We start from the raw sequence: 144,179 nt of genomic DNA on the forward strand, positions 1-144,179 counted from the left end.
TAAGGAGGGCCCGGACTCTAAAAACATTATAAGTCAGACAGTGGGCCAACCTCCACAGAGAAAGTGGAGAGCAACGGACATGACGTCACAAAGAGCTCACCTCTGTTGCCTGGAGAGGAAGGGATGCCGCTTACAGGCCTTGTTAAGGAGGGCCCGGACTCTAAAAACATTATGTCAGACAGTGAGCCTACCTCCACAGAGAAAGTGGAGAGCAACGGACATGACGTCACAAAGAGCTCACCTCTGTTGCCTGGAGAGGAAGGGATGGCGCTTACAGGCCTTGTTAAGGAGGGCCCGGACTCTAAAAACATTATAAGTCAGACAGTGGGCCAACCTCCACAGAGAAAGTGGAGAGCAACGGACATGACGTCACAAAGAGCTCACCTCTGTTGCCTGGAGAGGAAGGGATGCCGCTTACAGGCCTTGTTAAGGAGGGCCCGGACTCTAAAAACATTATAAGTCAGAAAGTGGGCCTACCTCCACAGAGAAAGTGGAGAGCAACGGACATGACATCACACAGAGCTCACCTCTGTTGCCTGGAGAGGAAGGGATGCCGCTTACAGGCCTTGTTAAGGAGGGCCAGGACCCTAAATACATTATAAGTCAGACAGTGGGCCTACCTCCACAGAGAAAGTGGAGAGCAACGGACATGACATCACAAAGAGCTCACCTCTGTTGCCTGGAGAGGAAGGGATGCCGCTTACAGGCCTTGTTATGGGGTGGGAGGAGAATCTCTAAAACATTATAAGTCAGAGAGTGGACCTACCTCCATAGAGAAAGTGGAGAGCAACGGACAAGACATCACAAAGAGCTCACCTCTGTTGCCTGGAGAGGAAGGGATGCCGCTTACTGGCCTTGTTATGGGGGGGGGGGAATCTCTAAAACATTATAAGTCAGACAGTGGGCCAACCTCCACAGAGAAAGTGGAGAGCAACGGACATGACATCACAAAGAGCTCACCTCTGTTGCCTGGAGAGGAAGGGATGCCGCTTACAGGCCTTGTTAAGGAGGGCCCGGACTCTAAAAACATTATGTCAGACAGTGGGCCTACCTCCACAGAGAAAGTGGAGAGCAACGGACATGACGTCACAAAGAGCTCACCTCTGTTGCCTGGAGAGGAAGGGATGGTGCTTACAGGCCTTGTTAAGAGGGCCCGGACTCTAAAAACATTATAAGTCAGACAGTGGGCCAACCTCCACAGAGAAAGTGGAGAGCAACGGACATGACGTCACAAAGAGCTCACCTCTGTTGCCTGGAGAGGAAGGGATGCCGCTTACAGGCCTTGTTAAGGAGGGCCCGGACTCTAAAAACATTATAAGTCAGACAGTGGGCCTACCTCCACAGAGAAAGTGGAGAGCAACGGTCATGACATCACACAGAGCTCACCTCTGTTGCCTGGAGAGGAAGGGATGCCGCTTACTGGCCTTGTTATGGGGTGGGAGGAGAATCTCTAAAACATTATAAGTCAGACAGTGGGCCAACCTCCATAGAGAAAGTGGAGAGCAACGGACATGACATCACAAAGAGCTCACCTCTGTTGCCTGGAGAGGAAGGGATGCCGCTTACAGGCCTTGTTAAGGAGGGCCCGGACTCTAAAAACATTATAAGTCAGACAGTGGACCTACCTCCATAGAGAGAGTGGAGAGCAACGGACATGACATCACAAAGAGCTCACCTCTGTTGCCTGGAGAGGAAGGGATGCCGCTTACAGGCCTTGTTAAGGAGGGCCCGGACTCTAAAAACATTATAAGTCAGACAGTGGACCTACCTCCATAGAGAAAGTGGAGAGCAACGGACATGACATCACAAAGAGCTCACCTCTGTTGCCTGGAGAGGAAGGGATGCCGCTTACTGGCCTTGTTATGGGGGGGGGAATCTCTAAAACATTATAAGTCAGACAGTGGGCCAACCTCCACAGAGAAAGTGGAGAGCAACGGACATGACGTCACAAAGAGCTCACCTCTGTTGCCTGGAGAGGAAGGGATGCCGCTTACAGGCCTTGTTAACGAGGGCCCGGACTCTAAAAACATTATGAGTCAGACAGTGGGCCTACCTCCACAGAGAAAGTGGAGAGCAACGGACATGACATCACAAGGAGCTCACCTCTGTTGCCTGGAGAGGAAGGAATGCCCCTTACAGGCCTTGTTAAGGAGGGCCCGGACTCTAAAAACATTATAAGTCAGACAGTGGGCCAACCTCCACAGAGAAAGTGGAGAGCAACGGACATGACGTCACAAAGAGCTCACCTCTGTTGCCTGGAGAGGAAGGGATGCCGCTTACAGGCCTTGTTAAGGAGGGCCCGGACTCTAAAAACATTATAAGTCAGACAGTGGGCCTACCTCCACAGAGAAAGTGGAGAGCAACGGACATGACATCACACAGAGCTCACCTCTGTTGCCTGGAGAGGAAGGGATGCCGCTTACTGGCCTTGTTATGGGGTGGGAGGAGAATCTCTAAAACATTATAAGTCAGACAGTGGGCCAACCTCCATAGAGAAAGTGGAAAGCAACGGACATGACATCACAAAGAGCTCACCTCTGTTGCCTGGAGAGGAAGGGATGCCGCTTACAGGCCTTGTTAAGGAGGGCCCGGACTCTAAAAACATTATAAGTCAGACAGTGGACCTACCTCCATAGAGAGAGTGGAGAGCAACGGACATGACATCACAAAGAGCTCAACTCTGTTGCCTGGAGAGGAAGGGATGCCGCTTACAGGCCTTGTTAAGGAGGGCCCGGACTCTAAAAACATTATAAGTCAGACAGTGGACCAACCTCCACAGAGAAAGTGGAGAGCAACGGACATGACGTCACAAAGAGCTCACCTCTGTTGCCTGGAGAGGAAGGGATGCCGCTTACAGGCCTCGTTAAGGAGGGCCCGGACTCTAAAAACATTATAAGTCAGAAAGTGGGCCTACCTCCACAGAGAAAGTGGAGAGCAACGGACATGACATCACACAGAGCTCACCTCTGTTGCCTGGAGAGGAAGGGATGCCGCTTACAGGCCTTGTTAAGGAGGGCCAGGACCCTAAATACATTATAAGTCAGACAGTGGGCCTACCTCCACAGAGAAAGTGGAGAGCAACGGACATGACATCACAAAGAGCTCACCTCTGTTGCCTGGAGAGGAAGGGATGCCGCTTACAGGCCTTGTTATGGGGTGGGAGGAGAATCTCTAAAACATTATAAGTCAGAGAGTGGACCTACCTCCATAGAGAAAGTGGAGAGCAACGGACAAGACATCACAAAGAGCTCACCTCTGTTGCCTGGAGAGGAAGGGATGCCGCTTACTGGCCTTGTTATGGGGGGGGGGGGAATCTCTAAAACATTATAAGTCAGACAGTGGGCCAACCTCCACAGAGAAAGTGGAGAGCAACGGACATGACATCACAAAGAGCTTACCTCTGTTGCCTGGAGAGGAAGGGATGCCGCTTACAGGCCTTGTTAAGGAGGTCCCGGACTCTAAAAACATTATAAGTCAGACAGTGGGCCTACCTCCACAGAGAAAGTGGAGAGCAACGGACATGACATCACAAAGAACTCACCTCTGTTGCCTGGAGAGGAAGGGATGCCGCTTACTGGCCTTGTTATGGGGGGGGGGGGTGGAATCTCTAAAACATTATAAGTCAGACAGTGGGCCAACCTCCACAGAGAAAGTGGAGAGCAACGGACATGACATCACAAAGAGCTCACCTCTGTTGCCTGGAGAGGAAGGGATGCCGCTTACAGGCCTTGTTAAGGAGGGGGGGGGACTCCAAAAAACATTATAAGTCAGACAGTGGGCCAACCTCCACAGAGAAAGTGGAGAGCAACGGACATGACATCACAAAGAGCTCACCTCTGTTGCCTGGAGAGGAAGGGATGCCGCTTACTGGCCTTGTCATGGGGTGGGGGGAGAATCTCTAAAACATTAAAAGTCAGACAGTGTACCTACCTCCATAGAGAAAGTGGAGAGCAACGGACATGACATCACAAAGAACTCACCTCTGTTGCCTGGAGAGGAAGGGATGCCGCTTACAGGCCTTGTTAAGGAGGGCCTGGACTCTAAAAACATTATAAGTCAGACAGTGGACCTACCTCCATAGAGAAAGTGGAGAGCAACGGACATGACATCACAAAGAGCTCACCTCTGTTGCCTGGAGAGGAAGGGACGCCGCTTACTGGCCTTGGTATGGGGGGGGGGGACTCTAAAAACATTATAAGTCAGACAGTGGGCCAACCTCCACAGTGAAAGTGGAGAGCAACGGACATGACATCACACAGAGCTCACCTCTGTTGCCTGGAGAGGAAGGGATGCCGCTTACTGGCCTTGTTATGGGGTGGGAGGAGAATCTCTAAAACATTATAAGTCAGACAGTGGGCCAACCTCCATAGAGAAAGTGGAAAGCAACGGACATGACATCACAAAGAGCTCACCTCTGTTGCCTGGAGAGGAAGGGATGCCGCTTACAGGCCTTGTTAAGGAGGGCCCGGACTCTAAAAACATTATAAGTCAGACAGTGGACCTACCTCCATAGAGAAAGTGGAGAGCAACGGACATGACATCACAAAGAGCTCACCTCTGTTGCCTGGAGAGGAAGGGATGCCGCTTACTGGCCTTGTTATGGGGGGGGGGGAATCTCTAAAACATTATAAGTCAGACAGTGGGCCAACCTCCACAGAGAAAGTGGAGAGCAACGGACATGACGTCACAAAGAGCTCACCTCTGTTGCCTGGAGAGGAAGGGATGGCGCTTACAGGCCTTGTTAAGGAGGGCCCGGACTCTAAAAACATTATAAGTCAGACAGTGGGCCAACCTCCACAGAGAAAGTGGAGAGCAACGGACATGACGTCACAAAGAGCTCACCTCTGTTGCCTGGAGAGGAAGGGATGCCGCTTACAGGCCTTGTTAAGGAGGGCCCGGACTCTAAAAACATTATGTCAGACAGTGAGCCTACCTCCACAGAGAAAGTGGAGAGCAACGGACATGACGTCACAAAGAGCTCACCTCTGTTGCCTGGAGAGGAAGGGATGGCGCTTACAGGCCTTGTTAAGGAGGGCCCGGACTCTAAAAACATTATAAGTCAGACAGTGGGCCAACCTCCACAGAGAAAGTGGAGAGCAACGGACATGACGTCACAAAGAGCTCACCTCTGTTGCCTGGAGAGGAAGGGATGCCGCTTACAGGCCTTGTTAAGGAGGGCCCGGACTCTAAAAACATTATAAGTCAGAAAGTGGGCCTACCTCCACAGAGAAAGTGGAGAGCAACGGACATGACATCACACAGAGCTCACCTCTGTTGCCTGGAGAGGAAGGGATGCCGCTTACAGGCCTTGTTAAGGAGGGCCAGGACCCTAAATACATTATAAGTCAGACAGTGGGCCTACCTCCACAGAGAAAGTGGAGAGCAACGGACATGACATCACAAAGAGCTCACCTCTGTTGCCTGGAGAGGAAGGGATGCCGCTTACAGGCCTTGTTATGGGGTGGGAGGAGAATCTCTAAAACATTATAAGTCAGAGAGTGGACCTACCTCCATAGAGAAAGTGGAGAGCAACGGACAAGACATCACAAAGAGCTCACCTCTGTTGCCTGGAGAGGAAGGGATGCCGCTTACTGGCCTTGTTATGGGGGGGGGGGGAATCTCTAAAACATTATAAGTCAGACAGTGGGCCAACCTCCACAGAGAAAGTGGAGAGCAACGGACATGACATCACAAAGAGCTTACCTCTGTTGCCTGGAGAGGAAGGGATGCCGCTTACAGGCCTTGTTAAGGAGGTCCCGGACTCTAAAAACATTATAAGTCAGACAGTGGGCCTACCTCCACAGAGAAAGTGGAGAGCAACGGACATGACATCACAAAGAACTCACCTCTGTTGCCTGGAGAGGAAGGGATGCCGCTTACTGGCCTTGTTATGGGGGGGGGGGGTGGAATCTCTAAAACATTATAAGTCAGACAGTGGGCCAACCTCCACAGAGAAAGTGGAGAGCAACGGACATGACATCACAAAGAGCTCACCTCTGTTGCCTGGAGAGGAAGGGATGCCGCTTACAGGCCTTGTTAAGGAGGGGGGGGGGGACTCCAAAAAACATTATAAGTCAGACAGTGGGCCAACCTCCACAGAGAAAGTGGAGAGCAACGGACATGACATCACAAAGAGCTCACCTCTGTTGCCTGGAGAGGAAGGGATGCCGCTTACTGGCCTTGTCATGGGGTGGGGGGAGAATCTCTAAAACATTAAAAGTCAGACAGTGTACCTACCTCCATAGAGAAAGTGGAGAGCAACGGACATGACATCACAAAGAACTCACCTCTGTTGCCTGGAGAGGAAGGGATGCCGCTTACAGGCCTTGTTAAGGAGGGCCTGGACTCTAAAAACATTATAAGTCAGACAGTGGACCTACCTCCATAGAGAAAGTGGAGAGCAACGGACATGACATCACAAAGAGCTCACCTCTGTTGCCTGGAGAGGAAGGGACGCCGCTTACTGGCCTTGGTATGGGGGGGGGGACTCTAAAAACATTATAAGTCAGACAGTGGGCCAACCTCCACAGTGAAAGTGGAGAGCAACGGACATGACATCACAAAGAGCTCACCTCTGTTGCCTGGAGAGGAAGGGATGCCGCTTACTGGCCTTGTCATGGGGTGGGGGGAGAATCTCTAAAACATTATAAGTCAGACAGTGGGCCAACCTCCACAGAGAAAGTGGAGAGCAACGGACATGACATCACAAAGAGCTCACCTCTGTTGCCTGGAGAGGAAGGGATGCCGCTTACAGGCCTTGTTAAGGAGGGCCCGGACTCTAAAAACATTATAAGTCAGACAGTGGACCTACCTCCATAGAGAAAGTGGAGAGCAACGGATATGACATCACAAAGAGCTCACCTCTGTTGCCTGGAGAGGAAGGGATGCCGCTTACTGGCCTTGTTATGGGGGGGGGGGAATCTCTAAAACATTATAAGTCAGACAGTGGGCCAACCTCCACAGAGAAAGTGGAGAGCAACGGACATGACATCACAAAGAGCTCACCTCTGTTGCCTGGAGAGGAAGGGATGCCGCTTACAGGCCTTGTTAAGGAGGGCCCGGACTCTAAAAACATTATAAGTCAGACAGTGGGTCTACCTCTACAGAGAAAGTGGAGAGCAACGGACATGACATCACAAGGAGCTCACCTCTGTTGCCTGGAGAGGAAGGGATGCCCCTTACAGGCCTTGTTAAGGAGGGCCCGGACTCTAAAAACATTATGTCAGACAGTGGGCCTACCTCCACAGAGAAAGTGGAGAGCAACGGACATGACGTCACAAAGAGCTCACCTCTGTTGCCTGGAGAGGAAGGGATGGTGCTTACAGGCCTTGTTAAGGAGGGCCCGGACTCTAAAAACATTATAAGTCAGACAGTGGGCCAACCTCCACAGAGAAAGTGGAGAGCAACGGACATGACGTCACAAAGAGCTCACCTCTGTTGCCTGGAGAGGAAGGGATGCCGCTTACAGGCCTTGTTAAGGAGGGCCCGGACTCTAAAAACATTATAAGTCAGACAGTGGGCCTACCTCCACAGAGAAAGTGGAGAGCAACGGACATGACATCACACAGAGCTCACCTCTGTTGCCTGGAGAGGAAGGGATGCCGCTTACTGGCCTTGTTATGGGGGGGGGAGGAGAATCTCTAAAACATTATAAGTCCGACAGTGGGCCAACCTCCATAGAGAAAGTGGAGAGCAACGGACATGACATCACAAAGAGCTCACCTCTGTTGCCTGGAGAGGAAGGGATGCCGCTTACAGGCCTTGTTAAGGAGGGCCCGGACTCTAAAAACATTATAAGTCAGACAGTGGACCTACCTCCATAGAGAGAGTGGAGAGCAACGGACATGACATCACAAAGAGCTCACCTCTGTTGCCTGGAGAGGAAGGGATGCCGCTTACAGGCCTTGTTAAGGAGGGCCCGGACTCTAAAAACATTATAAGTCAGACAGTGGACCTACCTCCATAGAGAAAGTGGAGAGCAACGGACATGACATCACAAAGAGCTCACCTCTGTTGCCTGGAGAGGAAGGGATGCCGCTTACTGGCCTTGTTATGGGGGGGGGGGGAATCTCTAAAACATTATAAGTCAGACAGTGGGCCAACCTCCACAGAGAAAGTGGAGAGCAACGGACATGACGTCACAAAGAGCTCACCTCTGTTGCCTGGAGAGGAAGGGATGCCGCTTACAGGCCTTGTTAACGAGGGCCCGGACTCTAAAAACATTATGAGTCAGACAGTGGGCCTACCTGCACAGAGAAAGTGGAGAGCAACGGACATGACATCACAAGGAGCTCACCTCTGTTGCCTGGAGAGGAAGGAATGCCCCTTACAGGACTTGTTAAGGAGGGCCCGGACTCTAAAAACATTATAAGTCAGACAGTGGGCCAACCTCCACAGAGAAAGTGGAGAGCAACGGACATGATGTCACAAAGAGCTCACCTCTGTTGCCTGGAGAGGAAGGGATGCCGCTTACAGGCCTTGTTAAGGAGGGCCCGGACTCTAAAAACATTATAAGTCAGACAGTGGGTCTACCTCTACAGAGAAAGTGGAGAGCAACGGACATGACATCACAAGGAGCTCACCTCTGTTGCCTGGAGAGGAAGGGATGCCCCTTACAGGCCTTGTTAAGGAGGGCCCGGACTCTAAAAACATTATAAGTCAGACAGTGGGCCTACCTCCACAGAGAAAGTGGAGAGCAACGGACATGACATCACACAGAGCTCACCTCTGTTGCCTGGAGAGGAAGGGATGCCGCTTACTGGCCTTGTTATGGGGTGGGAGGAGAATCTCTAAAACATTATAAGTCCGACAGTGGGCCAACCTCCATAGAGAAAGTGGAGAGCAACGGACATGACATCACAAAGAGCTCACCTCTGTTGCCTGGAGAGGAAGGGATGCCGCTTACAGGCCTTGTTAAGGAGGGCCCGGACTCTAAAAACATTATAAGTCAGACAGTGGACCTACCTCCATAGAGAGAGTTGAGAGCAACGGACATGACATCACAAAGAGCTCACCTCTGTTGCCTGGAGAGGAAGGGATGCCGCTTACAGGCCTTGTTAAGGAGGGCCCGGACTCTAAAAACATTATAAGTCAGACAGTGGACCTACCTCCATAGAGAAAGTGGAGAGCAACGGACATGACATCACAAGGAGCTCACCTCTGTTGCCTGGAGAGGAAGGAGTGCCCCTTACAGGACTTGTTAAGGAGGGCCCGGACTCTAAAAACATTATAAGTCAGACAGTGGGCCAACCTCCACAGAGAAAGTGGAGAGCAACGGACATGACGTCACAAAGAGCTCACCTCTGTTGCCTGGAGAGGAAGGGATGCCGCTTACAGGCCTTGTTAAGGAGGGCCCGGACTCTAAAAACATTATAAGTCAGACAGTGGACCTACCTCCATAGAGAGAGTGGAGAGCAACGGACATGACATCACAAAGAGCTCACCTCTGTTGCCTGGAGAGGAAGGGATGCCGCTTACAGGCCTTGTTAAGGAGGGCCCGGACTCTAAAAACATTATAAGTCAGACAGTGGACCTACCTCCATAGAGAAAGTGGAGAGCAACGGACATGACATCACAAAGAGCTCACCTCTGTTGCCTGGAGAGGAAGGGATGCCGCTTACTGGCCTTGTTATGGGGGGGGGGAATCTCTAAAACATTATAAGTCAGACAGTGGGCCAACCTCCACAGAGAAAGTGGAGAGCAACGGACATGACGTCACAAAGAGCTCACCTCTGTTGCCTGGAGAGGAAGGGATGCCGCTTACAGGCCTTGTTAAGGAGGGCCCGGACTCTAAAAACATTATAAGTCAGAAAGTGGGCCTACCTCCACAGAGAAAGTGGAGAGCAACGGACATGACATCACACAGAGCTCACCTCTGTTGCCTGGAGAGGAAGGGATGCCGCTTACAGGCCTTGTTAAGGAGGGCCAGGACCCTAAATACATTATAAGTCAGACAGTGGGCCTACCTCTACAGAGAAAGTGGAGAGCAACGGACATGACATCACAAGGAGCTCACCTCTGTTGCCTGGAGAGGAAGGAATGCCCCTTACAGGCCTTGTTAAGGAGGGCCCGGACTCTAAAAACATTATGTCAGACAGTGAGCCTACCTCCACAGAGAAAGTGGAGAGCAACGGACATGACGTCACAAAGAGCTCACCTCTGTTGCCTGGAGAGGAAGGGATGCCGCTTACAGGCCTTGTTAAGGAGGGCCCGGACTCTAAAAACATTATAAGTCAGAAAGTGGGCCTACCTCCACAGAGAAAGTGGAGAGCAACGGACATGACATCACACAGAGCTCACCTCTGTTGCCTGGAGAGGAAGGGATGCCGCTTACAGGCCTTGTTAAGGAGGGCCAGGACCCTAAATACATTATAAGTCAGACAGTGGGCCTACCTCCACAGAGAAAGTGGAGAGCAACGGACATGACATCACAAAGAGCTCACCTCTGTTGCCTGGAGAGGAAGGGATGCCGCTTACAGGCCTTGTTATGGGGTGGGAGGAGAATCTCTAAAACATTATAAGTCAGACAGTGGACCTACCTCCATAGAGAAAGTGGAGAGCAACGGACATGACATCACAAGGAGCTCACCTCTGTTGCCTGGAGAGGAAGGGACGCCGCTTACTGGCCTTGGTATGGGGGGGGGGGACTCTAAAAACATTATAAGTCAGACAGTGGGCCAACCTCCACAGAGAAAGTGGAGAGCAACGGACATGACATCACAAAGAGCTCACCTCTGTTGCCTGGAGAGGAAGGGATGCCGCTTACTGGCCTTGTCATGGGGTGGGGGGAGAATCTCTAAAACATTATAAGTCAGACAGTGGGCCAACCTCCACAGAGAATGTGGAGAGCAACGGACATGACATCACAAAGAGCTCACCTCTGTTGCCTGGAGAGGAAGGGATGCCGTTTACAGGCCTTGTTAAGGAGGGCCCGGACTCTAAAAACATTATAAGTCAGACAGTGGACCTACCTCCATAGAGAAAGTGGAGCGCAACGGACATGACATCACAAAGAGCTCACCTCTGTTGCCTGGAGAGGAAGGGATGCCGCTTACTGGGCTTGTTATGGGGAGGGGGGGACTCTAAAAACATTAAAAGTCAGACAGTGTACCTACCTCCATAGAGAAAGTAGAGAGCAACGGACATGACATCACAAAGAACTCACCTCTGTTGCCTGGAGAGGAAGGGATGCCGCTTACAGGCCTTTTTAAGGAGCGCCTGGACTCTAAAAACATTATAAGTCAGACAGTGGACCTACCTCCATAGAGAAAGTGGAGAGCAACGGACATGACATCACAAAGAGCTCACCTCTGTTGCCTGGAGAGGAAGGGATGCCGCTTACAGGCCTTGATAAGGAGGGGGGGTGGACTCTAAAAACATTATAAGTCAGTAGTGGGCCAACCTCCACAGAGAAAGTGGAGAGCAACGGACATGACATCACAAAGAGCTCACCTCTGTTGCCTGGAGAGGAAGGGATGCCGGTTACTGGCCTTGTTATGGGGGGGGGGAATCTCTAAAACATTATAAGTCAGACAGTGGGCCAACCTCTACAGAGAAAGTGGAGAGCAACGGATATGACATCACAAAGAGCTCACCTCTGTTGCCTGGAGAGGAAGGGATGCCGCTTACAGGCCTTGTTAAGGAGGGGGGGGGACTCTAAAAACATTATAAGTCAGACAGTGGTCCAACCTCCACAGAGAAAGTGGAGAGCAACGGACATGACATCACAAAGAACTCACCTCTGTTGCCTGGAGAGGAAGGGATGCCGCTTACTGGCCTTGTTATGGGGGGGGGGGAATCTCTAAAACGTTATAAGTCAGACAGTGGGCCAACCTCCACAGAGAAAGTGGAGAGCAATGGACATGACATCACAAAGAGCTCACCTCTGTTGCCTGGAGAGGAAGGGATGCCGCTTACAGGCCTTATTAAGGAGGGCCAGGACTCTAAAAACATTATAAGTCAGAAAGTGGGCCTACCTCCACAGAGAAAGTGGAGAGCAACGGACATGACGTCACAAAGAGCTCACCTCTGTTGCCTGGAGAGGAAGGGATGCCGCTTACAGGCCTTGTTAAGGAGGGCCCGGACTCTAAAAACATTATAAGTCAGACAGTGGGCCAACCTCCACAGAGAAAGTGGAGAGCAACGGACATGACGTCACAAAGAGCTCACCTCTGTTGCCTGGAGAGGAAGGGATGCCGCTTACAGGCCTTGTTAAGGAGGGCCCGGACTCTAAAAACATTATAAGTCAGACAGTGGGCCTACCTCCACAGAGAAAGTGGAGAGCAACGGACATGACATCACAAAGAGCTCACCTCTGTTGCCTGGAGAGGAAGGGATGCCGCTTACAGGCCTTGTTAAGGAGGGGGGGGGGACTCTAAAAACATTTTAAGTCAGACAGTGGACCAACCTCCACAGACAAAGGGGAGAGCAACTGACATGACATCACAAAGAACTCACCTCTGTTGCCTGCAGAGGAAGGGATGCCGCTTACTGGCCTTCTTATGGGCTGGGGGGAGAATCTCTAAAACATTATAAGTCAGACAGTGGGCCAACCTCCACAGAGAAAGTGGAGAGCAACGGACATGACATCACAAAGAGCTCACCTCTGTTGCCTGGAGAGGAAGGGATGCCGCTTACAGGCCTTGTTAAGGAGGTCCGGGACTCTAAAAACATTATAAGTCAGACAGTGGACCTACCTCCATAGAGAAAGTGGAGAGCAACGGACATGACATCACAAAGTGCTCACCTCTGTTGCCTGGAGAGGAAGGGATGCCGCTTACTGGCCTTGTTATGGGGGGGGGGGAATCTCTAAAACATTATAAGTCAGACAGTGGGCCAACCTCCACAGAGAAAGTGGAGAGCTACGGACATGACATCACAAAGAGCTCACCTCTGTTGCCTGGAGAGGAAGGGATGCCGCTTACAGGCCTTGTTAAGGAGGGCCCGGACTCTAAAAACATTATAAGTCAGACAGTGGGCCTACCTCCATAGAGAAAGTGGAGAGCAACGGACATGACATCACAAAGAGCTCACCTTTGTTGCCTGGAGAGGAAGGGACGCCGCTTACTGGCCTTGGTATGGGGGTGGGGATCTCTAAAAACATTATAAGTCAGGCAGTGGGCCTACCTCCACAGAGAAAGTGGAGAGCAACGGACATGACATCACAAAGAACTCACCTCTGTTGCCTGGAGAGGAAGGGATGCCGCTTACAGGCCTTGTTAAGGAGGGCCTGGACTCTAAAAACATTATAAGTCAGACAGTGGACCTACCTCCATAGAGAAAGTGGAGAGCAACGGACATGACATCACAAAGAGCTCACCTCTGTTGCCTGGAGAGGAAGGGATGCCGCTTACTGGCCTTGTCATGGGGTGGGGGGAGAATCTCTAAAACATTATAAGACAGACAGTGGGCCAACCTCCACAGAGAAAGTGGAGAGCAACGGACATGACATCACAAAGAGCTCACCTCTGTTGCCTGGAGAGGAAGGGATGCCGCTTACTGGCCTTGTTATGGGGGGGGGACTCTAAAAACATTATAAGTCAAATATTGGGCCAACCTCCACAGAGAAAGTGGAGAGCAACGGACATGACATCACAAAGAGCTCACCTCTGTTGCCTGGAGAGGAAGGGATGCCGCTTACTGGCCTTGTTATGGGGGGGGGAATCTCTAAAACATTATAAGTCAGACAGTGGGCCAACCTCCACAGAGAAAGTGGAGAGCAACGGACATGACATCACAAAGAGCTCACCTCTGTTGCCTGGGGAGGAAGGGATGCCGCTTACAGGCCTTGTTAAGGAGGGGGGGGGGACTCTAAAAACATTATAAGTCAGACAGTGGGCCTACCTCCACAGAGAAAGTGGAGAGCAACGGACATGACATCACAAAGAGCTCACCTCTGTTGCCTGGAGAGGAAGGGATGCCGCTTACAGGCCTTGTTAAGGAGGGCCAGGACTCTAAAAACATTATAAGTCAGACAGTGGGCCTACCTCCACAGAGAAAGTGGAGAGCAACGGACATGACATCACACAGAGCTCACCTCTGTTGCCTGGAGAGGAAGAGATTCCGCTTACAGGCCTTGTTAAGGAGGGCCAGGACTCTAAAAACATTATAAGTCAGACAGTGGGCCTACCTCCACAGAGAAAGTGGAGAGCAACGGACATGACATCACAAAGAACTCACCTCTGTTGCCTGGAGAGGAAGGGATGCCGCTTACAGGCCTTGTTAAGGAGGGCCTGGACTCTAAAAACATTATAAGTCAGACAGTGGACCTACCTCCATAGAGAAAGTGGAGAGCAACGGACATGACATCACAAAGAACTCACCTCTGTTGCCTGGAGAGGAAGGGATGCCGCTTACAGGCCTTGTTAAGGAGGGCCTGGACTCTAAAAACATTATAAGTCAGACAGGGGACCTACCTCCATAGAGAAAGTGGAGAGCAACGGACATGACATCACAAAGAGCTCACCTCTGTTGCCTGGAGAGGAAGGGATGCCGCTTACTGGCCTTGTTATGGGGGGGGGGACTCTAAAAACATTATAAGTCAGATAGTGGGCCAACCTCCACAGAGAAAGAGGAGAGCAACGGACATGACATCACAAAGAGCTCACCTCTGTTGCCTGGAGAGGAAGGGATGCCGCTTACTGGCCTTGTTATGGGGGGGGGGGGAATCTCTAAAACATTATAAGTCAGACAGTGGGCCAACCTCCACAGAGAAAGTGGAGAGCAACGGACATGACATCACAAAGAGCTCACATCTGTTGCCTGGGGAGGAAGGGATGCCGCTTACAGGCCTTGTTAAGGAGGGGGGGGGACTCTAAAAACATTATAAGTCAGACAGTGGGCCTACCTCCACAGAGAAAGTGGAGAGCAACGGACATGACATCACAAAGAGCTCACCTGTGTTGCCTGGAGAGGAAGTGATGCCGCTTACAGGCCTTGTTAAGGAGGGCCAGGACTCTAAAAACATTATAAGTCAGACAGTGGGCCTACCTCCACAGAGAAAGTGGAGAGCAACGGACATGACATCACAAAGAGCTCACCTCTGTTGCCTGGGGAGGAAGGGATGCCGCTTACAGGCCTTGTTAAGGAGGGGGGGGGACTCTAAAAACATTATAAGTCAGACAGTGGGCCTACCTCCACAGAGAAAGTGGAGAGCAACGGACATGACATCACAAAGAGCTCACCTCTGTTGCCTGGAGAGGATGGGATGCCGCTTACAGGCCTTGTTAAGGAGGGCCAGGACTCTAAAAACATTATAAGTCAGACAGTGGGCCTACCTCCACAGAGAAAGTGGAGAGCAACGGACATGACATCACACAGAGCTCACCTCTGTTGCCTGGAGAGGAAGGGATGCCGCTTACAGGCCTTGTTAAGGAGGGCCAGGACTCTAAAAAAATTATAAGTAAGACAGTGGGCTTACCTCCACAGAGAAAGTGGAGAGCAATGGACATGACATCACACAGAGCTCACCTCTGTTGCCTGGAGAGGAAGGGATGCCGCTTACAGGCCTTGTTAAGGAGGGCCAGGACTCTAAAAACATTATAAGTCAGACAGTGGGCCTACCTCCACAGAGAAAGTGGAGAGCAACGGACATGACATCACAAAGAGCTCACCTCTGTTGCCTGGAGAGGAAGGGATGCCGCTTACAGGCCTTGTTAAGGAGGGGGGGGGGACTCTAAAAACATTATAAGTCAGACAGTGGGCCTACCTCCACAGAGAAAGTGGAGAGCAACGGACATGACATCACAAAGAGCTCACCTCTGTTGCCTGGAGAGGATGGGATGCCGCTTACAGGCCTTGTTAAGGAGGGCCAGGACTCTAAAAACATTATAAGTCAGACAGTGGGCCTACCTCCACAGAGAAAGTGGAGAGCAACGGACATGACATCACACAGAGCTCACCTCTGTTGCCTGGAGAGGAAGGGATGCCGCTTACAGGCCTTGTTAAGGAGGGCCAGGACTCTAAAAACATTATAAGTAAGACAGTGGGCTTACCTCCACAGAGAAAGTGGAGAGCAATGGACATGACATCACACAGAGCTCAACTCTGTTGCCTGGAGAGGAAGGGATGCCGCTTACAGGCCTTGTTAAGGAGGGCCAGGACTCTAAAAACATTATAAGTCAGACAGTGGGCCTACCTCCACAGAGAAAGTGGAGAACAACGGACATGACATCACAAAGAGCTCACCTCTGTTGCCTGGAGAGGAAGGGATGCCGCTTACAGGCCTTGTTAAGGAGGGGTGGGGGACTCTAAAAACATTATAAGTCAGACAGTGGGCCAACCTCCACAGAGAAAGTGGTGAGCAACGGACATGACATCACAAAGAGATCACCTCTGTTGCGTGGAGAGGAAGGGATGCCGCTTACAGGCCTTGTTAAGGAGGGCCAGGACTTTAAAAACATTATAAGTCAGACAGTGGGCCTACCTCCACAGAGAAAGTTGTGAGCAACGGACATGACATCACAAAGAGCTCACCTCTGTTGCCTGGAGAGGAAGGGATGCCGCTTACAGGCCTTGTTAAGGAGGGCTTGGACTCTAAAAACATTATGTCAGACAGTGGACCTACCTCCATAGAGAAAGTGGAGAGCAACGGACATGACATCACACAGAGCTCACCTCTGTTGCCTGGAGAGGAAGGGATGCCGCTTACAGGTCTTGTTAAGGAGGGCCAGGACTCTAAAAACATTATAAGTCAGACAGTGGGCCTACCTCCACAGAGAAAGTGGAGAGCAACGGACATGACATCACAAAGAGCTCACCTTTGTTGCCTGGAGAGGAAGGGATGCCGCTTACAGGCCTTGTTAAGGAGGGCCCGGACTCTAAAAACATTATAAGTCAGACAGTGGGCCAACCTCCACAGAGAAAGTGGAGAGCAACGGACATGACGTCGCAAAGAGCTCACCTCTGTTGCCTGGAGAGGAAGGGATGCCGCTTACAGGCCTTGTTAAGGAGGGCCCGGACTCTAAAAACATTATAAGTCAGACAGTGGGCCTACCTCCACAGAGAAAGTGGAGAGCAATGGACATGACATCACAAAGAGCTCACCTCTGTTGCCTGGAGAGGAAGGGATGCCGCTTACAGACCTTGTTATGGGGGGGGAGGGACTCTAAAAACATTATAAGGCAGACAGTGGACCTACCTCCATAGAGAAAGTGGAGAGCAACGGACATGACATCACAAAGAACTCACCTCTGTTGCCTGGAGAGGAAGGGATGCCGCTTACTGGCCTTGTTATGGGGTGGGAGGAGAATCTCTAAAACATTATAAGTCAGACAGTGGGCCAACCTCCACAGAGAAAGTGGAGAGCAACGGACATGACATCACAAAGAGCTCACCTCTGTTGCCTGGAGAGGAAGGGATGACGCTTACAGGCCTTGTTAAGGAGGGCCCGGACTCTAAAAACATTATAAGTCAGACAGTGGACCTACCTCCATAGAGAAAGTGGAGAGCAACGGACATGACATCACAAAGAGCTCACCTCTGTTGCCTGGAGAGGAAGGGATGCCGCTTACTGGCCTTGTTATGGGGGGGGGAGGGGGGCTCTAAAACATTATAAGTCAGACAGTGGGCCTACCTCTACAGAGAAAGTGGAGAGCAACGGACATGACATCACAAAGAGCTCACCTCTGTTGCCTGGAGAGGAAGGGATGCCGCTTACAGGCCTTGTTAAGGAGGGCCCGGACTCTAAAAACATTATAAGTCAGACAGTGGGCCTCCCTCCACAGAGAAAGTGGAGAGCAACGGACATGACGTCACAAAGAGCTCACCTCTGTTGCCTGGAGAGGAAGGGATGGCGCTTACAGGCCTTGTTAAGGAGGGCCCGGACTCTAAAAACATTATAAGTCAGACAGTGGGCCAACCTCCACAGAGAAAGTGGAGAGCAACGGACATGACAACCCACAGAGCTCACCTCTGTTGCCTGGAGAGGAATGGATGCCGCTTACAAGCCTTGTTATGGGGGGGGAGGGACTCTAAAAACATTATAAGGCAGACAGTGGACCTACCTCCATAGAGAAAGTGGAGAGCAACGGACATGACATCACAAAGAACTCACCTCTGTTGCCTGGAGAGGAAGGGATGCCGCTTACTGGCCTTGTTATGGGGTGGGAGGAGAATCTCTAAAACATTATAAGTCAGACAGTGGGCCAACCTCCACAGAGAAAGTGGAGAGCAACGGACATGACATCACAAAGAGCTCACCTCTGTTGCCTGGAGAGGAAGGGATGACGCTTACAGGCCTTGTTAAGGAGGGCCCGGACTCTAAAAACATTATAAGTCAGACAGTGGACCTACCTCCATAGAGAAAGTGGAGAGCAACGGACATGACATCACAAAGAGCTCACCTCTGTTGCCTGGAGAGGAAGGGATGCCGCTTACAGGCCTTGTTAAGGAGGGCCCGGACTCTAAAAACATTATAAGTCAGACAGTGGACCTACCTCCATAGAGAAAGTGGAGAGCAACGGACATGACGTCACAAAGAGCTCACCTCTGTTGCCTGGAGAGGAAGGGATGCCGCTTACTGGCCTTGTTATGGGGGGGGAGGGGGGCTCTAAAACATTATAAGTCAGACAGTGGACCTACCTCCATAGAGAAAGTGGAGAGCAACGGACATGACATCACAAAGAGCTCACCTCTTGCCTGGAGAGGAAGGGATGACGCTTACAGGCCTTGTTAAGGAGGGCCCGGACTCTAAAAACATTATAAGTCAGACAGTGGACCTACCTCCATAGAGAAAGTGGAGAGCAACGGACATGACGTCACAAAGAGCTCACCTCTGTTGCCTGGAGAGGAAGGGATGCCGCTTACTGGCCTTGTTATGGGGGGGGGAGGGGGGCTCTAAAACATTATAAGTCAGACAGTGGACCTACCTCCATAGAGAAAGTGGAGAGCAACGGACATGACATCACAAAGAGCTCACCTCTGTTGCCTGGAGAGGAAGGGATGACGCTTACAGGCCTTGTTAAGGATGGCCCGGACTCTAAAAACATTATAAGTCAGACAGTGGACCTACCTCCATAGAGAAAGTGGAGAGCAACGGACATGACATCACAAAGAGCGCACCTCTGTTGCCTGGAGAGGAAGGGATGCCGCTTACAGGCCTTGTTATGGAGGGCCCGGACTCTAAAAACATTATAAGTCAGACAGTGGGCCTACCTCCACAGAGAAAGTGGAGAGCAACGGACATGACGTCACAAAGAGCTCACCTCTGTTGCCTGGAGAGGAAGGGATGGCGCTAACAGGCCTTGTGAAGGAGGGCCCGGACTCTAAAAACATTATAAGTCAGACAGTGGGCCAACCACCACAGAGAAAGTGGAGAGCAACGGACATGACATCACACAGAGCTCACCTCTGTTGCCTGGAGAGGAAGGGATGCCGCTTACAGGTCTTGTTAAGGAGGGCCAGGACTCTAAAAACATTATAAGTCAGACAGTGGGCCAACCTCCACAGAGAAAGTGGAGAGCAACGGACATGACGTCGCAAAGAGCTCACCTCTGTTGCCTGGAGAGGAAGGGATGCCGCTCACAGGCCTTGTTAAGGAGGGCCCGGACTCTAAAAACATTATAAGTCAGACAGTGGGCCTACCTCCACAGAGAAAGTGGAGAGCAATGGACATGACATCACAAAGAGCTCACCTCTGTTGCCTGGAGAGGAAGGGATGCCGCTTACAGGCCTTGTTATGGGGGGGGAGGGACTCTAAAAACATTATAAGGCAGACAGTGGACCTACCTCCATAGAGAAAGTGGAGAGCAACGGACATGACATCACAAAGAACTCACCTCTGTTGCATGGAGAGGAAGGGATGCCGCTTACAGGCCTTGTTAAGGAGGGCCAGGACTTTAAAAACATTATAAGTCAGACAGTGGGCCTACCTCCACAGAGAAAGTTGTGAGCAACGGACATGACATCACAAAGAGCTCACCTCTGTTGCCTGGAGAGGAAGGGATGCCGCTTACAGGCCTTGTTAAGGAGGGCTTGGACTCTAAAAACATTATGTCAGACAGTGGACCTACCTCCATAGAGAAAGTGGAGAGCAACGGACATGACATCACACAGAGCTCACCTCTGTTGCCTGGAGAGGAAGGGATGCCGCTTACAGGTCTTGTTAAGGAGGGCCAGGACTCTAAAAACATTATAAGTCAGACAGTGGGCCTACCTCCACAGAGAAAGTGGAGAGCAACGGACATGACATCACAAAGAGCTCACCTTTGTTGCCTGGAGAGGAAGGGATGCCGCTTACAGGCCTTGTTAAGGAGGGCCCGGACTCTAAAAACATTATAAGTCAGACAGTGGGCCAACCTCCACAGAGAAAGTGGAGAGCAACGGACATGACGTCGCAAAGAGCTCACCTCTGTTGCCTGGAGAGGAAGGGATGCCGCTTACAGGCCTTGTTATGGGGGGGGAGGGACTCTAAAAACATTATAAGGCAGACAGTGGACCTACCTCCATAGAGAAAGTGGAGAGCAACGGACATGACATCACAAAGAACTCACCTCTGTTGCCTGGAGAGGAAGGGATGCCGCTTACTGGCCTTGTTATGGGGTGGGAGGAGAATCTCTAAAACATTATAAGTCAGACAGTGGGCCAACCTCCACAGAGAAAGTGGAGAGCAACGGACATGACATCACAAAGAGCTCACCTCTGTTGCCTGGAGAGGAAGGGATGACGCTTACAGGCCTTGTTAAGGAGGGCCCGGACTCTAAAAACATTATAAGTCAGACAGTGGACCTACCTCCATAGAGAAAGTGGAGAGCAACGGACATGACATCACAAAGAGCTCACCTCTGTTGCCTGGAGAGGAAGGGACGCCGCTTACTGGCCTTGTTATGGGGGGGGGAGGGGGGCTCTAAAACATTATAAGTCAGACAGTGGGCCTACCTCTACAGAGAAAGTGGAGAGCAACGGACATGACATCACAAAGAGCTCACCTCTGTTGCCTGGAGAGGAAGGGATGCCGCTTACAGGCCTTGTTAAGGAGGGCCCGGACTCTAAAAACATTATAAGTCAGACAGTGGGCCTCCCTCCACAGAGAAAGTGGAGAGCAACGGACATGACGTCACAAAGAGCTCACCTCTGTTGCCTGGAGAGGAAGGGATGGCGCTTACAGGCCTTGTTAAGGAGGGCCCGGACTCTAAAAACATTATAAGTCAGACAGTGGGCCAACCTCCACAGAGAAAGTGGAGAGCAACGGACATGACAACCCACAGAGCTCACCTCTGTTGCCTGGAGAGGAATGGATGCCGCTTACAAGCCTTGTTATGGGGGGGGAGGGACTCTAAAAACATTATAAGGCAGACAGTGGACCTACCTCCATAGAGAAAGTGGAGAGCAACGGACATGACATCACAAAGAACTCACCTCTGTTGCCTGGAGAGGAAGGGATGCCGCTTACTGGCCTTGTTATGGGGTGGGAGGAGAATCTCTAAAACATTATAAGTCAGACAGTGGGCCAACCTCCACAGAGAAAGTGGAGAGCAACGGACATGACATCACAAAGAGCTCACCTCTGTTGCCTGGAGAGGAAGGGATGACGCTTACAGGCCTTGTTAAGGAGGGCCCGGACTCTAAAAACATTATAAGTCAGACAGTGGACCTACCTCCATAGAGAAAGTGGAGAGCAACGGACATGACATCACAAAGAGCTCACCTCTGTTGCCTGGAGAGGAAGGGATGCCGCTTACAGGCCTTGTTAAGGAGGGCCCGGACTCTAAAAACATTATAAGTCAGACAGTGGACCTACCTCCATAGAGAAAGTGGAGAGCAACGGACATGACGTCACAAAGAGCTCACCTCTGTTGCCTGGAGAGGAAGGGATGCCGCTTACTGGCCTTGTTATGGGGGGGGAGGGGGGCTCTAAAACATTATAAGTCAGACAGTGGACCTACCTCCATAGAGAAAGTGGAGAGCAACGGACATGACATCACAAAGAGCTCACCTCTGTTGCCTGGAGAGGAAGGGATGACGCTTACAGGCCTTGTTAAGGAGGGCCCGGACTCTAAAAACATTATAAGTCAGACAGTGGACCTACCTCCATAGAGAAAGTGGAGAGCAACGGACATGACGTCACAAAGAGCTCACCTCTGTTGCCTGGAGAGGAAGGGATGCCGCTTACTGGCCTTGTTATGGGGGGGGGGAGGGGGGCTCTAAAACATTATAAGTCAGACAGTGGACCTACCTCCATAGAGAAAGTGGAGAGCAACGGACATGACATCACAAAGAGCTCACCTCTGTTGCCTGGAGAGGAAGGGATGACGCTTACAGGCCTTGTTAAGGAGGGCCCGGACTCTAAAAACATTATAAGTCAGACAGTGGACCTACCTCCATAGAGAAAGTGGAGAGCAACGGACATGACGTCACAAAGAGCTCACCTCTGTTGCCTGGAGAGGAAGGGATGCCGCTTACAGGCCTTGTTAAGGATGGCCCGGACTCTAAAAACATTATAAGTCAGACAGTGGACCTACCTCCATAGAGAAAGTGGAGAGCAACGGACATGACGTCACAAAGAGCTCACCTCTGTTGCCTGGAGAGGAAGGGATGCCGCTTACTGGCCTTGTTATGGGGGGGGGGGAAGGGGCTCTAAAACATTATAAGTCAGACAGTGGACCTACCTCCATAGAGAAAGTGGAGAGCAACGGACATGACATCACAAAGAGCTCACCTCTGTTGCCTGGAGAGGAAGGGATGACGCTTACAGGCCTTGTTAAGGAGGGCCCGGACTCTAAAAACATTATAAGTCAGACAGTGGGCCAACCTCCACAGAGAAAGTGGAGAGCAACGGACATGACATCACACAGAGCTCACCTCTGTTGCCTGGAGAGGAAGGGATGCCGCTTACAGGCCTTGTTAAGGAGGGCCCGGACTCTAAAAACATTATAAGTCATACAGTGGACCTACCTCCATAGAGAAAGTGGAGAGCAACGGACATGACGTCACAAAGAGCTCACCTCTGTTGCCTGGAGAGGAAGGGATGCCGCTTACTGGCCTTTTTATGGGGACGGGGGAGGGGGGCTCTAAATACATTATAAGTCAGACAGTGGACCTACCTCCATAGAGAAAGTGGAGAGCAACGGACATGACATCACAAAGAGCGCACCTCTGTTGCCTGGAGAGGAAGGGATGCCGCTTACAGGCCTTGTTATGGAGGGCCCGGACTCTAAAAACATTATAAGTCAGACAGTGGGCCTACCTCCACAGAGAAAGTGGAGAGCAACGGACATGACGTCACAAAGAGCTCACCTCTGTTGCCTGGAGAGGAAGGGATGGCGCTAACAGGCCTTGTTAAGGAGGGCCCGGACTCTAAAAACATTATAAGTCAGACAGTGGGCCAACCTCCACAGAGAAAGTGGAGAGCAACGGACATGACATCACACAGAGCTCACCTCTGTTGCCTGGAGAGGAAGGGATGCCGCTTACAGGTCTTGTTAAGGAGGGCCAGGACTCTAAAAACATTATAAGTCAGACAGTGGGCCAACCTCCACAGAGAAAGTGGAGAGCAACGGACATGACGTCGCAAAGAGCTCACCTCTGTTGCCTGGAGAGGAAGGGATGCCGCTCACAGGCCTTGTTAAGGAGGGCCCGGACTCTAAAAACATTATAAGTCAGACAGTGGGCCTACCTCCACAGAGAAAGTGGAGAGCAATGGACATGACATCACAAAGAGCTCACCTCTGTTGCCTGGAGAGGAAGGGATGCCGCTTACAGGCCTTGTTATGGGGGGGGAGGGACTCTAAAAACATTATAAGGCAGACAGTGGACCTACCTCCATAGAGAAAGTGGAGAGCAACGGACATGACATCACAAAGAACTCACCTCTGTTGCCTGGAGAGGAAGGGATGCCGCTTACTGGCCTTGTTATGGGGTGGGAGGAGAATCTCTAAAACATTATAAGTCAGACAGTGGGCCAACCTCCACAGAGAAAGTGGAGAGCAACGGACATGACATCACAAAGAGCTCACCTCTGTTGCCTGGAGAGGAAGGGATGACGCTTACAGGCCTTGTTAAGGAGGGCCCGGACTCTAAAAACATTATAAGTCGTACAGTGGACCTACCTCCATAGAGAAAGTGGAGAGCAACGGACATGACATCACAAAGAGCTCACCTCTGTTGCCTGGAGAGGAAGGGATGCCGCTTACAGGCCTTGTTAAGGAGGGCCCGGACTCTAAAAACATTATAAGTCAGACAGTGGACCTACCTCCATAGAGAAAGTGGAGAGCAACGGACATGACGTCACAAAGAGCTCACCTCTGTTGCCTGGAGAGGAAGGGATGCCGCTTACTGGCCTTGTTATGGGGGGGGGAGGGGGGCTCTAAAACATTATAAGTCAGACAGTGGACCTACCTCCATAGAGAAAGTGGAGAGCAACGGACATGACATCACAAAGAACTCACCTCTGTTGCCTGGAGAGGAAGGGATGCCGCTTACAGGCCTTGTTAAGGAGGGCCCGGACTCTAAAAACATTATAAGTCAGACAGTGGGCCTACCTCTACAGAGAAAGTGGAGAGCAACGGACATGACATCACAAAGAGCTCACCTCTGTTGCCTGGAGAGGAAGGGATGCCGCTTACAGGCCTTGTTAAGGAGGGCCCGGACTCTAAAAACATTATAAGTCAGACAGTGGGCCTCCCTCCACAGAGAAAGTGGAGAGCAACGGACATGACGTCACAAAGAGCTCACCTCTGTTGCCTGGAGAGGAAGGGATGGCGCTTACAGGCCTTGTTAAGGAGGGCCCGGACTCTAAAAACATTATAAGTCAGACAGTGGGCCAACCTCCACAGAGAAAGTGGAGAGCAACGGACATGACATCACACAGAGCTCACCTCTGTTGCCTGGAGAGGAAGGGATGCCGCTTACAGGCCTTGTTAAGGAGGGCCCAGACTCTAAAAACATTATAAGTCAGACAGTGGACCTACCTCCATAGAGAAAGTGGAGAGCAACGGACATGACGTCACAAAGAGCTCACCTCTGTTGCCTGGAGAGGAAGGGATGCCGCTTACTGGCCTTGTTATGGGGAGGGGGGAGGGGGGCTCTAAAAACATTATAAGTCAGACAGTGGACCTACCTCCATAGAGAAAGTGGAGAGCAACGGACATGACATCACAAAGAGCGCACCTCTGTTGCCTGGAGAGGAAGGGATGCCGCTTACAGGCCTTGTTATGGAGGGCCCGGACTCTAAAAACATTATAAGTCAGACAGTGGGCCTACCTCCACAGAGAAAGTGGAGAGCAACGGACATGACGTCACAAAGAGCTCACCTCTGTTGCCTGGAGAGGAAGGGATGGCGCTAACAGGCCTTGTTAAGGAGGGCCCGGACTCTAAAAACATTATAAGTCAGACAGTGGACCTACCTCCATAGAGAAAGTGGAGAGCAACGGACATGACGTCACAAAGAGCTCACCTCTGTTGCCTGGAGAGGAAGGGATGCCGCTTACTGGCCTTGTTATGGGGAGGGGGGAGGGGGGCTCTAAAAACATTATAAGTCAGACAGTGGACCTACCTCCATAGAGAAAGTGGAGAGCAACGGACATGACATCACAAAGAGCGCACCTCTGTTGCCTGGAGAGGAAGGGATGCCGCTTACAGGCCTTGTTATGGAGGGCCCGGACTCTAAAAACATTATAAGTCAGACAGTGGGCCTACCTCCACAGAGAAAGTGGAGAGCAACGGACATGACGTCACAAAGAGCTCACCTCTGTTGCCTGGAGAGGAAGGGATGGCGCTAACAGGCTTTGTTAAGGAGGGCCCGGACTCTAAAAACATTATAAGTCAGACAGTGGGCCAACCTCCACAGAGAAAGTGGAGAGCAACGGACATGACATCACACAGAGCTCACCTCTGTTGCCTGGAGAGGAAGGGATGCCGCTTACAGGTCTTGTTAAGGAGGGCCAGGACTCTAAAAACATTATAAGTCAGACAGTGGGCCAACCTCCACAGAGAAAGTGGAGAGCAACGGACATGACGTCGCAAAGAGCTCACCTCTGTTGCCTGGAGAGGAAGGGATGCCGCTTACAGGCCTTGTTAAGGAGGGCCCGGACTCTAAAAACATTATAAGTCAGACAGTGGGCCTACCTCCACAGAGAAAGTGGAGAGCAATGGACATGACATCACAAAGAGCTCACCTCTGTTGCCTGGAGAGGAAGGGATGCCGCTTACAGGCCTTGTTATGGGGGGGGAGGGACTCTAAAAACATTATAAGGCAGACAGTGGACCTACCTCCATAGAGAAAGTGGAGAGCAACGGACATGACATCACAAAGAACTCACCTCTGTTGCCTGGAGAGGAAGGGATGCCGCTTACTGGCCTTGTTATGGGGTGGGAGGAGAATCTCTAAAACATTATAAGTCAGACAGTGGGCCAACCTCCACAGAGAAAGTGGAGAGCAACGGACATGACATCACAAAGAGCTCACCTCTGTTGCCTGGAGAGGAAGGGATGACGCTTACAGGCCTTGTTAAGGAGGGCCCGGACTCTAAAAACGTTATAAGTCGTACAGTGGACCTACCTCCATAGAGAAAGTGGAGAGCAACGGACATGACATCACAAAGAGCTCACCTCTGTTGCCTGGAGAGGAAGGGATGCCGCTTACAGGCCTTGTTAAGGAGGGCCCGGACTCTAAAAACATTATAAGTCAGACAGTGGACCTACCTCCATAGAGAAAGTGGAGAGCAACGGACATGACGTCACAAAGAGCTCACCTCTGTTGCCTGGAGAGGAAGGGATGCCGCTTACTGGCCTTGTTATGGGGGGGGAGGGGGGCTCTAAAACATTATAAGTCAGACAGTGGACCTACCTCCATAGAGAAAGTGGAGAGCAACGGACATGACATCACAAAGAACTCACCTCTGTTGCCTGGAGAGGAAGGGATGCCGCTTACAGGCCTTGTTAAGGAGGGCCCGGACTCTAAAAACATTATAAGTCAGACAGTGGGCCTACCTCTACAGAGAAAGTGGAGAGCAACGGACATGACGTCACAAAGAGCTCACCTCTGTTGCCTGGAGAGGAAGGGATGGCGCTTACAGGCCTTGTTAAGGAGGGCCCGGACTCTAAAAACATTATAAGTCAGACAGTGGGCCAACCTCCACAGAGAAAGTGGAGAGCAACGGACATGACATCACACAGAGCTCACCTCTGTTGCCTGGAGAGGAAGGGATGCCGCTTACAGGCCTTGTTAAGGAGGGCCCAGACTCTAAAAACATTATAAGTCAGACAGTGGACCTACCTCCATAGAGAAAGTGGAGAGCAACGGACATGACGTCACAAAGAGCTCACCTCTGTTGCCTGGAGAGGAAGGGATGCCGCTTACTGGCCTTGTTATGGGGAGGGGGGAGGGGGGCTCTAAAAACATTATAAGTCAGACAGTGGACCTACCTCCATAGAGAAAGTGGAGAGCAACGGACATGACATCACAAAGAGCGCACCTCTGTTGCCTGGAGAGGAAGGGATGCCGCTTACAGGCCTTGTTATGGAGGGCCCGGACTCTAAAAACATTATAAGTCAGACAGTGGGCCTACCTCCACAGAGAAAGTGGAGAGCAACGGACATGACGTCACAAAGAGCTCACCTCTGTTGCCTGGAGAGGAAGGGATGGCGCTAACAGGCCTTGTTAAGGAGGGCCCGGACTCTAAAAACATTATAAGTCAGACAGTGGACCTACCTCCATAGAGAAAGTGGAGAGCAACGGACATGACGTCACAAAGAGCTCACCTCTGTTGCCTGGAGAGGAAGGGATGCCGCTTACTGGCCTTGTTATGGGGAGGGGGGAGGGGGGCTCTAAAAACATTATAAGTCAGACAGTGGACCTACCTCCATAGAGAAAGTGGAGAGCAACGGACATGACATCACAAAGAGCGCACCTCTGTTGCCTGGAGAGGAAGGGATGCCGCTTACAGGCCTTGTTATGGAGGGCCCGGACTCTAAAAACATTATAAGTCAGACAGTGGGCCTACCTCCACAGAGAAAGTGGAGAGCAACGGACATGACGTCACAAAGAGCTCACCTCTGTTGCCTGGAGAGGAAGGGATGGCGCTAACAGGCCTTGTTAAGGAGGGCCCGGACTCTAAAAACATTATAAGTCAGACAGTGGGCCAACCTCCACAGAGAAAGTGGAGAGCAACGGACATGACATCACACAGAGCTCACCTCTGTTGCCTGGAGAGGAAGGGATGCCGCTTACAGGTCTTGTTAAGGAGGGCCAGGACTCTAAAAACATTATAAGTCAGACAGTGGGCCAACCTCCACAGAGAAAGTGGAGAGCAACGGACATGACGTCGCAAAGAGCTCACCTCTGTTGCCTGGAGAGGAAGGGATGCCGCTTACAGGCCTTGTTAAGGAGGGCCCGGACTCTAAAAACATTATAAGTCAGACAGTGGGCCTACCTCCACAGAGAAAGTGGAGAGCAATGGACATGACATCACAAAGAGCTCACCTCTGTTGCCTGGAGAGGAAGGGATGCCGCTTACAGGCCTTGTTATGGGGGGGGGAGGGACTCTAAAAACATTATAAGGCAGACAGTGGACCTACCTCCATAGAGAAAGTGGAGAGCAACGGACATGACATCACAAAGAACTCACCTCTGTTGCCTGGAGAGGAAGGGATGCCGCTTACTGGCCTTGTTATGGGGTGGGAGGAGAATCTCTAAAACATTATAAGTCAGACAGTGGGCCAACCTCCACAGAGAAAGTGGAGAGCAACGGACATGACATCACAAAGAGCTCACCTCTGTTGCCTGGAGAGGAAGGGATGACGCTTACAGGCCTTGTTAAGGAGGGCCCGGACTCTAAAAACATTATAAGTCGTACAGTGGACCTACCTCCATAGAGAAAGTGGAGAGCAACGGACATGACATCACAAAGAGCTCACCTCTGTTGCCTGGAGAGGAAGGGATGCCGCTTACAGGCCTTGTTAAGGAGGGCCCGGACTCTAAAAACATTATAAGTCAGACAGTGGACCTACCTCCATAGAGAAAGTGGAGAGCAACGGACATGACGTCACAAAGAGCTCACCTCTGTTGCCTGGAGAGGAAGGGATGCCGCTTACTGGCCTTGTTATGGGGGGGGGAGGGGGGCTCTAAAACATTATAAGTCAGACAGTGGACCTACCTCCATAGAGAAAGTGGAGAGCAACGGACATGACATCACAAAGAACTCACCTCTGTTGCCTGTAGAGGAAGGGATGCCGCTTACAGGCCTTGTTAAGGAGGGCCCGGACTCTAAAAACATTATAAGTCAGACAGTGGGCCTACCTCTACAGAGAAAGTGGAGAGCAACGGACATGACATCACAAAGAGCTCACCTCTGTTGCCTGGAGAGGAAGGGATGCCGCTTACAGGCCTTGTTAAGGAGGGCCCGGACTCTAAAAACATTATAAGTCAGACAGTGGGCCTCCCTCCACAGAGAAAGTGGAGAGCAACGGACATGACGTCACAAAGAGCTCACCTCTGTTGCCTGGAGAGGAAGGGATGGCGCTTACAGGCCTTGTTAAGGAGGGCCCGGACTCTAAAAACATTATAAGTCAGACAGTGGGCCAACCTCCACAGAGAAAGTGGAGAGCAACGGACATGACATCACACAGAGCTCACCTCTGTTGCCTGGAGAGGAAGGGATGCCGCTTACAGGCCTTGTTAAGGAGGGCCCAGACTCTAAAAACATTATAAGTCAGACAGTGGACCTACCTCCATAGAGAAAGTGGAGAGCAACGGACATGACGTCACAAAGAGCTCACCTCTGTTGCCTGGAGAGGAAGGGATGCCGCTTACTGGCCTTGTTATGGGGAGGGGGGAGGGGGGCTCTAAAAACATTATAAGTCAGACAGTGGACCTACCTCCATAGAGAAAGTGGAGAGCAACGGACATGACATCACAAAGAGCGCACCTCTGTTGCCTGGAGAGGAAGGGATGCCGCTTACAGGCCTTGTTATGGAGGGCCCGGACTCTAAAAACATTATAAGTCAGACAGTGGGTCTACCTCCACAGAGAAAGTGGAGAGCAACGGACATGACGTCACAAAGAGCTCACCTCTGTTGCCTGGAGAGGAAGGGATGCCGCTTACAGGCCTTGTTAAGGAGGGCCCGGACTCTAAAAACATTATAAGTCAGACAGTGGGCCAACCTCCACAGAGAAAGTGGAGAGCAACGGACATGACGTCACAAAGAGCTCACCTCTGTTGCCTGGAGAGGAAGGGATGCCGCTTACAGGCCTTGTTAAGGAGGGCCCGGACTCTAAAAACATTATAAGTCAGACAGTGGGCCTACCTCCACAGAGAAAGTGGAGAGCAATGGACATGACATCACAAAGAGCTCACCTCTGTTGCCTGGAGAGGAAGGGATGCCGCTTACAGGCCTTGTTATGGGGGGGAGGGACTCTAAAAACATTATAAGGGAGACAGTGGACCTACCTCCACAGAGAAAGTGGAGAGCAACGGACATGACATCACAAAGAGCTCACCTCTGTTGCCTGGAGAGGAAGGGATGACGCTTACAGGCCTTGTTAAGGAGGGCCCGGACTCTAAAAACATTATAAGTCAGACAGTGGACCTACCTCCATAGAGAAAGTGGAGACCAACGGACATGACGTCACAAAGAGCTCACCTCTGTTGCCTGGAGAGGAAGGGATGCCGCTTACAGGCCTTGTTATGGGGGGGGAGGGACTCTAAAAACATTATAAGGGAGACAGTGGACCTACCTCCATAGAGAAAGTGGAGAGCAACGGACATGACATCACAAAGAACTCACCTCTGTTGCCTGGAGAGGAAGGGATGCCGCTTACTGGCCTTGTTATGGGGGGGGGGAAATCTCTAAAACATTATAAGTCAGACAGTGGGCCAACCTCCACAGAGAAAGTGGAGAGCAACGGACATGACGTCACAAAGAGCTCACCTCTGTTGCCTGGAGAGGAAGGGATGCCGCTTACAGGTCTTGTTAAGGAGGGCCAGGACTCTAAAAACATTATAAGTCAGACAGTGGGCCTACCTCCACAGAGAAAGTGGAGAGCAACGGACATGACGTCACAAAGAGCTCACCTCTGTTGCCTGGAGAGGAAGGGATGCCGCTTACAGGCCTTGTTAAGGAGGGCCCGGACTCTAAAAACATTATAAGTCAGACAGTGGGCCAACCTCCACAGAGAAAGTGGAGAGCAACGGACATGACGTCACAAAGAGCTCACCTCTGTTGCCTGGAGAGGAAGGGATGCCGCTTACAGGCCTTGTTAAGGAGGGCCCGGACTCTAAAAACATTATAAGTCAGACAGTGGGCCTACCTCCACAGAGAAAGTGGAGAGCAATGGACATGACATCACAAAGAGCTCACCTCTGTTGCCTGGAGAGGAAGGGATGCCGCTTACAGGCCTTGTTATGGGGGGGAGGGACTCTAAAAACATTATAAGGGAGACAGTGGACCTACCTCCACAGAGAAAGTGGAGAGCAACGGACATGACATCACAAAGAGCTCACCTCTGTTGCCTGGAGAGGAAGGGATGACGCTTACAGGCCTTGTTAAGGAGGGCCCGGACTCTAAAAACATTATAAGTCAGACAGTGGACCTACCTCCATAGAGAAAGTGGAGACCTACGGACATGACGTCACAAAGAGCTCACCTCTGTTGCCTGGAGAGGAAGGGATGCCGCTTACAGGCCTTGTTATGGGGGGGGAGGGACTCTAAAAACATTATAAGGGAGACAGTGGACCTACCTCCATAGAGAAAGTGGAGAGCAACGGACATGACATCACAAAGAACTCACCTCTGTTGCCTGGAGAGGAAGGGATGCCGCTTACTGGCCTTGTTATGGGGGGGGGGAATCTCTAAAACATTATAAGTCAGACAGTGGGCCAACCTCCACAGAGAAAGTGGAGAGCAACGGACATGACGTCACAAAGAGCTCACCTCTGTTGCCTGGAGAGGAAGGGATGCCGCTTACAGGCCTTGTTAACGAGGGCCCGGACTCTAAAAACATTATGAGTCAGACAGTGGGCCTACCTCCACAGAGAAAGTGGAGAGCAACGGACATGACATCACAAGGAGCTCACCTCTGTTGCCTGCAGAGGAAGGAATGCCCCTTACAGGCCTTGTTAAGGAGGGCCCGGACTCTAAAAACATTATAAGTCAGACAGTGGGCCAACCTCCACAGAGAAAGTGGAGAGCAACGGACATAACGTCACAAAGAGCTCACCTCTGTTGCCTGGAGAGGAAGGGATGCCGCTTACAGGCCTTGTTAAGGAGGGCCCGGACTCTAAAAACATTATAAGTCAGACAGTGGGCCTACCTCCACAGAGAAAGTGGAGAGCAACGGACATGACATCACACAGAGCTCACCTCTGTTGCCTGGAGAGGAAGGGATGCCGCTTACTGGCCTTGTTATGGGGTGGGAGGAGAATCTCTAAAACATTATAAGTCAGACAGTGGGCCAACCTCCATAGAGAAAGTGGAAAGCAACAGACATGACATCACAAAGAGCTCACCTCTGTTGCCTGGAGAGGAAGGGATGCCGCTTACAGGCCTTGTTAAGGAGGGCCCGGACTCTAAAAACATTATAAGTCAGACAGTGGACCTACCTCCATAGAGAGAGTGGAGAGCAACGGACATGACATCACAAAGAGCTCACCTCTGTTGCCTGGAGAGGAAGGGATGCCGCTTACAGGCCTTGTTAAGGAGGGCCCGGACTCTAAAAACATTATAAGTCAGACAGTGGACCTACCTCCATAGAGAAAGTGGAGAGCAACGGACATGACATCACAAAGAGCTCACCTCTGTTGCCTGGAGAGGAAGGGATGCCGCTTACTGGCCTTGTTATGGGGGGGGGGGAATCTCTAAAACATTATAAGTCAGACAGTGGGCCAACCTCCACAGAGAAAGTGGAGAGCAACGGACATGACGTCACAAAGAGCTCACCTCTGTTGCCTGGAGAGGAAGGGATGGCGCTTACAGGCCTTGTTAAGGAGGGCCCGGACTCTAAAAACATTATAAGTCAGACAGTGGGCCAACCTCCACAGAGAAAGTGGAGAGCAACGGACATGACGTCACAAAGAGCTCACCTCTGTTGCCTGGAGAGGAAGGGATGCCGCTTACAGGCCTTGTTAAGGAGGGCCCGGACTCTTAAAACATTATGTCAGACAGTGAGCCTACCTCCACAGAGAAAGTGGAGAGCAACGGACATGACGTCACAAAGAGCTCACCTCTGTTGCCTGGAGAGGAAGGGATGGCGCTTACAGGCCTTGTTAAGGAGGGCCCGGACTCTAAAAACATTATAAGTCAGACAGTGGGCCAACCTCCACAGAGAAAGTGGAGAGCAACGGACATGACGTCACACAGAGCTCACCTCTGTTGCCTGGAGAGGAAGGGATGCCGCTTACAGGCCTTGTTAAGGAGGGCCAGGACCCTAAATACATTATAAGTCAGACAGTGGGCCTACCTCCACAGAGAAAGTGGAGAGCAACGGACATGACATCACAAAGAGCTCACCTCTGTTGCCTGGAGAGGAAGGGATGCCGCTTACTGGCCTTGTTATGGGGGGGGGGGAATCTCTAAAACATTATAAGTCAGACAGTGGGCCAACCTCCACAGAGAAAGTGGAGAGCAACGGACATGACGTCACAAAGAGCTCACCTCTGTTGCCTGGAGAGGAAGGGATGGCGCTTACAGGCCTTGTTAAGGAGGGCCCGGACTCTAAAAACATTATAAGTCAGACAGTGGGCCAACCTCCACAGAGAAAGTGGAGAGCAACGGACATGACGTCACAAAGAGCTCACCTCTGTTGCCTGGAGAGGAAGGGATGCCGCTTACAGGCCTTGTTAAGGAGGGCCCGGACTCTAAAAACATTATGTCAGACAGTGAGCCTACCTCCACAGAGAAAGTGGAGAGCAACGGACATGACGTCACAAAGAGCTCACCTCTGTTGCCTGGAGAGGAAGGGATGGCGCTTACAGGCCTTGTTAAGGAGGGCCCGGACTCTAAAAACATTATAAGTCAGACAGTGGGCCAACCTCCACAGAGAAAGTGGAGAGCAACGGACATGACGTCACAAACAGCTCACCTCTGTTGCCTGGAGAGGAAGGGATGCCGCTTACAGGCCTTGTTAAGGAGGGCCCGGACTCTAAAAACATTATAAGTCAGAAAGTGGGCCTACCTCCACAGAGAAAGTGGAGAGCAACGGACATGACATCACACAGAGCTCACCTCTGTTGCCTGGAGAGGAAGGGATGCCGCTTACAGGCCTTGTTAAGGAGGGCCAGGACCCTAAATACATTATAAGTCAGACAGTGGGCCTACCTCCACAGAGAAAGTGGAGAGCAACGGACATGACATCACAAAGAGCTCACCTCTGTTGCCTGGAGAGGAAGGGATGCCGCTTACAGGCCTTGTTATGGGGTGGGAGGAGAATCTCTAAAACATTATAAGTCAGACAGTGGACCTACCTCCATAGAGAAAGTGGAGAGCAACGGACAAGACATCACAAAGAGCTCACCTCTGTTGCCTGGAGAGGAAGGGATGCCGCTTACTGGCCTTGTTATGGGGGGGGGGGAATCTCTAAAACATTATAAGTCAGACAGTGGGCCAACCTCCACAGAGAAAGTGGAGAGCAACGGACATGACATCACAAAGAGCTTACCTCTGTTGCCTGGAGAGGAAGGGATGCCGCTTACAGGCCTTGTTAAGGAGGTCCCGGACAATAAAAACATTATAAGTCAGACAGTGGGCCTACCTCCACAGAGAAAGTGGAGAGCAACGGACATGACATCACAAAGAACTCACCTCTGTTGCCTGGAGAGGAAGGGATGCCGCTTACTGGCCTTGTTATGGGGGGGGGGGGTGGAATCTCTAAAACATTATAAGTCAGACAGTGGGCCAACCTCCACAGAGATAGTGGAGAGCAACGGACATGACATCACAAAGAGCTCACCTCTGTTGCCTGGAGAGGAAGGGATGCCGCTTACAGGCCTTGTTAAGGAGGGGGGGGGGACTCCAAAAAACATTATAAGTCAGACAGTGGGCCAACCTCCACAGAGAAAGTGGAGAGCAACGGACATGACATCACAAAGAGCTCACCTCTGTTGCCTGGAGAGGAAGGGATGCCGCTTACTGGCCTTGTCATGGGGTGGGGGGAGAATCTCTAAAACATTAAAAGTCAGACAGTGTACCTACCTCCATAGAGAAAGTGGAGAGCAACGGACATGACATCACAAAGAACTCACCTCTGTTGCCTGGAGAGGAAGGGATGCCGCTTACAGGCCTTGTTAAGGAGGGCCTGGACTCTAAAAACATTATACGTCAGACAGTGGACCTACCTCCATAGAGAAAGTGGAGAGCAACGGACATGACATCACAAAGAGCTCACCTCTGTTGCCTGGAGAGGAAGGGACGCCGCTTACTGGCCTTGGTATGGGGGGGGGGACTCTAAAAACATTATAAGTCAGACAGTGGGCCAACCTCCACAGTGAAAGTGGAGAGCAACGGACATGACATCACAAAGAGCTCACCTCTGTTGCCTGGAGAGGAAGGGATGCCGCTTACTGGCCTTGTCATGGGGTGGGGGGAGAATCTCTAAAACATTATAAGTCAGACAGTGGGCCAACCTCCACAGAGAAAGTGGAGAGCAACGGACATGACATCACAAAGAGCTCACCTCTGTTGCCTGGAGAGGAAGGGATGCCGCTTACAGGCCTTGTTAAGGAGGGCCCGGACTCTAAAAACATTATAAGTCAGACAGTGGACCTACCTCCATAGAGAAAGTGGAGAGCAACGGATATGACATCACAAAGAGCTCACCTCTGTTGCCTGGAGAGGAAGGGATGCCGCTTACTGGCCTTGTTATGGGGGGGGGGGAATCTCTAAAACATTATAAGTCAGACAGTGGGCCAACCTCCACAGAGAAAGTGGAGAGCAACGGACATGACATCACAAAGAGCTCACCTCTGTTGCCTGGAGAGGAAGGGATGCCGCTTACAGGCCTTGTTAAGGAGGGCCCGGACTCTAAAAACATTATAAGTCAGACAGTGGGTCTACCTCTACAGAGAAAGTGGAGAGCAACGGACATGACATCACAAGGAGCTCACCTCTGTTGCCTGGAGAGGAAGGGATGCCCCTTACAGGCCTTGTTAAGGAGGGCCCGGACTCTAAAAACATTATGTCAGACAGTGGGCCTACCTCCACAGAGAAAGTGGAGAGCAACGGACATGACGTCACAAAGAGCTCACCTCTGTTGCCTGGAGAGGAAGGGATGGTGCTTACAGGCCTTGTTAAGGAGGGCCCGGACTCTAAAAACATTATAAGTCAGACAGTGGGCCAACCTCCACAGAGAAAGTGGAGAGCAACGGACATGACGTCACAAAGAGCTCACCTCTGTTGCCTGGAGAGGAAGGGATGCCGCTTACAGGCCTTGTTAAGGAGGGCCCGGACTCTAAAAACATTATAAGTCAGACAGTGGGCCTACCTCCACAGAGAAAGTGGAGAGCAACGGACATGACATCACACAGAGCTCACCTCTGTTGCCTGGAGAGGAAGGGATGCCGCTTACTGGCCTTGTTATGGGGTGGGAGGAGAATCTCTAAAACATTATAAGTCCGACAGTGGGCCAACCTCCATAGAGAAAGTGGAGAGCAACGGACATGACATCACAAAGAGCTCACCTCTGTTGCCTGGAGAGGAAGGGATGCCGCTTACAGGCCTTGTTAAGGAGGGCCCGGACTCTAAAAACATTATAAGTCAGACAGTGGACCTACCTCCATAGAGAGAGTGGAGAGCAACGGACATGACATCACAAAGAGCTCACCTCTGTTGCCTGGAGAGGAAGGGATGCCGCTTACAGGCCTTGTTAAGGAGGGCCCGGACTCTAAAAACATTATAAGTCAGACAGTGGACCTACCTCCATAGAGAAAGTGGAGAGCAACGGACATGACATCACAAAGAGCTCACCTCTGTTGCCTGGAGAGGAAGGGATGCCGCTTACTGGCCTTGTTATGGGGGGGGGGAATCTCTAAAACATTATAAGTCAGACAGTGGGCCAACCTCCACAGAGAAAGTGGAGAGCAACGGACATGACGTCACAAAGAGCTCACCTCTGATGCCTGGAGAGGAAGGGATGCCGCTTACAGGCCTTGTTAACGAGGGCCCGGACTCTAAAAACATTATGAGTCAGACAGTGGACCTACCTGCACAGAGAAAGTGGAGAGCAACGGACATGACATCACAAGGAGCTCACCTCTGTTGCCTGGAGAGGAAGGGATGCCGCTTACTGGCCTTGTTATGGGGGGGGGGGAATCTCTAAAACATTATAAGTCAGACAGTGGGCCAACCTCCACAGAGAAAGTGGAGAGCAACGGACATGACATCACAAAGAGCTTACCTCTGTTGCCTGGAGAGGAAGGGATGCCGCTTACAGGCCTTGTTAAGGAGTTCCCGGACAATAAAAACATTATAAGTCAGACAGTGGGCCTACCTCCACAGAGAAAGTGGAGAGCAACGGACATGACATCACAAAGAACTCACCTCTGTTGCCTGGAGAGGAAGGGATGCCGCTTACTGGCCTTGTTATGGGGGGGGGGTGGAATCTCTAAAACATTATAAGTCAGACAGTGGGCCAACCTCCACAGAGATAGTGGAGAGCAACGGACATGACATCACAAAGAGCTCACCTCTGTTGCCTGGAGAGGAAGGGATGCCGCTTACAGGCCTTGTTAAGGAGGGGGGGGGGACTCCAAAAAACATTATAAGTCAGACAGTGGGCCAACCTCCACAGAGAAAGTGGAGAGCAACGGACATGACATCACAAAGAGCTCACCTCTGTTGCCTGGAGAGGAAGGGATGCCGCTTACTGGCCTTGTCATGGGGTGGGGGGAGAATCTCTAAAACATTAAAAGTCAGACAGTGTACCTACCTCCATAGAGAAAGTGGAGAGCAACGGACATGACATCACAAAGAACTCACCTCTGTTGCCTGGAGAGGAAGGGATGCCGCTTACAGGCCTTGTTAAGGAGGGCCTGGACTCTAAAAACATTATAAGTCAGACAGTGGACCTACCTCCATAGAGAAAGTGGAGAGCAACGGACATGACATCACAAAGAGCTCACCTCTGTTGCCTGGAGAGGAAGGGACGCCGCTTACTGGCCTTGGTATGGGGGGGGGGGGACTCTAAAAACATTATAAGTCAGACAGTGGGCCAACCTCCACAGTGAAAGTGGAGAGCAACGGACATGACATCACAAAGAGCTCACCTCTGTTGCCTGGAGAGGAAGGGATGCCGCTTACTGGCCTTGTCATGGGGTGGGGGGAGAATCTCTAAAACATTATAAGTCAGACAGTGGGCCAACCTCCACAGAGAAAGTGGAGAGCAACGGACATGACATCACAAAGAGCTCACCTCTGTTGCCTGGAGAGGAAGGGATGCCGCTTACAGGCCTTGTTAAGGAGGGCCCGGACTCTAAAAACATTATAAGTCAGACAGTGGACCTACCTCCATAGAGAAAGTGGAGAGCAACGGATATGACATCACAAAGAGCTCACCTCTGTTGCCTGGAGAGGAAGGGATGCCGCTTACTGGCCTTGTTATGGGGGGGGGGGAATCTCTAAAACATTATAAGTCAGACAGTGGGCCAACCTCCACAGAGAAAGTGGAGAGCAACGGACATGACATCACAAAGAGCTCACCTCTGTTGCCTGGAGAGGAAGGGATGCCGCTTACAGGCCTTGTTAAGGAGGGCCCGGACTCTAAAAACATTATGTCAGACAGTGGGCCTACCTCCACAGAGAAAGTGGAGAGCAACGGACATGACGTCACAAAGAGCTCACCTCTGTTGCCTGGAGAGGAAGGGATGGTGCTTACAGGCCTTGTTAAGGAGGGCCCGGACTCTAAAAACATTATAAGTCAGACAGTGGGCCAACCTCCACAGAGAAAGTGGAGAGCAACGGACATGACGTCACAAAGAGCTCACCTCTGTTGCCTGGAGAGGAAGGGATGCCGCTTACAGGCCTTGTTAAGGAGGGTCCGGACTCTAAAAACATTATAAGTCAGACAGTGGGCCTACCTCCACAGAGAAAGTGGAGAGCAACGGACATGACATCACACAGAGCTCACCTCTGTTGCCTGGAGAGGAAGGGATGCCGCTTACTGGCCTTGTTATGGGGTGGGAGGAGAATCTCTAAAACATTATAAGTCCGACAGTGGGCCAACCTCCATAGAGAAAGTGGAGAGCAACGGACATGACATCACAAAGAGCTCACCTCTGTTGCCTGGAGAGGAAGGGATGCCGCTTACAGGCCTTGTTAAGGAGGGCCCGGACTCTAAAAACATTATAAGTCAGACAGTGGACCTACCTCCATAGAGAGAGTGGAGAGCAACGGACATGACATCACAAAGAGCTCACCTCTGTTGCCTGGAGAGGAAGGGATGCCGCTTACAGGCCTTGTTAAGGAGGGCCCGGACTCTAAAAACATTATAAGTCAGACAGTGGACCTACCTCCATAGAGAAAGTGGAGAGCAACGGACATGACATCACAAAGAGCTCACCTCTGTTGCCTGGAGAGGAAGGGATGCCGCTTACTGGCCTTGTTATGGGGGGGGGGGAATCTCTAAAACATTATAAGTCAGACAGTGGGCCAACCTCCACAGAGAAAGTGGAGAGCAACGGACATGACGTCACAAAGAGCTCACCTCTGATGCCTGGAGAGGAAGGGATGCCGCTTACAGGCCTTGTTAACGAGGGCCCGGACTCTAAAAACATTATGAGTCAGACAGTGGGCTTACCTGCACAGAGAAAGTGGAGAGCAACGGACATGACATCACAAGGAGCTCACCTCTGTTGCCTGGAGAGGAAGGAATGCCCCTTACAGGCCTTGTTAAGGAGGGCCCGGACTCTAAAAACATTATGTCAGACAGTGAGCCTACCTCCACAGAGAAAGTGGAGAGCAACGGACATGACATCACAAAGAGCTCACCTCTGTTGCCTGTAGAGGAAGGGATGCCGCTTACAGGCCTTGTTATGGGGTGGGAGGAGAATCTCTAAAACATTATAAGTCAGACAGTGGACCTACCTCCATAGAGAAAGTGGAGAGCAACGGACAAGACATCACAAAGAGCTCACCTCTGTTGCCTGGAGAGGAAGGGATGCCGCTTACTGGCCTTGTTATGGGGGGGGGGAATCTCTAAAACATTATAAGTCAGACAGTGTACCTACCTCCATAGAGAAAGTGGAGAGCAACGGACAAGACATCACAAAGAGCTCACCTCTGTTGCCTGGAGAGGAAGGGATGCCGCTTACTGGCCTTGTTATGGGGGGGGGGAATCTCTAAAAACATTATAAGTCAGTAGTGGGCCAACCTCCACAGAGAAAGTGGAGAGCAACGGACATGACATCACAAAGAGCTCACCTCTGTTGCCTGGAGAGGAAGGGATGCCGGTTACTGGCCTTGTTATGGGGGGGGGGGAATCTCTAAAACATTATAAGTCAGACAGTGGGCCAACCTCTACAGAGAAAGTGGAGAGCAACGGATATGACATCACAAAGAGCTCACCTCTGTTGCCTGGAGAGGAAGGGATGCCGCTTACAGGCCTTGTTAAGGAGGGGGGGGGACTCTAAAAACATTATAAGTCAGACAGTGGTCCAACCTCCACAGAGAAAGTGGAGAGCAACGGACATGACATCACAAAGAACTCACCTCTGTTGCCTGGAGAGGAAGGGATGCCGCTTACTGGCCTTGTTATGGGGGGGGGGGGAATCTCTAAAACGTTATAAGTCAGACAGTGGGCCAACCTCCACAGAGAAAGTGGAGAGCAATGGACATGACATCACAAAGAGCTCACCTCTGTTGCCTGGAGAGGAAGGGATGCCGCTTACAGGCCTTATTAAGGAGGGCCAGGACTCTAAAAACATTATAAGTCAGAAAGTGGGCCTACCTCCACAGAGAAAGTGGAGAGCAACGGACATGACGTCACAAAGAGCTCACCTCTGTTGCCTGGAGAGGAAGGGATGCCGCTTACAGGCCTTGTTAAGGAGGGCCCGGACTCTAAAAACATTATAAGTCAGACAGTGGGCCAACCTCCACAGAGAAAGTGGAGAGCAACGGACATGACGTCACAAAGAGCTCACCTCTGTTGCCTGGAGAGGAAGGGATGCCGCTTACAGGCCTTGTTAAGGAGGGCCCGGACTCTAAAAACATTATAAGTCAGACAGTGGGCCTACCTCCACAGAGAAAGTGGAGAGCAACTGACATGACATCACAAAGAACTCACGTCTGTTGCCTGGAGAGGAAGGGATGCCGCTTACTGGCCTTCTTATGGGCTGGGGGGAGAATCTCTAAAACATTATAAGTCAGACAGTGGGCCAACCTCCACAGAGAAAGTGGAGAGCAACGGACATGACATCACAAAGAGCTCACCTCTGTTGCCTGGAGAGGAAGGGATGCCGCTTACAGGCCTTGTTAAGGAGGTCCGGGACTCTAAAAACATTATAAGTCAGACAGTGGACCTACCTCCATAGAGAAAGTGGAGAGCAACGGACATGACATCACAAAGTGCTCACCTCTGTTGCCTGGAGAGGAAGGGATGCCGCTTACTGGCCTTGTTATGGGGGGGGGGAATCTCTAAAACATTATAAGTCAGACAGTGGGCCAACCTCCACAGAGAAAGTGGAGAGCAACGGACATGACATCACAAAGAGCTCACCTCTGTTGCCTGGAGAGGAAGGGATGCCGCTTACAGGCCTTGTTAAGGAGGGCCCGGACTCTAAAAACATTATAAGTCAGACAGTGGGCCTACCTCCATAGAGAAAGTGGAGAGCAACGGACATGACATCACAAAGAGCTCACCTTTGTTGCCTGGAGAGGAAGGGACGCCGCTTACTGGCCTTGGTATGGGGGTGGGGATCTCTAAAAACATTATAAGTCAGGCAGTGGGCCTACCTCCACAGAGAAAGTGGAGAGCAACGGACATGACATCACAAAGAACTCACCTCTGTTGCCTGGAGAGGAAGGGATGCCGCTTACAGGCCTTGTTAAGGAGGGCCTGGACTCTAAAAAAATTATAAGTCAGACAGTGGACCTACCTCCATAGAGAAAGTGGAGAGCAACGGACATGACATCACAAAGAGCTCACCTCTGTTGCCTGGAGAGGAAGGGATGCCGCTTACTGGCCTTGTCATGGGGTGGGGGGAGAATCTCTAAAACATTATAAGACAGACAGTGGGCCAACCTCCACAGAGAATGTGGAGAGCAACGGACATGACATCACAAAGAGCTCACCTCTGTTGCCTGGAGAGGAAGGGATGCCGCTTACTGGCCTTGTTATGGGGGGGGGGGACTCTAAAAACATTATAAGTCAGATATTGGGCCAACCTCCACAGAGAAAGTGGAGAGCAACGGACATGACATCACAAAGAGCTCACCTCTGTTGCCTGGAGAGGAAGGGATGCCGCTTACTGGCCTTGTTATGGGGGGGGGGGGAATCTCTAAAACATTATAAGTCAGACAGTGGGCCAACCTCCACAGAGAAAGTGGAGAGCAACGGACATGACATCACAAAGAGCTCACCTCTGTTGCCTGGAGAGGAAGGGATGCCGCTTACAGGCCTTGTTAAGGAGGGCCCGGACTCTAAAAACATTATAAGTCAGACAGTGGGCCAACCTCCACAGAGAAAGTGGAGAGCAACGGACATGACGTCACAAAGAGCTCACCTCTGTTGCCTGGAGAGGAAGGGATGCCGCTTACAGGCCTTGTTAAGGAGGGCCCGGACTCTAAAAACATTATAAGTCAGACAGTGGGCCTACCTCCACAGAGAAAGTGGAGAGCAACTGACATGACATCACAAAGAACTCACGTCTGTTGCCTGGAGAGGAAGGGATGCCGCTTACTGGCCTTCTTATGGGCTGGGGGGAGAATCTCTAAAACATTATAAGTCAGACAGTGGGCCAACCTCCACAGAGAAAGTGGAGAGCAACGGACATGACATCACAAAGAGCTCACCTCTGTTGCCTGGAGAGGAAGGGATGCCGCTTACAGGCCTTGTTAAGGAGGTCCGGGACTCTAAAAACATTATAAGTCAGACAGTGGACCTACCTCCATAGAGAAAGTGGAGAGCAACGGACATGACATCACAAAGTGCTCACCTCTGTTGCCTGGAGAGGAAGGGATGCCGCTTACTGGCCTTGTTATGGGGGGGGGGAATCTCTAAAACATTATAAGTCAGACAGTGGGCCAACCTCCACAGAGAAAGTGGAGAGCAACGGACATGACATCACAAAGAGCTCACCTCTGTTGCCTGGAGAGGAAGGGATGCCGCTTACAGGCCTTGTTAAGGAGGGCCCGGACTCTAAAAACATTATAAGTCAGACAGTGGGCCTACCTCCATAGAGAAAGTGGAGAGCAACGGACATGACATCACAAAGAGCTCACCTTTGTTGCCTGGAGAGGAAGGGACGCCGCTTACTGGCCTTGGTATGGGGGTGGGGATCTCTAAAAACATTATAAGTCAGGCAGTGGGCCTACCTCCACAGAGAAAGTGGAGAGCAACGGACATGACATCACAAAGAACTCACCTCTGTTGCCTGGAGAGGAAGGGATGCCGCTTACAGGCCTTGTTAAGGAGGGCCTGGACTCTAAAAAAATTATAAGTCAGACAGTGGACCTACCTCCATAGAGAAAGTGGAGAGCAACGGACATGACATCACAAAGAGCTCACCTCTGTTGCCTGGAGAGGAAGGGATGCCGCTTACTGGCCTTGTCATGGGGTGGGGGGAGAATCTCTAAAACATTATAAGACAGACAGTGGGCCAACCTCCACAGAGAATGTGGAGAGCAACGGACATGACATCACAAAGAGCTCACCTCTGTTGCCTGGAGAGGAAGGGATGCCGCTTACTGGCCTTGTTATGGGGGGGGGGGACTCTAAAAACATTATAAGTCAGATATTGGGCCAACCTCCACAGAGAAAGTGGAGAGCAACGGACATGACATCACAAAGAGCTCACCTCTGTTGCCTGGAGAGGAAGGGATGCCGCTTACTGGCCTTGTTATGGGGGGCGGGGGAATCTCTAAAACATTATAAGTCAGACAGTGGGCCAACCTCCACAGAGAAAGTGGAGAGCAACGGACATGACATCACAAAGAGCTCACCTCTGTTGCCTGGAGAGGAAGTGATGCCGCTTACAGGCCTCGTTAAGGAGGGCCAGGACTCTAAAAACATTATAAGTCAGACAGTGGGCCTACCTCCACAGAGAAAGTGGAGAGCAACGGACATGACATCACAAAGAGCTCACCTCTGTTGCCTGGGGAGGAAGGGATGCCGCTTACAGGCCTTGTTAAGGAGGGGGGGGGGACTCTAAAAACATTATAAGTCAGACAGTGGGCCTACCTCCACAGAGAAAGTGGAGAGCAACGGACATGACATCACAAAGAGCTCACCTCTGTTGCCTGGGGAGGAAGGGATGCCGCTTACAGGCCTTGTTAAGGAGGGGGGGGGGACTCTAAAAACATTATAAGTCAGACAGTGGGCCTACCTCCACAGAGAAAGTGGAGAGCAACGGACATGACATCACAAAGAGCTCACCTCTGTTGCCTGGGGAGGAAGGGATGCCGCTTACAGGCCTTGTTAAGGAGGGGGGGGGGACTCTAAAAACATTATAAGTCAGACAGTGGGCCTACCTCCACAGAGAAAGTGGAGAGCAACGGACATGACATCACAAAGAGCTCACCTCTGTTGCCTGGGGAGGAAGGGATGCCGCTTACAGGCCTTGTTAAGGAGGGGGGGGGGACTCTAAAAACATTATAAGTCAGACAGTGGGCCTACCTCCACAGAGAAAGTGGAGAGCAACGGACATGACATCACACAGAGCTCACCTCTGTTGCCTGGAGAGGAAGAGATTCCGCTTACAGGCCTTGTTAAGGAGGGCCAGGACTCTAAAAACATTATAAGTCAGACAGTGGGCCTACCTCCACAGAGAAAGTGGAGAGCAACGGACATGACATCACAAAGAACTCACCTCTGTTGCCTGGAGAGGAAGGGATGCCGCTTACAGGCCTTGTTAAGGAGGGCCTGGACTCTAAAAACATTATAAGTCAGACAGTGGACCTACCTCCATAGAGAAAGTGGAGAGCAACGGACATGACATCACAAAGAGCTCACCTCTGTTGCCTGGAGAGGAAGGGATGCCGCTTACTGGCCTTGTCATGGGGTGGGGGGAGAATCTCTAAAACATTATAAGACAGACAGTGGGCCAACCTCCACAGAGAAAGTGGAGAGCAACGGACATGACATCACAAAGAGCTCACCTCTGTTGCCTGGAGAGGAAGGGATGCCGTTTACAGGCCTTGTTAAGGAGGGCCCGGACTCTAAAAACATTATAAGTCAGACAGTGGACCTACCTCCAAAGAGAAAGTGGAGAGCAACGGACATGACATCACAAAGAGCTCACCTCTGTTGCCTGGAGAGGAAGGGATGCCGCTGACAGGCCTTGTTAAGGAGGGCCCGGACTCTAAAAACATTATAAGTCAGACAGTGGACCTACCTCCATAGAGAAAGTGGAGCGCAACGGACATGACATCACAAAGAGCTCACCTCTGTTGCCTGGAGAGGAAGGGATGCCGCTTACTGGCCTTGTTATGGGGGGGGGGGACTCTAAAACATTAAACGTCAGACAGTGTACCTACCTCCATAGAGAAAGTGGAGAGCAACGGACATGACATCACAAAGAACTCACCTCTGTTGCCTGGAGATGAAGGGATGCCGCTTACAGGCCTTGTTAAGGAGGGCCTGGACTCTAAAAACATTATAAGTCAGACAGGGGACCTACCTCCATAGAGAAAGTGGAGAGCAACGGACATGACATCACAAAGAGCTCACCTCTGTTGCCTGGAGAGGAAGGGATGCCGCTTACTGGCCTTGTTATGGGGGGGGGGACTCTAAAAACATTATAAGTCAGATAGTGGGCCAACCTCCACAGAGAAAGAGGAGAGCAACGGACATGACATCACAAAGAGCTCACCTCTGTTGCCTGGAGAGGAAGGGATGCCGCTTACTGGCCTTGTTATGGGGGGCCCGGACTCTAAAAACATTATAAGTCAGACAGTGGGCCAACCTCCACAGAGAAAGTGGAGAGCAACGGACATGACGTCGCAAAGAGCTCACCTCTGTTGCCTGGAGAGGAAGGGATGCCGCTTACAGGCCTTGTTATGGGGGGGGAGGGACTCTAAAAACATTATAAGGCAAACAGTGGACCTACCTCCATAGAGAAAGTGGAGAGCAACGGACATGACATCACAAAGAACTCACCTCTGTTGCCTGGAGAGGAAGGGATGCCGCTTACTGGCCTTGTTATGGGGGGGGGAGGGGGGCTCTAAAACATTATAAGTCAGACAGTGGACCTACCTCCATAGAGAAAGTGGAGAGCAACGGACATGACATCACAAAGAACTCACCTCTGTTGCCTGGAGAGGAAGGGATGCCGCTTACAGGCCTTGTTAAGGAGGGCCCGGACTCTAAAAACATTATAAGTCAGACAGTGGGCCTACCTCTACAGAGAAAGTGGAGAGCAACGGACATGACATCACAAAGAGCTCACCTCTGTTGCCTGGAGAGGAAGGGATGCCGCTTACAGGCCTTGTTAAGGAGGGCCCGGACTCTAAAAACATTATAAGTCAGACAGTGGGCCTCCCTCCACAGAGAAAGTGGAGAGCAACGGACATGACGTCACAAAGAGCTCACCTCTGTTGCCTGGAGAGGAAGGGATGGCGCTTACAGGCCTTGTTAAGGAGGGCCCGGACTCTAAAAACATTATAAGTCAGACAGTGGGCCAACCTCCACAGAGAAAGTGGAGAGCAACGGACATGACAACCCACAGAGCTCACCTCTGTTGCCTGGAGAGGAATGGATGCCGCTTACAAGCCTTGTTATGGGGGGGAGGGACTCTAAAAACATTATAAGGCAGACAGTGGACCTACCTCCATAGAGAAAGTGGAGAGCAACGGACATGACATCACAAAGAACTCACCTCTGTTGCCTGGAGAGGAAGGGATGCCGCTTACTGGCCTTGTTATGGGGTGGGAGGAGAATCTCTAAAACATTATAAGTCAGACAGTGGGCCAACCTCCACAGAGAAAGTGGAGAGCAACGGACATGACATCACAAAGAGCTCACCTCTGTTGCCTGGAGAGGAAGGGATGACGCTTACAGGCCTTGTTAAGGAGGGCCCGGACTCTAAAAACATTATAAGTCAGACAGTGGACCTTCCTCCATAGAGAAAGTGGAGAGCAACGGACATGACATCACAAAGAGCTCACCTCTGTTGCCTGGAGAGGAAGGGATGCCGCTTACAGGCCTTGTTAAGGAGGGCCCGGACTCTAAAAACATTATAAGTCAGACAGTGGACCTACCTCCATAGAGAAAGTGGAGAGCAACGGACATGACGTCACAAAGAGCTCACCTCTGTTGCCTGGAGAGGAAGGGATGCCGCTTACTGGCCTTGTTATGGGGGGGGGGAGGGGGGCTCTAAAACATTATAAGTCAGACAGTGGACCTACCTCCATAGAGAAAGTGGAGAGCAACGGACATGACATCACAAAGAGCTCACCTCTGTTGCCTGGAGAGGAAGGGATGACGCTTACAGGCCTTGTTAAGGAGGGCCCGGACTCTAAAAACATTATAAGTCAGACAGTGGACCTACCTCCACAGAGAAAGTGGAGAGCAACGGACATGACAACCCACAGAGCTCACCTCTGTTGCCTGGAGAGGAATGGATGCCGCTTACAAGCCTTGTTATGGGGGGGAGGGACTCTAAAAACATTATAAGGCAGACAGTGGACCTACCTCCATAGAGAAAGTGGAGAGCAACGGACATGACATCACAAAGAACTCACCTCTGTTGCCTGGAGAGGAAGGGATGCCGCTTACTGGCCTTGTTATGGGGTGGGAGGAGAATCTCTAAAACATTATAAGTCAGACAGTGGGCCAACCTCCACAGAGAAAGTGGAGAGCAACGGACATGACATCACAAAGAGCTCACCTCTGTTGCCTGGAGAGGAAGGGATGACGCTTACAGGCCTTGTTAAGGAGGGCCCGGACTCTAAAAACATTATAAGTCAGACAGTGGACCTACCTCCATAGAGAAAGTGGAGAGCAACGGACATGACATCACAAAGAGCTCACCTCTGTTGCCTGGAGAGGAAGGGATGACGCTTACAGGCCTTGTTAAGGAGGGCCCGGACTCTAAAAACATTATAAGTCAGACAGTGGACCTACCTCCATAGAGAAAGTGGAGAGCAACGGACATGACGTCACAAAGAGCTCACCTCTGTTGCCTGGAGAGGAAGGGATGCCGCTTACAGGCCTTGTTAAGGAGGGCCCGGACTCTAAAAACATTATAAGTCAGACAGTGGACCTACCTCCATAGAGAAAGTGGAGAGCAACGGACATGACGTCACAAAGAGCTCACCTCTGTTGCCTGGAGAGGAAGGGATGCCGCTTACTGGCCTTGTTATGGGGGGGGGGAGGGGGGCTCTAAAACATTATAAGTCAGACAGTGGACCTACCTCCATAGAGAAAGTGGAGAGCAACGGACATGACATCACAAAGAGCTCACCTCTGTTGCCTGGAGAGGAAGGGATGACGCTTACAGGCCTTGTTAAGGAGGGCCCGGACTCTAAAAACATTATAAGTCAGACAGTGGGCCAACCTCCACAGAGAAAGTGGAGAGCAACGGACATGACGTCACAAAGAGCTCACCTCTGTTGCCTGGAGAGGAAGGGATGCCGCTTACTGGCCTTGTTATGGGGAGGGGGGAGGGGGGCTCTAAAAACATTATAAGTCAGACAGTGGGCCAACCTCCACAGAGAAAGTGGAGAGCAACGGACATGACATCACACAGAGCTCACCTCTGTTGCCTGGAGAGGAAGGGATGCCGCTTACAGGTCTTGTTAAGGAGGGCCAGGACTCTAAAAACATTATAAGTCAGACAGTGGGCCTACCTCCACAGAGAAAGTGGAGAGCAACGGACATGACATCACAAAGAGCTCACCTTTGTTGCCTGGAGAGGAAGGGATGCCGCTTACAGGCCTTGTTAAGGAGGGCCCGGACTCTAAAAACATTATGTCAGACAGTGGGCCAACCTCCACAGAGAAAGTGGAGAGCAACGGACATGACGTCGCAAAGAGCTCACCTCTGTTGCCTGGAGAGGAAGGGATGCCGCTTACAGGCCTTGTTAAGGAGGGCCCGGACTCTAAAAACATTATAAGTCAGACAGTGGGCCTACCTCCACAGAGAAAGTGGAGAGCAATGGACATGACATCACAAAGAGCTCACCTCTGTTGCCTGGAGAGGAAGGGATGCCGCTTACAGGCCTTGTTATGGGGGGGGAGGGACTCTAAAAACATTATAAGTCAGACAGTGGACCTACCTCCATAGAGAAAGTGGAGAGCAACGGACATGACGTCACAAAGAGCTCACCTCTGTTGCCTGGAGAGGAAGGGATGCCGCTTACTGGCCTTGTTATGGGGGGGGGAGGGGGGCTCTAAAACATTATAAGTCAGACAGTGGACCTACCTCCATAGAGAAAGTGGAGAGCAACGGACATGACATCACAAAGAACTCACCTCTGTTGCCTGGAGAGGAAGGGATGCCGCTTACAGGCCTTGTTAAGGAGGGCCCGGACTCTAAAAACATTATAAGTCAGACAGTGGGCCTACCTCTACAGAGAAAGTGGAGAGCAACGGACATGACGTCACAAAGAACTCACCTCTGTTGCCTGGAGAGGAAGGGATGCCGCTTACTGGCCTTGTTATGGGGGGGGGAGGGGGGCTCTAAAACATTATAAGTCAGACAGTGGACCTACCTCCATAGAGAAAGTGGAGAGCAACGGACATGACATCACAAAGAACTCACCTCTGTTGCCTGGAGAGGAAGGGATGCCGCTTACAGGCCTTGTTAAGGAGGGCCCGGACTCTAAAAACATTATAAGTCAGACAGTGGGCCTACCTCTACAGAGAAAGTGGAGAGCAACGGACATGACATCACAAAGAGCTCACCTCTGTTGCCTGGAGAGGAAGGGATGCCGCTTACAGGCCTTGTTAAGGAGGGCCCGGACTCTAAAAACATTATAAGTCAGACAGTGGGCCTCCCTCCACAGAGAAAGTGGAGAGCAACGGACATGACGTCACAAAGAGCTCACCTCTGTTGCCTGGAGAGGAAGGGATGGCGCTTACAGGCCTTGTTAAGGAGGGCCCGGACTCTAAAAACATTATAAGTCAGACAGTGGACCTACCTCCACAGAGAAAGTGGAGAGCAACGGACATGACAACCCACAGAGCTCACCTCTGTTGCCTGGAGAGGAATGGATGCCGCTTACAAGCCTTGTTATGGGGGGGAGGGACTCTAAAAACATTATAAGGCAGACAGTGGACCTACCTCCATAGAGAAAGTGGAGAGCAACGGACATGACATCACAAAGAACTCACCTCTGTTGCCTGGAGAGGAAGGGATGCCGCTTACTGGCCTTGTTATGGGGTGGGAGGAGAATCTCTAAAACATTATAAGTCAGACAGTGGGCCAACCTCCACAGAGAAAGTGGAGAGCAACGGACATGACATCACAAAGAGCTCACCTCTGTTGCCTGGAGAGGAAGGGATGACGCTTACAGGCCTTGTTAAGGAGGGCCCGGACTCTAAAAACATTATAAGTCAGACAGTGGACCTACCTCCATAGAGAAAGTGGAGAGCAACGGACATGACATCACAAAGAGCTCACCTCTGTTGCCTGGAGAGGAAGGGATGACGCTTACAGGCCTTGTTAAGGAGGGCCCGGACTCTAAAAACATTATAAGTCAGACAGTGGACCTACCTCCATAGAGAAAGTGGAGAGCAACGGACATGACGTCACAAAGAGCTCACCTCTGTTGCCTGGAGAGGAAGGGATGCCGCTTACAGGCCTTGTTAAGGAGGGCCCGGACTCTAAAAACATTATAAGTCAGACAGTGGACCTACCTCCATAGAGAAAGTGGAGAGCAACGGACATGACGTCACAAAGAGCTCACCTCTGTTGCCTGGAGAGGAAGGGATGCCGCTTACTGGCCTTGTTATGGGGGGGGGGAGGGGGGCTCTAAAACATTATAAGTCAGACAGTGGACCTACCTCCATAGAGAAAGTGGAGAGCAACGGACATGACATCACAAAGAGCTCACCTCTGTTGCCTGGAGAGGAAGGGATGACGCTTACAGGCCTTGTTAAGGAGGGCCCGGACTCTAAAAACATTATAAGTCAGACAGTGGGCCAACCTCCACAGAGAAAGTGGAGAGCAACGGACATGACGTCACAAAGAGCTCACCTCTGTTGCCTGGAGAGGAAGGGATGCCGCTTACTGGCCTTGTTATGGGGAGGGGGGAGGGGGGCTCTAAAAACATTATAAGTCAGACAGTGGGCCAACCTCCACAGAGAAAGTGGAGAGCAACGGACATGACATCACACAGAGCTCACCTCTGTTGCCTGGAGAGGAAGGGATGCCGCTTACAGGTCTTGTTAAGGAGGGCCAGGACTCTAAAAACATTATAAGTCAGACAGTGGGCCTACCTCCACAGAGAAAGTGGAGAGCAACGGACATGACATCACAAAGAGCTCACCTTTGTTGCCTGGAGAGGAAGGGATGCCGCTTACAGGCCTTGTTAAGGAGGGCCCGGACTCTAAAAACATTATGTCAGACAGTGGGCCAACCTCCACAGAGAAAGTGGAGAGCAACGGACATGACGTCGCAAAGAGCTCACCTCTGTTGCCTGGAGAGGAAGGGATGCCGCTTACAGGCCTTGTTAAGGAGGGCCCGGACTCTAAAAACATTATAAGTCAGACAGTGGGCCTACCTCCACAGAGAAAGTGGAGAGCAATGGACATGACATCACAAAGAGCTCACCTCTGTTGCCTGGAGAGGAAGGGATGCCGCTTACAGGCCTTGTTATGGGGGGGGAGGGACTCTAAAAACATTATAAGTCAGACAGTGGACCTACCTCCATAGAGAAAGTGGAGAGCAACGGACATGACGTCACAAAGAGCTCACCTCTGTTGCCTGGAGAGGAAGGGATGCCGCTTACTGGCCTTGTTATGGGGGGGGGGAGGGGGGCTCTAAAACATTATAAGTCAGACAGTGGACCTACCTCCATAGAGAAAGTGGAGAGCAACGGACATGACATCACAAAGAACTCACCTCTGTTGCCTGGAGAGGAAGGGATGCCGCTTACAGGCCTTGTTAAGGAGGGCCCGGACTCTAAAAACATTATAAGTCAGACAGTGGGCCTACCTCTACAGAGAAAGTGGAGAGCAACGGACATGACGTCACAAAGAGCTCACCTCTGTTGCCTGGAGAGGAAGGGATGCCGCTTACTGGCCTTGTTATGGGGGGGGGGAGGGGGGCTCTAAAACATTATAAGTCAGACAGTGGACCTACCTCCATAGAGAAAGTGGAGAGCAACGGACATGACATCACAAAGAGCTCACCTCTGTTGCCTGGAGAGGAAGGGATGACGCTTACAGGCCTTGTTAAGGAGGGCCCGGACTCTAAAAACATTATAAGTCAGACAGTGGACCTACCTCCACAGAGAAAGTGGAGAGCAACGGACATGACAACCCACAGAGCTCACCTCTGTTGCCTGGAGAGGAATGGATGCCGCTTACAAGCCTTGTTATGGGGGGGAGGGACTCTAAAAACATTATAAGGCAGACAGTGGACCTACCTCCATAGAGAAAGTGGAGAGCAACGGACATGACATCACAAAGAACTCACCTCTGTTGCCTGGAGAGGAAGGGATGCCGCTTACTGGCCTTGTTATGGGGTGGGAGGAGAATCTCTAAAACATTATAAGTCAGACAGTGGGCCAACCTCCACAGAGAAAGTGGAGAGCAACGGACATGACATCACAAAGAGCTCACCTCTGTTGCCTGGAGAGGAAGGGATGACGCTTACAGGCCTTGTTAAGGAGGGCCCGGACTCTAAAAACATTATAAGTCAGACAGTGGACCTACCTCCATAGAGAAAGTGGAGAGCAACGGACATGACATCACAAAGAGCTCACCTCTGTTGCCTGGAGAGGAAGGGATGACGCTTACAGGCCTTGTTAAGGAGGGCCCGGACTCTAAAAACATTATAAGTCAGACAGTGGACCTACCTCCATAGAGAAAGTGGAGAGCAACGGACATGACGTCACAAAGAGCTCACCTCTGTTGCCTGGAGAGGAAGGGATGCCGCTTACTGGCCTTGTTATGGGGGGGGGGAGGGGGGCTCTAAAACATTATAAGTCAGACAGTGGACCTACCTCCATAGAGAAAGTGGAGAGCAACGGACATGACATCACAAAGAGCTCACCTCTGTTGCCTGGAGAGGAAGGGATGACGCTTACAGGCCTTGTTAAGGAGGGCCCGGACTCTAAAAACATTATAAGTCAGACAGTGGACCTACCTCCATAGAGAAAGTGGAGAGCAACGGACATGACGTCACAAAGAGCTCACCTCTGTTGCCTGCAGAGGAAGGGATGCCGCTTACTGGCCTTGTTATGGGGGGGGGAGGGGGGCTCTAAAACATTATAAGTCAGACAGTGGACCTACCTCCATAGAGAAAGTGGAGAGCAACGGACATGACATCACAAAGAGCTCACCTCTGTTGCCTGGAGAGGAAGGGATGACGCTTACAGGCCTTGTTAAGGAGGGCCCGGACTCTAAAAACATTATAAGTCAGACAGTGGGCCAACCTCCACAGAGAAAGTGGAGAGCAACGGACATGACGTCACAAAGAGCTCACCTCTGTTGCCTGGAGAGGAAGGGATGCCGCTTACTGGCCTTGTTATGGGGAGGGGGGAGGGGGGCTCTAAAAACATTATAAGTCAGACAGTGGGCCAACCTCCACAGAGAAAGTGGAGAGCAACGGACATGACATCACACAGAGCTCACCTCTGTTGCCTGGAGAGGAAGGGATGCCGCTTACAGGTCTTGTTAAGGAGGGCCAGGACTCTAAAAACATTATAAGTCAGACAGTGGGCCTACCTCCACAGAGAAAGTGGAGAGCAACGGACATGACATCACAAAGAGCTCACCTTTGTTGCCTGGAGAGGAAGGGATGCCGCTTACAGGCCTTGTTAAGGAGGGCCCGGACTCTAAAAACATTATGTCAGACAGTGGGCCAACCTCCACAGAGAAAGTGGAGAGCAACGGACATGACGTCGCAAAGAGCTCACCTCTGTTGCCTGGAGAGGAAGGGATGCCGCTTACAGGCCTTGTTAAGGAGGGCCCGGACTCTAAAAACATTATAAGTCAGACAGTGGGCCTACCTCCACAGAGAAAGTGGAGAGCAATGGACATGACATCACAAAGAGCTCACCTCTGTTGCCTGGAGAGGAAGGGATGCCGCTTACAGGCCTTGTTATGGGGGGGGAGGGACTCTAAAAACATTATAAGTCAGACAGTGGACCTACCTCCATAGAGAAAGTGGAGAGCAACGGACATGACGTCACAAAGAGCTCACCTCTGTTGCCTGGAGAGGAAGGGATGCCGCTTACTGGCCTTGTTATGGGGGGGGGAGGGGGGCTCTAAAACATTATAAGTCAGACAGTGGACCTACCTCCATAGAGAAAGTGGAGAGCAACGGACATGACATCACAAAGAACTCACCTCTGTTGCCTGGAGAGGAAGGGATGCCGCTTACAGGCCTTGTTAAGGAGGGCCCGGACTCTAAAAACATTATAAGTCAGACAGTGGGCCTACCTCTACAGAGAAAGTGGAGAGCAACGGACATGACGTCACAAAGAGCTCACCTCTGTTGCCTGGAGAGGAAGGGATGCCGCTTACTGGCCTTGTTATGGGGGGGGGGAGGGGGGCTCTAAAACATTATAAGTCAGACAGTGGACCTACCTCCATAGAGAAAGTGGAGAGCAACGGACATGACATCACAAAGAGCTCACCTCTGTTGCCTGGAGAGGAAGGGATGACGCTTACAGGCCTTGTTAAGGAGGGCCCGGACTCTAAAAACATTATAAGTCAGACAGTGGACCTACCTCCACAGAGAAAGTGGAGAGCAACGGACATGACAACCCACAGAGCTCACCTCTGTTGCCTGGAGAGGAATGGATGCCGCTTACAAGCCTTGTTATGGGGGGGAGGGACTCTAAAAACATTATAAGGCAGACAGTGGACCTACCTCCATAGAGAAAGTGGAGAGCAACGGACATGACATCACAAAGAACTCACCTCTGTTGCCTGGAGAGGAAGGGATGCCGCTTACTGGCCTTGTTATGGGGTGGGAGGAGAATCTCTAAAACATTATAAGTCAGACAGTGGGCCAACCTCCACAGAGAAAGTGGAGAGCAACGGACATGACATCACAAAGAGCTCACCTCTGTTGCCTGGAGAGGAAGGGATGACGCTTACAGGCCTTGTTAAGGAGGGCCCGGACTCTAAAAACATTATAAGTCAGACAGTGGACCTACCTCCATAGAGAAAGTGGAGAGCAACGGACATGACATCACAAAGAGCTCACCTCTGTTGCCTGGAGAGGAAGGGATGACGCTTACAGGCCTTGTTAAGGAGGGCCCGGACTCTAAAAACATTATAAGTCAGACAGTGGACCTACCTCCATAGAGAAAGTGGAGAGCAACGGACATGACGTCACAAAGAGCTCACCTCTGTTGCCTGGAGAGGAAGGGATGCCGCTTACTGGCCTTGTTATGGGGGGGGGAGGGGGGCTCTAAAACATTATAAGTCAGACAGTGGACCTACCTCCATAGAGAAAGTGGAGAGCAACGGACATGACATCACAAAGAGCTCACCTCTGTTGCCTGGAGAGGAAGGGATGACGCTTACAGGCCTTGTTAAGGAGGGCCCGGACTCTAAAAACATTATAAGTCAGACAGTGGACCTACCTCCATAGAGAAAGTGGAGAGCAACGGACATGACGTCACAAAGAGCTCACCTCTGTTGCCTGCAGAGGAAGGGATGCCGCTTACTGGCCTTGTTATGGGGGGGGGAGGGGGGCTCTAAAACATTATAAGTCAGACAGTGGACCTACCTCCATAGAGAAAGTGGAGAGCAACGGACATGACATCACAAAGAGCTCACCTCTGTTGCCTGGAGAGGAAGGGATGACGCTTACAGGCCTTGTTAAGGAGGGCCCGGACTCTAAAAACATTATAAGTCAGACAGTGGACCTACCTCCATAGAGAAAGTGGAGAGCAACGGACATGACGTCACAAAGAGCTCACCTCTGTTGCCTGGAGAGGAAGGGATGCCGCTTACTGGCCTTGTTATGGGGGGGGGGAGGGGGGCTCTAAAACATTATAAGTCAGACAGTGGACCTACCTCCATAGAGAAAGTGGAGAGCAACGGACATGACATCACAAAGAGCTCACCTCTGTTGCCTGGAGAGGAAGGGATGACGCTTACAGGCCTTGTTAAGGAGGGCCCGGACTCTAAAAACATTATAAGTCAGACAGTGGGCCAACCTCCACAGAGAAAGTGGAGAGCAACGGACATGACGTCACAAAGAGCTCACCTCTGTTGCCTGGAGAGGAAGGGATGCCGCTTACTGGCCTTGTTATGGGGAGGGGGGAGGGGGGCTCTAAAAACATTATAAGTCAGACAGTGGACCTACCTCCATAGAGAAAGTGGAGAGCAACGGACATGACATCACAAAGAGCGCACCTCTGTTGCCTGGAGAGGAAGGGATGCCGCTTACAGGCCTTGTTATGGAGGGCCCGGACTCTAAAAACATTATAAGTCAGACAGTGGGCCTACCTCCACAGAGAAAGTGGAGAGCAACGGACATGACGTCACAAAGAGCTCACCTCTGTTGCCTGGAGAGGAAGGGATGGCGCTAACAGGCCTTGTTAAGGAGGGCCCGGACTCTAAAAACATTATAAGTCAGACAGTGGGCCAACCTCCACAGAGAAAGTGGAGAGCAACGGACATGACATCACACAGAGCTCACCTCTGTTGCCTGGAGAGGAAGGGATGCCGCTTACAGGTCTTGTTAAGGAGGGCCAGGACTCTAAAAACATTATAAGTCAGACAGTGGGCCTACCTCCACAGAGAAAGTGGAGAGCAACGGACATGACATCACAAAGAGCTCACCTTTGTTGCCTGGAGAGGAAGGGATGCCGCTTACAGGCCTTGTTAAGGAGGGCCCGGACTCTAAAAACATTATGTCAGACAGTGGGCCAACCTCCACAGAGAAAGTGGAGAGCAACGGACATGACGTCGCAAAGAGCTCACCTCTGTTGCCTGGAGAGGAAGGGATGCCGCTTACAGGCCTTGTTAAGGAGGGCCCGGACTCTAAAAACATTATAAGTCAGACAGTGGGCCTACCTCCACAGAGAAAGTGGAGAGCAATGGACATGACATCACAAAGAGCTCACCTCTGTTGCCTGGAGAGGAAGGGATGCCGCTTACAGGCCTTGTTATGGGGGGGGAGGGACTCTAAAAACATTATAAGGCAGACAGTGGACCTACCTCCATAGAGAAAGTGGAGAGCAACGGACATGACATCACAAAGGACTCACCTCTGTTGCCTGGAGAGGAAGGGATGCCGCTTACTGGCCTTGTTATGGGGTGGGAGGAGAATCTCTAAAACATTATAAGTCAGACAGTGGGCCAACCTCCACAGAGAAAGTGGAGAGCAACGGACATGACATCACAAAGAGCTCACCTCTGTTGCCTGGAGAGGAAGGGATGACGCTTACAGGCCTTGTTAAGGAGGGCCCGGACTCTAAAAACATTATAAGTCGTACAGTGGACCTACCTCCATAGAGAAAGTGGAGAGCAACGGACATGACATCACAAAGAGCTCACCTCTGTTGCCTGGAGAGGAAGGGATGCCGCTTACAGGCCTTGTTAAGGAGGGCCCGGACTCTAAAAACATTATAAGTCAGACAGTGGACCTACCTCCATAGAGAAAGTGGAGAGCAACGGACATGACGTCACAAAGAGCTCACCTCTGTTGCCTGGAGAGGAAGGGATGCCGCTTACTGGCCTTGTTATGGGGGGGGAGGGGGGCTCTAAAACATTATAAGTCAGACAGTGGACCTACCTCCATAGAGAAAGTGGAGAGCAACGGACATGACATCACAAAGAACTCACCTCTGTTGCCTGGAGAGGAAGGGATGCCGCTTACAGGCCTTGTTAAGGAGGGCCCGGACTCTAAAAACATTATAAGTCAGACAGTGGGCCTACCTCTACAGAGAAAGTGGAGAGCAACGGACATGACATCACAAAGAGCTCACCTCTGTTGCCTGGAGAGGAAGGGATGCCGCTTACAGGCCTTGTTAACGAGGGCCCGGACTCTAAAAACATTATGAGTCAGACAGTGGGCCTACCTCCACAGAGAAAGTGGAGAGCAACGGACATGACATCACAAGGAGCTCACCTCTGTTGCCTGCAGAGGAAGGAATGCCCCTTACAGGCCTTGTTAAGGAGGGCCCGGACTCTAAAAACATTATAAGTCAGACAGTGGGCCAACCTCCACAGAGAAAGTGGAGAGCAACGGACATGACGTCACAAAGAGCTCACCTCTGTTTCCTGGAGAGGAAGGGATGCCGCTTACAGGCCTTGTTAAGGAGGGCCCGGACTCTAAAAACATTATAAGTCAGACAGTGGGCCTACCTCCACAGAGAAAGTGGAGAGCAACGGACATGACATCACACAGAGCTCACCTCTGTTGCCTGGAGAGGAAGGGATGCCGCTTACTGGCCTTGTTATGGGGTGGGAGGAGAATCTCTAAAACATTATAAGTCAGACAGTGGGCCAACCTCCATAGAGAAAGTGGAAAGCAACAGACATGACATCACAAAGAGCTCACCTCTGTTGCCTGGAGAGGAAGGGATGCCGCTTACAGGCCTTGTTAAGGAGGGCCCGGACTCTAAAAACATTATAAGTCAGACAGTGGACCTACCTCCATAGAGAGAGTGGAGAGCAACGGACATGACATCACAAAGAGCTCACCTCTGTTGCCTGGAGAGGAAGGGATGCCGCTTACAGGCCTTGTTAAGGAGGGCCCGGACTCTAAAAACATTATAAGTCAGACAGTGGACCTACCTCCATAGAGAAAGTGGAGAGCAACGGACATGACATCACAAAGAGCTCACCTCTGTTGCCTGGAGAGGAAGGGATGCCGCTTACTGGCCTTGTTATGGGGGGGGGGGGGAATCTCTAAAACATTATAAGTCAGACAGTGGGCCAACCTCCACAGAGAAAGTGGAGAGCAACGGACATGACGTCACAAAGAGCTCACCTCTGTTGCCTGGAGAGGAAGGGATGGCGCTTACAGGCCTTGTTAAGGAGGGCCCGGACTCTAAAAACATTATAAGTCAGACAGTGGGCCAACCTCCACAGAGAAAGTGGAGAGCAACGGACATGACGTCACAAAGAGCTCACCTCTGTTGCCTGGAGAGGAAGGGATGCCGCTTACAGGCCTTGTTAAGGAGGGCCCGGACTCTAAAAACATTATGTCAGACAGTGAGCCTACCTCCACAGAGAAAGTGGAGAGCAACGGACATGACGTCACAAAGAGCTCACCTCTGTTGCCTGGAGAGGAAGGGATGGCGCTTACAGGCCTTGTTAAGGAGGGCCCGGACTCTAAAAACATTATAAGTCAGACAGTGGGCCAACCTCCACAGAGAAAGTGGAGAGCAACGGACATGACGTCACACAGAGCTCACCTCTGTTGCCTGGAGAGGAAGGGATGCCGCTTACAGGCCTTGTTAAGGAGGGCCAGGACCCTAAATACATTATAAGTCAGACAGTGGGCCTACCTCCACAGAGAAAGTGGAGAGCAACGGACATGACATCACAAAGAGCTCACCTCTGTTGCCTGGAGAGGAAGGGATGCCGCTTACTGGCCTTGTTATGGGGGGGGGGGGGAATCTCTAAAACATTATAAGTCAGACAGTGGGCCAACCTCCACAGAGAAAGTGGAGAGCAACGGACATGACGTCACAAAGAGCTCACCTCTGTTGCCTGGAGAGGAAGGGATGGCGCTTACAGGCCTTGTTAAGGAGGGCCCGGACTCTAAAAACATTATAAGTCAGACAGTGGGCCAACCTCCACAGAGAAAGTGGAGAGCAACGGACATGACGTCACAAAGAGCTCACCTCTGTTGCCTGGAGAGGAAGGGATGCCGCTTACAGGCCTTGTTAAGGAGGGCCCGGACTCTAAAAACATTATGTCAGACAGTGAGCCTACCTCCACAGAGAAAGTGGAGAGCAACGGACATGACGTCACAAAGAGCTCACCTCTGTTGCCTGGAGAGGAAGGGATGGCGCTTACAGGCCTTGTTAAGGAGGGCCCGGACTCTAAAAACATTATAAGTCAGACAGTGGGCCAACCTCCACAGAGAAAGTGGAGAGCAACGGACATGACGTCACAAACAGCTCACCTCTGTTGCCTGGAGAGGAAGGGATGCCGCTTACAGGCCTTGTTAAGGAGGGCCCGGACTCTAAAAACATTATAAGTCAGAAAGTGGGCCTACCTCCACAGAGAAAGTGGAGAGCAACGGACATGACATCACACAGAGCTCACCTCTGTTGCCTGGAGAGGAAGGGATGCCGCTTACAGGCCTTGTTAAGGAGGGCCAGGACCCTAAATACATTATAAGTCAGACAGTGGGCCTACCTCCACAGAGAAAGTGGAGAGCAACGGACATGACATCACAAAGAGCTCACCTCTGTTGCCTGGAGAGGAAGGGATGCCGCTTACAGGCCTTGTTATGGGGTGGGAGGAGAATCTCTAAAACATTATAAGTCAGACAGTGGACCTACCTCCATAGAGAAAGTGGAGAGCAACGGACAAGACATCACAAAGAGCTCACCTCTGTTGCCTGGAGAGGAAGGGATGCCGCTTACTGGCCTTGTTATGGGGGGGGGGGAATCTCTAAAACATTATAAGTCAGACAGTGGGCCAACCTCCACAGAGAAAGTGGAGAGCAACGGACATGACATCACAAAGAGCTTACCTCTGTTGCCTGGAGAGGAAGGGATGCCGCTTACAGGCCTTGTTAAGGAGGTCCCGGACAATAAAAACATTATAAGTCAGACAGTGGGCCTACCTCCACAGAGAAAGTGGAGAGCAACGGACATGACATCACAAAGAACTCACCTCTGTTGCCTGGAGAGGAAGGGATGCCGCTTACTGGCCTTGTTATGGGGGGGGGGGTGGAATCTCTAAAACATTATAAGTCAGACAGTGGGCCAACCTCCACAGAGATAGTGGAGAGCAACGGACATGACATCACAAAGAGCTCACCTCTGTTGCCTGGAGAGGAAGGGATGCCGCTTACAGGCCTTGTTAAGGAGGGGGGGGGGACTCCAAAAAACATTATAAGTCAGACAGTGGGCCAACCTCCACAGAGAAAGTGGAGAGCAACGGACATGACATCACAAAGAGCTCACCTCTGTTGCCTGGAGAGGAAGGGATGCCGCTTACTGGCCTTGTCATGGGGTGGGGGGAGAATCTCTAAAACATTAAAAGTCAGACAGTGTACCTACCTCCATAGAGAAAGTGGAGAGCAACGGACATGACATCACAAAGAACTCACCTCTGTTGCCTGGAGAGGAAGGGATGCCGCTTACAGGCCTTGTTAAGGAGGGCCTGGACTCTAAAAACATTATACGTCAGACAGTGGACCTACCTCCATAGAGAAAGTGGAGAGCAACGGACATGACATCACAAAGAGCTCACCTCTGTTGCCTGGAGAGGAAGGGACGCCGCTTACTGGCCTTGGTATGGGGGGGGGGACTCTAAAAACATTATAAGTCAGACAGTGGGCCAACCTCCACAGTGAAAGTGGAGAGCAACGGACATGACATCACAAAGAGCTCACCTCTGTTGCCTGGAGAGGAAGGGATGCCGCTTACTGGCCTTGTCATGGGGTGGGGGGAGAATCTCTAAAACATTATAAGTCAGACAGTGGGCCAACCTCCACAGAGAAAGTGGAGAGCAACGGACATGACATCACAAAGAGCTCACCTCTGTTGCCTGGAGAGGAAGGGATGCCGCTTACAGGCCTTGTTAAGGAGGGCCCGGACTCTAAAAACATTATAAGTCAGACAGTGGACCTACCTCCATAGAGAAAGTGGAGAGCAACGGATATGACATCACAAAGAGCTCACCTCTGTTGCCTGGAGAGGAAGGGATGCCGCTTACTGGCCTTGTTATGGGGGGGGGGGGAATCTCTAAAACATTATAAGTCAGACAGTGGGCCAACCTCCACAGAGAAAGTGGAGAGCAACGGACATGACATCACAAAGAGCTCACCTCTGTTGCCTGGAGAGGAAGGGATGCCGCTTACAGGCCTTGTTAAGGAGGGCCCGGACTCTAAAAACATTATAAGTCAGACAGTGGGTCTACCTCTACAGAGAAAGTGGAGAGCAACGGACATGACATCACAAGGAGCTCACCTCTGTTGCCTGGAGAGGAAGGGATGCCCCTTACAGGCCTTGTTAAGGAGGGCCCGGACTCTAAAAACATTATGTCAGACAGTGGGCCTACCTCCACAGAGAAAGTGGAGAGCAACGGACATGACGTCACAAAGAGCTCACCTCTGTTGCCTGGAGAGGAAGGGATGGTGCTTACAGGCCTTGTTAAGGAGGGCCCGGACTCTAAAAACATTATAAGTCAGACAGTGGGCCAACCTCCACAGAGAAAGTGGAGAGCAACGGACATGACGTCACAAAGAGCTCACCTCTGTTGCCTGGAGAGGAAGGGATGCCGCTTACAGGCCTTGTTAAGGAGGGCCCGGACTCTAAAAACATTATAAGTCAGACAGTGGGCCTACCTCCACAGAGAAAGTGGAGAGCAACGGACATGACATCACACAGAGCTCACCTCTGTTGCCTGGAGAGGAAGGGATGCCGCTTACTGGCCTTGTTATGGGGTGGGAGGAGAATCTCTAAAACATTATAAGTCCGACAGTGGGCCAACCTCCATAGAGAAAGTGGAGAGCAACGGACATGACATCACAAAGAGCTCACCTCTGTTGCCTGGAGAGGAAGGGATGCCGCTTACAGGCCTTGTTAAGGAGGGCCCGGACTCTAAAAACATTATAAGTCAGACAGTGGACCTACCTCCATAGAGAGAGTGGAGAGCAACGGACATGACATCACAAAGAGCTCACCTCTGTTGCCTGGAGAGGAAGGGATGCCGCTTACAGGCCATGTTAAGGAGGGCCCGGACTCTAAAAACATTATAAGTCAGACAGTGGACCTACCTCCATAGAGAAAGTGGAGAGCAACGGACATGACATCACAAAGAGCTCACCTCTGTTGCCTGGAGAGGAAGGGATGCCGCTTACTGGCCTTGTTATGGGGGGGGGGAATCTCTAAAACATTATAAGTCAGACAGTGGGCCAACCTCCACAGAGAAAGTGGAGAGCAACGGACATGACGTCACAAAGAGCTCACCTCTGATGCCTGGAGAGGAAGGGATGCCGCTTACAGGCCTTGTTAACGAGGGCCCGGACTCTAAAAACATTATGAGTCAGACAGTGGACCTACCTGCACAGAGAAAGTGGAGAGCAACGGACATGACATCACAAGGAGCTCACCTCTGTTGCCTGGAGAGGAAGGGATGCCGCTTACTGGCCTTGTTATGGGGGGGGGGGGAATCTCTAAAACATTATAAGTCAGACAGTGGGCCAACCTCCACAGAGAAAGTGGAGAGCAACGGACATGACATCACAAAGAGCTTACCTCTGTTGCCTGGAGAGGAAGGGATGCCGCTTACAGGCCTTGTTAAGGAGGTCCCGGACAATAAAAACATTATAAGTCAGACAGTGGGCCTACCTCCACAGAGAAAGTGGAGAGCAACGGACATGACATCACAAAGAACTCACCTCTGTTGCCTGGAGAGGAAGGGATGCCGCTTACTGGCCTTGTTATGGGGGGGGGGGTGGAATCTCTAAAACATTATAAGTCAGACAGTGGGCCAACCTCCACAGAGATAGTGGAGAGCAACGGACATGACATCACAAAGAGCTCACCTCTGTTGCCTGGAGAGGAAGGGATGCCGCTTACAGGCCTTGTTAAGGAGGGGGGGGGGACTCCAAAAAACATTATAAGTCAGACAGTGGGCCAACCTCCACAGAGAAAGTGGAGAGCAACGGACATGACATCACAAAGAGCTCACCTCTGTTGCCTGGAGAGGAAGGGATGCCGCTTACTGGCCTTGTCATGGGGTGGGGGGAGAATCTCTAAAACATTAAAAGTCAGACAGTGTACCTACCTCCATAGAGAAAGTGGAGAGCAACGGACATGACATCACAAAGAACTCACCTCTGTTGCCTGGAGAGGAAGGGATGCCGCTTACAGGCCTTGTTAAGGAGGGCCTGGACTCTAAAAACATTATAAGTCAGACAGTGGACCTACCTCCATAGAGAAAGTGGAGAGCAACGGACATGACATCACAAAGAGCTCACCTCTGTTGCCTGGAGAGGAAGGGACGCCGCTTACTGGCCTTGGTATGGGGGGGGGGGACTCTAAAAACATTATAAGTCAGACAGTGGGCCAACCTCCACAGTGAAAGTGGAGAGCAACGGACATGACATCACAAAGAGCTCACCTCTGTTGCCTGGAGAGGAAGGGATGCCGCTTACTGGCCTTGTCATGGGGTGGGGGGAGAATCTCTAAAACATTATAAGTCAGACAGTGGGCCAACCTCCACAGAGAAAGTGGAGAGCAACGGACATGACATCACAAAGAGCTCACCTCTGTTGCCTGGAGAGGAAGGGATGCCGCTTACAGGCCTTGTTAAGGAGGGCCCGGACTCTAAAAACATTATAAGTCAGACAGTGGACCTACCTCCATAGAGAAAGTGGAGAGCAACGGATATGACATCACAAAGAGCTCACCTCTGTTGCCTGGAGAGGAAGGGATGCCGCTTACTGGCCTTGTTATGGGGGGGGGGAATCTCTAAAACATTATAAGTCAGACAGTGGGCCAACCTCCACAGAGAAAGTGGAGAGCAACGGACATGACATCACAAAGAGCTCACCTCTGTTGCCTGGAGAGGAAGGGATGCCGCTTACAGGCCTTGTTAAGGAGGGCCCGGACTCTAAAAACATTATGTCAGACAGTGGGCCTACCTCCACAGAGAAAGTGGAGAGCAACGGACATGACGTCACAAAGAGCTCACCTCTGTTGCCTGGAGAGGAAGGGATGGTGCTTACAGGCCTTGTTAAGGAGGGCCCGGACTCTAAAAACATTATAAGTCAGACAGTGGGCCAACCTCCACAGAGAAAGTGGAGAGCAACGGACATGACGTCACAAAGAGCTCACCTCTGTTGCCTGGAGAGGAAGGGATGCCGCTTACAGGCCTTGTTAAGGAGGGTCCGGACTCTAAAAACATTATAAGTCAGACAGTGGGCCTACCTCCACAGAGAAAGTGGAGAGCAACGGACATGACATCACACAGAGCTCACCTCTGTTGCCTGGAGAGGAAGGGATGCCGCTTACTGGCCTTGTTATGGGGTGGGAGGAGAATCTCTAAAACATTATAAGTCCGACAGTGGGCCAACCTCCATAGAGAAAGTGGAGAGCAACGGACATGACATCACAAAGAGCTCACCTCTGTTGCCTGGAGAGGAAGGGATGCCGCTTACAGGCCTTGTTAAGGAGGGCCCGGACTCTAAAAACATTATAAGTCAGACAGTGGACCTACCTCCATAGAGAGAGTGGAGAGCAACGGACATGACATCACAAAGAGCTCACCTCTGTTGCCTGGAGAGGAAGGGATGCCGCTTACAGGCCTTGTTAAGGAGGGCCCGGACTCTAAAAACATTATAAGTCAGACAGTGGACCTACCTCCATAGAGAAAGTGGAGAGCAACGGACATGACATCACAAAGAGCTCACCTCTGTTGCCTGGAGAGGAAGGGATGCCGCTTACTGGCCTTGTTATGGGGGGGGGGGGGGAATCTCTAAAACATTATAAGTCAGACAGTGGGCCAACCTCCACAGAGAAAGTGGAGAGCAACGGACATGACGTCACAAAGAGCTCACCTCTGATGCCTGGAGAGGAAGGGATGCCGCTTACAGGCCTTGTTAACGAGGGCCCGGACTCTAAAAACATTATGAGTCAGACAGTGGGCCTACCTGCACAGAGAAAGTGGAGAGCAACGGACATGACATCACAAGGAGCTCACCTCTGTTGCCTGGAGAGGAAGGAATGCCCCTTACAGGACTTGGTAAGGAGGGCCCGGACTCTAAAAACATTATAAGTCAGACAGTGGGCCAACCTCCACAGAGAAAGTGGAGAGCAACGGACATGACGTCACAAAGAGCTCACCTCTGTTGCCTGGAGAGGAAGGGATGCCGCTTACAGGCCTTGTTAAGGAGGGCCCGGACTCTAAAAACATTATAAGTCAGACAGTGGGCCTACCTCCACAGAGAAAGTGGAGAGCAACGGACATGACATCACACAGAGCTCACCTCTGTTGCCTGGAGAGGAAGGGATGCCGCTTACTGGCCTTGTTATGGGGTGGGAGGAGAATCTCTAAAACATTATAAGTCAGACAGTGGGCCAACCTCCATAGAGAAAGTGGAGAGCAACGGACATGACATCACAAAGAGCTCACCTCTGTTGCCTGGAGAGGAAGGGATGCCGCTTACAGGCCTTGTTAAGGAGGGCCCGGACTCTAAAAACATTATAAGTCAGACAGTGGACCTACCTCCATAGAGAGAGTGGAGAGCAACGGACATGACATCACAAAGAGCTCACCTCTGTTGCCTGGAGAGGAAGGGATGCCGCTTACAGGCCTTGTTAAGGAGGGCCCGGACTCTAAAAACATTATAAGTCAGACAGTGGACCTACCTCCATAGAGAAAGTGGAGAGCAACGGACATGACATCACAAAGAGCTCACCTCTGTTGCCTGGAGAGGAAGGGATGCCGCTTACTGGCCTTGTTATGGGGGGGGGGGAATCTCTAAAACATTATAAGTCAGACAGTGGGCCAACCTCCACAGAGAAAGTGGAGAGCAACGGACATGACGTCACAAAGAGCTCACCTCTGTTGCCTGGAGAGGAAGGGATGCCGCTTACAGGCCTTGTTAAGGAGGGCCCGGACTCTAAAAACATTATAAGTCAGACAGTGGGCCTACCTCCACAGAGAAAGTGGAGAGCAACGGACATGACATCACACAGAGCTCACCTCTGTTGCCTGGAGAGGAAGGGATGCCGCTTACTGGCCTTGTTATGGGGTGGGAGGAGAATCTCTAAAACATTATAAGTCCGACAGTGGGCCAACCTCCATAGAGAAAGTGGAGAGCAACGGACATGACATCACAAAGAGCTCACCTCTGTTGCCTGGAGAGGAAGGGATGCCGCTTACAGGCCTTGTTAAGGAGGGCCCGGACTCTAAAAACATTATAAGTCAGACAGTGGACCTACCTCCATAGAGAGAGTGGAGAGCAACGGACATGACATCACAAAGAGCTCACCTCTGTTGCCTGGAGAGGAAGGGATGCCGCTTACAGGCCATGTTAAGGAGGGCCCGGACTCTAAAAACATTATAAGTCAGACAGTGGACCTACCTCCATTTAGAAAGTGGAGAGCAACGGACATGACATCACAAAGAGCTCACCTCTGTTGCCTGGAGAGGAAGGGATGCCGCTTACTGGCCTTGTTATGGGGGGGGGGAATCTCTAAAACATTATAAGTCAGACAGTGGGCCAACCTCCACAGAGAAAGTGGAGAGCAACGGACATGACGTCACAAAGAGCTCACCTCTGATGCCTGGAGAGGAAGGGATGCCGCTTACAGGCCTTGTTAACGAGGGCCCGGACTCTAAAAACATTATGAGTCAGACAGTGGACCTACCTGCACAGAGAAAGTGGAGAGCAACGGACATGACATCACAAGGAGCTCACCTCTGTTGCCTGGAGAGGAAGGGATGCCGCTTACTGGCCTTGTTATGGGGGGGGGGGAATCTCTAAAACATTATAAGTCAGACAGTGGGCCAACCTCCACAGAGAAAGTGGAGAGCAACGGACATGACATCACAAAGAGCTTACCTCTGTTGCCTGGAGAGGAAGGGATGCCGCTTACAGGCCTTGTTAAGGAGGTCCCGGACAATAAAAACATTATAAGTCAGACAGTGGGCCTACCTCCACAGAGAAAGTGGAGAGCAACGGACATGACATCACAAAGAACTCACCTCTGTTGCCTGGAGAGGAAGGGATGCCGCTTACTGGCCTTGTTATGGGGGGGGGGGTGGAATCTCTAAAACATTATAAGTCAGACAGTGGGCCAACCTCCACAGAGATAGTGGAGAGCAACGGACATGACATCACAAAGAGCTCACCTCTGTTGCCTGGAGAGGAAGGGATGCCGCTTACAGGCCTTGTTAAGGAGGGGGGGGGGACTCCAAAAAACATTATAAGTCAGACAGTGGGCCAACCTCCACAGAGAAAGTGGAGAGCAACGGACATGACATCACAAAGAGCTCACCTCTGTTGCCTGGAGAGGAAGGGATGCCGCTTACTGGCCTTGTCATGGGGTGGGGGGAGAATCTCTAAAACATTAAAAGTCAGACAGTGTACCTACCTCCATAGAGAAAGTGGAGAGCAACGGACATGACATCACAAAGAACTCACCTCTGTTGCCTGGAGAGGAAGGGATGCCGCTTACAGGCCTTGTTAAGGAGGGCCTGGACTCTAAAAACATTATAAGTCAGACAGTGGACCTACCTCCATAGAGAAAGTGGAGAGCAACGGACATGACATCACAAAGAGCTCACCTCTGTTGCCTGGAGAGGAAGGGACGCCGCTTACTGGCCTTGGTATGGGGGGGGGGACTCTAAAAACATTATAAGTCAGACAGTGGGCCAACCTCCACAGTGAAAGTGGAGAGCAACGGACATGACATCACAAAGAGCTCACCTCTGTTGCCTGGAGAGGAAGGGATGCCGCTTACTGGCCTTGTCATGGGGTGGGGGGAGAATCTCTAAAACATTATAAGTCAGACAGTGGGCCAACCTCCACAGAGAAAGTGGAGAGCAACGGACATGACATCACAAAGAGCTCACCTCTGTTGCCTGGAGAGGAAGGGATGCCGCTTACAGGCCTTGTTAAGGAGGGCCCGGACTCTAAAAACATTATAAGTCAGACAGTGGACCTACCTCCATAGAGAAAGTGGAGAGCAACGGATATGACATCACAAAGAGCTCACCTCTGTTGCCTGGAGAGGAAGGGATGCCGCTTACTGGCCTTGTTATGGGGGGGGGGGGAATCTCTAAAACATTATAAGTCAGACAGTGGGCCAACCTCCACAGAGAAAGTGGAGAGCAACGGACATGACATCACAAAGAGCTCACCTCTGTTGCCTGGAGAGGAAGGGATGCCGCTTACAGGCCTTGTTAAGGAGGGCCCGGACTCTAAAAACATTATGTCAGACAGTGGGCCTACCTCCACAGAGAAAGTGGAGAGCAACGGACATGACGTCACAAAGAGCTCACCTCTGTTGCCTGGAGAGGAAGGGATGGTGCTTACAGGCCTTGTTAAGGAGGGCCCGGACTCTAAAAACATTATAAGTCAGACAGTGGGCCAACCTCCACAGAGAAAGTGGAGAGCAACGGACATGACGTCACAAAGAGCTCACCTCTGTTGCCTGGAGAGGAAGGGATGCCGCTTACAGGCCTTGTTAAGGAGGGTCCGGACTCTAAAAACATTATAAGTCAGACAGTGGGCCTACCTCCACAGAGAAAGTGGAGAGCAACGGACATGACATCACACAGAGCTCACCTCTGTTGCCTGGAGAGGAAGGGATGCCGCTTACTGGCCTTGTTATGGGGTGGGAGGAGAATCTCTAAAACATTATAAGTCCGACAGTGGGCCAACCTCCATAGAGAAAGTGGAGAGCAACGGACATGACATCACAAAGAGCTCACCTCTGTTGCCTGGAGAGGAAGGGATGCCGCTTACAGGCCTTGTTAAGGAGGGCCCGGACTCTAAAAACATTATAAGTCAGACAGTGGACCTACCTCCATAGAGAGAGTGGAGAGCAACGGACATGACATCACAAAGAGCTCACCTCTGTTGCCTGGAGAGGAAGGGATGCCGCTTACAGGCCTTGTTAAGGAGGGCCCGGACTCTAAAAACATTATAAGTCAGACAGTGGACCTACCTCCATAGAGAAAGTGGAGAGCAACGGACATGACATCACAAAGAGCTCACCTCTGTTGCCTGGAGAGGAAGGGATGCCGCTTACTGGCCTTGTTATGGGGGGGGGGGGAATCTCTAAAACATTATAAGTCAGACAGTGGGCCAACCTCCACAGAGAAAGTGGAGAGCAACGGACATGACGTCACAAAGAGCTCACCTCTGATGCCTGGAGAGGAAGGGATGCCGCTTACAGGCCTTGTTAACGAGGGCCCGGACTCTAAAAACATTATGAGTCAGACAGTGGGCCTACCTGCACAGAGAAAGTGGAGAGCAACGGACATGACATCACAAGGAGCTCACCTCTGTTGCCTGGAGAGGAAGGAATGCCCCTTACAGGACTTGTTAAGGAGGGCCCGGACTCTAAAAACATTATAAGTCAGACAGTGGGCCAACCTCCACAGAGAAAGTGGAGAGCAACGGACATGACGTCACAAAGAGCTCACCTCTGTTGCCTGGAGAGGAAGGGATGCCGCTTACAGGCCTTGTTAAGGAGGGCCCGGACTCTAAAAACATTATAAGTCAGACAGTGGGCCTACCTCCACAGAGAAAGTGGAGAGCAACGGACATGACATCACACAGAGCTCACCTCTGTTGCCTGGAGAGGAAGGGATGCCGCTTACTGGCCTTGTTATGGGGTGGGAGGAGAATCTCTAAAACATTATAAGTCAGACAGTGGGCCAACCTCCATAGAGAAAGTGGAGAGCAACGGACATGACATCACAAAGAGCTCACCTCTGTTGCCTGGAGAGGAAGGGATGCCGCTTACAGGCCTTGTTAAGGAGGGCCCGGACTCTAAAAACATTATAAGTCAGACAGTGGACCTACCTCCATAGAGAGAGTGGAGAGCAACGGACATGACATCACAAAGAGCTCACCTCTGTTGCCTGGAGAGGAAGGGATGCCGCTTACAGGCCTTGTTAAGGAGGGCCCGGACTCTAAAAACATTATAAGTCAGACAGTGGACCTACCTCCATAGAGAAAGTGGAGAGCAACGGACATGACATCACAAAGAGCTCACCTCTGTTGCCTGGAGAGGAAGGGATGCCGCTTACTGGCCTTGTTATGGGGGGGGGGGAATCTCTAAAACATTATAAGTCAGACAGTGGGCCAACCTCCACAGAGAAAGTGGAGAGCAACGGACATGACGTCACAAAGAGCTCACCTCTGTTGCCTGGAGAGGAAGGGATGCCGCTTACAGGCCTTGTTAAGGAGGGCCCGGACTCTAAAAACATTATAAGTCAGAAAGTGGGCCTACCTCCACAGAGAAAGTGGAGAGCAACGGACATGACATCACACAGAGCTCACCTCTGTTGCCTGGAGAGGAAGGGATGCCGCTTACAGGCCTTGTTAAGGAGGGCCAGGACCCTAAATACATTATAAGTCAGACAGTGGGCCTACCTCTACAGAGAAAGTGGAGAGCAACGGACATGACATCACAAGGAGCTCACCTCTGTTGCCTGGAGAGGAAGGAATGCCCCTTACAGGCCTTGTTAAGGAGGGCCCGGACTCTAAAAACATTATGTCAGACAGTGAGCCTACCTCCACAGAGAAAGTGGAGAGCAACGGACATGACATCACAAAGAGCTCACCTCTGTTGCCTGTAGAGGAAGGGATGCCGCTTACAGGCCTTGTTATGGGGTGGGAGGAGAATCTCTAAAACATTATAAGTCAGACAGTGGACCTACCTCCATAGAGAAAGTGGAGAGCAACGGACAAGACATCACAAAGAGCTCACCTCTGTTGCCTGGAGAGGAAGGGATGCCGCTTACTGGCCTTGTTATGGGGGGGGGGAATCTCTAAAACATTATAAGTCAGACAGTGTACCTACCTCCATAGAGAAAGTGGAGAGCAACGGACAAGACATCACAAAGAGCTCACCTCTGTTGCCTGGAGAGGAAGGGATGCCGCTTACTGGCCTTGTTATGGGGGGGGGGAATCTCTAAAAACATTATAAGTCAGTAGTGGGCCAACCTCCACAGAGAAAGTGGAGAGCAACGGACATGACATCACAAAGAGCTCACCTCTGTTGCCTGGAGAGGAAGGGATGCCGGTTACTGGCCTTGTTATGGGGGGGGGGGGAATCTCTAAAACATTATAAGTCAGACAGTGGGCCAACCTCTACAGAGAAAGTGGAGAGCAACGGATATGACATCACAAAGAGCTCACCTCTGTTGCCTGGAGAGGAAGGGATGCCGCTTACAGGCCTTGTTAAGGAGGGGGGGGGGACTCTAAAAACATTATAAGTCAGACAGTGGTCCAACCTCCACAGAGAAAGTGGAGAGCAACGGACATGACATCACAAAGAACTCACCTCTGTTGCCTGGAGAGGAAGGGATGCCGCTTACTGGCCTTGTTATGGGGGGGGGGGAATCTCTAAAACGTTATAAGTCAGACAGTGGGCCAACCTCCACAGAGAAAGTGGAGAGCAATGGACATGACGTCACAAAGAGCTCACCTCTGTTGCCTGGAGAGGAAGGGATGCCGCTTACAGGCCTTATTAAGGAGGGCCAGGACTCTAAAAACATTATAAGTCAGAAAGTGGGCCTACCTCCACAGAGAAAGTGGAGAGCAACGGACATGACGTCACAAAGAGCTCACCTCTGTTGCCTGGAGAGGAAGGGATGCCGCTTACAGGCCTTGTTAAGGAGGGCCCGGACTCTAAAAACATTATAAGTCAGACAGTGGGCCAACCTCCACAGAGAAAGTGGAGAGCAACGGACATGACGTCACAAAGAGCTCACCTCTGTTGCCTGGAGAGGAAGGGATGCCGCTTACAGGCCTTGTTAAGGAGGGCCCGGACTCTAAAAACATTATAAGTCAGACAGTGGGCCTACCTCCACAGAGAAAGTGGAGAGCAACGGACATGACATCACAAAGAGCTCACCGCTGTTGCCTGGAGAGGAAGGGATGCCGCTTACAGGCCTTGTTAAGGAGGGGGGGGGACTCTATAAACATTTTAAGTCAGACAGTGGACCAACCTCCACAGAGAAAGTGGAGAGCAACTGACATGACATCACAAAGAACTCACGTCTGTTGCCTGGAGAGGAAGGGATGCCGCTTACTGGCCTTCTTATGGGCTGGGGGGAGAATCTCTAAAACATTATAAGTCAGACAGTGGGCCAACCTCCACAGAGAAAGTGGAGAGCAACGGACATGACATCACAAAGAGCTCACCTCTGTTGCCTGGAGAGGAAGGGATGCCGCTTACAGGCCTTGTTAAGGAGGTCCGGGACTCTAAAAACATTATAAGTCAGACAGTGGACCTACCTCCATAGAGAAAGTGGAGAGCAACGGACATGACATCACAAAGTGCTCACCTCTGTTGCCTGGAGAGGAAGGGATGCCGCTTACTGGCCTTGTTATGGGGGGGGGGAATCTCTAAAACATTATAAGTCAGACAGTGGGCCAACCTCCACAGAGAAAGTGGAGAGCAACGGACATGACATCACAAAGAGCTCACCTCTGTTGCCTGGAGAGGAAGGGATGCCGCTTACAGGCCTTGTTAAGGAGGGCCCGGACTCTAAAAACATTATAAGTCAGACAGTGGGCCTACCTCCATAGAGAAAGTGGAGAGCAACGGACATGACATCACAAAGAGCTCACCTTTGTTGCCTGGAGAGGAAGGGACGCCGCTTACTGGCCTTGGTATGGGGGTGGGGATCTCTAAAAACATTATAAGTCAGGCAGTGGGCCTACCTCCACAGAGAAAGTGGAGAGCAACGGACATGACATCACAAAGAACTCACCTCTGTTGCCTGGAGAGGAAGGGATGCCGCTTACAGGCCTTGTTAAGGAGGGCCTGGACTCTAAAAAAATTATAAGTCAGACAGTGGACCTACCTCCATAGAGAAAGTGGAGAGCAACGGACATGACATCACAAAGAGCTCACCTCTGTTGCCTGGAGAGGAAGGGATGCCGCTTACTGGCCTTGTCATGGGGTGGGGGGAGAATCTCTAAAACATTATAAGACAGACAGTGGGCCAACCTCCACAGAGAATGTGGAGAGCAACGGACATGACATCACAAAGAGCTCACCTCTGTTGCCTGGAGAGGAAGGGATGCCGCTTACTGGCCTTGTTATGGGGGGGGGGACTCTAAAAACATTATAAGTCAGATATTGGGCCAACCTCCACAGAGAAAGTGGAGAGCAACGGACATGACATCACAAAGAGCTCACCTCTGTTGCCTGGAGAGGAAGGGATGCCGCTTACTGGCCTTGTTATGGGGGGGGGGGGAATCTCTAAAACATTATAAGTCAGACAGTGGGCCAACCTCCACAGAGAAAGTGGAGAGCAACGGACATGACATCACAAAGAGCTCACCTCTGTTGCCTGGAGAGGAAGTGATGCCGCTTACAGGCCTCGTTAAGGAGGGCCAGGACTCTAAAAACATTATAAGTCAGACAGTGGGCCTACCTCCACAGAGAAAGTGGAGAGCAACGGACATGACATCACAAAGAGCTCACCTCTGTTGCCTGGGGAGGAAGGGATGCCGCTTACAGGCCTTGTTAAGGAGGGGGGGGGGGACTCTAAAAACATTATAAGTCAGACAGTGGGCCTACCTCCACAGAGAAAGTGGAGAGCAACGGACATGACATCACAAAGAGCTCACCTCTGTTGCCTGGGGAGGAAGGGATGCCGCTTACAGGCCTTGTTAAGGAGGGGGGGGGGACTCTAAAAACATTATAAGTCAGACAGTGGGCCTACCTCCACAGAGAAAGTGGAGAGCAACGGACATGACATCACAAAGAGCTCACCTCTGTTGCCTGGGGAGGAAGGGATGCCGCTTACAGGCCTTGTTAAGGAGGGGGGGGGGACTCTAAAAACATTATAAGTCAGACAGTGGGCCTACCTCCACAGAGAAAGTGGAGAGCAACGGACATGACATCACAAAGAGCTCACCTCTGTTGCCTGGGGAGGAAGGGATGCCGCTTACAGGCCTTGTTAAGGAGGGGGGGGACTCTAAAAACATTATAAGTCAGACAGTGGGCCTACCTCCACAGAGAAAGTGGAGAGCAACGGACATGACATCACACAGAGCTCACCTCTGTTGCCTGGAGAGGAAGAGATTCCGCTTACAGGCCTTGTTAAGGAGGGCCAGGACTCTAAAAACATTATAAGTCAGACAGTGGGCCTACCTCCACAGAGAAAGTGGAGAGCAACGGACATGACATCACAAAGAACTCACCTCTGTTGCCTGGAGAGGAAGGGATGCCGCTTACAGGCCTTGTTAAGGAGGGCCTGGACTCTAAAAACATTATAAGTCAGACAGTGGACCTACCTCCATAGAGAAAGTGGAGAGCAACGGACATGACATCACAAAGAGCTCACCTCTGTTGCCTGGAGAGGAAGGGATGCCGCTTACTGGCCTTGTCATGGGGTGGGGGGAGAATCTCTAAAACATTATAAGACAGACAGTGGGCCAACCTCCACAGAGAAAGTGGAGAGCAACGGACATGACATCACAAAGAGCTCACCTCTGTTGCCTGGAGAGGAAGGGATGCCGTTTACAGGCCTTGTTAAGGAGGGCCCGGACTCTAAAAACATTATAAGTCAGACAGTGGACCTACCTCCAAAGAGAAAGTGGAGAGCAACGGACATGACATCACAAAGAGCTCACCTCTGTTGCCTGGAGAGGAAGGGATGCCGCTGACAGGCCTTGTTAAGGAGGGCCCGGACTCTAAAAACATTATAAGTCAGACAGTGGACCTACCTCCATAGAGAAAGTGGAGCGCAACGGACATGACATCACAAAGAGCTCACCTCTGTTGCCTGGAGAGGAAGGGATGCCGCTTACTGGCCTTGTTATGGGGGGGGGGACTCTAAAAACATTAAACGTCAGACAGTGTACCTACCTCCATAGAGAAAGTGGAGAGCAACGGACATGACATCACAAAGAACTCACCTCTGTTGCCTGGAGATGAAGGGATGCCGCTTACAGGCCTTGTTAAGGAGGGCCTGGACTCTAAAAACATTATAAGTCAGACAGGGGACCTACCTCCATAGAGAAAGTGGAGAGCAACGGACATGACATCACAAAGAGCTCACCTCTGTTGCCTGGAGAGGAAGGGATGCCGCTTACTGGCCTTGTTATGGGGGGGGGGACTCTAAAAACATTATAAGTCAGATAGTGGGCCAACCTCCACAGAGAAAGAGGAGAGCAACGGACATGACATCACAAAGAGCTCACCTCTGTTGCCTGGAGAGGAAGGGATGCCGCTTACTGGCCTTGTTATGGGGGGGGGGGGAATCTCTAAAACATTATAAGTCAGACAGTGGGCCAACCTCCACAGAGAAAGTGGAGAGCAACGGACATGACATCACAAAGAGCTCACATCTGTTGCCTGGGGAGGAAGGGATGCCGCTTACAGGCCTTGTTAAGGAGGGGGGGGGACTCTAAAAACATTATAAGTCAGACAGTGGGCCTACCTCCACAGAGAAAGTGGAGAGCAACGGACATGACATCACAAAGAGCTCACCTGTGTTGCCTGGAGAGGAAGTGATGCCGCTTACAGGCCTTGTTAAGGAGGGCCAGGACTCTAAATACATTATAAGTCAGACAGTGGGCCTACCTCCACAGAGAAAGTGGAGAGCAACGGACATGACATCACACAGAGCTCACCTCTGTTGCCTGGAGAGGAAGGGATGCCGCTTACAGGCCTTGTTAAGGAGGGCCAGGACTCTAAAAACATTATAAGTCAGACAGTGGGCCTACCTCCACAGAGAAAGTGGAGAGCAACGGACATGACATCACAAAGAGCTCACCTCTGTTGCCTGGAGAGGATGGGATGCCGCTTACAGGCCTTGTTAAGGAGGGCCAGGACTCTAAAAACATTATAAGTCAGACAGTGGGCCTACCTCCACAGAGAAAGTGGAGAGCAACGGACATGACATCACACAGAGCTCACCTCTGTTGCCTGGAGAGGAAGGGATGCCGCTTACAGGCCTTGTTAAGGAGGGCCAGGACTCTAAAAAAATTATAAGTAAGACAGTGGGCTTACCTCCACAGAGAAAGTGGAGAGCAATGGACATGACATCACACAGAGCTCACCTCTGTTGCCTGGAGAGGAAGGGATGCCGCTTACAGGCCTTGTTAAGGAGGGCCAGGACTCTAAAAACATTATAAGTCAGACAGTGGGCCTACCTCCACAGAGAAAGTGGAGAACAACGGACATGACATCACAAAGAGCTCACCTCTGTTGCCTGGAGAGGAAGGGATGCCGCTTACAGGCCTTGTTAAGGAGGGGGGGGGGACTCTAAAAACATTATAAGTCAGACAGTGGGCCAACCTCCACAGAGAAAGTGGTGAGCAACGGACATGACATCACAAAGAGATCACCTCTGTTGCGTGGAGAGGAAGGGATGCCGCTTACAGGCCTTGTTAAGGAGGGCCAGGACTCTAAAAACATTATAAGTCAGACAGTGGGCCTACCTCCACAGAGAAAGTTGTGAGCAACGGACATGACATCACAAAGAGCTCACCTCTGTTGCCTGGAGAGGAAGGGATGCCGCTTACAGGCCTTGTTAAGGAGGGCTTGGACTCTAAAAACATTATGTCAGACAGTGGACCTACCTCCATAGAGAAAGTGGAGAGCAACGGACATGACATCACACAGAGCTCACCTCTGTTGCCTGGAGAGGAAGGGATGCCGCTTACAGGTCTTGTTAAGGAGGGCCAGGACTCTAAAAACATTATAAGTCAGACAGTGGGCCTACCTCCACAGAGAAAGTGGAGAGCAACGGACATGACATCACAAACAGCTCACCTTTGTTGCCTGGAGAGGAAGGGATGCCGCTTACAGGCCTTGTTAAGGAGGGCCCGGACTCTAAAAACATTATAAGTCAGACAGTGGGCCAACCTCCACAGAGAAAGTGGAGAGCAACGGACATGACGTCGCAAAGAGCTCACCTCTGTTGCCTGGAGAGGAAGGGATGCCGCTTACAGGCCTTGTTATGGGGGGGGAGGGACTCTAAAAACATTATAAGGCAGACAGTGGACCTACCTCCATAGAGAAAGTGGAGAGCAACGGACATGACATCACAAAGAACTCACCTCTGTTGCCTGGAGAGGAAGGGATGCCGCTTACTGGCCTTGTTATGGGGTGGGAGGAGAATCTCTAAAACATTATAAGTCAGACAGTGGGCCAACCTCCACAGAGAAAGTGGAGAGCAACGGACATGACATCACAAAGAGCTCACCTCTGTTGCCTGGAGAGGAAGGGATGACGCTTACAGGCCTTGTTAAGGAGGGCCCGGACTCTAAAAACATTATAAGTCAGACAGTGGACCTACCTCCATAGAGAAAGTGGAGAGCAACGGACATGACGTCACAAAGAGCTCACCTCTGTTGCCTGGAGAGGAAGGGATGCCGCTTACTGGCCTTGTTATGGGGGGGGAGGGGGGCTCTAAAACATTATAAGTCAGACAGTGGACCTACCTCCATAGAGAAAGTGGAGAGCAACGGACATGACGTCACAAAGAGCTCACCTCTGTTGCCTGGAGAGGAAGGGATGACGCTTACAGGCCTTGTTAAGGAGGGCCCGGACTCTAAAAACATTATAAGTCAGACAGTGGGCCTCCCTCCACAGAGAAAGTGGAGAGCAACGGACATGACGTCACAAAGAGCTCACCTCTGTTGCCTGGAGAGGAAGGGATGGCGCTTACAGGCCTTGTTAAGGAGGGCCCGGACTCTAAAAACATTATAAGTCAGACAGTGGGCCAACCTCCACAGAGAAAGTGGAGAGCAACGGACATGACAACCCACAGAGCTCACCTCTGTTGCCTGGAGAGGAATGGATGCCGCTTACAAGCCTTGTTATGGGGGGGAGGGACTCTAAAAACATTATAAGGCAGACAGTGGACCTACCTCCATAGAGAAAGTGGAGAGCAACGGACATGACATCACAAAGAACTCACCTCTGTTGCCTGGAGAGGAAGGGATGCCGCTTACTGGCCTTGTTATGGGGTGGGAGGAGAATCTCTAAAACATTATAAGTCAGACAGTGGGCCAACCTCCACAGAGAAAGTGGAGAGCAACGGACATGACATCACAAAGAGCTCACCTCTGTTGCCTGGAGAGGAAGGGATGACGCTTACAGGCCTTGTTAAGGAGGGCCCGGACTCTAAAAACATTATAAGTCAGACAGTGGACCTTCCTCCATAGAGAAAGTGGAGAGCAACGGACATGACATCACAAAGAGCTCACCTCTGTTGCCTGGAGAGGAAGGGATGCCGCTTACAGGCCTTGTTAAGGAGGGCCCGGACTCTAAAAACATTATAAGTCAGACAGTGGACCTACCTCCATAGAGAAAGTGGAGAGCAACGGACATGACGTCACAAAGAGCTCACCTCTGTTGCCTGGAGAGGAAGGGATGCCGCTTACTGGCCTTGTTATGGGGGGGGGGAGGGGGGCTCTAAAACATTATAAGTCAGACAGTGGACCTACCTCCATAGAGAAAGTGGAGAGCAACGGACATGACATCACAAAGAGCTCACCTCTGTTGCCTGGAGAGGAAGGGATGACGCTTACAGGCCTTGTTAAGGAGGGCCCGGACTCTAAAAACATTATAAGTCAGACAGTGGACCTACCTCCACAGAGAAAGTGGAGAGCAACGGACATGACAACCCACAGAGCTCACCTCTGTTGCCTGGAGAGGAATGGATGCCGCTTACAAGCCTTGTTATGGGGGGGAGGGACTCTAAAAACATTATAAGGCAGACAGTGGACCTACCTCCATAGAGAAAGTGGAGAGCAACGGACATGACATCACAAAGAACTCACCTCTGTTGCCTGGAGAGGAAGGGATGCCGCTTACTGGCCTTGTTATGGGGTGGGAGGAGAATCTCTAAAACATTATAAGTCAGACAGTGGGCCAACCTCCACAGAGAAAGTGGAGAGCAACGGACATGACATCACAAAGAGCTCACCTCTGTTGCCTGGAGAGGAAGGGATGACGCTTACAGGCCTTGTTAAGGAGGGCCCGGACTCTAAAAACATTATAAGTCAGACAGTGGACCTACCTCCATAGAGAAAGTGGAGAGCAACGGACATGACATCACAAAGAGCTCACCTCTGTTGCCTGGAGAGGAAGGGATGACGCTTACAGGCCTTGTTAAGGAGGGCCCGGACTCTAAAAACATTATAAGTCAGACAGTGGACCTACCTCCATAGAGAAAGTGGAGAGCAACGGACATGACGTCACAAAGAGCTCACCTCTGTTGCCTGGAGAGGAAGGGATGCCGCTTACAGGCCTTGTTAAGGAGGGCCCGGACTCTAAAAACATTATAAGTCAGACAGTGGACCTACCTCCATAGAGAAAGTGGAGAGCAACGGACATGACGTCACAAAGAGCTCACCTCTGTTGCCTGGAGAGGAAGGGATGCCGCTTACTGGCCTTGTTATGGGGGGGGGGGAGGGGGGCTCTAAAACATTATAAGTCAGACAGTGGACCTACCTCCATAGAGAAAGTGGAGAGCAACGGACATGACATCACAAAGAGCTCACCTCTGTTGCCTGGAGAGGAAGGGATGACGCTTACAGGCCTTGTTAAGGAGGGCCCGGACTCTAAAAACATTATAAGTCAGACAGTGGGCCAACCTCCACAGAGAAAGTGGAGAGCAACGGACATGACGTCACAAAGAGCTCACCTCTGTTGCCTGGAGAGGAAGGGATGCCGCTTACTGGCCTTGTTATGGGGAGGGGGGAGGGGGGCTCTAAAAACATTATAAGTCAGACAGTGGACCTACCTCCATAGAGAAAGTGGAGAGCAACGGACATGACATCACAAAGAGCGCACCTCTGTTGCCTGGAGAGGAAGGGATGCCGCTTACAGGCCTTGTTATGGAGGGCCCGGACTCTAAAAACATTATAAGTCAGACAGTGGGCCTACCTCCACAGAGAAAGTGGAGAGCAACGGACATGACGTCACAAAGAGCTCACCTCTGTTGCCTGGAGAGGAAGGGATGGCGCTAACAGGCCTTGTTAAGGAGGGCCCGGACTCTAAAAACATTATAAGTCAGACAGTGGGCCAACCTCCACAGAGAAAGTGGAGAGCAACGGACATGACATCACACAGAGCTCACCTCTGTTGCCTGGAGAGGAAGGGATGCCGCTTACAGGTCTTGTTAAGGAGGGCCAGGACTCTAAAAACATTATAAGTCAGACAGTGGGCCTACCTCCACAGAGAAAGTGGAGAGCAACGGACATGACATCACAAAGAGCTCACCTTTGTTGCCTGGAGAGGAAGGGATGCCGCTTACAGGCCTTGTTAAGGAGGGCCCGGACTCTAAAAACATTATGTCAGACAGTGGGCCAACCTCCACACAGAAAGTGGAGAGCAACGGACATGACGTCGCAAAGAGCTCACCTCTGTTGCCTGGAGAGGAAGGGATGCCGCTTACAGGCCTTGTTAAGGAGGGCCCGGACTCTAAAAACATTATAAGTCAGACAGTGGGCCTACCTCCACAGAGAAAGTGGAGAGCAATGGACATGACATCACAAAGAGCTCACCTCTGTTGCCTGGAGAGGAAGGGATGCCGCTTACAGGCCTTGTTATGGGGGGGGAGGGACTCTAAAAACATTATAAGTCAGACAGTGGACCTACCTCCATAGAGAAAGTGGAGAGCAACGGACATGACGTCACAAAGAGCTCACCTCTGTTGCCTGGAGAGGAAGGGATGCCGCTTACTGGCCTTGTTATGGGGGGGGGAGGGGGGCTCTAAAACATTATAAGTCAGACAGTGGACCTACCTCCATAGAGAAAGTGGAGAGCAACGGACATGACATCACAAAGAACTCACCTCTGTTGCCTGGAGAGGAAGGGATGCCGCTTACAGGCCTTGTTAAGGAGGGCCCGGACTCTAAAAACATTATAAGTCAGACAGTGGGCCTACCTCTACAGAGAAAGTGGAGAGCAACGGACATGACATCACAAAGAGCTCACCTCTGTTGCCTGGAGAGGAAGGGATGCCGCTTACAGGCCTTGTTAAGGAGGGCCCGGACTCTAAAAACATTATAAGTCAGACAGTGGGCCTCCCTCCACAGAGAAAGTGGAGAGCAACGGACATGACGTCACAAAGAGCTCACCTCTGTTGCCTGGAGAGGAAGGGATGGCGCTTACAGGCCTTGTTAAGGAGGGCCCGGACTCTAAAAACATTATAAGTCAGACAGTGGGCCAACCTCCACAGAGAAAGTGGAGAGCAACGGACATGACAACCCACAGAGCTCACCTCTGTTGCCTGGAGAGGAATGGATGCCGCTTACAAGCCTTGTTATGGGGGGGAGGGACTCTAAAAACATTATAAGGCAGACAGTGGACCTACCTCCATAGAGAAAGTGGAGAGCAACGGACATGACATCACAAAGAACTCACCTCTGTTGCCTGGAGAGGAAGGGATGCCGCTTACTGGCCTTGTTATGGGGTGGGAGGAGAATCTCTAAAACATTATAAGTCAGACAGTGGGCCAACCTCCACAGAGAAAGTGGAGAGCAACGGACATGACATCACAAAGAGCTCACCTCTGTTGCCTGGAGAGGAAGGGATGACGCTTACAGGCCTTGTTAAGGAGGGCCCGGACTCTAAAAACATTATAAGTCAGACAGTGGACCTACCTCCATAGAGAAAGTGGAGAGCAACGGACATGACATCACAAAGAGCTCACCTCTGTTGCCTGGAGAGGAAGGGATGCCGCTTACAGGCCTTGTTAAGGAGGGCCCGGACTCTAAAAACATTATAAGTCAGACAGTGGACCTACCTCCATAGAGAAAGTGGAGAGCAACGGACATGACGTCACAAAGAGCTCACCTCTGTTGCCTGGAGAGGAAGGGATGCCGCTTACTGGCCTTGTTATGGGGGGGGGGAGGGGGGCTCTAAAACATTATAAGTCAGACAGTGGACCTACCTCCATAGAGAAAGTGGAGAGCAACGGACATGACATCACAAAGAGCTCACCTCTGTTGCCTGGAGAGGAAGGGATGACGCTTACAGGCCTTGTTAAGGAGGGCCCGGACTCTAAAAACATTATAAGTCAGACAGTGGACCTACCTCCACAGAGAAAGTGGAGAGCAACGGACATGACAACCCACAGAGCTCACCTCTGTTGCCTGGAGAGGAATGGATGCCGCTTACAAGCCTTGTTATGGGGGGGAGGGACTCTAAAAACATTATAAGGCAGACAGTGGACCTACCTCCATAGAGAAAGTGGAGAGCAACGGACATGACATCACAAAGAACTCACCTCTGTTGCCTGGAGAGGAAGGGATGCCGCTTACTGGCCTTGTTATGGGGTGGGAGGAGAATCTCTAAAACATTATAAGTCAGACAGTGGGCCAACCTCCACAGAGAAAGTGGAGAGCAACGGACATGACATCACAAAGAGCTCACCTCTGTTGCCTGGAGAGGAAGGGATGACGCTTACAGGCCTTGTTAAGGAGGGCCCGGACTCTAAAAACATTATAAGTCAGACAGTGGACCTACCTCCATAGAGAAAGTGGAGAGCAACGGACATGACATCACAAAGAGCTCACCTCTGTTGCCTGGAGAGGAAGGGATGCCGCTTACAGGCCTTGTTAAGGAGGGCCCGGACTCTAAAAACATTCTAAGTCAGACAGTGGACCTACCTCCATAGAGAAAGTGGAGAGCAACGGACATGACGTCACAAAGAGCTCACCTCTGTTGCCTGGAGAGGAAGGGATGCCGCTTACTGGCCTTGTTATGGGGGGGGGGAGGGGGGCTCTAAAACATTATAAGTCAGACAGTGGACCTACCTCCATAGAGAAAGTGGAGAGCAACGGACATGACATCACAAAGAGCTCACCTCTGTTGCCTGGAGAGGAAGGGATGACGCTTACAGGCCTTGTTAAGGAGGGCCCGGACTCTAAAAACATTATAAGTCAGACAGTGGACCTACCTCCATAGAGAAAGTGGAGAGCAACGGACATGACGTCACAAAGAGCTCACCTCTGTTGCCTGGAGAGGAAGGGATGCCGCTTACTGGCCTTGTTATGGGGGGGGGGAGGGGGGCTCTAAAACATTATAAGTCAGACAGTGGACCTACCTCCATAGAGAAAGTGGAGAGCAACGGACATGACATCACAAAGTGCTCACCTCTGTTGCCTGGAGAGGAAGGGATGACGCTTACAGGCCTTGTTAAGGAGGGCCCGGACTCTAAAAACATTATAAGTCAGACAGTGGACCTACCTCCATAGAGAAAGTGGAGAGCAACGGACATGACGTCACAAAGAGCTCACCTCTGTTGCCTGGAGAGGAAGGGATGCCGCTTACTGGCCTTGTTATGGGGGGGGGAGGGGGGCTCTAAAACATTATAAGTCAGACAGTGGACCTACCTCCATAGAGAAAGTGGAGAGCAACGGACATGACATCACAAAGAGCTCACCTCTGTTGCCTGGAGAGGAAGGGATGACGCTTACAGGCCTTGTTAAGGAGGGCCCGGACTCTAAAAACATTATAAGTCAGACAGTGGGCCAACCTCCACAGAGAAAGTGGAGAGCAACGGACATGACGTCACAAAGAGCTCACCTCTGTTGCCTGGAGAGGAAGGGATGCCGCTTACTGGCCTTGTTATGGGGAGGGGGGAGGGGGGCTCTAAAAACATTATAAGTCAGACAGTGGACCTACCTCCATAGAGAAAGTGGAGAGCAACGGACATGACATCACAAAGAGCGCACCTCTGTTGCCTGGAGAGGAAGGGATGCCGCTTACAGGCCTTGTTATGGAGGGCCCGGACTCTAAAAACATTATAAGTCAGACAGTGGGCCTACCTCCACAGAGAAAGTGGAGAGCAACGGACATGACGTCACAAAGAGCTCACCTCTGTTGCCTGGAGAGGAAGGGATGGCGCTAACAGGCCTTGTTAAGGAGGGCCCGGACTCTAAAAACATTATAAGTCAGACAGTGGGCCAACCTCCACAGAGAAAGTGGAGAGCAACGGACATGACATCACACAGAGCTCACCTCTGTTGCCTGGAGAGGAAGGGATGCCGCTTACAGGTCTTGTTAAGGAGGGCCAGGACTCTAAAAACATTATAAGTCAGACAGTGGGCCTACCTCCACAGAGAAAGTGGAGAGCAACGGACATGACATCACAAAGAGCTCACCTTTGTTGCCTGGAGAGGAAGGGATGCCGCTTACAGGCCTTGTTAAGGAGGGCCCGGACTCTAAAAACATTATGTCAGACAGTGGGCCAACCTCCACAGAGAAAGTGGAGAGCAACGGACATGACGTCGCAAAGAGCTCACCTCTGTTGCCTGGAGAGGAAGGGATGCCGCTTACAGGCCTTGTTAAGGAGGGCCCGGACTCTAAAAACATTATAAGTCAGACAGTGGGCCTACCTCCACAGAGAAAGTGGAGAGCAATGGACATGACATCACAAAGAGCTCACCTCTGTTGCCTGGAGAGGAAGGGATGCCGCTTACAGGCCTTGTTATGGGGGGGGAGGGACTCTAAAAACATTATAAGGCAGACAGTGGACCTACCTCCATAGAGAAAGTGGAGAGCAACGGACATGACATCACAAAGGACTCACCTCTGTTGCCTGGAGAGGAAGGGATGCCGCTTACTGGCCTTGTTATGGGGTGGGAGGAGAATCTCTAAAACATTATAAGTCAGACAGTGGGCCAACCTCCACAGAGAAAGTGGAGAGCAACGGACATGACATCACAAAGAGCTCACCTCTGTTGCCTGGAGAGGAAGGGATGACGCTTACAGGCCTTGTTAAGGAGGGCCCGGACTCTAAAAACATTATAAGTCCTACAGTGGACCTACCTCCATAGAGAAAGTGGAGAGCAACGGACATGACATCACAAAGAGCTCACCTCTGTTGCCTGGAGAGTAAGGGATGCCGCTTACAGGCCTTGTTAAGGAGGGCCCGGACTCTAAAAACATTATAAGTCAGACAGTGGACCTACCTCCATAGAGAAAGTGGAGAGCAACGGACATGACGTCACAAAGAGCTCACCTCTGTTGCCTGGAGAGGAAGGGATGCCGCTTACTGGCCTTGTTATGGGGGGGGAGGGGGGCTCTAAAACATTATAAGTCAGACAGTGGACCTACCTCCATAGAGAAAGTGGAGAGCAACGGACATGACATCACAAAGAACTCACCTCTGTTGCCTGGAGAGGAAGGGATGCCGCTTACAGGCCTTGTTAAGGAGGGCCCGGACTCTAAAAACATTATAAGTCAGACAGTGGGCCTACCTCTACAGAGAAAGTGGAGAGCAACGGACATGACATCACAAAGAGCTCACCTCTGTTGCCTGGAGAGGAAGGGATGCCGCTTACAGGCCTTGTTAAGGAGGGCCCGGACTCTAAAAACATTATAAGTCAGACAGTGGGCCTCCCTCCACAGAGAAAGTGGAGAGCAACGGACATGACGTCACAAAGAGCTCACCTCTGTTGCCTGGAGAGGAAGGGATGGCGCTTACAGGCCTTGTTAAGGAGGGCCCGGACTCTAAAAACATTATAAGTCAGACAGTGGGCCAACCTCCACAGAGAAAGTGGAGAGCAACGGACATGACATCACACAGAGCTCACCTCTGTTGCCTGGAGAGGAAGGGATGCCGCTTACAGGCCTTGTTAAGGAGGGCCCGGACTCTAAAAACATTATAAGTCAGACAGTGGACCTACCTCCATAGAGAAAGTGGAGAGCAACGGACATGACGTCACAAAGAGCTCACCTCTGTTGCCTGGAGAGGAAGGGATGCCGCTTACTGGCCTTGTTATGGGGAGGGGGGAGGGGGGCTCTAAAAACATTATAAGTCAGACAGTGGACCTACCTCCATAGAGAAAGTGGAGAGCAACGGACATGACATCACAAAGAGCGCACCTCTGTTGCCTGGAGAGGAAGGGATGCCGCTTACAGGCCTTGTTATGGAGGGCCCGGACTCTAAAAACATTATAAGTCAGACAGTGGGCCTACCTCCACAGAGAAAGTGGAGAGCAACGGACATGACGTCACAAAGAGCTCACCTCTGTTGCCTGGAGAGGAAGGGATGGCGCTAACAGGCCTTGTTAAGGAGGGCCCGGACTCTAAAAACATTATAAGTCAGACAGTGGGCCAACCTCCACAGAGAAAGTGGAGAGCAACGGACATGACATCACACAGAGCTCACCTCTGTTGCCTGGAGAGGAAGGGATGCCGCTTACAGGTCTTGTTAAGGAGGGCCAGGACTCTAAAAACATTATAAGTCAGACAGTGGGCCTACCTCCACAGAGAAAGTGGAGAGCAACGGACATGACGTCACAAAGAGCTCACCTCTGTTGCCTGGAGAGGAAGGGATGCCGCTTACAGGCCTTGTTAAGGAGGGCCCGGACTCTAAAAACATTAAAAGTCAGACAGTGGGCCAACCTCCACAGAGAAAGTGGAGAGCAACGGACATGACGTCACAAAGAGCTCACCTCTGTTGCCTGGAGAGGAAGGGATGCCGCTTACAGGCCTTGTTATGGGGGGGAGGGACTCTAAAAACATTATAAGGGAGACAGTGGACCTACCTCCATAGAGAAAGTGGAGAGCAACGGACATGACATCACAAAGAACTCACCTCTGTTGCCTGGAGAGGAAGGGATGCCGCTTATTGGCCTTGTTATGGGGTGGGAGGAGAATCTCTAAAACATTATAAGTCAGACAGTGGGCCAACCTCCACAGAGAAAGTGGAGAGCAACGGACATGACATCACAAAGAGCTCACCTCTGTTGCCTGGAGAGGAAGGGATGACGCTTACAGGCCTTGTTAAGGAGGGCCCGGACTCTAAAAACATTATAAGTCAGACAGTGGACCTACCTCCATAGAGAAAGTGGAGACCAACGGACATGACGTCACAAAGAGCTCACCTCTGTTGCCTGGAGAGGAAGGGATGCCGCTTACAGGCCTTGTTATGGGGGGGGAGGGACTCTAAAAACATTATAAGGGAGACAGTGGACCTACCTCCATAGAGAAAGTGGAGAGCAACGGACATGACATCACAAAGAACTCACCTCTGTTGCCTGGAGAGGAAGGGATGCCGCTTACTGGCCTTGTTATGGGGTGGGAGGAGAATCTCTAAAACATTATAAGTCAGACAGTGGGCCAACCTCCACAGAGAAAGTGGAGAGCAACGGACATGACATCACAAAGAGCTCACCTCTGTTGCCTGGAGAGGAAGGGATGACGCTTACAGGCCTTGTTAAGGAGGGCCCGGACTCTAAAAACATTATAAGTCAGACAGTGGACCTACCTCCATAGAGAAAGTGGAGACCAACGGACATGACGTCACAAAGAGCTCACCTCTGTTGCCTGGAGAGGAAGGGATGCCGCTTACTGGCCTTGTTATGGGGGGGGGAGGGGGGCTCAAAAACATTATAAGTCAGACAGTGGACCTACCTCCATAGAGAAAGTGGAGAGCAACGGACATGACATCACACAGAGCTCACCTCTGTTGCCTGGAGAGGAAGGGATGCCGCTTACAAGCCTTGTTAAGGAGGGCCCGGACTCTAAAAACATTATAAGTCAGACAGTGGACCTCCCTCCATAGAGAAAGTGGAGAGCAACGGACATGACGTCACAAAGAGCTCACCTCTGTTGCCTGGAGAGGAAGGGATGCCGCTTACTGGCCTTGTTATGGGGAGGGGGGAGGGGGGCTCTAAAAACATTATAAGTCAGACAGTGGACCTACCTCCATAGAGAAAGTGGAGAGCAACGGACATGACATCACGAAGAGCGCACCTCTGTTGCCTGGAGAGGAAGGGATGCCGCTTACAGGCCTTGTTATGGAGGGCCCGGACTCTAAAAACATTATAAGTCAGACAGTGGGCCTACCTCCACAGAGAAAGTGGAGAGCAATGGACATGACGTCACAAAGAGCTCACCTCTGTTGCCTGGAGAGGAAGGGATGGCGCTAACAGGCCTTGTTAAGGAGGGCCCGGACTCTAAAAACATTATAAGTCAGACAGTGGGCCAACCTCCACAGAGAAAGTGGAGAGCAACGGACATGACATCACACAGAGCTCACCTCTGTTGCCTGGAGAGGAAGGGATGCCGCTTACAGGTCTTGTTAAGGAGGGCCAGGACTCTAAAAACATTATAAGTCAGACAGTGGGCCTACCTCCACAGAGAAAGTGGAGAGCAACGGACATGACATCACAAAGAGCTCACCTCTGTTGCCTGGAGAGGAAGGGATGCCGCTTACAGGCCTTGTTAAGGAGGGCCCGGACTCTAAAAACATTATAAGTCAGACAGTGGGCCAACCTCCACAGAGAAAGTGGAGAGCAACGGACATGACGTCACAAAGAGCTCACCTCTGTTGCCTGGAGAGGAAGGGATGCCGCTTACAGGCCTTGTTAAGGAGGGCCCGGACTCTAAAAACATTATAAGTCAGACAGTGGGCCTACCTCCACAGAGAAAGTGGAGAGCAACGGACATGACATCACAAAGGGCTCACCTCTGTTGCCTGGAGAGGAAGGGATGCCGCTTACTGTCCTTGTTATGGGGTGGGAGGAGAATCTCTAAAACATTATAAGTCAGACAGTGGGCCAACCTCCACAGAGAAAGTGGAGAGCTACGGACATGACATCACAAAGAGCTCACCTCTGTTGCCTGGAGAGGAAGGGATGCCGCTTACAGGCCTTGTTAAGGAGGGCCCGGACTCTAAAAACATTATAAGTCAGACAGTGGGCCTACCTCTACAGAGAAAGTGGAGAGCAACGGACATGACATCACAAAGAGCTCACCTCTGTTGCCTGGATAGGAAGGGATGCCGCTTACAGGCCTTGTTAAGGAGAGCCCGGACTCTAAAAACATTATAAGTCAGACAGTGGGCCTACCTCCACAGAGAAAGTGGAGAGCAACGGACATGACGTCACAAAGAGCTCACCTCTGTTGCCTGGAGAGGAAGGGATGGCGCTTACAGGCCTTGTTAAGGAGGGCCAGGACTCTAAAAACATTATAAGGCATACAGTGGGCCTACCTCCACAGAGAAAGTGGAGAGCAACGGACATGACATCACAAAGAACTCACCTCTGTTGCCTGGAGAGGAAGGGGTGCTACTTACAGGCCTTGTTAAGGAGGGCCCGGACTCTAAAAACATTATAAGTCAGACAGTGGGCCAACCTTCACAGAGAAAGTGGAGAGCAACGGACATGACATCACAAAGAGCTCACCTCTGTTGCCTGGAGAGGAAGGGATGCCGCTTACTGGCCTTGTTAAGGAGGGCCCGGACTCTAAAAACATTATAAGTCAGACAGTGGACCTACCTCCATAGAGAAAGTGGAGAGCAACGGACATGACATCACAAAGAGCTCACCTCTGTTGCCTGGAGAGGAAGGGATGCCGCTTACAGGCCTTGTTAAGAAGGGCCCGGACTCTAAAAACATTATAAGTCAGACAGTGGACCTACCTCCATAGAGAAAGTGGAGAGCAACGGACATGACATCACAAAGAGCTCACCTCTGTTGCCTGGAGAGGAAGGGATGCCGCTTACTGGCCTTGTTATGGGGGGGGGAGGGGGGCTCTAAAAATATTATAAGTCAGACAGTGGACCTACCTCCATAGAGAAAGTGGAGAGCAACGGACATGACATCACAAAGAACTCACCTCTGTTGCCTGGAGAGGAAGGGATGCAGCTTACTGGCCTTGTTATGGGGGGGGGGGGGAAATCTCTAAAACATTATAAGTCAGACAGTGGGCCAACCTCCACAGAGAATGTGGAGAGCAACGGACATGACATCACAAAGAGCTCACCTCTGTTGCCTGGAGAGGAAGGGATGCCGCTTACAGGCCTTGTTAAGGAGGGCCCGGACTCTAAAAACATTATAAGTCAGATAGTGGGCCTACCTCCACAGAGAAAGTGGAGAGCAACGGACATGACGTCACAAAGAGCTCACCTCTGTTGCCTGGAGAGGAAGGGATGGCGCTTACAGGCCTTGTTAAGGAGGGCCCGGACTCTAAAAACATTATAAGTCAGACAGTGGGCCAACCTCCACAGAGAAAGTGGAGAGCAACGGACATGAGGTCACAAAGAGCTCACCTCTGTTGCCTGGAGAGGAAGGGATGCCGCTTACTGGCCTTGTTATGGGGGGGGGGGGGAATCTCTAAAACATTATAAGTCAGACAGTGGGCCAACCTCCACAGAGAAAGTGGAGAGCAACGGACATGACATCACACAGAGCTCACCTCTGTTGCCTGGAGAGGAAGGGATGCCGCTTACTGGCCTTGTTATGGGGGGGGGGGGAATCTCTAAAACATTATAAGTCAGACAGTGGGCCAACCTCCACAGAGAAAGTGGAGAGCAACGGACATGACATCACAAAGAGCTCACCTCTGTTGCCTGGAGAGGAAGGGATGTCGCTTACAGGCCTTGTTAAGGAGGGCCAGGACTCTAAAAACATTATAAGTCAGACAGTGGGCCTACCTCCACAGAGAAAGTGGAGAGCAACGGACATGACATCACAAAGAGCTCACCTCTGTTGCCTGGAGAGGAAGGGATGCCGCTTACAGGCCTTGTTAAGGAGGGGGGGGGGACTCTAAAAACATTATAAGTCCGACAGTGGACCTACCTCCATAGAGAAAGTGGAGAGCAACGGACATGACATCACAAAGAACTCACCTCTGTTGCCTGGAGAGGAAGGGATGCCGCTTACTGGCATTGTGATGGGGGGGGGGATTTCTAAAACATTATAAGTCAGACAGTGGGCCCACCTCCACAGAGAAAGTGGAGAGCAACGGACATGACATCACAAGGAGCTCACCTCTGTTGCCTAGAGAGGAAGGGATGCCGCTTACTGGCCTTGTTATGGGGGGGGAGGGACTCTAAAAACATTATAAGTCCGACAGTGGACCTACCTCCATAGAGAAAGTGGAGAGCAACGGACATGACATCACAATGAACTCACCTCTGTTGCCTGGAGAGGAAGGGATGCCACTTACTGGCCTTGTTATGGGGTGGGGGGACAATCTCTAAAACATTATAAGTCAGACAGTGGGCCAACCTCCACAGAGAAAGTGGAGAGCAACGGACATGACATCACAAAGAGCTCACCTCTGTTGCCTGGAGAGGAAGGGATGCCGCTTACAGGCCTTGTTAAGGAGGGCCCGGACTCTAAAAACATTATAAGTCAGACAGTGGACCTACCTCCATAGAGAAAGTGGAGAGCAACGGACATGACATCACAAAGAGCTCACCTCTGTTGCCTGGAGAGGAAGGGATGCCGCTTACAGGCCTTGTTAAGGAGGGCCCGGACTCTAAAAACATTATAAGTCAGACAGTGGGCCAACCTCCACAGAGAAAGTGGAGAGCAACGGACATGACGTCACAAAGAGCTCACCTCTGTTGCCTGGAGAGGAAGGGATGCCGCTTACAGGCCTTGTTAAGGAGGGCCCGGACTCTAAAAACATTATAAGTCAGACAGTGGGCCTACCTCCACAGAGAAAGTGGAGAGCAACGGACATGACATCACAAAGGGCTCACCTCTGTTGCCTGGAGAGGAAGGGATGCCGCTTACTGTCCTTGTTATGGGGTGGGAGGAGAATCTCTAAAACATTATAAGTCAGACAGTGGGCCAACCTCCACAGAGAAAGTGGAGAGCAACGGACATGACATCACAAAGAGCTCACCTCTGTTGCCTGGAGAGGAAGGGATGCCGCTTACAGGCCTTGTTATGGGGGGGGAGGGACTCTAAAAACATTATAAGTCAGACAGTGGACCTACCTCCATAGAGAAAGTGGAGAGCAACGGACATGACATCACAAAGAACTCACCTCTGTTGCCTGGAGAGGAAGGGATGCCGCTTACTGTCCTTGTTATGGGGTGGGAGGAGAATCTCTAAAACATTATAAGTCAGACAGTGGGCCAACCTCCACAGAGAAAGTGGAGAGCTACGGACATGACATCACAAAGAGCTCACCTCTGTTGCCTGGAGAGGAAGGGATGCCGCTTACAGGCCTTGTTAAGGAGGGCCCGGACTCTAAAAACATTATAAGTCAGACAGTGGACCTACCTCCATAGAGAAAGTGGAGAGCAACGGACATGACATCACAAAGAGCTCACCTCTGTTGCCTGGAGAGGAAGGGATGCCGCTTACAGGCCTTGTTAAGGAGGGCCCGGACTCTAAAAACATTAAAAGTCAGACAGTGGACCTACCTCCATAGAGAAAGTGGAGAACAACGGACATGACGTCACAAAGAGCTCACCTCTGTTGCCTGGAGAGGAAGGGATGCCGCTTACTGGCCTTGTTATGGGGGGGGGGGAATCTCTAAAACATTATAAGTCAGACAGTGGGCCAACCTCCACAGAGAAAGTGGAGAGCAACGGACATGACATCACAAAGAGCTCACCTCTGTTGCCTGGAGAGGAAGGGATGCCGCTTACAGGCCTTGTTAAGGAGGGCCCGGACTCTAAAAACATTATAAGTCTGACAGTGGGCCTACCTCCACGAAGAAAGTGGAGAGCAACGGACATGACATGACAAAGAGCTCACCTCTGTTGCCTGGAGAGGAAGGGATGCCGCTTACAGGCCTTGTTAAGGAGGGGGGGGGGACTCTAAAAACATTATAAGTCAGACAGTGGTCCAACCTCCACAGAGAAAGTGGAGAGGAACGGACATGACATCACAAAGAACTCACCTCTGTTGCCTGGAGAGGAAGGGATGCCGCTTACTGGCCTTGTTATGGGGGGGGGGGAATTTCTAAAACATTATAAGTCAGACAGTGGGCCAACCTCCATAGAGAAAGTGGAGAGCAACGGACATGACATCACAAAGAACTCACCTCTGTTGCCTGGAGAGGAAGGGATGCCGCTTACTGGCCTTGTTATGGGGTGGGAGGAGAATCTCTAAAACATTATAAGTCAGACAGTGGGCCAACCTCCACAGAGAAAGTGGAGAGCAACGGACATGACATCACAAAGAGCTCACCTCTGTTGCCTGGAGAGGAAGGGATGCCGCTTACAGGCCTTGTTATGGGGGGGGAGGGACTCTAAAAACATTATAAGTCAGACAGTGGACCTACCTCCATAGAGAAAGTGGAGAGCAACGGACATGACATCACAAAGAACTCACCTCTGTTGCCTGGAGAGGAAGGGATGCCGCTTACTGGCCTTGTTATGGGGTGGGGGGACAATCTCTAAAACATTATAAGTCAGACAGTGGGCCAACCTCCACAGAGAAAGTGGAGAGCAATGGACATGACATCACAAAGAGCTCACCTCTGTTGCCTGGAGAGGAAGGGATGCCGCTTACAGGCCTTGTTAAGGAGGGCCCGGACTCTAAAAACATTATAAATCAGACAGTGGACCTACCTCCATAGGGAAAGTGGAGAGCAACGGACATGACATCACAAAGAGCTCACCTCTGTTGCCTGGAGAGGAAGGGATGCCGCTTACAGGCCTTGTTAAGGAGGGCCCGGACTCTAAAAACATTATAAGTCAGACAGTGGACCTACCTCCATAGAGAAAGTGGAGAGCAACGGACATGACATCACAAAGAGCTCACCTCTGTTGCCTGGAGAGGAAGGGATGCCGCTTACTGGCCTTGTTAAGGAGGGCCCGGACTCTAAAAACATTATAAGTCAGACAGTGGACCTACCTCCATAGAGAAAGTGGAGAGCAACGGACATGACATCACAAAGAGCTCACCTCTGTTGCCTGGAGAGGAAGGGATGCCGCTTACAGGCCTTGTTAAGAAGGGCCCGGACTCTAAAAACATTATAAGTCAGACAGTGGACCTACCTCCATAGAGAAAGTGGAGAGCAACGGACATGACATCACAAAGAGCTCACCTCTGTTGCCTGGAGAGGAAGGGATGCCGCTTACTGGCCTTGTTATGGGGGGGGAGGGGGGCTCTAAAAACATTATAAGTCAGACAGTGGACCTACCTCCATAGAGAAAGTGGAGAGCAACGGACATGACATCACAAAGAACTCACCTCTGTTGCCTGGAGAGGAAGGGATGCAGCTTACTGGCCTTGTTATGGGGGGGGGGGGAAATCTCTAAAACATTATAAGTCAGACAGTGGGCCAACCTCCACAGAGAAAGTGGAGAGCAACGGACATGACATCACAAAGAGCTCACCTCTGTTGCCTGGAGAGGAAGGGATGCCGCTTACAGGCCTTGTTAAGGAGGGCCCGGACTCTAAAAACATTATAAGTCAGATAGTGGGCCTACCTCCACAGAGAAAGTGGAGAGCAACGGACATGACGTCACAAAGAGCTCACCTCTGTTGCCTGGAGAGGAAGGGATGGCGCTTATAGGCCTTGTTAAGGAGGGCCCGGACTCTAAAAACATTATAAGTCAGACAGTGGGCCAACCTCCACAGAGAAAGTGGAGAGCAACGGACATGAGGTCACAAAGAGCTCACCTCTGTTGCCTGGAGAGGAAGGGATGCCGCTTACTGGCCTTGTTATGGGGGGGGGGAATCTCTAAAACATTATAAGTCAGACAGTGGGCCAACCTCCACAGAGAAAGTGGAGAGCAACGGACATGACATCACACAGAGCTCACCTCTGTTGCCTGGAGAGGAAGGGATGCCGCTTACTGGCCTTGTTATGGGGGGGGGGGGAATCTCTAAAACATTATAAGTCAGACAGTGGGCCAACCTCCACAGAGAAAGTGGAGAGCAACGGACATGACATCACAAAGAGCTCACCTCTGTTGCCTGGAGAGGAAGGGATGTCGCTTACAGGCCTTGTTAAGGAGGGCCAGGACTCTAAAAACATTATAAGTCAGACAGTGGGCCTACCTCCACAGAGAAAGTGGAGAGCAACGGACATGACATCACAAAGAGCTCACCTCTGTTGCCTGGAGAGGAAGGGATGCCGCTTACAGGCCTTGTTAAGGAGGGGGGGGGGACTCTAAAAACATTATAAGTCCGACAGTGGACCTACCTCCATAGAGAAAGTGGAGAGCAACGGACATGACATCACAAAGAACTCACCTCTGTTGCCTGGAGAGGAAGGGATGCCGCTTACTGGCATTGTGATGGGGGGGGGAATTTCTAAAACATTATAAGTCAGACAGTGGGCCCACCTCCACAGAGAAAGTGGAGAGCAACGGACATGACATCATAAGGAGCTCACCTCTGTTGCCTAGAGAGGAAGGGATGCCGCTTACTGGCCTTGTTATGGGGGGGGAGGGACTCTAAAAACATTATAAGTCCGACAGTGGACCTACCTCCATAGAGAAAGTGGAGAGCAACGGACATGACATCACAATGAACTCACCTCTGTTGCCTGGAGAGGAAGGGATGCCACTTACTGGCCTTGTTATGGGGTGGGGGGACAATCTCTAAAACATTATAAGTCAGACAGTGGGCCAACCTCCACAGAGAAAGTGGAGAGCAACGGACATGACATCACAAAGAGCTCACCTCTGTTGCCTGGAGAGGAAGGGATGCCGCTTACAGGCCTTGTTAAGGAGGGCCCGGACTCTAAAAACATTATAAGTCAGACAGTGGACCTACCTCCATAGAGAAAGTGGAGAGCAACGGACATGACATCACAAAGAGCTCACCTCTGTTGCCTGGAGAGGAAGGGATGCCGCTTACAGGCCTTGTTAAGGAGGGCCCGGACTCTAAAAACATTATAAGTCAGACAGTGGGCCAACCTCCACAGAGAAAGTGGAGAGCAACGGACATGACGTCACAAAGAGCTCACCTCTGTTGCCTGGAGAGGAAGGGATGCCGCTTACAGGCCTTGTTAAGGAGGGCCCGGACTCTAAAAACATTATAAGTCAGACAGTGGGCCTACCTCCACAGAGAAAGTGGAGAGCAACGGACATGACATCACAAAGGGCTCACCTCTGTTGCCTGGAGAGGAAGGGATGCCGCTTACTGTCCTTGTTATGGGGTGGGAGGAGAATCTCTAAAACATTATAAGTCAGACAGTGGGCCAACCTCCACAGAGAAAGTGGAGAGCAACGGACATGACATCACAAAGAGCTCACCTCTGTTGCCTGGAGAGGAAGGGATGCCGCTTACAGGCCTTGTTATGGGGGGGGAGGGACTCTAAAAACATTATAAGTCAGACAGTGGACCTACCTCCATAGAGAAAGTGGAGAGCAACGGACATGACATCACAAAGAACTCACCTCTGTTGCCTGGAGAGGAAGGGATGCCGCTTACTGTCCTTGTTATGGGGTGGGAGGAGAATCTCTAAAACATTATAAGTCAGACAGTGGGCCAACCTCCACAGAGAAAGTGGAGAGCTACGGACATGACATCACAAAGAGCTCACCTCTGTTGCCTGGAGAGGAAGGGATGCCGCTTACAGGCCTTGTTAAGGAGGGCCCGGACTCTAAAAACATTATAAGTCAGACAGTGGACCTACCTCCATAGAGAAAGTGGAGAGCAACGGACATGACATCACAAAGAGCTCACCTCTGTTGCCTGGAGAGGAAGGGATGCCGCTTACAGGCCTTGTTAAGGAGGGCCCGGACTCTAAAAACATTATAAGTCAGACAGTGGACCTACCTCCATAGAGAAAGTGGAGAACAACGGACATGACGTCACAAAGAGCTCACCTCTGTTGCCTGGAGAGGAAGGGATGCCGCTTACTGGCCTTGTTATGGGGGGGGGGGGAATCTCTAAAACATTATAAGTCAGACAGTGGGCCTACCTCCACGAAGAAAGTGGAGAGCAACGGACATGACATGACAAAGAGCTCACCTCTGTTGCCTGGAGAGGAAGGGATGCCGCTTACAGGCCTTGTTAAGGAGGGGGGGGGGACTCTAAAAACATTATAAGTCAGACAGTGGTCCAACCTCCACAGAGAAAGTGGAGAGGAACGGACATGACATCACAAAGAACTCACCTCTGTTGCCTGGAGAGGAAGGGATGCCGCTTACTGGCCTTGTTATGGGGGGGGGGGGAATTTCTAAAACATTATAAGTCAGACAGTGGGCCAACCTCCATAGAGAAAGTGGAGAGCAACGGACATGACATCACAAAGAACTCACCTCTGTTGCCTGGAGAGGAAGGGATGCCGCTTACTGGCCTTGTTATGGGGTGGGAGGAGAATCTCTAAAACATTATAAGTCAGACAGTGGGCCAACCTCCACAGAGAAAGTGGAGAGCAACGGACATGACATCACAAAGAGCTCACCTCTGTTGCCTGGAGAGGAAGGGATGCCGCTTACAGGCCTTGTTATGGGGGGGGAGGGACTCTAAAAACATTATAAGTCAGACAGTGGACCTACCTCCATAGAGAAAGTGGAGAGCAACGGACATGACATCACAAAGAACTCACCTCTGTTGCCTGGAGAGGAAGGGATGCCGCTTACTGGCCTTGTTATGGGGTGGGGGGACAATCTCTAAAACATTATAAGTCAGACAGTGGGCCAACCTCCACAGAGAAAGTGGAGAGCAATGGACATGACATCACAAAGAGCTCACCTCTGTTGCCTGGAGAGGAAGGGATGCCGCTTACAGGCCTTGTTAAGGAGGGCCCGGACTCTAAAAACATTATAAATCAGACAGTGGACCTACCTCCATAGGGAAAGTGGAGAGCAACGGACATGACATCACAAAGAGCACACCTCTGTTGCCTGGAGAGGAAGGGATGCCGCTTACAGGCCTTGTTAAGGAGGGCCCGGACTCTAAAAACATTATAAGTCAGACAGTGGACCTACCTCCGTAGAGAAAGTGGAGAGCAACGGACATGACATCACAAAGAGCTCACCTCTGTTGCCTGGAGTGGAAGGGATGCCGCTTACAGGCCTTGTTAAGGAGGGCCCGGACTCTAAAAACATTATAAGTCAGACAGTGGACCTACCTCCGTAGAGAAAGTGGAGAGCAACGGACATGACATCACAAAGGGCTCACCTCTGTTGCCTGGAGAGGAAGGGATGCCGCTTACTGTCCTTGTTATGGGGTGGGAGGAGAATCTCTAAAACATTATAAGTCAGACAGTGGGCCAACCTCCACAGAGAAAGTGGAGAGCAACGGACATGACATCACAAAGAGCTCACCTCTGTTGCCTGGAGAGGAAGGGATGCCGCTTACAGGCCTTGTTATGGGGGGGGAGGGACTCTAAAAACATTATAAGTCAGACAGTGGACCTACCTCCATAGAGAAAGTGGAGAGCAACGGACATGACATCACAAAGAACTCACCTCTGTTGCCTGGAGAGGAAGGGATGCCGCTTACTGTCCTTGTTATGGGGTGGGAGGAGAATCTCTAAAACATTATAAGTCAGACAGTGGGCCAACCTCCACAGAGAAAGTGGAGAGCTACGGACATGACATCACAAAGAGCTCACCTCTGTTGCCTGGAGAGGAAGGGATGCCGCTTACAGGCCTTGTTAAGGAGGGCCCGGACTCTAAAAACATTAAAAGTCAGACAGTGGACCTACCTCCATAGAGAAAGTGGAGAACAACGGACATGACGTCACAAAGAGCTCACCTCTGTTGCCTGGAGAGGAAGGGATGCCGCTTACAGGCCTTGTTAAGGAGGGCCCGGACTCTAAAAACATTATAAGTCAGACAGTGGACCTACCTCCATAGAGAAAGTGGAGAGCAACGGACATGATATCACAAAGAGCTCACCTCTGTTGCCTGGAGAGGAAGGGATGCCGCTTACAGGCCTTGTTAAGGAGGGCCCGGACTCTAAAAACATTAAAAGTCAGACAGTGGACCTACCTCCATAGAGAAAGTGGAGAACAACGGACATGACGTCACAAAGAGCTCACCTCTGTTGCCTGGAGAGGAAGGGATGCCGCTTACTGGCCTTGTTATGGGGGGGGGGAATCTCTAAAACATTATAAGTCAGACAGTGGGCCAACCTCCACAGAGAAAGTGGAGAGCAACGGACATGACATGACAAAGAGCTCACCTCTGTTGCCTGGAGAGGAAGGGATGCCGCTTACAGGCCTTGTTAAGGAGGGGGGGGGGACTCTAAAAACATTATAAGTCAGACAGTGGTCCAACCTCCACAGAGAAAGTGGAGAGGAACGGACATGACATCACAAAGAACTCACCTCTGTTGCCTGGAGAGGAAGGGATGCCGCTTACTGGCCTTGTTATGGGGGGGGGGAATTTCTAAAACATTATAAGTCAGACAGTGGGCCAACCTCCATAGAGAAAGTGAAGAGCAACGGACATGACATCACAAAGAACTCACCTCTGTTGCCTGGAGAGGAAGGGATGCCGCTTACTGGCCTTGTTATGGGGTGGGAGGAGAATCTCTAAAACATTATAAGTCAGACAGTGGGCCAACCTCCACAGAGAAAGTGGAGAGCAACGGACATGACATCACAAAGAGCTCACCTCTGTTGCCTGGAGAGGAAGGGATGCCGCTTACAGGCCTTGTTATGGGGGGGGAGGGACTCTAAAAACATTATAAGTCAGACAGTGGACCTACCTCCATAGAGAAAGTGGAGAGCAACGGACATGACATCACAAAGAACTCACCTCTGTTGCCTGGAGAGGAAGGGATGCCGCTTACTGGCCTTGTTATGGGGTGGGGGGACAATCTCTAAAACATTATAAGTCAGACAGTGGGCCAACCTCCACAGAGAAAGTGGAGAGCAATGGACATGACATCACAAAGAGCTCACCTCTGTTGCCTGGAGAGGAAGGGATGCCGCTTACAGGCCTTGTTAAGGAGGGCCCGGACTCTAAAAACATTATAAATCAGACAGTGGACCTACCTCCATAGGGAAAGTGGAGAGCAACGGACATGACATCACAAAGAGCTCACCTCTGTTGCCTGGAGAGGAAGGGATGCCGCTTAAAGGCCTTGTTAAGGAGGGCCCGGACTCTAAAAACATTATAAGTCAGACAGTGGACCTACCTCCGTAGAGAAAGTGGAGAGCAACGGACATGACATCACAAAGAGCTCACCTCTGTTGCCTGGAGTGGAAGGGATGCCGCTTACAGGCCTTGTTAAGGAGGGCCCGGACTCTAAAAACATTATAAGTCAGACAGTGGGCCTACCTCTACAGAGAAAGTGGAGAGCAACGGACATGACATCACAAAGAGCTCACCTCTGTTGCCTGGAGAGGAAGGGATGCCGCTTACAGGCATTTTTAAGGAGGGCCCGGACTCTAAAAACATTATAAGTCAGACAGTGGGCCTACCTCCACAGAGAAAGTGGAGAGCAACGGACATGACGTCACAAAGAGCTCACCTCTGTTGCCTGGAGAAGAAGGGATGCCGCTTACAGGCCTTGTTAAGGAGGGCCCGGACTCTAAAAACATTATAAGTCAGACAGTGGGCCTACCTCCACAGAGAAAGTGGAGAGCAACGGACATGACATCACAAAGAGCTCACCTCTGTTGCCTGGAGAGGAAGGGATGCCGCTTACAGGCCTTGTTATGGGGGGGAGGGACTCTAAAAACATTATAAGTCAGACAGTGGGCCTACCTCCACAGAGAAAGTGGAGAGCAACGGACATGACGTCACAAAGAGCTCACCTCTGTTGCCTGGAGAGGAAGGGATGCCGCTTACAGGCCTTGTTAAGGAGGGCCCGGACTCTAAAAACATTATAAGTCAGACAGTGGACCTACCTCCATAGGGAAAGTGGAGAGCAACGGACATGACATCACAAAGAGCTCACCTCTGTTGCCTGGAGAGGAAGGGATGCCGCTTACAGGCCTTGTTAAGGAGGGCCCGGACTCTAAAAACATTATAAGTCAGACAGTGGACCTACCTCCATAGAGAAAGTGGAGAGCAATGGACATGACATCACAAAGAGCTCACCTGTGTTGCCTGGAGAGGAAGGGATGCCGCTTACTGGCCTTGTTATGGGGGGGGGGGGGAATCTCTAAAACATTTTAAGTCCGACAGTGGGCCAACCTCCACAGAGAAAGTGGAGAGCAACGGACATGACATCACAAAGAGCTCACCTCTGTTGCCTGGAGAGGAAGGGATGCCGCTTACAGGCCTTGTTAAGGAGGGCCCGGACTCTAAAAACATTATAAGTCAGACAGTGGGCCTACCTCTACAGAGAAAGTGGAGAGCAACGGACATGACATCACAAAGAGCTCACCTCTGTTGCCTGGAGAGGAAGGGATGCCGCTTACAGGCCTTTTTAAGGAGGGCCCGGACTCTAAAAACATTATAAGTCAGACAGTGGGCCTACCTCCACAAAGAAAGTGGAGAGCAACGGACATGACGTCACAAAGAGCTCACCTCTGTTGCCTGGAGAAGAAGGGATGCCGCTTACAGGCCTTGTTAAGGAGGGCCCGGACTCTAAAAACATTATAAGTCAGACAGTGGGCCTACCTCCACAGAGAAAGTGGAGAGCAACGGACATGACATCACAAAGAGCTCACCTCTGTTGCCTGGAGAGGAAGGGATGCCGCTTACAGGCCTTGTTATGGGGGGGGAGGGACTCTAAAAACATTATAAGTCAGACAGTGGGCCTACCTCCACAGAGAAAGTGGAGAGCAACGGACATGACATCACACAGAGCTCACCTCTGTTGCCTGGAGAGGAAGGGATGCCGCTTACTGGCCTTGTTATGGGGGGGGAGGGACTCTAAAAACATTATAAGTCAGACAGTGGACCTACCTCCATAGAGAAAGTGGAGAGCAACGGACATGACATCACAAAGAACTGACCTCTGTTGCCTGGAGAGGAAGGGATGCCGCTTACTGGCCTTGTTATGGGGTGGGAGGAGAATCTCTAAAACATTATAAGTCAGACAGTGGGCCAACCTCCACAGAGAAAGTGGAGAGCAACGGACATGACATCACAAAGAGCTCACCTCTGTTGCCTGGAGAGGAAGGGATGCCGCTTACAAGCCTTGTTAAGGAGGGCCCGGACTCTAAAAACATTATAAGTCAGACAGTGGACCTACCTCCATAGAGAAAGTGGAGAGCAACGGACATGACATCACAAAGTGCTCACCTCTGTTGCCTGGAGAGGAAGGGATGCCGCTTACAGGCCTTGTTAAGGAGGGCCCGGACTCTAAAAACATTATAAGTCAGACAGTGGACCTACCTCCGTAGAGAAAGTGGAGAGCAACGGACATGACATCACAAAGAGCTCACCTCTGTTGCCTGGAGAGGAAGGGATGCCGCTTACAGGCCTTGTTAAGGAGGGCCCGGACTCTAAAAACATTATAAGTCAGACAGTGGGCCTACCTCTACAGAGAAAGTGGAGAGCAACGGACATGACATCACAAAGAGCTCACCTCTGTTGCCTGGAGAGGAAGGGATGCCGCTTACAGGCCTTTTTAAGGAGGGCCCGGACTCTAAAAACATTATAAGTCAGACAGTGGGCCTACCTCCACAGAGAAAGTGGAGAGCAACGGACATGACGTCACAAAGAGCTCACCTCTGTTGCCTGGAGAAGAAGGGATGCCGCTTACAGGCCTTGTTAAGGAGGGCCCGGACTCTAAAAACATTATAAGTCAGACAGTGGGCCTACCTCCACAGAGAAAGTGGAGAGCAACGGACATGACATCACAAAGAGCTCACCTCTGTTGCCTGGAGAGGAAGGGATGCCGCTTACAGGCCTTGTTATGGGGGGGGAGGGACTCTAAAAACATTATAAGTCAGACAGTGGGCCTACCTCCACAGAGAAAGTGGAGAGCAACGGACATGACGTCACAAAGAGCTCACCTCTGTTGCCTGGAGAGGAAGGGATGCCGCTTACAGGCCTTGTTAAGGAGGGCCCGGACTCTAAAAACATTATAAGTCAGACAGTGGACCTACCTCCATAGGGAAAGTTGAGAGCAACGGACATGACATCACAAAGAGCTCACCTCTGTTGCCTGGAGAGGAAGGGATGCCGCTTACAGGCCTTGTTAAGGAGGGCCCGGACTCTAAAAACATTATAAGTCAGACAGTGGACCTACCTCCATAGAGAAAGTGGAGAGCAATGGACATGACATCACAAAGAGCTCACCTGTGTTGCCTGGAGAGGAAGGGATGCCGCTTACTGGCCTTGTTATGGGGGGGGGGAATCTCTAAAACATTTTAAGTCAGACAGTGGGCCAACCTCCACAGAGAAAGTGGAGAGCAACGGACATGACATCACAAAGAGCTCACCTCTGTTGCCTGGAGAGGAAGGGATGCCGCTTACAGGCCTTGTTATGGGGGGGGAGGGACTCTAAAAACATTATAAGTCAGACAGTGGGCCTACCTCCACAGAGAAAGTGGAGAGCAACGGACATGACGTCACAAAGAGCTCACCTCTGTTGCCTGGAGAGGAAGGGATGCCGCTTACAGGCCTTGTTAAGGAGGGCCCGGACTCTAAAAACATTATAAGTCAGACAGTGGACCTACCTCCATAGGGAAAGTGGAGAGCAACGGACATGACATCACAAAGAGCTCACCTCTGTTGCCTGGAGAGGAAGGGATGCCGCTTACAGGCCTTGTTAAGGAGGGCCCGGACTCTAAAAACATTATAAGTCAGACAGTGGACCTACCTCCATAGAGAAAGTGGAGAGCAATGGACATGACATCACAAAGAGCTCACCTGTGTTGCCTGGAGAGGAAGGGATGCCGCTTACTGGCCTTGTTATGGGGGGGGGGAATCTCTAAAACATTTTAAGTCAGACAGTGGGCCAACCTCCACAGAGAAAGTGGAGAGCAACGGACATGACATCACAAAGAGCTCACTTCTGTTGCCTGGAGAGGAAGGGATGCCGCTTACAGGCCTTTTTAAGGAGGGCCCGGACTCTAAAAACATTATAAGTCAGACAGTGGGCCTACCTCCACAGAGAAAGTGGAGAGCAACGGACATGACATCACACAGAGCTCACCTCTGTTGCCTGGAGAGGAAGGGATGCCGCTTACTGGCCTTGTTATGGGGGGGGAGGGACTCTAAAAACATTATAAGTCAGACAGTGGACCTACCTCCATAGAGAAAGTGGAGAGCAACGGACATGACATCACAAAGAACTGACCTCTGTTGCCTGGAGAGGAAGGGATGCCGCTTACTGGCCTTGTTATGGGGTGGGAGGAGAATCTCTAAAACATTATAAGTCAGACAGTGGGCCAACCTCCACAGAGAAAGTGGAGAGCAACGGACATGACATCACAAAGAGCTCACCTCTGTTGCCTGGAGAGGAAGGGATGCCGCTTACAGGCCTTGTTAAGGAGGGCCCGGACTCTAAAAACATTATAAGTCAGACAGTGGACCTACCTCCATAGAGAAAGTGGAGAGCAACGGACATGACATCACAAAGTGCTCACCTCTGTTGCCTGGAGAGGAAGGGATGCCGCTTACTGGCCTTGTAATGGGGGGGGGAGGAATCTCTAAAACATTATAAGTCAGACAGTCGGCCAACCTCCACAGAGGAAGTGGAGAGCAACGGACATGACATCACAAAGAGCTCACCTCTGTTGCCTAGAGAGGAAGGGATGCCGCTTACAGGCCTTGTTAAGGAGGGCCCGGACTCTAAAAACATTATAAGTCAGACAGTGGGCCTACCTCTACAGAGAAAGTGGAGAGCAACGGACATGACATCACAAAGAGCTCACCTCTGTTGCCTGGAGAGGAAGGGATGCCGCTTACAGGCCTTTTTAAGGAGGGCCCGGACTCTAAAAACATTATAAGTCAGACAGTGGGCCTACCTCCACAGAGAAAGTGGAGAGCAACGGACATGACGTCACAAAGAGCTCACCTCTGTTGCCTGGAGAAGAAGGGATGCCGCTTACAGGCCTTGTTAAGGAGGGCCCGGACTCTAAAAACATTATAAGTCAGACAGTGGGCCTACCTCCACAGAGAAAGTGGAGAGCAACGGACATGACATCACAAAGAGCTCACCTCTGTTGCCTGGAGAGGAAGGGATGCCGCTTACAGGCCTTGTTATGGGGGGGGAGGGACTCTAAAAACATTATAAGTCAGACAGTGGGCCTACCTCCACAGAGAAAGTGGAGAGCAACGGACATGACGTCACAAAGAGCTCACCTCTGTTGCCTGGAGAGGAAGGGATGCCGCTTACAGGCCTTGTTAAGGAGGGCCCGGACTCTAAAAACATTATAAGTCAGACAGTGGACCTACCTCCATAGGGAAAGTGGAGAGCAACGGACATGACATCACAAAGAGCTCACCTCTGTTGCCTGGAGAGGAAGGGATGCCGCTTACAGGCCTTGTTAAGGAGGGCCCGGACTCTAAAAACATTATAAGTCAGACAGTGGACCTACCTCCATAGAGAAAGTGGAGAGCAATGGACATGACATCACAAAGAGCTCACCTGTGTTGCCTGGAGAGGAAGGGATGCCGCTTACTGGCCTTGTTATGGGGGGGGGGAATCTCTAAAACATTTTAAGTCAGACAGTGGGCCAACCTCCACAGAGAAAGTGGAGAGCAACGGACATGACATCACAAAGAGCTCACTTCTGTTGCCTGGAGAGGAAGGGATGCCGCTTACAGGCCTTTTTAAGGAGGGCCCGGACTCTAAAAACATTATAAGTCAGACAGTGGGCCTACCTCCACAGAGAAAGTGGAGAGCAACGGACATGACATCACACAGAGCTCACCTCTGTTGCCTGGAGAGGAAGGGATGCCGCTTACTGGCCTTGTTATGGGGGGGGAGGGACTCTAAAAACATTATAAGTCAGACAGTGGACCTACCTCCATAGAGAAAGTGGAGAGCAACGGACATGACATCACAAAGAACTGACCTCTGTTGCCTGGAGAGGAAGGGATGCCGCTTACTGGCCTTGTTATGGGGTGGGAGGAGAATCTCTAAAACATTATAAGTCAGACAGTGGGCCAACCTCCACAGAGAAAGTGGAGAGCAACGGACATGACATCACAAAGAGCTCACCTCTGTTGCCTGGAGAGGAAGGGATGCCGCTTACAGGCCTTGTTAAGGAGGGCCCGGACTCTAAAAACATTATAAGTCAGACAGTGGACCTACCTCCATAGAGAAAGTGGAGAGCAACGGACATGACATCACAAAGTGCTCACCTCTGTTGCCTGGAGAGGAAGGGATCCCGCTTACTGGCCTTGTAATGGGGGGGGGAGGAATCTCTAAAACATTATAAGTCAGACAGTCGGCCAACCTCCACAGAGGAAGTGGAGAGCAACGGACATGACATGACAAAGAGCTCACCTCTGTTGCCTGGAGAGGAAGGGATGCCGCTTACAGGCCTTGTTAAGGAGGGGGGGGGGACTCTAAAAACATTATAAGTCAGACAGTGGTCCAACCTCCACAGAGAAAGTGGAGAGGAACGGACATGACATCACAAAGAACTCACCTCTGTTGCCTGGAGAGGAAGGGATGCCGCTAACTGGCCTTGTTATGGGGGGGGGGAATTTCTAAAACATTATAAGTCAGACAGTGGGCCAACCTCCACAGAGAAAGTGGAGAGCAACGGACATGACATCACAAAGAGCTCACCTCTGTTGCCTAGAGAGGAAGGGATGCCGCTTACAGGCCTTGTTAAGGAGGGCCCGGACTCTAAAAACATTATAAGTCAGACAGTGGACCTACCTCCATAGGGAAAGTGGAGAGCAACGGACATGACATCACAAAGAGCTCACCTCTGTTGCCTGGAGAGGAAGGGATGCCGCTTACAGGCCTTGTTATGGGGGGGGAGGGACTCTAAAAACATTATAAGTCAGACAGTGGGCCTACCTCCACAGAGAAAGTGGAGAGCAACGGACATGACGTCACAAAGAGCTCACCTCTGTTGCCTGGAGAGGAAGGGATGCCGCTTACAGGCCTTGTTAAGGAGGGCCCGGACTCTAAAAACATTATAAGTCAGACAGTGGACCTACCTCCATAGGGAAAGTGGAGAGCAACGGACATGACATCACAAAGAGCTCACCTCTGTTGCCTGGAGAGGAAGGGATGCCGCTTACAGGCCTTGTTAAGGAGGGCCCGGACTCTAAAAACATTATAAGTCAGACAGTGGACCTACCTCCATAGAGAAAGTGGAGAGCAATGGACATGACATCACAAAGAGCTCACCTGTGTTGCCTGGAGAGGAAGGGATGCCGCTTACTGGCCTTGTTATGGGGGGGGGGAATCTCTAAAACATTTTAAGTCAGACAGTGGGCCAACCTCCACAGAGAAAGTGGAGAGCAACGGACATGACATCACAAAGAGCTCACTTCTGTTGCCTGGAGAGGAAGGGATGCCGCTTACAGGCCTTTTTAAGGAGGGCCCGGACTCTAAAAACATTATAAGTCAGACAGTGGGCCTACCTCCACAGAGAAAGTGGAGAGCAACGGACATGACATCACACAGAGCTCACCTCTGTTGCCTGGAGAGGAAGGGATGCCGCTTACTGGCCTTGTTATGGGGGGGGAGGGACTCTAAAAACATTATAAGTCAGACAGTGGACCTACCTCCATAGAGAAAGTGGAGAGCAACGGACATGACATCACAAAGAACTGACCTCTGTTGCCTGGAGAGGAAGGGATGCCGCTTACTGGCCTTGTTATGGGGTGGGAGGAGAATCTCTAAAACATTATAAGTCAGACAGTGGGCCAACCTCCACAGAGAAAGTGGAGAGCAACGGACATGACATCACAAAGAGCTCACCTCTGTTGCCTGGAGAGGAAGGGATGCCGCTTACAGGCCTTGTTAAGGAGGGCCCGGACTCTAAAAACATTATAAGTCAGACAGTGGACCTACCTCCATAGAGAAAGTGGAGAGCAACGGACATGACATCACAAAGTGCTCACCTCTGTTGCCTGGAGAGGAAGGGATCCCGCTTACTGGCCTTGTAATGGGGGGGGGAGGAATCTCTAAAACATTATAAGTCAGACAGTCGGCCAACCTCCACAGAGGAAGTGGAGAGCAACGGACATGACATGACAAAGAGCTCACCTCTGTTGCCTGGAGAGGAAGGGATGCCGCTTACAGGCCTTGTTAAGGAGGGGGGGGGGACTCTAAAAACATTATAAGTCAGACAGTGGTCCAACCTCCACAGAGAAAGTGGAGAGGAACGGACATGACATCACAAAGAACTCACCTCTGTTGCCTGGAGAGGAAGGGATGCCGCTTACTGGCCTTGTTATGGGGGGGGGGAATTTCTAAAACATTATAAGTCAGACAGTGGGCCAACCTCCACAGAGAAAGTGGAGAGCAACGGACATGACATCACAAAGAGCTCACCTCTGTTGCCTAGAGAGGAAGGGATGCCGCTTACAGGCCTTGTTAAGGAGGGCCCGGACTCTAAAAACATTATAAGTCAGACAGTGGACCTACCTCCATAGGGAAAGTGGAGAGCAACGGACATGACATCACAAAGAGCTCACCTCTGTTGCCTGGAGAGGAAGGGATGCCGCTTACAGGCCTTGTTAAGGAGGGCCCGGACTCTAAAAACATTATAAGTCAGACAGTGGACCTACCTCCATAGAGAAAGTGGAGAGCAATGGACATGACATCACAAAGAGCTCACCTGTGTTGCCTGGAGAGGAAGGGATGCCGCTTACTGGCCTTGTTATGGGGGGGGGGGAATCTCTAAAACATTTTAAGTCAGACAGTGGGCCAACCTCCACAGAGAAAGTGGAGAGCAACGGACATGACATCACAAAGAGCTCACCTCTGTTGCCTGGAGAGGAAGGGATGCCGCTTACAGGCCTTTTTAAGGAGGGCCCGGACTCTAAAAACATTATAAGTCAGACAGTGGGCCTACCTCCACAGAGAAAGTGGAGAGCAACGGACATGACATCACACAGAGCTCACCTCTGTTGCCTGGAGAGGAAGGGATGCCGCTTACTGGCCTTGTTATGGGGGGGGAGGGACTCTAATAACATTATAAGTCAGACAGTGGACCTACCTCCATAGAGAAAGTGGAGAGCAACGGACATGACATCACAAAGAACTGACCTCTGTTGCCTGGAGAGGAAGGGATGCCGCTTACTGGCCTTGTTATGGGGTGGGAGGAGAATCTCTAAAACATTATAAGTCAGACAGTGGGCCAACCTCCACAGAGAAAGTGGAGAGCAACGGACATGACATCACAAAGAGCTCACCTCTGTTGCCTGGAGAGGAAGGGATGCCGCTTACAGGCCTTGTTAAGGAGGGCCCGGACTCTAAAAACATTATAAGTCAGACAGTGGACCTACCTCCATAGAGAAAGTGGAGAGCAACGGACATGACATCACAAAGTGCTCACCTCTGTTGCCTGGAGAGGAAGGGATGCCGCTTACTGGCCTTGTAATGGGGGGGGGGAGGAATCTCTAAAACATTATAAGTCAGACAGTCGGCCAACCTCCACAGAGGAAGTGGAGAGCAACGGACATGACATGACAAAGAGCTCACCTCTGTTGCCAGGAGAGGAAGGGATGCCGCTTACAGGCCTTGTTAAGGAGGGGGGGGGGACTCTAAAAACATTATAAGTCAGACAGTGGTCCAACCTCCACAGAGAAAGTGGAGAGGAACGGACATGACATCACAAAGAACTCACCTCTGTTGCCTGGAGATGAAGGGATGCCGCTTACTGGCCTTGTTATGGGGGGGGGGGGAATTTCTAAAACATTATAAGTCAGACAGTGGGCCAACCTCCATAGAGAAAGTGGAGAGCAACGGACATGACATCACAAAGAACTGACCTCTGTTGCCTGGAGAGGAAGGGATGCCGCTTACTGGCCTTGTTATGGGGTGGGAGGAGAATCTCTAAAACATTATAAGTCAGACAGTGGGCCAACCTCCACAGAGAAAGTGGAGAGCAACGGACATGACATCACAAAGAGCTCACCTCTGTTGCCTGGAGAGGAAGGGATTCCGCTTACAGGCCTTGTTAAGGAGGGCCCGGACTCTAAAAACATTATAAGTCAGACAGTGGACCTACCTCCATAGAGAAAGTGGAGAGCAACGGACATGACATCACAAAGAGCTCACCTCTGTTGCCTGGAGAGGAAGGGATGCCGCTTACAGGCCTTGTTAAGGAGGGGGGGGGGACTCTAAAAACATTATAAGTCAGACAGTGGTCAAACCTCCACAGAGAAAGTGGAGAGGAACGGACATGACATCACAAAGAACTCACCTCTGTTGCCTGGAGAGGAAGGGATGCCGCTTACTGGCCTTGTTATGGGGGGGGGGGGGAATTTCTAAAACATTATAAGTCAGACAGTGGGCCAACCTCCACAGAGAAAGTGGAGAGCAACGGACATGACATCACAAAGAGCTCACCTCTGTTGCCTAGAGAGGAATGGATGCCGCTTACTGGCCTTGTTATGGGGGGGGGGACTCTAAAAACATTATAAGTCAGACAGTGGACCTACCTCCATAGAGAAAGTGGAGAGCAACGGACATGACATCACAAAGAGCTCACCTCTGTTGCCTGGAGAGGAAGGGATGCCGCTTACAGGCCTCGTTAAGGAGGGCCCGGACTCTAAAAACATTATAAGTCAGACAGTGGGCCTACCTCCACGAAGAAAGTGGAGAGCAACGGACATGACATGACAAAGAGCTCACCTCTGTTGCCTGGAGAGGAAGGGATGCCGCTTACAGGCCTTGTTAAGGAGGGGGGGGGGACTCTAAAAACATTATAAGTCAGACAGTGGTCCAACCTCCACAGAGAAAGTGGAGAGGAACGGACATGACATCACAAAGAACTCACCTCTGTTGCCTGGAGAGGAAGGGATGCCGCTTACTGGCCTTGTTATGGGGGGGGGGAATTTCTAAAACATTATAAGTCAGACAGTGGGCCAACCTCCATAGAGAAAGTGGAGAGCAACGGACATGACATCACAAAGAACTCACCTCTGTTGCCTGGAGAGGAAGGGATGCCGCTTACTGGCCTTGTTATGGGGTGGGAGGAGAATCTCTAAAACATTATAAGTCAGACAGTGGGCCAACCTCCACAGAGAAAGTGGAGAGCAACGGACATGACATCACAAAGAGCTCACCTCTGTTGCCTGGAGAGGAAGGGATGCCGCTTACAGGCCTTGTTATGGGGGGGGAGGGACTCTAAAAACATTATAAGTCAGACAGTGGACCTACCTCCATAGAGAAAGTGGAGAGCAACGGACATGACATCACAAAGAACTCACCTCTGTTGCCTGGAGAGGAAGGGATGCCGCTTACTGGCCTTGTTATGGGGTGGGGGGACAATCTCTAAAACATTATAAGTCAGACAGTGGGCCAACCTCCACAGAGAAAGTGGAGAGCAACGGACATGACATCACAAAGTGCTCACCTCTGTTGCCTGGAGAGGAAGGGATGCCGCTTACAGGCCTTGTTAAGGAGGGCCCGGACTCTAAAAACATTATAAATCAGACTGTGGACCTACCTCCATAGGGAAAGTGGAGAGCAACGGACATGACATCACAAAGAGCTCACCTCTGTTGCCTGGAGAGGAAGGGATGCCGCTTACAGGCCTTGTTAAGGAGGGCCCGGACTCTAAAAACATTATAAGTCAGACAGTGGACCTACCTCCGTAGAGAAAGTGGAGAGCAACGGACATGACATCACAAAGAGCTCACCTCTGTTGCCTGGAGAGGAAGGGATGCCGCTTACAGGCCTTGTTAAGGAGGGCCCGGACTCTAAAAACATTATAAGTCAGACAGTGGGCCTACCTCCACAGAGAAAGTGGAGAGCAACGGACATGACATCACAAAGAGCTCACCTCTGTTGCCTGGAGAGGAAGGGATGCCGCTTACAGGCCTTGTTATGGGGGGGGAGGGACTCTAAAAACATTATAAGTCAGACAGTGGGCCTACCTCCACAGAGAAAGTGGAGAGCAACGGACATGACGTCACAAAGAGCTCACCTCTGTTGCCTGGAGAGGAAGGGATGCCGCTTACAGGCCTTGTTAAGGAGGGCCCGGACTCTAAAAACATTATAAGTCAGACAGTGGACCTACCTCCATAGGGAAAGTGGAGAGCAACGGACATGACATCACAAAGAGCTCACCTCTGTTGCCTGGAGAGGAAGGGATGCCGCTTACAGGCCTTGTTAAGGAGGGTCCGGACTCTAAAAACATTATAAGTCAGACAGTGGACCTACCTCCATAGAGAAAGTGGAGAGCAATGGACATGACATCACAAAGAGCTCACCTGTGTTGCCTGGAGAGGAAGGGATGCCGCTTACTGGCCTTGTTATGGGGGGGGGGGAATCTCTAAAACATTTTAAGTCAGACAGTGGGCCAACCTCCACAGAGAAAGTGGAGAGCAACGGACATGACATCACAAAGAGCTCACTTCTGTTGCCTGGAGAGGAAGGGATGCCGCTTACAGGCCTTTTTAAGGAGGGCCCGGACTCTAAAAACATTATAAGTCAGACAGTGGGCCTACCTCCACAGAGAAAGTGGAGAGCAACGGACATGACATCACAAAGTGCTCACCTCTGTTGCCTGGAGAGGAAGGGATGCCGCTTACTGGCCTTGTAATGGGGGGGGGGAGGAATCTCTAAAACATTATAAGTCAGACAGTCGGCCAACCTCCACAGAGGAAGTGGAGAGCAACGGACATGACATGACAAAGAGCTCACCTCTGTTGCCTGGAGAGGAAGGGATGCCGCTTACAGGCCTTGTTAAGGAGGGGGGGGGGGACTCTAAAAACATTATAAGTCAGACAGTGGGCCAACCTCCATAGAGAAAGTGGAGAGCAACGGACATGACATCACAAAGTGCTCACCTCTGTTGCCTGGAGAGGAAGGGATGCCGCTTACTGGCCTTGTAATGGGGGGGGGGAGGAATCTCTAAAACATTATAAGTCAGACAGTCGGCCAACCTCCACAGAGGAAGTGGAGAGCAACGGACATGACATGACAAAGAGCTCACCTCTGTTGCCTGGAGAGGAAGGGATGCCGCTTACTGGCCTTGTTATGGGGTGGGAGGAGAATCTCTAAAACATTATAAGTCAGACAGTGGGCCAACCTCCACAGAGAAAGTGGAGAGCAACGGACATGACATCACAAAGAGCTCACCTCTGTTGCCTGGAGAGGAAGGGATGCCGCTTACAGGCCTTGTTAAGGAGGGCCCGGACTCTAAAAACATTATAAGTCAGACAGTGGACCTACCTCCATAGAGAAAGTGGAGAGCAACGGACATGACATCACAAAGAGCTCACCTCTGTTGCCTGGAGTGGAAGGGATGCCGCTTACAGGCCTTGTTAAGGAGGGGGGGGGGGACTCTAAAAACATTATAAGTCAGACAGTGGTCCAACCTCCACAGAGAAAGTGGAGAGGAACGGACATGACATCACAAAGAACTCACCTCTGTTGCCTGGAGAGGAAGGGATGCCGCTTACTGGCCTTGTTATGGGGGGGGGGGAATTTCTAAAACATTATAAGTCAGACAGTGGGCCAACCTCCACAGAGAAAGTGGAGAGCAATGGACATGACATCACAAAGAGCTCACCTCTGTTGCCTAGAGAGGAAGGGATGCCGCTTACAGGCCTTGTTAAGGAGGGCCCGGACTCTAAAAACATTATAAGTCAGACAGTGGACCTACCTCCATAGGGAAAGTGGAGAGCAACGGACATGACATCACAAAGAGCTCACCTCTGTTGCCTGGAGAGGAAGGGATGCCGCTTACAGGCCTTGTTAAGGAGGGCCCGGACTCTAAAAACATTATAAGTCAGACAGTGGACCTACCTCCATAGAGAAAGTGGAGAGCAATGGACATGACATCACAAAGAGCTCACCTCTGTTGCCTGGAGAGGAAGGGATGCCGCTTACAGGCCTTGTTAAGGAGGGCCCGGACTCTAAAAACATTATAAGTCAGACAGTGGGCCTACCTCTACAGAGAAAGTGGAGAGCAACGGACATGACATCACAAAGAGCTCACCTCTGTTGCCTGGAGAGGAAGGGATGCCGCTTACAGGCCTTTTTAAGGAGGGCCCGGACTCTAAAAACATTATAAGTCAGACAGTGGGCCTACCTCCACAGAGAAAGTGGAGAGCAACGGACATGACGTCACAAAGAGCTCACCTCTGTTGCCTGGAGAAGAAGGGATGCCGCTTACAGGCCTTGTTAAGGAGGGCCCGGACTCTAAAAACATTATAAGTCAGACAGTGGGCCTACCTCCACAGAGAAAGTGGAGAGCAACGGACATGACATCACAAAGAGCTCACCTCTGTTGCCTGGAGAGGAAGGGATGCCGCTTACAGGCCTTGTTATGGGGGGGGAGGGACTCTAAAAACATTATAAGTCAGACAGTGGGCCTACCTCCACAGAGAAAGTGGAGAGCAACGGACATGACGTCACAAAGAGCTCACCTCTGTTGCCTGGAGAGGAAGGGATGCCGCTTACAGGCCTTGTTAAGGAGGGCCCGGACTCTAAAAACATTATAAGTCAGACAGTGGACCTACCTCCATAGGGAAAGTGGAGAGCAACGGACATGACATCACAAAGAGCTCACCTCTGTTGCCTGGAGAGGAAGGGATGCCGCTTACAGGCCTTGTTAAGGAGGGTCCGGACTCTAAAAACATTATAAGTCAGACAGTGGACCTACCTCCATAGAGAAAGTGGAGAGCAATGGACATGACATCACAAAGAGCTCACCTGTGTTGCCTGGAGAGGAAGGGATGCCGCTTACTGGCCTTGTTATGGGGGGGGGGGAATCTCTAAAACATTTTAAGTCAGACAGTGGGCCAACCTCCACAGAGAAAGTGGAGAGCAACGGACATGACATCACAAAGAGCTCACTTCTGTTGCCTGGAGAGGAAGGGATGCCGCTTACAGGCCTTTTTAAGGAGGGCCCGGACTCTAAAAACATTATAAGTCAGACAGTGGGCCTACCTCCACAGAGAAAGTGGAGAGCAACGGACATGACATCACAAAGTGCTCACCTCTGTTGCCTGGAGAGGAAGGGATGCCGCTTACTGGCCTTGTAATGGGGGGGGGGAGGAATCTCTAAAACATTATAAGTCAGACAGTCGGCCAACCTCCACAGAGGAAGTGGAGAGCAACGGACATGACATGACAAAGAGCTCACCTCTGTTGCCTGGAGAGGAAGGGATGCCGCTTACAGGCCTTGTTAAGGAGGGGGGGGGGACTCTAAAAACATTATAAGTCAGACAGTGGGCCAACCTCCATAGAGAAAGTGGAGAGCAACGGACATGACATCACAAAGTGCTCACCTCTGTTGCCTGGAGAGGAAGGGATGCCGCTTACTGGCCTTGTAATGGGGGGGGGGAGGAATCTCTAAAACATTATAAGTCAGACAGTCGGCCAACCTCCACAGAGGAAGTGGAGAGCAACGGACATGACATGACAAAGAGCTCACCTCTGTTGCCTGGAGAGGAAGGGATGCCGCTTACTGGCCTTGTTATGGGGTGGGAGGAGAATCTCTAAAACATTATAAGTCAGACAGTGGGCCAACCTCCACAGAGAAAGTGGAGAGCAACGGACATGACATCACAAAGAGCTCACCTCTGTTGCCTGGAGAGGAAGGGATGCCGCTTACAGGCCTTGTTAAGGAGGGCCCGGACTCTAAAAACATTATAAGTCAGACAGTGGACCTACCTCCATAGAGAAAGTGGAGAGCAACGGACATGACATCACAAAGAGCTCACCTCTGTTGCCTGGAGTGGAAGGGATGCCGCTTACAGGCCTTGTTAAGGAGGGGGGGGGGACTCTAAAAACATTATAAGTCAGACAGTGGTCCAACCTCCACAGAGAAAGTGGAGAGGAACGGACATGACATCACAAAGAACTCACCTCTGTTGCCTGGAGAGGAAGGGATGCCGCTTACTGGCCTTGTTATGGGGGGGGGGGAATTTCTAAAACATTATAAGTCAGACAGTGGGCCAACCTCCACAGAGAAAGTGGAGAGCAATGGACATGACATCACAAAGAGCTCACCTCTGTTGCCTAGAGAGGAAGGGATGCCGCTTACAGGCCTTGTTAAGGAGGGCCCGGACTCTAAAAACATTATAAGTCAGACAGTGGACCTACCTCCATAGGGAAAGTGGAGAGCAACGGACATGACATCACAAAGAGCTCACCTCTGTTGCCTGGAGAGGAAGGGATGCCGCTTACAGGCCTTGTTAAGGAGGGCCCGGACTCTAAAAACATTATAAGTCAGACAGTGGACCTACCTCCATAGAGAAAGTGGAGAGCAATGGACATGACATCACAAAGAGCTCACCTGTGTTGCCTGGAGAGGAAGGGATGCCGCTTACTGGCCTTGTTATGGGGCGGGGGGGAATCTCTAAAACATTTTAAGTCAGACAGTGGGCCAACCTCCACAGAGAAAGTGGAGAGCAACGGACATGACATCACAAAGAGCTCACCTCTGTTGCCTGGAGAGGAAGGGATGCCGCTTACAGGCCTTTTTAAGTAGGGCCCGGACTCTAAAAACATTATAAGTCAGACAGTGGGCCTACCTCCACAGAGAAAGTGGAGAGCAACGGACATGACATCACACAGAGCTCACCTCTGTTGCCTGGAGAGGAAGGGATGCCGCTTACTGGCCTTGTTATGGGGGGGGGGAGGGACTCTAATAACATTATAAGTCAGACAGTGGACCTACCTCCATAGAGAAAGTGGAGAGCAACGGACATGACATCACAAAGAACTGACCTCTGTTGCCTGGAGAGGAAGGGATGCCGCTTACTGGCCTTGTTATGGGGTGGGAGGAGAATCTCTAAAACATTATAAGTCAGACAGTGGGCCAACCTCCACAGAGAAAGTGGAGAGCAACGGACATGACATCACAAAGAGCTCACCTCTGTTGCCTGGAGAGGAAGGGATGCCGCTTACAGGCCTTGTTAAGGAGGGCCCGGACTCTAAAAACATTATAAGTCAGACAGTGGACCTACCTCCATAGAGAAAGTGGAGAGCAACGGACATGACATCACAAAGTGCTCACCTCTGTTGCCTGGAGAGGAAGGGATGCCGCTTACTGGCCTTGTAATGGGGGGGGGAGGAATCTCTAAAACATTATAAGTCAGACAGTCGGCCAACCTCCACAGAGGAAGTGGAGAGCAACGGACATGACATGACAAAGAGCTCACCTCTGTTGCCTGGAGAGGAAGGGATGCCGCTTACAGGCCTTGTTAAGGAGGGGGGGGGGACTCTAAAAACATTATAAGTCAGACAGTGGTCCAACCTCCACAGAGAAAGTGGAGAGGAACGGACATGACATCACAAAGAACTCACCTCTGTTGCCTGGAGATGAAGGGATGCCGCTTACTGGCCTTGTTATGGGGGGGGAATTTCTAAAACATTATAAGTCAGACAGTGGGCCAACCTCCATAGAGAAAGTGGAGAGCAACGGACATGACATCACAAAGAACTGACCTCTGTTGCCTGGAGAGGAAGGGATGCCGCTTACTGGCCTTGTTATGGGGTGGGAGGAGAATCTCTAAAACATTATAAGTCAGACAGTGGGCCAACCTCCACAGAGAAAGTGGAGAGCAACGGACATGACATCACAAAGAGCTCACCTCTGTTGCCTGGAGAGGAAGGGATGCCGCTTACAGGCCTTGTTAAGGAGGGCCCGGACTCTAAAAACATTATAAGTCAGACAGTGGACCTACCTCCATAGAGAAAGTGGAGAGCAACGGACATGACATCACAAAGAGCTCACCTCTGTTGCCTGGAGAGGAAGGGATGCCGCTTACAGGCCTTGTTAAGGAGGGGGGGGGGGACTCTAAAAACATTATAAGTCAGACAGTGGTCCAACCTCCACAGAGAAAGTGGAGAGGAACGGACATGACATCACAAAGAACTCACCTCTGTTGCCTGGAGAGGAAGGGATGCCGCTTACTGGCCTTGTTATGGGGGGGGGGAATTTCTAAAACATTATAAGTCAGACAGTGGGCCAACCTCCACAGAGAAAGTGGAGAGCAACGGACATGACATCACAAAGAGCTCACCTCTGTTGCCTAGAGAGGAAGGGATGCCGCTTACTGGCCTTGTTATGGGGGGGGGGACTCTAAAAACATTATAAGTCAGACAGTGGACCTACCTCCATAGAGAAAGTGGAGAGCAACGGACATGACATCACAAAGAACTCACCTCTGTTGCCTGGAGAGGAAGGGATGCCGCTTACTGGCCTTGTTATGGGGTGGGGGGAGAATCTCTAAAACATTATAAGTCAGACAGTGGTCCAACCTCCACAGAGAAAGTGGAGAGCAACGGACATGACATCACAAAGAGCTCACCTCTGTTGCCTGGAGAGGAAGGGATGCCGCTTACAGGCCTTGTTAAGGAGGGCCCGGACTCTAAAAACATTATAAGTCAGACAGTGGACCTACCTCCATAGGGAAAGTGGAGAGCAACGGACATGACATCACAAAGAGCTCACCTCTGTTGCCTGGAGAGGAAGGGATGCCGCTTACAGGCCTTGTTAAGGAGGGCCCGGACTCTAAAAACATTATAAGTCAGACAGTGGACCTACCTCCATAGAGAAAGTGGAGAGCAACGGACATGACATCACAAAGAGCTCACCTCTGTTGCCTGGAGAGGATGGGATGCCGCTTACTGGCCTTGTTATGGGGGGGGGGGGGAATCTCTAAAACTTTATAAGTCAGACAGTGGGCCAACCTGCACAGAGAAAGTGGAGAGCAACGGACATGACGTCACAAAGAGCTCACCTCTGTTGCCTGGAGAGGAAGGGATGCCGCTTACTGGTCTTGTTATGGGGGGGGGAGGGGGGCTCTAAAAACATTATAAGTCAGACAGTGGACCTACCTCCATAGAGAAAGTGGAGAGCAACGGACATGACATCACAAAGAACTCACCTCTGTCGCCTGGAGAGGAAGGGATGCAGCTTACTGGCCTTGTTATGGGGGGGGGGGAATCTCTAAACCATTATAAGTCAGACAGTGGGCCAACCTCCACAGAGAAAGTGGAGAGCAACGGACATGACATCACAAAGAGCTCACCTCTGTTGCCTGGAGAGGAAGGGATGCCGCTTACAGGCCTTGTTAAGGAGGGCCCGGACTCTAAAAACATTATAAGTCAGACAGTGGACCTACCTCCATAGAGAAAGTGGAGAGCAACGGACATGACATCACACAGAGCTCACCTCTGTTGCCTGGAGAGGAAGGGATGCCGCTTACTGGCCTTGTTATGGGGGGGGAGGGACTCTAAAAACATTATAAGTCAGACAGTGGACCTACCTCCATAGAGAAAGTGGAGAGCAACGGACATGACATCACAAAGAACTCACCTCTGTTGCCTGGAGAGGAAGGGATGCCGCTTACTGGCCTTGTTATGGGGTGGGAGGAGAATCTCTAAAACATTATAAGTCAGACAGTGGGCCAACCTCCACAGAGAAAGTGGAGAGCAACGGACATGACATCACAAAGAGCTCACCTCTGTTGCCTGGAGAGGAAGGGATGCCGCTTACAGGCCTTGTTAAGGAGGGCCCGGACTCTAAAAACATTATAAGTCAGACAGTGGACCTACCTCCATAGAGAAAGTGGAGAGCAACGGACATGACATCACAAAGAGCTCACCTCTGTTGCCTGGAGAGGAAGGGATGCCGCTTACTGGCCTTGTAATGGGGGGGGGAGGAATCTCTAAAACATTATAAGTCAGACAGTCGGCCAACCTCCACAGAGGAAGTGGAGAGCAACGGACATGACATCACAAATAACTCACCTCTGTTGCCTGGAGAGGAAGGGATGCCGCTTACTGGCCTTGTTATGGGGGGGGGGGAATTTCTAAAACATTATAAGTCAGACAGTGGGCCAACCTCCATAGAGAAAGTGGAGAGCAACGGACATGACATCACAAAGAACTCACCTCTGTTGCCTGGAGAGGAAGGGATGCCGCTTACTGGCCTTGTTATGGGGTGGGAGGAGAATCTCTAAAACATTATAAGTCAGACAGTGGGCCAACCTCCACAGAGAAAGTGGAGAGCAACGGACATGACATCACAAAGAGCTCACCTCTGTTGCCTGGAGAGGAAGGGATGCCGCTTACAGGCCTTGTTAAGGAGGGCCCGGAATCTAAAAACATTATAAGTCAGACAGTGGACCTACCTCCATAGAGAAAGTGGAGAGCAACGGACATGACATCACAAAGAGCTCACCTCTGTTGCCTGGAGAGGAAGGGATGCCGCTTACTGGCCTTGTTATGGGGGGGGGAGGGGGGCTCTAAAAACATTATAAGTCAGACAGTGGGCCTACCTCCACAGAGAAAGTGGATAGCAACGGACATGACATGACAAAGAGCTCACCTCTGTTGCCTGGAGAGGAAGGGATGCCGCTTACAGGCCTTGTTAAGGAGGGGGGGGGGACTCTAAAAACATTATAAGTCAGACAGTGGTCCAACCTCCACAGAGAAAGTGGAGAGGAACGGACATGACATCACAAAGAACTCACCTCTGTTGCCTGGAGAGGAAGGGATGCCGCTTACTGGCCTTGTTATGGGAGGGGGGAATTTCTAAAACATTATAAGTCAGACAGTGGGCCAACCTCCACAGAGAAAGTGGAGAGCAACGGACATGACATCACAAAGAGCTCACCTCTGTTGCCTAGAGAGGAAGGGATGCCGCTTACTGGCCTTGTTATGGGGGGGGAGGGACTCTAAAAACATTATAAGTCAGACAGTGGACCTACCTCCATAGAGAAAGTGGAGAGCAACGGACATGACATCACAAAGAACTCACCTCTGCTGCCTGGAGAGGAAGGGATGCCGCTTACTGGCCTTGTTATGGGGTGGGGGGACAATCTCTAAAACATTATAAGTCAGACAGTGGGCCAACCTCCACAGAGAAAGTGGAGAGCAACGGACATGACATCACAAAGAGCTCACCTCTGTTGCCTGGAGAGGAAGGGATGCCGCTTACAGGCCTTGTTAAGGAGGGCCCGGACTCTAAAAACATTATAAGTCAGACAGTGGACCTACCTCCATAGGGAAAGTGGAGAGCAACGGACATGACATCACAAAGAGCTCACCTCTGTTGCCTGGAGAGGAAGGGATGCCGCTTACAGGCCTTGTTAAAGAGGGCCCGGACTCTAAAAACATTATAAGTCAGACAGTGGACCTACCTCCATAGAGAAAGTGGAGAGCAACGGACATGACATCACAAAGAGCTCACCTCTGTTGCCTGGAGAGGAAGTGATGCCGCTTACTGGCCTTGTTATGGGGGGGGGGGAATCTCTAAAACATTATAAGTCAGACAGTGGGCCAACCTCCACAGAGAAAGTGGAGAGCAACGGACATGACATCACAAAGAGCTCACCTCTGTTGCCTGGAGAGGAAGGGATGCCGCTTACTGGCCTTGTTATGGGGTGGGAGGAGAATCTCTAAAACATTATAAGTCAGACAGTGGGCCAACCTCCATAGAGAAAGTGGAGAGCAACGGACATGACATCACAAAGAGCTCACCTCTGTTGCCTGGAGAGGAAGGGATGCCGCTTACAGGCCTTGTTAAGGAGGGCCCGGACTCTAAAAACATTATAAGTCAGACAGTGGACCTACCTCCATAGAGAAAGTGGAGAACAACGGACATGACGTCACAAAGAGCTCACCTCTGTTGCCTGGAGAGGAAGGGATGCCGCTTACTGGTCTTGTTATGGGGGGGGGAGGGGGGCTCTAAAAACATTATAAGTCAGACAGTGGACCTACCTCCATAGAGAAAGTGGAGAGCAACGGACATGACATCACAAAGAACTCACCTCTGTCGCCTGGAGAGGAAGGGATGCAGCTTACTGGCCTTGTTATGGGGGGGGGGGGAATCTCTAAACCATTATAAGTCAGACAGTGGGCCAACCTCCACAGAGAAAGTGGAGAGCAACGGACATGACATCACAAAGAGCTCACCTTTGTTGCCTGGAGAGGAAGGGATGCCGCTTACAGGCCTTGTTAAGGAGGGCCTGGACTCTAAAAACATTATAAGTCAGACAGTGGGCCTACCTCTACAGAGAAAGTGGAGAGCAACGGACATGACGTCACAAAGAGCTCACCTCTGTTGCCTGGAGAGGAAGGGATGCCGCTTACAGGCCTTGTTAAGGAGGGCCCGGACTCTAAAAACATTATAAGTCAGACAGTGGGCCTACCTCCACAGAGAAAGTGGAGAGCAACGGACATGACGTCACAAAGAGCTCACTTCTGTTGCCTGGAGAGGAAGGGATGGCGCTTACAGGCCTTGTTAAAGAGGGCCAGGACTCTAAAAACATTATAAGTCAGACAGTGGGCCTACCTCCACAGAGAAAGTGGAGAGCAACGGACATGACATCACAAAGAGCTCACCTCTGTTGCCTGGAGAGGAAGGGATGGCGCTTACAGGCCTTGTTAAAGAGGGCCAGGACTCTAAAAACATTATAAGTCAGACAGTGGGCCTACCTCCACAGAGAAAGTGGAGAGCAACGGACATGACATCACAAAGAGCTCACCTCTGTTGCCTGGAGAGGAAGGGATGCCGCTTACAGGCCTTGTTAAGGAGGGCCCGGACTCTAAAAACATTATAAGTCAGACAGTGGGCCTACCTCTACAGAGAAAGTGGAGAGCAACGGACATGACATCACAAAGAGCTCACCTCTGTTGCCTGGAGAGGAAGGGATACCGCTTACAGGCCTTGTTAAGGAGGGCCCGGACTCTAAAAACATTATAAGTCAGACAGTGGGCCTACCTCCAAAGAGAAAGTGGAGAGCAACGGACATGACATCACAAAGAGCTCACCTCTGTTGCCTGGAGAGGAAGGGATGCCGCTTACAGGCCTTGTTATGGGGGGGGAGGGACTCTAAAAACATTATAAGTCAGACAGTGGACCTACCTCCATAGAGAAAGTGGAGAGCAACGGACATGACATCACAAAGAACTCACCTCTGTTGCCTGGAGAGGAAGGGATGCCGCTTACAGGCCTTGTTAAGGAGGGCCCGGACTCTAAAAACATTATAAGTCAGACAGTGGACCTACCTCCATAGAGAAAGTGGAGAGCAACGGACATGACATCACAAAGAGCTCACCTCTGTTGCCTGGAGAGGAAGGGATGCCGCTTACAGGACTTGTTAAGGAGGGCCCGGACTCTAAAAACATTATAAGTCAGACAGTGGACCTACCTCCATAGAGAAAGTGGAGAGCAACGGACATGACATCACAAAGAGCTCACCTCTGTTGCCTGGAGAGGAAGGGATGCCGCTTACAGGCCTTGTTAAAGAGGGCCAGGACTCTAAAAACATTATAAGTCAGACAGTGGGCCTACCTCCACAGAGAAAGTGGAGAGCAACGGACATGACATCACAAAGAGCTCACCTCTGTTGCCTGGAGAGGAAGGGATGCCGCTTACAGGCCTTGTTAAGGAGGGCCCGGACTCTAAAAACATTATAAGTCAGACAGTGGGCCTACCTCTACAGAGAAAGTGGAGAGCAACGGACATGACATCACAAAGAGCTCACCTCTGTTGCCTGGAGAGGAAGGGATACCGCTTACAGGCCTTGTTAAGGAGGGCCCGGACTCTAAAAACATTATAAGTCAGACAGTGGACCTACCTCCATAGAGAAAGTGGAGAGCAACGGACATGACATCACAAAGAGCTCACCTCTGTTGCCTGGAGAGGAAGGGATGCCGCTTACTGGCCTTGTTATGGGGGGGGAGGGGGGCTCTAAAAACATTATAAGTCAGACAGTGGACCTACCTCCATAGAGAAAGTGGAGAGCAACGGACATGACATCACAAAGAACTGACCTCTGTTGCCTGGAGGGGAAGGGATGCAGCTTACTGGCCTTGTTATGGGGGGGGGGGAATCTCTAAAACATTATAAGTCAGACAGTGGGCCAACCTCCACAGAGAAAGTGGAGAGCAACTGACATGACATCACAAAGAGCTCACCTCTGTCGCCTGGAGAGGAAGGGATGCAGCTTACTGGCCTTGTTATGGGGGGGGGGGAATCTCTAAACCATTATAAGTCAGACAGTGGGCCAACCTCCACAGAGAAAGTGGAGAGCAACGGACATGACATCACAAAGAGCTCACCTCTGTTGCCTGGAGAGGAAGGGATGCCGCTTACAGGCCTTGTTAAGGAGGGCCTGGACTCTAAAAACATTATAAGTCAGACAGTGGGCCTACCTCTACAGAGAAAGTGGAGAGCAACGGACATGACGTCACAAAGAGCTCACCTCTGTTGCCTGGAGAGGAAGGGATGCCACTTACATTCCTTGTTAAGGAGGGCCCGGACTCTAAAAACATTATAAGTCAGAAAGTGGGCCTACCTCCACAGAGAAAGTGGAGAGCAACGGACATGACGTCACAAAGAGCTCACTTCTGTTGCCTGGAGAGGAAGGGATGGCGCTTACAGGCCTTGTTAAAGAGGGCCAGGACTCTAAAAACATTATAAGTCAGACAGTGGGCCTACCTCCACAGAGAAAGTGGAGAGCAACGGACATGACATCACAAAGAGCTCACCTCTGTTGCCTGGAGAGGAAGGGATGGCGCTTACAGGCCTTGTTAAAGAGGGCCAGGACTCTAAAAACATTATAAGTCAGACAGTGGGCCTACCTCCACAGAGAAAGTGGAGAGCAACGGACATGACATCACAAAGAGCTCACCTCTGTTGCCTGGAGAGGAAGGGATGCCGCTTACAGGCCTTGTTAAGGAGGGCCCGGACTCTAAAAACATTATAAGTCAGACAGTGGACCTACCTCCATAGAGAAAGTGGAGAGCAACGGACATGACATCACAAAGAGCTCACCTCTGTTGCCTGGAGAGGAAGGGATGCCGCTTACAGGACTTGTTAAGGAGGGCCCGGACTCTAAAAACATTATAAGTCAGACAGTGGACCTACCTCCATAGAGAAAGTGGAGAGCAACGGACATGACATCACAAAGAGCTCACCTCTGTTGCCTGGAGAGGAAGGGATGCCGCTTACTGGCCTTGTTATGGGGGGGGAGGGGGGCTCTAAAAACATTATAAGTCAGACAGTGGACCTACCTCCATAGAGAATGTGGAGAGCAACGGACATGACATCACAAAGAACTCACCTCTGTTGCCTGGAGGGGAAGGGATGCATCTTACTGGCCTTGTTATGGGGGGGGGGAATCTCTAAAACATTATAAGTCAGACAGTGGGCCAACCTCCACAGAGAAAGTGGAGAGCAACTGACATGACATCACAAAGAGCTCACCTCTGTTGCCTGGAGAGGAAGGGATGCCGCTTACAGGCCTTGTTAAGGAGGGCCCGGACTCTAAAAACATTATAAATCAGACAGTGGGCCTACCTCTACAGAGAAAGTGGAGAGCAACGGACATGACACCACAAAGAGCTCACCTCTGTTGCCTGGAGAGGAAGGGATGCCGCTTACAGGCCTTGTTAAGGAGGGCCCGGTCTCTAAAACCATTATAAGTCAGAAAGTGGGCCTACCTCCACAGAGAAAGTGGAGATCAACGGACATGACGTCACAAAGAGCTCACCTCTGTTGCCTGGAGAGGAAGGGATGGCGCTTACAGGCCTTGTTAAGGAGGGCCCGGACTCTAAAAACATTATAAGTCAGACAGTGGGCCAACCTCCACAGAGAAAGTGGAGAGCAACGGACATGACATCACACAGAGCTCACCTCTGTTGCCTGGAGAGGAAGGGATGCCGCTTACTGGCCTTGTTATGGGGGGGGGGGAATCTCTAAAACATTATAAGTCAGACAGTGGGCCAACCTCCACAGAGAAAGTGGAGAGCAACGGACATGACATCACACAGAGCTCACCTCTGTTGCCTGGAGTGGAAGGGATGCCGCTTACAGGCCTTGTTAAGGAGAGCCAGGACTCTAAAAACATTATAAGTCAGACAGTGGGCCAACCTCCACAGAGAAAGTGGAGAGCAACGGACATGACATCACAAAGAGCTCAACTCTGTTGCCTGGAGAGGAAGGGATGTCGCTTACAGGCCTTGTTAAGGAGGGCCAGGACTCTAAAAACATTATAAGTCAGACAGTGGGCCTACCTCCACAGAGAAAGTGGAGAGCAACGGACATGACATCACAAAGAGCTCACCTCTGTTGCCTGGAGAGGAAGGGATGCCGCTTACAGGCCTTGTTAAGGAGGGCCCGGACTCTAAAAACATTATAAGTCAGACAGTGGACCTACCTCCATAGAGAAAGTGGAAAGCAACGGACATGACATCACAAAGAGCTCACCTCTGTTGCTTGGAGAGGAAGGGATGCCGCTTACAGGCCTTGTTAAGGAGGGCCCGGACTCTAAAAACATTATAAGTCAGACAGTGGACCTACCTCCATAGAGAAAGTGGAGAGCAACGGACATGACATCACAAAGAGCTCACCTCTGTTGCCTGGAGAGGAAGGGATGCCGCTTACTGGCCTTGTTATGGGGGGGAATCTCTAAAACATTATAAGTCAGACAGTGGGCCTACCTCCACAGAGAAAGTGGAGAGCAACGGACATGACATCACAAAGAGCTCACCTCTGTTGCCTGGAGAGGAAGGGATGCCGCTTACTGGCCTTGTTATGGGGGGGGGGGAATCTCTAAAAACATTATAAGTCAGACAGTGGGCCTACCTCCACAGAGAAAGTGGAGAGCAACGGACATGACATCACACAGAGCTCACCTCTGTTGCCTGGAGAGGAAGGGATGTCGCTTACAGGCCTTGTTATGGGGGGGGAGGGACTCTAAAAACATTATAAGTCAGACAGTGGACCTACCTCCATAGAGAAAGTGGAGAGCAACGGACATGACATCACAAAGAACTCACCTCTGTTGCCTGGAGAGGAAGGGATGCCGCTTACTGTCCTTGTTATGGGGTGGGAGGAGAATCTCTAAAACATTATAAGTCAGACAGTGGGCCAACCTCCACAGAGAAAGTGGAGAGCAACGGACATGACATCACAAAGAGCTCACCTCTGTTGCCTGGAGAGGAAGGGATGCCGCTTACAGGCCTTGTTAAGGAGGGCCCGGACTCTAAAAACATTATAAGTCAGACAGTGGACCTACCTCCATAGAGAAAGTGGAGAGCAACGGACATGACATCACAAAGAGCTCACCTCTGTTGCCCGGAGAGGAAGGGATGCCGCTTACTGGCCTTGTTATGGGGGGGGGGAGGGGGGCTCTAAAAACATTATAAGTCAGACAGTGGGCCTACCTCCACAGAGAAAGTGGAGAGCAACGGACATGACATGACAAAGAGCTCACCTCTGTTGCCTGGAGAGGAAGGGATGCCGCTTACAGGCCTTGTTAAGGAGGGGGGGGGACTCTAAAAACATTATAAGTCAGACAGTGGTCCAACCTCCACAGAGAAAGTGGAGAGGAACGGACATGACATCACAAAGAACTCACCTCTGTTGCCTGGAGAGGAAGGGATGCCGCTTACTGGCCTTGATATGGGGGGGGGGAATTTCTAAAACATTATAAGTCAGACAGTGGGCCAACCTCCACAGAGAAAGTGGAGAGCAACGGACATGACATGACAAAGAGCTCACCTCTGTTGCCTAGAGAGGAAGGGATGCCGCTTACTGGCCTTGTTATGGGGGGGGAGGGACTCTAAAAACATTATAAGTCAGACAGTGGACCTACCTCCATAGAGAAAGTGGAGAGCAACGGACATGACATCACAAAGAACTCACCTCTGTTGCCTGGAGAGGAAGGGATGCCGCTTACTGGCCTTGTTATGGGGTGGGGGGACAATCTCTAAAACATTATAAGTCAGACAGTGGGCCAACCTCCACAGAGAAAGTGGAGAGCAACGGACATGACATCACAAAGAACTCACCTCTGTTGCCTGGAGAGGAAGGGATGCAGCTTACTGGCCTTGATATGGGGGGGGGGAATCTAAAAACATTATAAGTCAGACAGTGGGCCAACCTCCACAGAGAAAGTGGAGAGCAACGGACATGACATCACAAATAGCTCACCTCTGTTGCCTGGAGAGGAAGGGATGCCGCTTACAGGCCTTGTTAAGGAGGGCCCGGACTCTAAAAACATTATAAGTCAGACAGTGGACCTACCTCCATAGAGAAAGTGGAGAGCAACGGACATGACATCACAAAGAGCTCACCTCTGTTGCCTGGAGAGGAAGGGATGCCGCTTACTGGCCTTGTTATGGGGGGGAATCTCTAAAACATTATAAGTCAGACAGTGGGCCAACCTCCACAGAGAAAGTGGAGAGCAACGGACATGACATCACAAAGAGCTCACCTCTGTTGCCTGGAGAGGAAGGGATGCCGCTTACAGGCCTTGTTAAGAAGGGCCCGGACTCTAAAAACATTATAAGTCAGACAGTGGGCCTACCTCCACAGAGAAAGTGGAGAGCAACGGACATGACGTCACAAAGAGCTCACCTCTGTTGCCTGGAGAGGAAGGGATGGCGCTTACAGGCCTTGTTAAGGAGGGCCCGGACTCTAAAAACATTATAAGTCAGACAGTGGGCCAACCTCCACAGAGAAAGTGGAGAGCAATGGACATGACGTCACAAAGAGCTCACCTCTGTTGCCTGGAGAGGAAGGGATGCCGCTTACAGGCCTTGTTATGAGGGGCGGGGGGAATCACTAAAAACATTATAAGTCAGACAGTGGGCCTACCTCCACAGAGAAAGTGGAGAGCAACGGACATGACATCACAAAGAGCTCACCTCTGTTGCCTGGAGAGGAAGGGATGCCGCTTACAGGCCTTGTTAAGGAGGGCCCGGACTCTAAAAACATTATAAGTCAGACAGTGGACCTACCTCCACAGAGAAAGTGGAGAGCAACGGACATGACATCACAAAGAGCTCACCTCTGTTGCCTGGAGAGGAAGGGATGCCGCTTACAGGCCTTGTTAAGGAGGGCCCGGACTCTAAAAACATTATAAGTCAGACAGTGGACCTACCTCCATAGAGAAAGTGGAGAGCAACGGACATGACATCACAAAGAGCTCACCTCTGTTGCCTGGAGAGGAAGGGATGCCGCTTACTGGCCTTGTTATGGGGGGGAATCTCTAAAACATTATAAGTCAGACAGTGGGCCAACCTCCACAGAGAAAGTGGAGAGCAACGGACATGACATCACAAAGAGCTCACCTCTGTTGCCTGGAGAGGAAGGGATGCCGCTTACAGGCCTTGTTAAGGAGGGCCCGGACTCTAAAAACATTATAAGTCAGACAGTGGGCCTACCTCCACAGAGAAAGTGGAGAGCAACGGACATGACGTCACAAAGAGCTCACCTCTGTTGCCTGGAGAGGAAGGGATGGCGCTTACAGGCCTTGTTAAGGAGGGCCCGGACTCTAAAAACATTATAAGTCAGACAGTGGGCCAACCTCCACAGAGAAAGTGGAGAGCAATGGACATGACGTCACAAAGAGCTCACCTCTGTTGCCTGGAGAGGAAGGGATGCCGCTTACAGGCCTTGTTATGAGGGGCAGGGGGAATCTCTAAAAACATTATAAGTCAGACAGTGGGCCTACCTCCACAGAGAAAGTGGAGAGCAACGGACATGACATCACACAGAGCTCACCTCTGTTGCCTGGAGAGGAAGGGATGCCGCTTACAGGCCTTGTTATGGGGGGGGAGGGACTCTAAAAACATTATAAGTCAGACAGTGGACCTACCTCCATAGAGAAAGTGGAGAGCAACGGACATGACATCACAAAGAACTCACCTCTGTTGCCTGGAGAGGAAGGGATGCCGCTTACTGGCCTTGTTATGGGGAGGGAGGAGAATCTCTAAAACATTATAAGTCAGACAGTGGGCCAACCTCCACAGAAAAAGTGGAGAGCAACGGACATGACATCACAAAGAGCTCACCTCTGTTGCCTGGAGAGGAAGGGATGCCGCTTACAGGCCTTGTTAAGGAGGGCCCGGACTCTAAAAACATTATAAGTCAGACAGTGGACCTACCTCCATAGAGAAAGTGGAGAGCAACGGACATGACATCACAAAGAGCTCACCTCTGTTGCCTGGAGAGGAAGGGATGCCGCTTACTGGCCTTGTTATGGGGGGGGGGAGGGGGGCTCTAAAAACATTATAAGTCAGACAGTGGGCCTACCTCCACAGAGAAAGTGGAGAGCAACGGACATGACATGACAAAGAGCTCACCTCTGTTGCCTGGAGAGGAAGGGATACCGCTTACAGGCCTTGTTAAGGAGGGCCCGGACTCTAAAAACATTATAAGTCAGACAGTGGACCTACCTCCATAGAGAAAGTGGAGAGCAACGGACATGACATCACAAAGAACTCACCTCTGTTGCCTGGAGAGGAAGGGATGCAGCTTACTGGCCTTGTTATGGGGGGGGGGAATCTCTAAAACATTATAAGTCAGACAGTGGGCCAACCTCCACAGAGAAAGTGGAGAGCAACGGACAAGACATCACAAAGAGCTCACCTCTGTTGCCTGGAGAGGAAGGGATGCCGCTTACAGGCCTTGTTAAGGAGGGGGGGGACTCTAAAAACATTATAAGTCAGACACTGAGCCAAACTCCACAGAGAAAGTGGTGAGCAACGGACATGACGTCACAAAGAGCTCACCTCTGTTGCCTGGAGAGGAAGGGATGCCGCTTACAGGCCTTGTTAAGGAGGGCCAGGACTCTAAAAACATTATAAGTCAGACAGTGGGCCTACCTCCACAGAGAAAGTGGAGAGCAACGGACATGACATCACAAAGAGCTCACCTCTGTTGCCTGGAGAGGAAGGGATGCCGCTTACTGGCCTTGTTATGGGGTGGGAGGAGAATCTCTAAAACATTATAAGTCAGACAGTGGACCTACATCCATAGAGAAAGTGGAGAGCAACGGACATGACATCACAAAGAGCTCACCTCTGTTGCCTGGAGAGGAAGGGATGCCGCTTACAGGCCTTGTTAAGGAGGGCCCGGACTCTAAAAACATTATAAGTCAGACAGTGGGCCTACCTCCACAGAGAAAGTGGAGAGCAACGGACATGACATCACAAAGAGCTCACCTCTGTTGCCTGGAGAGGAAGGGATGCCGCTTACTGGCCTTGTTATGGGGTGGGAGGAGAATCTCTAAAACATTATAAGTCAGACAGTGGACCTACATCCATAGAGAAAGTGGAGAGCAACGGACATGACATCACAAAGAGCTCACCTCTGTTGCCTGGAGAGGAAGGGATGCCGCTTACAGGCCTTGTTAAGGAGGGCCCGGACTCTAAAAACATTATAAGTCAGACAGTGGACCTACCTCCATAGAGAAAGTGGAGAGCAAGGGACATGACATCACAAAGAACTCACCTCTGTTGCCTGGAGAGGAAGGGATGCAGCTTACTGGCCTTGTTATGGGGGGGGGGGGAATCTCTAAAACATTATAAGTCAGACAGTGGGCCAACCTCCACAGAGAAAGTGGAGAGCAACGGACATGACATCACACAGAGCTCACCTCTGTTGCCTGGAGAGGAAGGGATGCCGCTTACAGGCCTTGTTCAGGAGGGCCCGGACTCTAAAAATATTATAAGTCAGACAGTGGGCCTACCTCCACAGAGAAAGTGGAGAGCAACGGACATGACGTCACAAAGAGCTCACCTCTGTTGCCTGGAGAGGAAGTGATGGCGCTTACAGGCCTTGTTAAGGAGGGCCCGGACTCTAAAAACATTATAAGTCAGACAGTGGGCCAACCTCCACAGAGAAAGTGGAGAGCAACGGACATGACATCACACAGAGCTCACCTCTGTTGCCTGGAGAGGAAGGGATGCCGCTTACAGGCCTTGTTAAGGAGGGCCCGGACTCTAAAAATATTATAAGTCAGACAGTGGGCCAACCTCCACAGAGAAAGTGGAGAGCAACGGACATGACGTCACAAAGAGCTCACCTCTGTTGCCTGGAGTGGAAGGGATGGCGCTTACAGGCCTTGTTAAGGAGGGCCCGGACTCTAAAAACATTATAAGTCAGACAGTGGGCCTACCTCCACAGAGAACGTGGAGAGCAACGGACATGACATCACAAAGAGCTCACCTCTGTTGCCTGGAGAGGAAGGGATGCCGCTTACAGGCCTTGTTAAGGAGGGCCCGGACTCTAAAAACATTATAAGTCAGACAGTGGGCCAACCTCCACAGAGAAAGTGGAGAGCAACGGACATGACATCACACAGAGCTCACCTCTGTTGCCTGGAGAGGAAGGGATGCCGCTTACAGGCCTTGTTAAGGAGGGCCCGGACTCTAAAAATATTATAAGTCAGACAGTGGGCCTACCTCCACAGAGAAAGTGGAGAGCAACGGACATGACGTCACAAAGAGCTCACCTCTGTTGCCTGGAGTGGAAGGGATGGCGCTTACAAGCCTTGTTAAGGAGGGCCCGGACTCTAAAAACATTATAAGTCAGACGGTGGGCCAACCTCCACAGAGAAAGTGGAGAGCAACGGACATGACATCACACAGAGCTCACCTCTGTTGCCTGGAGAGGAAGGGATGCCGCTTACAGGCCTTGTTAAGGAGGCCCATGACTCTAAACACATTATAAGTCAGACAGTGGGCCTACCTCCACAGAGAAAGTGGAGAGCAACGGACATGACATCACAAAGAGCTCACCTCTGTTGCCTGGAGAGGAAGGGATGCCGCTTACAGGCCTTGTTAAGGAGGGGGGGGGACTCTAAAAACATTATAAGTCAGACACTGAGCCAAACTCCACAGAGAAAGTGGTGAGCAACGAACATGACGTCACAAAGAGCTCACCTCTGTTGCCTGGAGAGGAAGGGATGCCGCTTACAGGCCTTGTTAAGGAGGGCCAGGACTCTAAAAACATTATAAGTCAGACAGTGGGCATACCTCCACAGAGAAAGTGGAGAGCAACGGACATGACATCACACAGAGCTCACCTCTGTTGCCTGGAGAGGAAGGGATGCCGCTTACTGGCCTTGTTATGGGGTGGGAGGAGAATCTCTAAAACATTATAAGTCAGACAGTGGGCCAACCTCCACAGAGAAAGTGGAGAGCAACGGACATGACATCACAAAGAGCTCACCTCTGTTGCCTGGAGAGGAAGGGATGCCGCTTACAGGCCTTGTTAAGGAGGGCCCGGACTCTAAAAACATTATAAGTCAGACAGTGGACCTACCTCCATAGAGAAAGTGGAGAGCAACGGACATGACATCACAAAGAACTCACCTCTGTTGCCTGGAGAGGAAGGGATGCAGCTTACTGGCCTTGTTATGGGGGGGGGGGGAATCTCTAAAACATTATAAGTCAGACAGTGGGCCAACCTCCACAGAGAAAGTGGAGAGCAACGGACATGACATCACAAAGAGCTCACCTCTGTTGCCTTGACAGGAAGGGATGCCGCTTACAGGCCTTGTTAAGGCGGGCCCGGACTCTAAAAACATTATAAGTCAGACCGTGGGCCTACCTCTACAGAGAAAGTGGAGAGCAACGGACATGACATCACAAAGAGCTCACCTCTGTTGCCTGGAGAGGAAGGGATGCCGCTTACAGGCCTTGTTAAGGAGGGCCCGGACTCTAAAAACATTATAAGTCAGACAGTGGGCCAACCTCCACAGAGAAAGTGGAGAGCAACGGACATGACATCACACAGAGCTCACCTCTGTTGCCTGGAGAGGAAGGGATGCCGCTTACAGGCCTTGTTAAGGAGGGCCCGGACTCTAAAAATATTATAAGTCAGACAGTGGGCCTACCTCCACAGAGAAAGTGGAGAGCAACGGACATGACGTCACAAAGAGCTCACCTCTGTTGCCTGGAGAGGAAGGGATGGCGCTTACAGGCCTTGTTAAGGAGGGCCCGGACTCTAAAAACATTATAAGTCAGACAGTGGGCCTACCTCCACAGAGAAAGTGGAGAGCAATGGACATGACATCACAAAGAGCTCACCTCTGTTGCCTGGAGAGGAAGGGATGCCGCTTACAGGCCTTGTTAAGGAGGGGGGGGGGACTCTAAAAACATTATAAGTCAGACACAGCCAAACTCCACAGAGAAAGTGGTGAGCAACGGACATGACGTCACAAAGAGCTCACCTCTGTTGCCTGGAGAGGAAGGGATGCCGCTTACAGGCCTTGTTAAGGAGGGCCAGGACTCTAAAAACATTATAAGTCAGACAGTGGGCCTACCTCTACAGAGAAAGTGGAGAGCAACGGACATGACATCACAAAGAGCTCACCTCTGTTGCCTGGAGAGGAAGGGATGGCGCTTACAGGCCTTGTTAAGGAGGGCCCGGACTCTAAAAACATTATAAGTCAGACAGTGGGCCAACCTCCACAGAGAAAGTGGAGAGCAACGGACATGACATCACACAGAGCTCACCTCTGTTGCCTGGAGAGGAAGGGATGCCGCTTACAGGCCTTGTTAAGGAGGGCCCGGACTCTAAAAATATTATAAGTCAAACAGTGGGCCTACCTCCACAGAGAAAGTGGAGAGCAACGGACATGACGTCACAAAGAGCTCACCTCTGTTGCCTGGAGAGGAAGGGATGGGGCTTACAGGCCTTGTTAAGGAGGGCCCGGACTCTAAAAACATTATAAGTCAGACAGTGGGCCAACCTCCACAGAGAAAGTGGAGAGCAACGGACATGACATCACACAGAGCTCACCTCTGTTGCCTGGAGAGGAAGGGATGCCGCTTACAGGCCTTGTTAAGGAGGGCCCGGACTCTAAAAATATTATAAGTCAGACAGTGGGCCTACCTCCACAGAGAAAGTGGAGAGCAACGGACATGACGTCACAAAGAGCTCACCTCTGTTGCCTGGAGTGGAAGGGATGGCGCTTACAGGCCTTGTTAAGGAGGGCCCGGACTCTAAAAACATTATAAGTCAGACGGTGGGCCAACCTCCACAGAGAAAGTGGAGAGCAACGGACATGACATCACACAGAGCTCACCTCTGTTGCCTGGAGAGGAAGGGATGCCGCTTACAGGCCTTGTTAAGGAGGCCCATGACTCTAAAAACATTATAAGTCAGACAGTGGGCATACCTCCACAGAGAAAGTGGAGAGCAACGGACATGACATCACAAAGAGCTCACCTCTGTTGCCTGGAGAGGAAGGGATGCCGCTTACAGGCCTTGTTAAGGAGGGGGGGGGACTCTTGTTAAGGAGGGGGGGGGACTCTAAAAACATTATAAGTCAGACACTGAGAAAGAGCTCACCTCTGTTGCCTGGAGAGGAAGGGATGCCGCTTACAGGCCTTGTTAAGGAGGGCCAGGACTCTAAAAACATTATAAGTCAGACAGTGGGCCTACCTCCACAGAGAAAGTGGAGAGCAACGGACATGACATCACACAGAGCTCACCTCTGTTGCCTGGAGAGGAAGGGATGCCGCTTACTGGCCTTGTTATGGGGTGGGAGGAGAATCTCTAAAACATTATAAGTCAGACAGTGGGCCAACCTCCACAGAGAAAGTGGAGAGCAACGGACATGACATCACAAAGAGCTCACCTCTGTTGCCTGGAGAGGAAGGGATGCCGCTTACAGGCCTTGTTAAGGAGGGCCCGGACTCTAAAAACATTATAAGTCAGACAGTGGACCTACATCCATAGAGAAAGTGGAGAGCAACGGACATGACATCACAAAGAGCTCACCTCTGTTGCCTGGAGAGGAAGGGATGCCGCTTACAGGCCTTGTTAAGGAGGGCCCGGACTCTAAAAACATTATAAGTCAGACAGTGGACCTACCTCCATAGAGAAAGTGGAGAGCAACGGACATGACATCACAAAGAACTCACCTCTGTTGCCTGGAGAGGAAGGGATGCAGCTTACTGGCCTTGTTATGGGGGGGGGGAATCTCTAAAACATTATAAGTCAGACAGTGGGCCAACCTCCACAGAGAAAGTGGAGAGCAACGGACATGACATCACAAAGAGCTCACCTCTGTTGCCTTGAGAGGAAGGGATGCCGCTTACAGGCCTTGTTAAGGCGGGCCCGGACTCTAAAAACATTATAAGTCAGACAGTGGGCCTACCTCTACAGAGAAAGTGGAGAGCAACGGACATGACATCACAAAGAGCTCACCTCTGTTGCCTGGAGAGGAAGGGATGCCGCTTACAGGCCTTGTTAAGGAGGGCCCGGACTCTAAAAACATTATAAGTCAGACAGTGGGCCAACCTCCACAGAGAAAGTGGAGAGCAACGGACATGACATCACACAGAGCTCACCTCTGTTGCCTGGAGAGGAAGGGATGCCGCTTACAGGCCTTGTTAAGGAGGGCCAGGACTCTAAAAACATTATAAGTCAGACACTGAGCCAAACTCCACAGAGAAAGTGGTGAGCAACGAACATGACGTCACAAAGAGCTCACCTCTGTTGCCTGGAGAGGAAGGGATGCCGCTTACAGGCCTTGTTAAGGAGGGCCCGGACTCTAAAAACATTATAAGTCAGACAGTGGGCCAACCTCCACAGAGAAAGTGGAGAGCAACGGACATGACATCACAAAGAGCTCACCTCTGTTGCCTGGAGAGGAAGGGATGCCGCTTACAGGCCTTGTTAAGGAGGGCCCGGACTCTAAAAACATTATAAGTCAGACACTGAGCCAAACTCCACAGAGAAAGTGGTGAGCAACGGACATGACATCACAAAGAGCTCACCTCTGTTGCCTGGAGAGGAAGGGATGCCGCTTACAGGCCTTGTTAAGGAGGGCCAGGACTCTAAAAACATTATAAGTCAGACAGTGGGCCTACCTCTACAGAGAAAGTGGAGAGCAACGGACATGACATCACAAAGAGCTCATCTCTGTTGCCTGGAGAGGAAGGGATGCCGCTTACAGGCCTTGTTAAGGAGGGCCCGGACTCTAAAAACATTATAAGTTAGACAGTGGGCCAACCTCCACAGAGAAAGTGGAGAGCAACGGACATGACATCACACAGAGCTCACCTCTGTTGCCTGGAGAGGAAGGGATGCCGCTTACAGGCCTTGTTAAGGAGGGCCCGGACTCTAAAAACATTATAAGTCAGACAGTGGGCCAACCTCCACAGAGAAAGTGGAGAGCAACGGACATGACATCACACAGAGCTCACCTCTGTTGCCTGGAGAGGAAGGGATGCCGCTTACAGGCCTTGTTAAGGAGGGCCCGGACTCTAAAAATATTATAAGTCAGACAGTGGGCCTACCTCCACAGAGAAAGTGGAGAGCAACGGACATGACGTCACAAAGAGCTCACCTCTGTTGCCTGGAGAGGAAGGGATGCCGCTTACAGGCCTTGTTAAGGAGGGCCCGGACTCTAAAAATATTATAAGTCAGACAGTGGGCCTACCTCCACAGAGAAAGTGGAGAGCAACGGACATGACGTCACAAAGAGCTCACCTCTGTTGCCTGGAGAGGAAGGGATGCCGCTTACAGGCCTTGTTAAGGAGGGCCCGGACTCTAAAAACATTATAAGTCAGACAGTGGGCCAACCTCCACAGAGAAAGTGGAGAGCAACGGACATGACATCACACAGAGCTCACCTCTGTTGCCTGGAGAGGAAGGGATGCCGCTTACAGGCCTTGTTAAGGAGGGCCCGGACTCTAAAAACATTATAAGTCAGACAGTGGGCCTACCTCCACAGAGAAAGTGGAGAGCAACGGACATGACATCACAAAGAGCTCACCTCTGTTGCCTGGAGAGGAAGGGATGCCGCTTACAGGCATTGTTAAGGAGGGGGGGGGACTCTAAAAACATTATAAGTCAGACACTGAGCCAAACCCCACAGAGAAAGTGGTGAGCAACGGACATGACGTCACAAAGAGCTAACCTCTGTTGCCTGGAGAGGAAGGGATGCCGCTTACAGGCCTTGTTAAGGAGGGCCAGGACTCTAAAAACATTATAAGTCAGACAGTGGGCCTACCTCCACAGAGAAAGTGGAGAGCAACGGACATGACATCACAAAGAGCTCACCTCTGTTGCCTGGAGAGGAAGGGATGCCGCTTACAGGCCTTGTTAAGGAGGGCCCGGACTCTAAAAACATTATAAGTCAGACAGTGGGCCAACCTCCACAGAGAAAGTGGAGAGCAACGGACATGACATCACACAGAGCTCACCTCTGTTGCCTGGAGAGGAAGGGATGCCGCTTACAGGCCTTGTTAAGGAGGGCCCGGACTCTAAAAATATTATAAGTCAGACAGTGGGCCTACCTCCACAGAGAAAGTGGAGAGCAACGGACATGACGTCACAAAGAGCTCACCTCTGTTGCCTGGAGAGGAAGGGATGCCGCTTACAGGCCTTGTTAAGGAGGGCCCGGACTCTAAAAATATTATAAGTCAGACAGTGGGCCTACCTCCACAGAGAAAGTGGAGAGCAACGGACATGACGTCACAAAGAGCTCACCTCTGTTGCCTGGAGAGGAAGGGATGCCGCTTACAGGCCTTGTTAAGGAGGGCCCGGACTCTAAAAACATTATAAGTCAGACAGTGGGCCAACCTCCACAGAGAAAGTGGAGAGCAACGGACATGACATCACACAGAGCTCACCTCTGTTGCCTGGAGAGGAAGGGATGCCGCTTACAGGCCTTGTTAAGGAGGGCCCGGACTCTAAAAACATTATAAGTCAGACAGTGGGCCTACCTCCACAGAGAAAGTGGAGAGCAACGGACATGACATCACAAAGAGCTCACCTCTGTTGCCTGGAGAGGAAGGGATGCCGCTTACAGGCATTGTTAAGGAGGGGGGGGGACTCTAAAAACATTATAAGTCAGACACTGAGCCAAACCCCACAGAGAAAGTGGTGAGCAACGGACATGACGTCACAAAGAGCTAACCTCTGTTGCCTGGAGAGGAAGGGATGCCGCTTACAGCCCTTGTTAAGGAGGGCCAGGACTCTAAAAACATTATAAGTCAGACAGTGGGCCTACCTCCACAGAGAAAGTGGAGAGCAACGGACATGACATCACAAAGAGCTCACCTCTGTTGCCTGGAGAGGAAGGGATGCCGCTTACTGGCCTTGTTAAGGAGGGCCAGGACTCTAAAAACATTATAAGTCAGACAGTGGGCCTACCTCCACAGAGAAAGTGGAGAGCAACGGACATGACATCACAAAGAGCTCACCTCTGTTGCCTGGAGAGGAAGGGATGCCGCTTACAGGCCTTGTTAAGGAGGGGGGGGGACTCTAAAAACATTATAAGTCAGACACTGAGCCAAACTCCACAGAGAAAGTGGTGAGCAACGGACATGACGTCACAAAGAGCACACCTCTGTTGCCTGGAGAGGAAGGGATGGCGCTTACAGGCCTTGTTAAGGAGGGCCCGGACTCTAAAAACATTATAAGTCAGACAGTGGGCCAACCTCCACAGAGAAAGTGGAGAGCAACGGACATGACATCACACAGAGCTCACCTCTGTTGCCTGGAGAGGAAGGGATGCCGCTTATAGGCCTTGTTAAGGAGGGCCAGGACTCTAAAAACATTATAAGTCAGACAGTGGGCCTACCTCCACAGAGAAAGTGGAGAGCAACGGACATGACATCACAAAGAGCTCACCTCTGTTGCCTGGAGAGGAAGGGATGCCGCTTACAGGCCTTGTTAAGGAGGGCCCGGACCTCTGTTCACCTCTGTTGCCTGGAGAGGAAGGAATGCCGCTTACAGGCCTTGTTAAGGAGGGGGGGGGACTCTAAAAACATTAGAGCAACGGACAGTGGGCCTACCTCCACAGAGAAAGTGGAGAGCAACGGACATGACGTCACAAAGAGCTCACCTCTGTTGCCTGGAGAGGAAGGGATGCCGCTTACAGGCCTTGTTATGGGGTGGGGGGACAATCTCTAAAACATTATAAGTCATACAGTGGGCCTACCTCCATAGAGAAAGTGGAGAGCAACGGACATGACATCACAAAGAGCTCACCTCTGTTGCCTGGAGAGGAAGGGATGCCGCTTACAGGCCTTGTTAAGGAGGGCCCGGACTCTAAAAACATTATAAGTCAGACAGTGGACCTACCTCCATAGAGAAAGTGGAGAGCAACGGACATGACATCACAAAGAGCTCACCTCTGTTGCCTGGAGAGGAAGGGATGCCGCTTACTGGCCTTGTTATGGGGGGGGGGGAATCTCTAAAACATTATAAGTCAGACAGTGGGCCAACCTCCACAGAGAAAGTGGAGAGCAACGGACATGACATCACAAAGAGCTCACCTCTGTTGCCTGGAGAGGAAGGGATGCCGCTTACAGGCCTTGTTAAGGAGGGCCAGAACTCTAAAAACATTATAAGTCAGACAGTGGGCCTACCTCCACAGAGAAAGTGGAGAGCAACGGACATGACGTCACAAAGAGCTCACCTCTGTTGCCTGGAGAGGAAGGGATGCCGCTTACAGGCCTTGTTAAGGAGGGCCCGGACTCTAAAAACATTATAAGTCAGACAGTGGGCCAACCTCCACAGAGAAAGTGGAGAGCAACGGACATGACATCACACAGAGCTCACCTCTGTTGCCTGGAGAGGAAGGGATGCCGCTTACAGGCCTTGTTAAGGAGGGCCCGGACTCTAAAAACATTATAAGTCAGACAGTGGGCCAACCTCCACAGAGAAAGTGGAGAGCAACGGACATGACATCACACAGAGCTCACCTCTGTTGCCTGGAGAGGAAGGGATGCCGCTTACAGGCCTTGTTAAGGAGGGCCCGGACTCTAAAAACATTATATGTCAGACAGTGGGCCTACCTCCACAGAGAAAGTGGAGAGCAACGGACATGACATCACAAAGAGCTCACCTCTGTTGCCTGGAGAGGAAGGGATGCCGCTTACAGGCCTTGTTAAGGAGGGGGGGGGACTCTAAAAACATTATAAGTCAGACACTGAGCCAAACCCCACAGAGAAAGTGGTGAGCAACGGACATGACGTCACAAAGAGCTCACCTCTGTTGCCTGGAGAGGAAGGGATGCCGCTTACAGGCCTTGTTAAGGAGGGCCAGGACTCTAAAAACATTATAAGTCAGACAGTGGGCCAACCTCCACAGAGAAAGTGGAGAGCAACGGACATGACATCACACAGAGCTCACCTCTGTTGCCTGGAGAGGAAGGGATGCCGCTTATAGGCCTTGTTAAGGAGGGCCAGGACTCTAAAAACATTATAAGTCAGACAGTGGGCCTACCTCCACAGAGAAAGTGGAGAGCAACGGACATGACATCACAAAGAGCTCACCTCTGTTGCCTGGAGAGGAAGGGATGCCGCTTACAGGCCTTGTTAAGGAGGGCCCGGACCTCTGTTCACCTCTGTTGCCTGGAGAGGAAGGGATGCCGCTTACAGGCCTTGTTAAGGAGGGGGGGGACTCTAAAAACATTAGAGCAACGGACAGTGGGCCTACCTCCACAGAGAAAGTGGAGAGCAACGGACATGACGTCACAAAGAGCTCACCTCTGTTGCCTGGAGAGGAAGGGATGCCGCTTACAGGCCTTGTTATGGGGTGGGGGGACAATCTCTAAAACATTATAAGTCATACAGTGGGCCTACCTCCATAGAGAAAGTGGAGAGCAACGGACATGACATCACAAAGAGCTCACCTCTGTTGCCTGGAGAGGAAGGGATGCCGCTTACAGGCCTTGTTAAGGAGGGCCCGGACTCTAAAAACATTATAAGTCAGACAGTGGACCTACCTCCATAGAGAAAGTGGAGAGCAACGGACATGACATCACAAAGAGCTCACCTCTGTTGCCTGGAGAGGAAGGGATGCCGCTTACTGGCCTTGTTATGGGGGGGGGGGAATCTCTAAAACATTATAAGTCAGACAGTGGGCCAACCTCCACAGAGAAAGTGGAGAGCAACGGACATGACATCACAAAGAGCTCACCTCTGTTGCCTGGAGAGGAAGGGATGCCGCTTACAGGCCTTGTTAAGGAGGGCCAGAACTCTAAAAACATTATAAGTCAGACAGTGGGCCTACCTCCACAGAGAAAGTGGAGAGCAACGGACATGACGTCACAAAGAGCTCACCTCTGTTGCCTGGAGAGGAAGGGATGCCGCTTACAGGCCTTGTTAAGGAGGGCCCGGACTCTAAAAACATTATAAGTCAGACAGTGGGCCAACCTCCACAGAGAAAGTGGAGAGCAACGGACATGACATCACACAGAGCTCACCTCTGTTGCCTGGAGAGGAAGGGATGCCGCTTACAGGCCTTGTTAAGGAGGGCCCGGACTCTAAAAACATTATAAGTCAGACAGTGGGCCAACCTCCACAGAGAAAGTGGAGAGCAACGGACATGACATCACACAGAGCTCACCTCTGTTGCCTGGAGAGGAAGGGATGCCGCTTACAGGCCTTGTTAAGGAGGGCCCGGACTCTAAAAACATTATATGTCAGACAGTGGGCCTACCTCCACAGAGAAAGTGGAGAGCAACGGACATGACATCACAAAGAGCTCACCTCTGTTGCCTGGAGAGGAAGGGATGCCGCTTACAGGCCTTGTTAAGGAGGGGGGGGGACTCTAAAAACATTATAAGTCAGACACTGAGCCAAACCCCACAGAGAAAGTGGTGAGCAACGGACATGACGTCACAAAGAGCTCACCTCTGTTGCCTGGAGAGGAAGGGATGCCGCTTACAGGCCTTGTTAAGGAGGGCCAGGACTCTAAAAACATTATAAGTCAGACAGTGGGCCAACCTCCACAGAGAAAGTGGAGAGCAACGGACATGACATCACACAGAGCTCACCTCTGTTGCCTGGAGAGGAAGGGATGCCGCTTATAGGCCTTGTTAAGGAGGGCCAGGACTCTAAAAACATTATAAGTCAGACAGTGGGCCTACCTCCACAGAGAAAGTGGAGAGCAACGGACATGACATCACAAAGAGCTCACCTCTGTTGCCTGGAGAGGAAGGGATGCCGCTTACAGGCCTTGTTAAGGAGGGCCCGGACCTCTGTTCACCTCTGTTGCCTGGAGAGGAAGGGATGCCGCTTACAGGCCTTGTTAAGGAGGGGGGGGACTCTAAAAACATTAGAGCAACGGACAGTGGGCCTACCTCCACAGAGAAAGTGGAGAGCAACGGACATGACGTCACAAAGAGCTCACCTCTGTTGCCTGGAGAGGAAGGGATGCCGCTTACAGGCCTTGTTATGGGGTGGGGGGACAATCTCTAAAACATTATAAGTCATACAGTGGGCCTACCTCCATAGAGAAAGTGGAGAGCAACGGACATGACATCACAAAGAGCTCACCTCTGTTGCCTGGAGAGGAAGGGATGCCGCTTACAGGCCTTGTTAAGGAGGGCCCGGACTCTAAAAACATTATAAGTCAGACAGTGGACCTACCTCCATAGAGAAAGTGGAGAGCAACGGACATGACATCACAAAGAGCTCACCTCTGTTGCCTGGAGAGGAAGGGATGCCGCTTACTGGCCTTGTTATGGGGGGGGGGAATCTCTAAAACATTATAAGTCAGACAGTGGGCCAACCTCCACAGAGAAAGTGGAGAGCAACGGACATGACATCACAAAGAGCTCACCTCTGTTGCCTGGAGAGGAAGGGATGCCGCTTACAGGCCTTGTTAAGGAGGGCCCAGACTCTAAAAACATTATAAGTC

The sequence above is a fragment of the Paroedura picta genome, chromosome 7 (assembly GCF_049243985.1).
Source record: "Paroedura picta isolate Pp20150507F chromosome 7, Ppicta_v3.0, whole genome shotgun sequence".
NCBI lineage: Eukaryota > Metazoa > Chordata > Lepidosauria > Squamata > Gekkonidae > Paroedura > Paroedura picta.